Here is a 144,179-nt window from a genome sequence, read left to right on the forward strand (position 1 = left end):
GTCCTCTACACGGTGATCCACACCTGGACGTTGGGGCAAATCGTGTGCGACATCTGGCTCTCCTCGGACATAACGTGTTGCACGGCGTCTATCCTCCACCTGTGCGTAATAGCTTTGGATAGGTACTGGGCCATCACGGACGCGGTGGAGTACTCCAAAAAGCGCACTCCGGGGCGCGCGGCAGGGATGGTGGCCACAGCCTGGGTCATCGCCATCTCCATCTCCCTGCCTCCTCTCTTCTGGAGGCAGGTTAAGGCGGAGGAGCTGACCAGCTGCAGCGTCAACACGGATCATATTTTTTACACCATCTACTCCACCTTTGGGGCTTTCTACATCCCCACATTGCTGCTTATTGTCCTCTACGGACGGATATACGTCGAGGCTCGGAAACGGATCCTGAAGCAGTCCCCCAAGAAGGTGGGGAAGAGACTCACCTCAGCGCACCTGGTCACCAACTCCCCTGGATCCGTGGCGTCCACAACATCTCTGCAGTGCGGAAGACACGACACCCAGTCCAGCGACACCGGGTCTTCAACAAGCGAGAACCAGGTGAAAGTGACGTTGTCGGACGCGCTTTTGGAGAAAAAGCGCATTTCCGCAGCCAGAGAGAGAAAGGCGACCAAGACTTTGGGGATAATCCTCGGCGCTTATATCGTTTGCTGGCTGCCGTTTTTCATTTACACATTGGTGGTGGCCACGTGTGAGACATGTTTTAACCCCGAGTTATTTGACTTTTTCACCTGGTTGGGATATCTGAACTCCCTCATCAACCCGATCATATACACAATGTCCAATGAGGACTTCAAGAAAGCTTTCCATAAACTTGTGCGCTTCAAATGCTGCAGGTCGTGAACGAATGTTCCTTCAGTCTCCCATAAGATTTATTTATCTATTTATTTTTGGATATGAAGTTCTAAAAGTGTTTGACAATATAGAATAGTAAGAATGCCATGCAATATATTTTGTGGAACTCCTAGACATTATGAGATGTGCATGCAAAATAAAACAACATTCATCTTTAGTCATTTGGTCCAGTATGGTGATTTAAAATGCCAGTTTTTATAAAACAAATCTGGAGTATAAGTGTTTGACATAATGTAAAGCTCAAACCACTGCAAGGCAAAATTATTATTATACTTAATTAAAAAGCTTCATTTAACTAAAAAACAAGATTTACTGAGAGAGCCTTAAAATTAAGGACCTCACAAAATCCATTAAAGGTGTCGTATTAGCTACTCTTGATGAAAAAATGTGCCATATATGTTGTAGGTTAAATTAATATTCTGTATGGACTCCTGTTTGGATGGTACAGTGCTTATTAAAGCAATGCACAGCCCGTTATTCCCAAGGACTGACCCATTAATGTCAGTAGGTAGAAGAGATCAGAAAGATCATGAACAGCTGATTTGATCAAATGGATCCTTTTTGCATTGTGTATAAAAATTGGACTCCTACATGGACAATACGTCCATTTATTCTGAAAAAACAATACATTTTTATTATGGTCATGGACTGCTTTCTGCTACCCTGTATGGTTGTCCTTTGTTAATCACAATCATGCATTTGAAAAAATAGAAAAGATTCATATCAGTGTCAAACAAAGAAACTGTAGCTGATATTTAACCAGCGGCGAAAGCTAATCATAAGTTCAATTTTGCTGAACAAATACCACCTTGTTTTACTGTGTGTTTGTGTGTGTGTGTGTGTGTGTGTTACATTAAATCTGTACCTACAGTATTTTATGTTCATGCATGAAATGGTTAGCCATCTCATGGCTATAGCGAGCTACAAAACAATGTGAAAAAATTATGTGAAATAAAAGGGATGTTGTTCTAGGAATCTATCTGTTCACATTTAGAGATGATTTGCAATAAAGGCTTTAAGTTGTTGTTGGCATGTTGAAAGCAGCAAAGATGTTCTGACAGACCACTTGTAGTTTTGTTTTGAAGCATTACCTTGATATGAAATAAGAGAATGGAGTATTGGCCCTCAGCATATAACAATGATCTCAAAATGAAATCCAACAACCTCTTGAGGCGCTCACAGAATGTGGCGGGGCATTTACTAATACAGATTCATTTGGATGATTGGGCGTCCCTTCACATCAGTTCCTTTTGACGTTTCTCTCTAATGTCATATGAGAGTCTGTTGTGGCAGAGATTCTCACTAAAGTTTGAACTCTCTGCCATCTTCTTGCCCTTTCCATCTCTTTGCTGCCCTCCTGCAGGCGGAGGAGGAAACTGTGTACGTGGTGAACGGCTGTCACAGTTCAATAAGGGATGAGAGTGACTGTGGGCTGTGCTATTCTGGTGTACTTCACACTTACAGAAAGGGGCACTCATATTGTCAACTCACATGCAAACACAGTTTCCATATTCATTTCATATGGCCCGTCGTGCATGAAAGATGAGTGCACCTGAGCAGGCAGACAAAGCATTTCCTGCATTTTCTGGAGCAGCTAACAGTATTTTGAAAGACTGACCAAAGTAAATCTTTATGATACATAATATATACAGTACATATATCTTCCCTCAGAGGTAATGGACATTAAAACAAACATTGAGCTTTGAGTCACAGGTTAAATGTCTTTGCAGATCACCAGCGCATATAAGTATAAGTTAATAAACATAATGTACTTGTAAAGATTCATTAGAAACACATTTTGTCCTCAATCACACCACCTAATAAGAAAGTAGTTAGAAAACACGTAAGTTAATTAAAACACTTCAAACTACAGTCACCTAAGTCTCAAAAGAGTAAATTGAATATCTGTTCTACCCACATTTCAAGTCGATCGCGGACAGTTTGGTCTGAAATTCAGGGTGTGTTATGTCAGTAACGGATAATGTAGCCTCGAGCCACTAGCTTCAAGCACCCTTAGATTTTTGGGTAGAGTTTTATGTAAATATTCTGGGCACTTTAATGTTTTCTTCAATATTTTCTTTACACGTACAGGACAGCACTGGTGCTCATACTGCAGATGTCACACAGTCCCTCTGAATGCATGCACAGATCGATACAGAGCAGATTTGATCCGATACAGCCCGGATACACATTCAGGCTGAGAGATTGTTGTTTAACAAACAGGTTTATGATTTTGTGTATCCAAAGGAGTATTGCATGGCTCATGTAAGTAACACTGTTTTATCCCCAGCTGCAGAACAGTACACATTATCCTTTTGTTGACACAGAATGATTACATTGGCAAGCAAATGCATAAATTATACAACCCCTTTTTCTCATAGCTGAATGTGCTGCATTGCTGGTTTGCCACAGGTCTGCTGTGGAGTGAGGGATGATGCTGATGGAACAGCTAGTGAGGCTGAACACATGGATAATGAATCTATAAAATATTCTTTCGCAGAATGTAGTTTGGTTTAACAGCTTTATTGTTTCAACCTTTCTGGTCTAAGAAGGTTTGCAGCATCCATCACCTGAAAAATGGAGGAACAAGGGCCCATGTGCTATTAATAAATTACCAAGGGGATGACAATTGACCTTGACAGAAAGGAGAACGAGTCAGCAAGTCATCTAATAGGCATTACGGGACGGAAAGGAGATTGAGGGTGAATAACAATTAGATATCAGTTTCCAGCCATCCTCAAACTGACACTTTTAGTTAGCATTTTGTAATAAATCCTGTTGTACACAGCACCTGAGCTACTGCGACAAGATGCAACTTTTTATTATTTACATCTACTCTTAAAAAGTTTGTTGGTGAACAAATATTCCAGTAACCCAAAACAATTGGCTACTTTTTGCAACTTAATTGCTTACATGTAGTTTTGCACATTACGTTTGCCAAATATTGACAACTGAATCTCAGCTTTGGTGAAATCAAACCCATTCACTTGCATTGCAGGCATGTGAATGGACATGCACAGACATAAAAGCCTAAACAGTACGGAAACAATTGTCATTAAAACCTATTGGCAAAACCATTAATCTATGTTCTTCTTTCATCAATACCTGGTGATAACAAGATGAGCTAAAATTGGACAGTGGATATGTGGAGCAATTTTCCACCTTGTTCATGCCCACAGACACTAAACACATCTCAGCTTACGTGTGGATGAGTTTTCACGGAGAAGTGCACACCATGTTATTGTGCATGTTGAATCACAGCCTTCAGTCGTGTGTTCTCTTTCCGTGCTTCACAGCAGATCCATTGCTACAAGCAGTTTCAATAAAGTGGGTTAGTTCAAAGGCTTGCAGCACTTTGGATTAGCTTCTCCTCCAGCTCACCTATGTCTTGTTATGTGTTTCTCTGAACCATAAACTGGGATTCCCCTGTAGTCCAAAACAGAAGGCACGCTGTATTTGGCTGCCTTTAGCTAGAAAATCCTAATACATGAGACAATTTATTTCACCAAACTGGTGATCTGTTCGAGTGGCTGTGTTTACACCTGTGGAGCTATCGGAGCTTGGTAAATTTATCACACTTAACATCAACACTGGCCTGACAAGCTATATATCACCAAATTAAGCCGAGTGGTGGTGGAGATGGTACAGGAGGTGTGCCTGCTGCTGAGGAGTTGGTTGCTCTATGATCAGCCATCCATACTGCATGTGTGTCACTGGCAACGGGACCTCAGTGTATGAACAGTGAGAGAAAGAAGGGTGTCCTCTGTTCACCTCCATATTGGTTACGCAAAAACCTCATTTACTCAGATTGTGGTGTATTTTGTGTTAAATCATGAATAAACAGAGAAAGTTTGATCACATGGATTTTTAAACCCAATTAAATGCAATCTGGTCAACCGAGTTTCTTTCAGTATTTCCTAAAAAGCTGGAGACAAAATGTTTTCACCTGGCAGAGATGAATTGTGGTTTGATTTGAGCATGAAGTATCATACATTTTCACACATGAAAGAGTCAGAAATCCATTGTCCGCTACTTGCTACATTTAACAAATATCCTGCCACTACTTGTGCTTTCCATTACTGAGTTTTTCAAGACGCACAAAGTTGAAAGTAAGAAAACTAAATGGTTGTCTACTAAGAAGCTGGTGGAAGTTGGTTGTAGTTTTGTGATGAACTTGTGATATTCCTGCTGAGAGGCCAAACACACTAAACTTTACCGAGTCCTTGTGGCAGATACTGCTACAACACAGAAGATGGCATTTCAACACAAGAGGTAATTTTGTTTCTCTTTATATCTCACCTTCCCCTTCTCCAGCACTAAAATATACAAAAATACAGCATGTCTAGAATATTTGCACCTGGTGAGACATTAGTTTGATATTAAAATAGTTTTCTAAGTAATCATTGCAAATATTAAAAAACCTGGACACAACGCATTCCTGTTGCATAATAAAGCAACACGTCAACCCCACACATAGCTGGATTTGGGTTTCATCAAGAGCCTTGAAGAATGTAAATGAGGATTTTTTTCCCTCACCTTGGGGATAATTTACATATTGTGTATTAACCTTTTGATATTAAGCATGAGAAAGTGCGTTGAAATGGAAACATAACTAGCATGTTAGTAATTTCCCATTTTCATGAGCAATAACAACAGAAAATGTCACTGAAGCCATTAGCATGAAATTTGCCTGCCTGACAGGACCTAATTCAGCCTTTTCCCCCCCGTCCACAACCCCCAAGCTTCCTGCCACTCTAACAGGCACCATCGACCGCACTTGAAAACATGCTTCCTGCTCATGTCACACAGTTTGACACACAGGTATGTTGTTTAAGTTCTGGATCAATAGTCATTTACCTTCAATATGCAAGTAATTATCTTACCATATTCTCTTAACCACCACCAAACTTAGATTTTTTTGTCAGCTTTCCGACAGGGTGGGACCGAGAGGTCTTCTTCTCTGAAGCCGTCCCACACCGTCACACTTGGATGGAAGGGAAAATTAATTCTCCACCAGCTCAGGCAGAAATTAACTGTATTGCACTACAAAGCCAAACTTTGGCAAGCCTTTAGTCAAATGGCAGCTGATGAAGTTCTTGTATTTGAATATCCTTTGCAAGTCAACCACAGTATTTATTTAAAGTCCACTATTGAGTATCAACACTTATAAAACACAATACATTATGCACGTCTCTGTCAAGAAAAATAAATAATTGAAATAAATAACTGTATGACATTAAAGTTGAGCTGTTTTCCTGCAGAGATGCAATGAAACTGAACTGACTTTTGGGAAATCATTAAATGAAGTATGAATTATATCTGCCAGTGTGAGATCACATGATACTAACAGTATCATACTAACAGTCTCATCAAATCTGGATTTCAAATTGTGGTGACTGTGACCAACCCTACACACACAAACAACCATACCAACACCCTCAGGTTTTCTTCACTGTGAAGAACTAAAGGACGATTTCAGTGTCTTTGTGGGGTGTGGTCTGATTTGCCATTCATCTGCAGCTGTGTATCAAGGTCAACTTTCTCTTATTCCCGAGGTCCACATGTTTATTCCTATCAGATGCCACATCATCTCAAATTGCATATCTCCCTTTTGGAGGTGCAGGTCACCCCTATATTAGAGTGAGGTGAGCCCACTCTGCTGAGAAAACTCATTTCAGCCCAATTTAACTGCAGGAGTGGTGTCCTAGGGGGTCGGAGGTGTTATCCGCCGCACTGCAATCTTCACTGGCCGACCCTGGCGCTCCTCCATAACACATTTTCTGATTATAACTGGTAAGTATGTAATCAATTTGTCATTACTAAAAAAGAAGGACGAATGTGTTGGCCAATGAGATATAACCTAAAATGGAGTAGAAGCAGTTTTAGGTTAACCTGTGACTCCTTCTGTGATGCCTGATTGGTTCTGGTCACTAACCTCATGACTGCCTGATTAGGGTTGTTACATTTACATTTAAATCATTATGACACTGAATCTTTCATTTGTTAGGACAGAATTAGGCAAAACTGCATTTCAATATTATGCCCCATGTAAATGGAGCAGCCTGCCTTTTCTAATGAAATTCAACGGCCTAATTCCATTCAATCACTTTATGAAGCCATGTATAGTGAATGTAAATGTGCATTTTGAGTTTTTTTTAACTGTTTTATCTGTGTATTGTGTATTGGTATATATATATATATATATATATATATATATACCAATACACAATACACAGATAAAACAGATGAAATAACTGGCCTTTAAAACCCTTCACCATACCTAGAGATTGGCATGGGGTTATTTCAGTTAGCTTAATAGATAGTTTGATTTGCATTGAGAGATGATCTTATGGAATCTACCTATCTCTAGGTATGGTAAAGGGTATGTGATGATATAGGGTTAGTTTAATTCCAAAGGCCGAAGGAACTTTATCTGGATGAACAGTATCCTGGATCCATGAAATAACTGGCCTTTAAAAATAAAAATCTGCCTGCCTCCATGGATATTTAACATAGGGGTGTGTATATATATACATATATATATAGCATATCAAAAAGAAATACCAATGGCGTTGACTGCCAAAAATGCATGTGACCAAGATCAAAATTTAGTCCAAAGGTAATTTTTTACTTCAAGGCTCTCTGTGGATAATCAGTATGCTGCGACGTGGTGTACCTGTTTAGTAAGAGGTTGCAGCATAGGGCACCCTTATTTTGGTGTTCTGACAGGTACACATGTATTTTTACTTATCTAAACATTTCCAAAAATGAGGAATAGCGTGTTGGCCGTTCACCATTTAGAATTTAAATGCAGATAGAAAGCTGAACATCTTCAGACAAAGCGAGAGCTCTCTACTCTGAGTAAAGACACGTTGACATGATTAAAAATGTCTGATCCATTTAATCTCAAAGTCAACACACAAACAGGCAAAGGCCCACCTTAAAAAGACAAGAGCGGCGTTCTCAGATCCGGCACATGCTTCTACATTTTCTACTTTGACTGGTGTAAAAATATGAGGGCATCACATCAGTCAGGATCCACGGCAACATCACAGTAATAAATGTTTCAGCCTGTGGTGGATGTTGTTTTCACAGGTTTATATTTTACAGTGGATTTTGTCATGGTTCCCTTTATCAGGCAGTTCTTTGCTGTAAACAGGTGTGCATCCCTGATGATATGTCAATTGACCTGACCCCATTCTCCACTTCTTACCCTTTTTATTCCCCTGCCATGTAGCATTGTTTCTCCCGATTCATCCCACTATTTTTCTCCTCCCTTCATGTCTGCCTCACTCCGCCTCCGCTCCATCATCATTACTTTTCTCCTCTGCAGCCTCCCTCCCACTCCATCTCTGTCCCTGTCTCTTCGGCTGCTTTACTCCATTCCTACCATGCAAAAAAGCCTGCCCATGGGAACACGATAAACAGGTTCCATTTCAAGGGATAAAAGGAGTATATGTTTCCGGTTGAAAGTTTGATACAATTCTGAGGCCTAGAGTGAGTTTTAGACAGAATGTGTCACATGTTGTGTAAGACGCACAAGGATACATTTGGATGCAATTAGTGTTGAAGAGAAATCCACATTTGGAATTTGGCCAATAAAATGAATTACTTCTCATTAGTTAGTATTCAATGTGTTACAGATTTCTCTGTGGACAACTACTAAAGCTAAATTACTGATTGATATTTATTAAACCCTGCTGAGTGAATGTTACGTGCATGTTTTTCTATGAAATCCCAGCTATGCCTTGGTGTGATTTGTCCTTTGCCACAACTCAGTGACTTTATTGGAAAACACGGTTTACTACAACTGGGGTTTTGTTTTAATTGCTTGGTAGTTTCAGTTATTGTTACAGTAATTGCAAATGCAACAAAGGTCCACAGCTGGAATCCAGTGATTCTTAAAAAAGGGTCCCTGAAAGGTTTGCAGTTTCATTAATTTAAATCAGTTTCTTTTTATTTATTTTTACAAAAGGCTTCATAGTTCAATGATTATTTACATGTTTATATCTAAATGAGCTCATATATGATGTTCTAATCTGACAAATTGTATATTATATTAAACAGACAGAATCTGCAATTTTCACAGTTATGCACTAAGAGTTAAACACTTGTTTAAAAAGGTATGATGGATGACGATGATGGAGGAGGAAAGAACGCTGGACACAACAGACTTGTAAAACATCATTAACATTCAGATGATTCTTATCAGTCCATTCCACAAAGTTGTTGACCAGCACTCTGTGCTCTCCCTCCTGTCCATTCCTCACACCCAACAATTGCAGAGTCATCAGAAAACGTCTGTGAGTGACATGACTGAGTTGTACTGGAAGACTGTGGCGTATAAGATTAACAGGAAAGGAGACAGCACAGTCCCCTGTGGAGCCCCCGTACCACTCACCACCGCATCAGACAGAACATGGTCCAGACGGACAAACTGTGGTCTGTCTGTCAGTTAGTTAGTGATCCAGGAGACTGTGGACACACCGACACCCATCAGCTGCAGCATCTCACCTATAGCAGTGGCTGTAGGGTGTTGAAGGCACTGGAGAAATCAAAAAATGTGATTCTAACAGCCTGTGGCCTCAGGTACGCCTCTCCAACACCTTCATCATATGGGATGTGAAAGCTACTGGGTGGCAGTCCTTCAGGCCAAATGGTGTCAACTTCACAACCTTCTAAGGAAGGCAAGCAATGTTAAAAGAGAGGACTGAGGTATTTCACATTGCACTCACACTCATTTGTGCATCATTAACCACCAAATTTCCATAAACAATTTACGGTACAATAAGAACAAAACACTGAAATGCATTGCTTCAGGTTCCTGGCAACTTCATTCTTTTAGCATGTACTTTTCAGAGTTTTACTTCACATAATCCATCCACTGAAAATGATTTATTCAACAGAAATAATTGCTTTCCCCATTTTCCTAAAATATGTCCTTTATAGAGTGTTCAGTGGGTCATGAGTTTTAAGCAAAAGTAGCTTTAGAAATAAAGAGGTTTATTTCTGAATGAGTTATTTGTGTCTGCAGAGCCTGAACTCTAGCCTGGTCCTACCAGACTCTTGTACATTTCATTTGCACAGAGGGTCTGGCCTCTTTCCATTGACAAGTGTTAACTTCCTTGAAGGCGGGTACTCTGTTGAAGTTTTAAACTATTGGATCTGCCCAGAGCTACTCTGGATCTGCCATGACCAACCACTGACTTTTGTCCATAACGGCATTGCTCCGTTAGAAACCACAATCGGAGTGAGCTGGAAAATCAACTATTCCCGAACTCCATGGGGAGGGGGACCACAACATCATGGCCACCAAAAAACTTGCTTGGGCTTTAACTTCTGGATATTTGTCAGCGTTGCCACAACGAACTGAACGGCTTCACTCACCAACTCCTCACTAACTTTCAAACAGTCACTGTGTGGTTTTGATAGTTCAACATGCTGCCCTCTGTTGGTGTTTTTTTTTCCAAAGTCAGCACAAAATTGTGAATCAGTAGAAAATAAATCCTCTGGGACACTTTAATACTCAATGTCTGTAGAGTACTACTGATTAGGCAGGCTCATGGTTACAGCAACAATCTCTTACGGTGGTGGTCCATTTGTCAATGCGGCGCTTCTGTCGCTTATTCACTCTATTCCTATGGGTTACATCAAGTAACTTCAATGTGAACGCAAAGCATTCTGGGAAGGCAGTGCTACAATAAGTAGTGTATGTAGTGCAATATTTTTTTTTTATGTTCTGCCATATGAATAAAAGTGCCGTAACATTTGTTCTGCAAAAACTTACCAGCATTTTGTTTATAAAGTATCAATTAAATAAAATATTTAGTGTACATCTCAACTTAACCCTCTGAGCCCTAAGGCCATTTTTGCAGTTCATTGTCCATTTGGATTTATTTTATAAAAAAGCTTGTAAAACATATCTTGACTACAGTCAAGATATGAACATCATTTTTTTCAGGACAAACTTGGTTATTAGAATATTTGGGTTGCAATGAGGTCACTAGCATGTTAAAAATGGTGGTAGGACCTTAAAGACAAAAAAATAAATAAAACGGAACATGAATGTTCCAGATATGTATTGATATCACAGACAGAGAAGTAAAACCTCTAAAACCCTTCTCATATGTCTTGGGAGTCACACTATGAAGAAATAATCTTTATAACTTATACAGATGACAAAAGACAAACATTTTTTCAAAGAAAGTCCAGACGCTTTTGCCCTCATGACATTTACTTATGCCAATAATCAACATAATAATGTCATATTTATTCATACTACACCCACAGCAATGCTACCCAAGCATTTATGTGTCTAAAACAGTTCTCCTACATGCAAAATTAAACATAATAAACATTGTAACTCATATAAAGCACATACTATTTACATTTCTTCAAAAAACGCCCAAATATATAATATATAACCTAAATGTTTGCCAAATCTCAAACCAGTGAGGCCATTATCCTCTATAAAATGGTAGATATCTATATTGTGCACTATAGCATCTTTGATTGCATACTAGCCAGTTTGACTCGGAGAATTGTCCTCTTTCAGCCTCCATACTCTTTGTACAACGTTGTCTCCCATGTATGGGCATTCTAATGGCTTTACTTCCGTAAACAACAGAGAGCAGACACGGAGCCGCGAGCTAGCGGCATAAATGAGCCAAAACGCGATGAATTATGGACATAAAGTGGATAAATCTTGGATGTAATGGTTTGGATTTAATGCTCAACGACCCTGAAAAAGGCTGGAAGTTCCAGGTTGGATAGAAAATCACCTGTAGAGGCTAGAAGGACCCGGAAGAGACCTACGTAACCGCTAACTCGTTACCTTTTAGACGCAACTTTTGGTGAGTTTCTGTGTTGAATGGTTGATAAATGATTAAACTATGAATCAGAGGTGCTGTTTTTGCTCGTGGGCGAGTGTCTCGGTCTCAGGTCTTACAAAGCCTGTGAGAAACAAACTTTTACAATTATAAAGAAATAATAAAAACTGCGTTAACGCGCGATAAAAAAAATTGTCGGCGTTATTTAATTAATTAGTTACCGCGATAATAACGCGTTAACTTGCCCAGACCTACTGTAAATATAAAGTTCTAACTGATGTGCTTTATGGGACTGGTATTGCACCTCAGTACTGACTGAAATGCATCTGCATCCGGTCTCTAAGATTCTAAGCCTTTTCTACTTAATCTTTGATCAAATATTTCCTGATTAAATAAAAAAACAAACTAAAAACATAACTTAATTTTATTCAAGCAAAGCGTTTTTTGTTTGGATGCATTGAGACGTTTCTTGATTGGAAAATAAACTGTCAAAACATGCTTCTATTCCCCAAAGTATCACATAGGCACTAATAGAAGTGGTACTCTAATTATTTATTTTGTGGTTTTAACAGAAATCAAATCAAATTTAGGTATGTTAAGTCTGAACATAGAGTACATCAGACTGTTGCAAATGTGAAAGTATTTAATTGTGACATCCAGAATCCCCCCAGGTCACTAAACAATCTAATTTCCAGACAAAACAAAGAGGACATGACATCAGTGTCATGCAGCAAGAGTGTCTCAGCCCCCACAGTAAATACATGTTACTGCCACTTGCTGTGCATACTGATGTACACACAGCAGTCAGTAGCTTAAGTGTTAACAGGGTCAAAAGCATCACAAGTTCAGCGGCAACTATTTATTACTACTACACTTATTAACAGATCTTCATCACAGATTATGGACGATTAAGAACATCCTCACGTATGAACTCCAGTACCAGGTCACAGTGTTGAAGTTGGCACAGGACCTCAGACTTCACACTGGCACTTTCACTGCTGCAGGTCTAGTAGAGTGGATCACATCGATAAGCAGCCCAGAGGGGATTTTCCCAAAGAAGAGCACTACGACAAACACGACTCTAACATTAGATGTATGTACTGTAGCCTTGAAGCCCTACAAGGGAAGGCTGAAAGCTGGAACCTCACTGAAAATGAATATCAGAAGTTTTTAGTGTTGCTTTGATGAATAGGCTACATCTTGTAAAATCGTTACACCTACAAATGTTTAATTAAAAACAAGAAAAGAAAATGTTTTGGTATTTACAGTAAGAGGTATAGTTATTTAATCATCTCCATACTCTCTGTCTACTAATATTTAGAGGAAGTTGAACAAATTCAATACTTCTCAATATGTGATTTAAAGGCAGTTCGACCACACCAAACTGCATGAGTTCCACAAGTGTCAAATGTTGCAATGGCAGTTATTGCTGCTATTTGATGTTGGCTTTGTAGAGCAGCTTAGATTTTTTGTCATAGCCTAATGCTACTTGTAGAACACACCTACACACTGAAGACTGACCACCACAATCAATTTCAAGTATTCCTATTGGCCCAAGAAAAGGAAAAGCATGTTAAAAAAAGCAAAATACTTTTTTACGTGTGAAGGCTACAGTAGCTCTAATACGTAATCTGAACTGCGTGGTGCGAGAGAGAGGATTGCAACATGTGATCTCAACGATAGATGGGAGAAATTTCTACACATTGGACCTTTTGATGTAACACACAAATAAACAATTTTATGTAGATAAATGAGTCCTGTGTTACTATGTAAAACCCTGTAGAGTCTTCCATGATACTGATCAGCCTCTCAAAACAATGCATTGAACAATTCACACGTTGCTCTTTGTTTGACAAACCGGCAGGTGAATTTGTTAAACTATAAAATGACCTAAAACCATATATGTCCATGAAATTCAATCAAAGTTTAGTGTTTCCACAAGGCATATTTTATTTGACATCCCTTAAAAAAAATGTGCGAATGGAAACATAGCTTGTGTGGGAAATGTGAAATAGCGCATTATGTCAAAAAGTATGTTCTGATTTTGAATCTGTCCAAAGTAGTCCAAAAAAACACCTCTGTCCAATGCATACTGTAATAGCTGACGTTATGGATCATGGATGTAACAGCAGAGATGTCTTGTTGGGCCAGACTGCCAGCCAGAGAAACCTAGGCTCTGTTCCTAATGAAATAACCATTTCTGACAGATGGCAAGTACCACTTCCCCTCAGTTGCATAATTTAAACTGACCACTCTAATTGGACCATGATTCAAGTCATCAGCCAGGGAGAAGGTCAAGCTTGTCTGAGCAAAATCCTGGTTGAGACTGACAAGGATTTGTTTTTCTTGGGAGAAATATCAAAGTGACTCATGAATACACAATGAATCTCAGAATACATCATTACCTACAAGACTCAGCTACACGATTAGGTTGCTGTTATGCATAAATGATGCTAAAATTCAACAATGATGTTGCTTTAGTGTCAGTTTATTTTAGACTTAAACTTTACAATGATACTTGGGACGAATGTTAAATTTATTGTTCGTCCTCACACTGAACCAACAGTTAAGCTAGACTGAGACCTGATATTTGACCCTGACCCTAATCCTAAAGGATTTGGGTTGACCTAAGGGGAAGGGTTAAGTTTGACTACACAACATTTGCAATGTGTGCAAGGCATTGCACTTGGCATTCTAAACTTTGTTGATACATGTAAAGTTAAATTTACATTTTCAGTTTAATTTACCTAAGGAGTTGAAGTAGATTTTATGTCAAAAATGTAAACAAGAAGAAAGCAGTCCTTACTAATGGCAGTGTGGGTACTGGGGCCTCCTTCAGTATAGAAATATATATGGTGATAGTTTTGTTTTAGAATTTTCCATGTGACAACTATGTGACAGCCTGTACCTGTCTGATATTACCTGGTTAAAGTGTTGCAGTCCATGCTAGTAAAGAAGAGATAAAGGAAGTTCTTCTGACTACTTTTGTAAAATGTCAAGGTGTTGCATGCAACAAAATATTTAAATATCATAGTGGGATCACCCTTTTCCATTTGAACTCAAATGTATGCTCAAATGAAATGTTTTCTCTTTTGTTTTTGATGACTTGATGACTGCAAAGTTAGAGCTAACAAGTGGAGTTTTTGACCACGAGTGGTGCTGTAGAGCATTGATGTCACACTAACTGCAGAAGACACTAATTACCATGACCTCTGACCTTTGACCAGCCTTTGCAAAGAGGTAAGCAAAATTTATTCCTCAGTAATCAACACAGTCTCACAAATAAATATTACACATGACTATGTGAAATATAACCATATAATCTTGAATTCAGTGCACGTGTTAGCTGTCGGATTTCAAATAGCAGGGAATTTGTTAACATGTTCAACTTCTGCCTCTAAGTGGCCAAAAAACAGAATAATGCTGCTTCAAACTTCTCTTTTTCATGGAGCAACAATTGTTAGTTCAAAATCAGACTAATGAGTCAGAAAACAGCCTGGATGGATTATGTTGCTCTTGAAAAAGCTTATTTACTGTTGTGTCGTTAATCCTCTTCACAAGTAGAGGCGAGGGTGGAGACTTTAAACATGGAGCCTTTCCCACCCTGCTACACCACAACAGGAGAGGTTACACAGGCTTCTTTCATCACAGCCATTACCTCCAGCACCCAATTCTACAGAGAGAATAGAGGAACATAATCTTTGATGGAGACTTTCCTGATCCTGATTTCTTTCTTTTTTTTTGGGAGCAATGCCAAAGTATCATTGGATGGGACAAATATGGAATAAATGAGCATCAATAAGACACCTCAGGAAGTGAGTTGGGTTGAACTCCATCTCACAGGTAACAGTGCAGATAACAGAGGAGGAGGATGAAACAGCATCAGCAACAGCCAACAGGGTCAGGGTTGGATGTAGACACTGTTCTTTACAGGAAGAAGAGAGGCCTGAACTTGGCCGTGCAGCTAGAGTGGGAATGAGGCACATTGTTTGACCGGTAGCCGGGTGAACAGCACGGAACAAAACGGCAATCCTGACCTTACTTGGCACCCACAATTGTTGGCCCGAGAGGCAGGAATTTGCTCTGGGCACCCAGGATAAATCTAAACTGAGAGAGAAAAGAGGAAGTGCTTGGCACTTGGACAGGGACATGTAGAGGAAGATAAGAACACACAAAGAGTCTGGACGTCAGTGATCAACTTGGGGCAACTGCAGGGAGTAGTTATGTGGTCAAGGCTGCTTGGCAGATCCCCACGTTTGTTCAGCTGACAGATGAGGGTCCAGAAGGTGGCTAACAGGATGAGGCCAGGCGGCCACGTGGACGCGCAGGGATTACAAGCAGCAAGAAGAAGGTAAAGGGATTAGCCTCAAAACAGAGCCTGCTTTTTTAACCTCGTCACTGTTTGTCACACTGACAGCAAAGAAGAAAACTCCTGAGCCAAACCACCGTCTCTCCTTCCTGTACCTCACCTCCCTCCCTCTGCTCATCTACTCATGCAGCCACCTTGTTTGTCTACAGGGATCCAGCAGCATCCAAGAACAAAATTCTGTTGAAGAACTAAGCTGGAGAACAGACAGGAGAGATCTGGACACCCTCCTTTTGGTACATGCTAACAAACTGAAGACCTTGTCAGCACAGATGTGGACACTGTTGCACACTCTGCGACTGGACTCAAGATAAAAGAGATTGTCGCTTTTACTGTTGTTTGCAACAGTCTTTTTACAAATGACAACTTTGGACTTGAAAACCACATAAATTAACCCATCATGATTTTGAAGTCAGGACTATTCTTCACTTTGTGTCTGTTTACCCTCCAAGCAAGTCGAATCAAAGGTAAGAATCCTGTAGGAAGACTGGTACTCCTGTTGAGATTTTTCTTTCAGTTTGTGCATTTCTGTTATGATTGGAGAAACCAATGCTGTTTGCATTCACACAGACGCATTAGTGGCACTTATGCAAGTATTTTTCTTTCAACAATCTAACTCTTTTAGGCTGCACTCTCAGCAAGTACAGATGCAATTCTGTATTTATAGCAGTAAGCCGCTACTATATTTCTACACACACACACACACACACACACACACACACCAAGAAAGAAGGACCCAACCTTGTCAAACGAAAAATGTCAGTGTTCATTCAAAAAAATGTAGGTAGTGACAAATTATTATTTGGTGTGAAGACCTTCCTGCAGGTTTTCTATCAATGAGGTACTACTGTATGATGGATCACTTAAAGAGTTGGTGATCCATTTCAAGGGCAACAAGGTTATTCTATTTAAAGATCTCTCTTTTCAAACTACATAATGTTAGCTCATTCTCAAACAGATTTTTTTTGCGAGCCAGCAAGCCATTTTTAAGGTTATGAATATTCACCATGAATTATACGGGCGGAGACATATAATAGATGTTCACTGAGAACGATAGCACCAGTTCACAAATGATAACATTTGTGTCTGCACTGGTTGTCTTGTTTAGTGTGATGTGCTTGGTTGAGCTTATTATCCTGAAATAAACAAAAGCCATTCTGTTCCCAGTGTCGCAGGATGCTAATCTTTTCTGGCTTGTAATTCTGCTGTGAGGCCTTTTTGCAGCTACACTGGGCATGTAGACCTACTCAAACACTCCCTCCTCTCACTCAGGCCCTCGTGTCTCCGCACGTGCAAGTCAGGCTTCAAGCTTACCGGATTTCATAAAACAAATTTAAAATGCCTTGCTTGTGTGACTATTAATTGAAACACACATGATTTAGCAAAATTTTAGGCCACCCTGATCTGCTGAAATGTTTGCAAGTGGAAGGTTTTGTCAGATAAATGGGTTTGCCTGACAGACTCCAAACTGGGGGTCATTTGCCCATGAAGCTAAAGGCTGCAACATCAATGGCCACACATTCTTTGCATGTTCTTGGTGTCGGGCCAAATTTGGATTTAAGGAAAACAATGTTGTTCATTGTAGAGGTTATTATTTGGATGTACTACAGTGATTAACAGTGTACTGTATCTATACAACAACCACCACAAGTCTCTGTCATTCTCAACAACACAGAATATTTTAAGCTTCCCACAAGGCAATTTGTTTATATGTTAGCATTCCCAGCTATTCAATCTTTTTTCTCCCCCAACTAAATCTTAACACAATTTCAAGTTGAATGATAACACAATGTGTGATGGGTGCAGTGGTGTTTTAGCATTGAAATGGTTAATACAATAATAATAATAATAAAATAATATAACATGTAACGTTTCAAAACAAATACAATGGCACACACAAACTCAGAGAGAATACATCTCTGTAAAACTAGTTATTACAATTCCAACATATCAATTACATAATTGTGATTCTTAATATACTTAGTATTATTGCCATAACTAAAGGTTCCTTTCGTTACTGGTAAATCTTTCCTTAAAAAATAGTATAAGGAGTCAATCACAATTTTTCACTGAGGTGATCTTTCCATTTGACTGTTTTAAAATTCAGAATATCAGTACATCAAAAGGTTTTACCGGTAGTTAACAAAGATATAAAACATAGAGAAAGAAAAAATATTCCAAATCATTTTTACAAATGTTCTTATGATCAACTAATTGATTAATCAACCAAGCTTATCATTGCTATAATTTCAGTACTCTACAATCAATTTTATCAGAAGGATCTGAATCATTTAATATTTGTATTAATGTTTTATATCATCATTTATGATGTAGGGCTCATCTGCAGCATTACATTAGCTTGATATCGTATAACATGCAACTGCAAATTCACATACTTGCAGCATGTTCTTGCTTGACACTCTCTGCACTCTGTGTTCTCCTGCTTGTGGTGCAGTGTTCACCATGCTGGATATGACTTAATGGCTGTTGTGGCTATGCGGTATTAATGCACAAAGATTTCCCTCTTTTTGTTAATCTTCACAAAAGACAGCGTTTCCAGCTAAAAGTTCTGTGTCTGATGCCAATATAATAAAAATGGTATAATTATATTTTCTGTTATCATTATATTCCCTAATCCAAAGGAGGCACAGTCTATTATTTGGGTCCGACTACCTCCAGCCTGTGTTGTGGGGCTCAGAAATCCTGGCTTATTGTCTTAGAAAGAGGTTTGCCACCTGGCACGACAATGCGTCTTTTTCTTCTAAAATAGCTTTATTCAATGGGGTGACTGGCTTGGGCTTGTGTAATGGTGTGGAATTACCTTCTTGTATTTACTGCGGCTGCATGAGCTTGTTTTTTTTACTAAGGTGAAATTTTCCTCATAATGTGTGCAGCATTTCAGCGATATCATTTACGGAAATAGTCCTGTCTGTCATGACTTGAATATGTTTGTGCGGTTGGATTGTTTTTGTTAGCCACTAAAATCAGCTGGGTATCCACCTGTACCTTATTTTAATCTCTTTAAGGTTTGCTTTGCACGCACATCCTTTTCCAACTGTAATCCTCATGCGTGCACTTCTGCACATTCACACCTGGACGCTGCCCAGCACCACTTCATCCTTACACTTTTGGCCACTGAGCAGCTTCAGTGATGCAACTTGGGTCAAGTTGCCCGAGGGCTTTTTAGCAACTGTTCCTTAGGTAGAAGAGAGTGTTACTCATTTGCTTTCTCTACACATCAGTGCACTATCTAAGGATTCACAATGAAACCTTTCCAGTCACAAACCAGCTCCTCAAAAGCTCTAGGACCTGAAAGAGATACAAAGGATTTGTTTCTGCTAAATTGTCCCTAAATAGACTTTCAGGGACTCTCTATGTATAATATACTTTTCACTGCAAAGCCAGATGTTATTTATAGGCAGCAACAGATGAAGCAGCAGTTAACTTACAGTAAGAGGGCTGGACAGATGCCATGAGGTAACTTGTTGGATTAAGTGGCTGTCAAATTAAATACTCCTCCTCAGTGGTAGTTGGTGTTGATTCTTGTGTACACACTACAAGACTAAGAAAAGGAAGATATTCCAAGGGAACTTCAGTGATGTAGTATTGCACTTCCATGCAACCTGATAGCGTGTTTCATTGTAGCCCCAATGCCCATGTCTTCACAACCAAATTCACAAGAAAAGCTTTCTGTCAATATTTACAAAGTTTCAAGCCCAATAGAGCTCAGTGTGATTCCAGAAGTAAAAATCTCTGTCATCTATTCTAAATCAGGATTTTGATCATTAGCCATAATGTTGTAACCATCCGATGAGGACTTACTATGAGCTATGAAACTGTGAAATGGGTTTACGGTCCCCTGAATTTGTATGATATCAACCTTATTTTAATAAAAACATGTTTTATTTGTGATGCCATGGAGAAGTACAACACTTAGGGCAACAGTGCCGTCTCTGATTGGTGGAGCTCGCTGTTACAATGGAAATGTTTACCAAACCTAAAAACTGCTACTCCTGAACTCTACAATCCTTTTCTTTCACTTTCTAATTTGTTTCTTACACACAATCAAATGTCTTACAGTCATGATTAATCCCATTGGTTGACTAGGTTACAGGCTTAAAAGTCTTTATGTCAGCAGTTTTTGAATGTGAGTAAATGAAGAGACAATTTGAAAATGTGTCCGGCCATTGTTGAGCTCTACATGAGATACTGGTAACCCTGATGGCATCACTGTGACATCATCAGGGTTGTTGCTGTTTTCACAGGAGGACAATCAGACGGTTCAACTGATCTTAGTGTGTAAAATTGGTTCAGTGCCCCTTTTCAAAATAACCCTTTGCTTTGCTTGTTATAAAGCAAACTGAGTTTTGTTGTTACGGTTTGTGGTTTTGCACTCAGGGTGAAGGCTACATGTTTTAAATGAGTAGCTATGTCATTAAAATGATTATGATTTATAAGTAAGATTTTTTGTGTTTGCATTGTGAATAATTTTCCACTTACTCACACTTACGAGATTGTCAAAACAATTTCAGCTACTGGACCTATCATGAAGTGCTCACACGTTTTACGTTTACTTGAATACCGAATACTGTACAAATGATTATATTTCTTGCTGAAATTACAACTTCACTGACTGATCTTGCAGACCTTCATGACCACGGTTTTTCTGGACTCAGGGATGTGAAGTACCGACACTTTCTAGAAGCCTCCAGACCTATCAGACACACCACAACTGTCAGAGCAGAGCAGGACGGACATCGGACGAAGAGGTCGGCGCTGCTCACCACGGGGGTCAAGGTGTGTCCCCAGGAGACGGTGAAAACAGTCATCAGCAGCCATCGGGCCTATTACAAGCTCAGAGGTAAACTGTAGACATGGATGTGAGCTAATGTAATTGTGAATTAACTTTTTGAAGTTTAACTTCATGCATAATTATGACCTACAGTGAAATGATGAGCCTTTTCTTAAACATTGACTCTGTGTCAAAATAAGAATAAAGCACTTAATCAAACAGGTGTACAGTTCTCTTAATCTTATCAGTTGATGTACACACACATACATGAAGCTTAATATAGATATTTGTTATTTGTCTTGAGTGTTTAGAGCCTGGTGACATTGACAGGATGCCACTGAATAATGCACTAAAGCTCTTTTAGGGATACACATACTGAAGCACTTACTATAATAAACCTCATACGCAAATATTCTTTGTTCAAGAAAGATAAATTGTGGATAATTTAAGAGGCAAAGATTGCTACCTTGGCTTTCACAATGGCATTGTATTACAAATTGTTCCACAACAGCTGCTGTGGCGTATGATTTTAAAATGTGGCAGATTAATTTGGTGTATTGGATGTAATGGCACTGCTCCAGAAATGAGTTTGTCGGAGAATAGATTTCCCTCAGGCATCAAGATATTAAACAATGTGGAGCTTGTTTCCCCACAAACAGGCAGATAAAACCTACTGTGGCTTCAGGGGATATTTGTACTCATGATTTTAATATTTTCATGAATGTTATTGACATGCAAAGCCCTAAATTTACAGATTGACATTTACTGAGACAGGCATTCATACTTTTTGGTGGTGTCCCAATCATATCACATCAAATATATTTTGTTATTTATTGTAGCATTGTGCCATTCTAGATTGTTATGTGCCGCACATTCATATGTGAAACTGCCAGGAAATGTTTCTCTGAGGGGAAAACATTCTTATTGCTTAATCACTAAATCAAACTCCCCACATGCAGAGATGCCAAGATCAATACCAGCAATCCGTTTTATCTTCAGACATTTGAGTTCTCCATGCTTTTTTCCTCCTGTCTGCCCTTGTTGCAAATATATGTAATGCTAGGTCTAGTCATCCTTTATATGCTTTTTAACATATATACTGTACATATTTTATAACATCCACAAAATAACACGACAGCTTTTCAGTTTGTCAGGAAGCGATCTGGGAAGCGTTTCGGATCTTCTTGGACAGAGTCCCAAACTCAGAGGAGTACAGAGCCTGGCTTCACACCTGCCAGCATGAAAACCTCTGCATGGATGACCTGGCCCAGAACTTCAGCAGTTCTCAAGAGCATCTGGACCTGGTGGCCATAGTGAGTCCAGCACCCGAACACAACTGAAATACCTTCACTGGTCCACTTGGCAATGTGTTCATACTGCAAGGCAGTTTTCTCATCGGCCTACAGTGTAAATCTATGACAGTTAATCTTGTTTTTTTATTTCCAGAGAGTAGCTGAGCAAGCTGAAATTGAAGGGTATGTGCAAACCTTCTTACATTTTGTATTAGATATAAGTTACCTGTTTTTACCTATATTTGCCTTTAAACCAAAATGTGTGTATAGGATAAAAAAATTTGTTGGTTTTTAACAGTGCAAAGTGTTAAATAATTGGTAAATGATGTGTTTTCATTTTCAAAGAGGCAATGAAAGCATTAGAGGCACCTCTGCTCAAAATGTTAAAAGAATGTATAAACCAACCTTTGCCACCCCAAACAAAAAAAAATATATTAGATATTTGGCAAAAATCAATGTTGGATTCTTGACCATCTCAAGAATTAAGTAAAGTAAATGTTCATTGTTGTCTAACCAAATGTGTAACAAAAACATTGTTTTATTTTCAGCGTTATCACTGGAACCACTGAGTCAGGAAGGGATTGTGAGTCTAACACTAACGCACCATTGCTGTTCAATGAAAGCAATTTGAGTAGCCTACTTTATAAAACTATCAATACATTTTCATAACAACATCATAAATTAACAAGTGAGTTGCTGTTTTGTCTTAGGCACATGGACACCAGCACCTTTTCTGCTACCAACTGAGGCTGACGTGGTAAGTTAACCCACAACGTTTTAGAAGCGCATGTTAAGGTTTTGAATACATCACAATCCAAGCACACACAAAATCTGGCAGCACGAGTCTAACAAGAATGTCATTTGACTTTTCCTCGCCAGATCCCAGAAGACCCCAACATGATCAAAGAGAACTATGAGGAGTATATTGTTGAGTTTAGAGTCACCATCGTGGACCCGGTATTCAACAAACTGCTCAGTAACGCAGGGGCCGTGCAGTTCCAAGAGATCACACGAGAGCTCACAAACAAGGTGAGAGCCAAGTGTGACTGTACAGACCAACAGAAATGTTACCAGTCCGCTTCTTTACATTTCTTTACACTTGATAGCAGAGCTGGGTTTTAAAAGCTTTTTGAGATCCTTCCGAGAGTGATCAAACCTTGAAATGTTACAGAAAAAGAAGCGAGTGAGATCTGCTATGGTAAAATGTGGGTGTATTATTACACTTTTTTTGTACAACAGCTGTTTTGTCACCTGTTATCTCTTTGCGGACAAAATTTCCTCCTCTGTGTCGGCCAGAAATTACTCTCCCCTTATTCTTCCCTCCTTTTGCAGCACTGTTGTATCATTATGCAAGCTGTCTTACAATGAGATCAATCTGATTGCCAGCCATTGTAAATCTCACCCTGATTGATTTAACAGCTTTTAGGTCGCAACCAAGAGACTATGGATAAGACTTCCAAATGCCTGAAATAGTAAAATCTAATCATATAGATTACCTCTGACTAAGAAGGCATTGACTGAGGCTCTAAACACAGCTCTTAAGAAGGACTTCTACTAGTATTAAACCATTAGTATATTACTTCCTTTTCCAAAGAACTGAATGTTGGCTGAAAGAGAGGCAAAATACATATTTTTTATATTTTTCAATGAGGTCATAGACAAATGCAAATAGTGGGCACTTACTCTAATCAGGTTAATTCCTAAAACTTTGATGTCAAGCCTTCAAACATAATGGAAATGTTTGCCATATTTAAAAATGACTTGCCCATCTTGCTGGATTAAAAAACAAGAGCAACTGCATCTGCTTGTAGCTGTCATGGCAACTACCAATTCTTAATATTACATAACTCTTTTTACCTGTTGTCAGTTTGCCTAATTCTTACCAATGTTTCACATGCCCTGAAGAAGTCCTCAATGTTACGACCTTTAGCTATCAGCTGTCCTCCATACTCAAATGCACACCTGTTCCAAATCCCCTAATCAGCTTCTTGTCATATTTCCAGGCCACTTCACTTTCTGCTTGTTTTGTCTGCATTTTTTTTATTTTTGCTTACCTGCATGCATTTCCCCCCTTTTGCTTATATTACCCGTTTTAAATAACCACCCATTGACAAAGCGTGTTTTGAATTTCAGGCACAGTAAACCTTTTAAACCGGCCTGACTCCAATTCATGCTTTTACTAATTAATATGAAGCCTTTACAGTAGCACATGTGCAGCAACTAACGGTTATTTTAATTATCAATCAATAGGCTATGGACTAATTTCTCGATTAACCATTTAATTGTTTTGTCTATGCAATATAAAAAAATCACATCATACACCTGTTACAATTGTTCCACAGTCCAAAGTGATGTCTTAAAATGTCCTGTTTTGTCCAACCAAACTGTCCAAAACTCAAAGAAATTCACTTTACCATTGTGTATGACAAAAAAAGACACACACATTCTCACATTTCAGACAATGGAACCAGGGATTGTTTGCCATTTTTGCATAGAATAGTTGCCATTCATTTTCTGTCGATAAACTAACTGACAAGTCGAACCGTTGCAGCTGTAGTGTACAGTGCAGCAACTGGAATGTGTTGTTTTTATTGGCTGATGTGCTAATGTCCAATGAAAACGTTTCTTCAAAATGTCTTTTTAAACCTTCAGTAATAAAATCACTACACATAGAGATCATGGTTTTTACACAACGGCAAAGCCCAATAATGCACAGCAAAATGATTGGAGAGAAAATGTTCATGGTTCATTAAACCTCTTGTTTTTCTTTTATTTAGATAATTCGTGTTTTTGAAAAAGTTCCAGGATTCAAAGAGATTCGTGTTCTAGGATTTCGGTGGGTTTATTTTTTTTTATAGGTTTTCTTAATCGATTAGCTGTGATTGAATGATTGACTTTGACAAAACAACAAAGTAAATAGCTCAAACATTAATTTATTATACTTTTCCCCTGGTATTATTTTCCCCTAATATGGCTCAAGTCTCAAGAGAAACTACAACATCCACAAAATACCCTCTTTTGTCTTAGCAGACGTCCATCACCAGTAAGGTCTGTCCGTTCTGAATGTTTCTGACATGATTTGTTCTGTTAATCAGCTCAGAGGATGTGTCTGTGCGTTATGCCGTGGTCTTTAATGGAGAAACAGAGCTCAACGATGACCCTGAGGGTCTTGAAGAGCCTGAAACAGACGAGGATGTCAATGCTCCTAAACTGAAACACATCATTGTAAAGGCCTTCAAACAGGAACCGTCACTGGACATACAGACACTCAGCTTTGAGGCTGGTGAGCATGTATAGCACATACTGTATATAGAGTGTATATTACATTTAACTGAATAGAATAATATTTTTGTGCTTAGAATAGGATTTAAATGCTTTATAAATGTTTAACTCTTCCTTTTCAGTAACCACAATTTATTCAGTTTCGGAGCTCGGCCTGAACCCTGTTAAGGGCGTTGTATCTAAGGACGACACCACACAGGCGCCGACAGCGGACAACATTTTCCTCCCTACTGTGGCAGTGATAGAAAACTCTTTGGAAGCTTCTTCAATCAAACCAGAAACACACACCTTTATGCCTTTCATTCCAAACATCTTCCCAGAAAGCACTCCAGCCATCATCGATGAGACTCCATTAATGTCATCAGCAGAGGAGGAATCCACAGAAGATTCTGCTGAGGAGCCCGGTGACATAACATCAGGTACAAATCTGGAAACTATCACAGAGCAGGGAGAGGAAGCAGAGCCAGAGGTGGAGGAGATACCACCAACTGAGCCTCATGACGAAGTTGGTGAGGCTGAACCTGAGGAACAGGTGACAGACGGTAAGGCTGCTTCAGGTGTTGATTCTGCTGATGGTGGGAAAGCAGTGGGAGGATGATGTTATTGTCTTAAAACACAAGATACAGGAACAGCTGATCGGGGGGAAATAAAAAGAACACATCCGCAGATAGAAAAGAAAGAGGGAGAAGTAGATTTTGGTTGTATTTGAATTGATGTTACCAAAGAAATTACTATCTAAAAGTAGACAGAACATTTCTAAGAACAGGAGTAGATGAAAAACAATTAAGAATTTAACCCATTGTACTGTGCTTCATTTAGTATTAATATTGTTTGGCAACACTTTAGTTGATTAGTGGGGTGATGATCCACTCTTTTCTTGGTGGTGAAGAAGTATGTTCTTTTCAGTATGCACCATCAACCTCAACCCTGAGAGTAACTTTAACTGGGATATGAATGTTCAAATCATTGCTATTGCATTGCTAAGTGTCACATGAAACTCCAAAGACTTTCTAGTGACACATTTAAGCTACTCGATGGTGAGTATCAGCACTGGACTGCACAAATAAAGACTGACCTATTTTTCTTCTTTCACTAACACATGTCTGCACAGAACACTTGCATCTTAGGAAATGGCAGTACAATAAGAGCCTGTGGTTTGTTTTTTTCACACAAAGATGCTCCCTGCTGAGGCAATACATCATATTAAACCCACTAACAAGCAGTGGCCTGCTGGTATTCCAAATTCATGCTGTAAAGCCAAACTTTGTTCAAACCTGCAGAACTTCATCTATAACTCTAGTGGAGTTTCCAACAAATGTATCACACTTTTCTAGATGAATTTGGGGTAAATGTATATGAAGTGATGCACTAGACATTAACAGCATTTTAATTTGACAGACCTCATCTAACATGAAAGTTGGATGATAGATTGATACCACTCTCGTGCCAGTGCATTGAGTTTGGAGCTGGAGCTAGATGGTTAGCTTTGCTTAGCATAAAGACTGGAAGCAGGGGGAAACAACTAACCTGGCAATTTTCAACATTCAAAAATCAGCCAACTAGCACCTCTAAAGTTCAGCTATTGAATCTCATCAGTTTAATTTATAGACATAGTCATCTAGAATTACAATTTCTCTCTCTGCTTTCAGTCTTTATGCTTGTTAGGCCAATCACTTCCTAGCTCTTAACTTAACTCACTTAACATGAGAGTGGTATCAACCTATTTTTCTGGAAATGTATTGTCAAATTGACAAAGCAGTGAGATATAATGATTATGTTAGGCTACCTATCAGATGAAACAGAGTAACATGATCCAGCCTAAGAGTGTCCTGCCTAAATTGCAATTATACATGTATAACAATTTGTGTACCTGAATACTTCTTTCATGCACAAAATAACTCTTTCCGGTCATAACACATCTTCTCTGAAATGTTTTATTTTTCAAGAACCCAAACCTGCTGGTGGGGTCACCGAGGAACAACCAGAGCAACAGAATGAGGACCTTCCCTTAGCAACTCCAGACTTTCAACCAGAAGAAGTAAATACTGATACACATGTGGAGGTTAACCTGGACCTGCCAGAGTCTACAGATCCCACAGAGACATCTATCATAGACGCAGCAGTCACAATCGCTACATCGTCACCTCATGAGGATTTTGTCCAAGGCATTGAACCAGAAAAAGACGTAGAGTCTTTGGCACCCCCTGCAGAGAGCGGCGAAGCCCCCGAGGACAGAGATGATTCCAGTGGAGGTCACAGTGGAGCGACCTCGGTCTCAACAGACCTGCCTCCTGAGAACTCAAACATTCAAGAGGATGGAGTGTCAAGTCAGAACAGGACAGAGGAGGATGTGACTGAACCTCTGGAAGAAGAGAGCGGTAGTGGATTCCCCTCAGAGTCTGACGAAGGCCCGTACGAATCCACGGCGGCCCCGGCCATGAGACAAGCCAGCACCCCTCTGATGACCGCAGTGGATAAGGGCAAAGAGTTAGTGGTTTTCTTTAGCTTGAGGGTCACTAACATGATGTTTTCTGATGACCTGTTCAACAAGAGCTCCCCAGAGTATAAATCGTTGGAGAATACCTTCCTTGAGCTGGTAGGTACACAAGCTTTTGTGCTGGATATCATGCTTTTGCATGCTTCATTCTCATATTTGCTGTTGTAGCCCAAGCTGAAAAGGGTGATAAAAGTACATTTGTGCAATGTATAGGCCTACTGTTGATGATGATGATGATATTTTAGTAAGAGAAACATATTATTTTACAGTAGTCCCGCATTGGTGCTTAATCTAAATCTTGTTGTGAGGATGCACTTTGCAGCAAGCCTTATCCTCACATTTTTTTTAATCCTAAAATAAACAGTAAATTATAATACATTTATATGTTTCTTCAACAAATTGTATTTTTTTAATAAAAGTGTTAAAGTGTCATAAGGCTTTAACCAATCGCCAAATTTCTGATCAAATCCGAGGAATGCTAATGCTGTTATTTTAGAGGAGGCATTGTGTTGACAGTATAAAGAAATTATTCTGTTCCACTTAGACACAGCACTCTGGGTCCAGAAACTCGCCAAAACCTGGAGCTTCCAGTAAATCTGGGCCTGGGAGAAAGACGACCTTAGCCTCCATACCGGTATTTTTTTTTCCATATTGGAACTACATCTCCAACGCCTCAGAGAGTGCATGACCTTTCTATTTCTACTAACTAATCTTTTTGAAATGCAGTATCTAACAATCTGAAAGAACCTATAATTTCTAACATTTCACTCAGCTTTAGTTTTCAACTTTTCTTTTGTCCTCACATTAGACACTACATCTTCCTGCTGCAGCCGCTTTATGTCTATTGGTTATGTCTGCGAGTCTGGTTCTAATGTGGCAAGATTGTTTTTATGTGTTTTGCCTTAATTATTTTGATTTGTTCTAGAGTTTTGGCATTTTGTAAGGACTGTTTGGATTCTGTTTGACTCATATTACAGCACTTCCCTGTTGTACAGTTTGTGGCTGCAGGGGATTTGTACATGTAAGTTCCGAACTATAAAATCAAAAGAGGCTTCCGCTAATAATTGGAGATTTAAAGAGGTAGACATGCTAAATGGTACAACACATTAGAATAATGATACCACTTTCAAATCTGTCCATTTAATATGTAGCTGGAGCCAGCCTAATCACCTTAGCAATCATGAAGACTTGAAACAAGAGGAAACAGCTACCATGGCTCTGTGCAAAGGTAACAAAATACCTCTACCAGCATCTCTAAAGCGCTTTGTTGTCTCTAATAGTGTCACCTCTGGTTGCCAGGCAACCTAACAGGGAAGAAAACACCTCAGGAAGTGCTTGGCCAAGAAATTCCTGTATATTACCCCCTGTAAAATTCAAACTCTTAATTTTTAAACTTTTAGGTGGATTTTGCTACTTTGGACAAAGCCAAGCTAACTGTTTCACCCCGTTCACAGTCGTTATGCTAAGAGAAGTTATATGTCTGCTGGCTGTAGCCTTATATTAAGTGGACACAGAGTAATAGTGAGAGTGGTGTCAATCTTCTCATCTAACTCTTGGCAAGAAAGCAAATAAACACATTTCCCAAAATGTCAAACTGTTCCTTTTACAGGACAACACTGTAAGCAAAAGATATGTTGTCATTTGTTCCTACAGCTTGTTTAAGCTTATATCTGGTGTGGTCATAATGTAGCGTAGACACTCCTCAGTTTTGGGACTATATGTTTGTGTTTATGTGTACAATGTAAGTGTGGTTAGGCTAGATAGTTTTTCACCAACAAAATCCTGATTTTTACTTTTGTACATTTGTTCCTCATGTGTATGTTGTGACATTGACCGGTGTGTTGGTGCATACTTTAAAGCCTTAAACAGAAATTTGCAGAAAGAAAAAATGTGGAGCAGAATCATTTGATAATAGGCTTAGTCAACCTAATAGAAAAGTCCTGCAAATTCATACATTTTTAATTGATAAAACTGTATTGCTTTGTACATGGTAGTCTGAATCATGAGACCTGGGTCTGCCTTAGTCATTGTAGGACTCAGAGGTTTGTCACTTGTGGTAAGAAGCTTTCAGTAATTCTGGTCAGTTCCAGAAACATACACATTGTGCTATTAATGGTTCCAATCTGCTTAGTGTGACATCAGCCAGGTTACATCTGTACGCACGTTGCAGTAGTCTTAGTGTGTTGGTTATCTGGTACATACATACTAGTTTTACTACTCTAGGCAATAAGACAATAAAATAAAAAAGATAATTTTGTTTTGGAGCATTTGTGTGTAAATGCACATGTATTTTTAATCAGTGGTGATGTGTGTCCTTTATGTTCCTTTTTCTATGGCAAATAGGCTACATTGCACATTTTCTTCCTAAATACTAGTTTTAAATTTGTAGTAGCCGGGTACAAGCAGGTGTCTCTTAAAACCTGTACCTTATTAGCAAACATCAAAGCACGAAGCATCACTTGACATCCTTTATTTAGTTTCAAGGCTTACCCCGAGGTTAAGTTAGGGGACATATTTTTAAGCTTGTGCCTTGCGCTCTGTGTTATGTAAAGGCCTCAGCCTTAAACTAAGGAGGAGCATCGATACAAATTGGATTGTGTGTTTGCTGCAGTGCGAAAGGAGCAGAGTTATTGTGAGCTCCTACAGCTTGGCTTTGTTTTCAGAGTTAACAATGTGTTATATTTTCATAATTTGTTACAGTGATACACAAGACTTTGAAAAGTTGAGGATTTGGTGATTCATGTTATGAATTTGATCTGTTTTAATTTTGTATTCTGGAATGGAATGCATAATTTTCCTAATTAAGTTTTAAGTTTTCAATTAGTTTGTAAAAATATACAGTGACTGCACTGGATCAGATAATACAGTATGAAGTTGTAGGGATACGTATACAGAAATTACATACACAGATGCATTTTACAGACAAAAATCTAAGACAATAATGAAAATAACATTCCATCTCCAATCTTTAATGGTTGCCCAAACCGTGTTATTGCAGCTTTCCTCATTAATCAAAGTATTTAGTTTCATGGCAAAACTAATGTGGCCAGATGTTTGAGCTGGTAAGTATTTACCATATCCTGTTTATTCTCACTATCCCATTAGGAATAGTCAACATATCGTCCTTTAAATGGGCTACTTAGGCAGAGAAGGGACACTTTGAGATAAATATTTCAAACTGGTCAGTGTTTTTTTTAAATCACTACAAAATAGCAGGAACTATAATGAAGAAATGTCAAGTAATATGTTCTGCAGCCCATTTAAATGTACATAATGTAATGTTTTGCTAGATATTGGACCCCATTTGTGACACTGTACATTCCCCGTCCCTCATGTGAATGTATACCTACACATGAACCATTAGCCCACAGTGGCCCAAAGTTCACCCTGCTATATTTTCCTTTGCCTCCATTACTCCTGTACCTACTGGTTTGTGAAGCAACCAATAAAATTGGACATGGAGGTTGGAATGACTTCATTTGCCATGGCAAATCATTAAAAAAAACATTTCATGGCGGCATAATATTCCTTGTGTTTTTTTCTTTTCTTTCGACATCAGAGAAGGGATGTTTCATCAGGTTTTCTAAAACAAGAACCAGTAGATACATGTGTAACCTCAGCAACGCATATGTGAATTTACGGTTGTATTTGTGTCATGCTGTCTACATTTCTATGGCTAAAAGGAAGCTAAAGTATGTCTGTTGTGCCATGGTCCACAATACAGCCGGCACTGAGGTTTGTTATGAAAAAACTTGGCTCTGACCTTGTGTGGAAGGCAACAGAGCTACAGATTGGTTTCTAATCTATGGTGTACATGTAATACTTGACACATTGCATTGAGACAAATGGATGACCAAACAGCAAGCTGTGTCCAGTCGTACTGCATGCTGCTGCCCATTTGTTCGGAATGTTGGACCCTCTCGTACTTTACCAGAGACTATTAGCTGTAGGGAACTATCCCCCAGTAAACTGTCTGCCAGTGATAAGTGAAGTAACCCGATCAGAGCAGAGCTCCTTAAGGCCTCTTATCTCCTGCTCGACAGCCAGGCCAGCTAAAGCATCGTAATCGCTCCCTCTCACACTGCGGCTGTTCAGAGTGGTTAAGATCGATGAACATTGATGCAGGTCCATTACTTGAGCTGGTTGACTTCCTCCCCCGCCTAAATATCCCCACCGTCATCAGTCCGAGTCCTTAGTTTTAAAAGATTGGTTTCTCAGTTATCTGAGCTGCAAGTCTGTGGGAATAGTTTTTAATGCAACAATGTGGAAAATTGTTAGATATGACTAAAAATGTGGCTGCATAGATTTTAGTTTACTGCACAGATGTTTTTTTTTAAACCCGGAGATGTGAATGCTGTGTAATGTAAGGCAGAGGGCATCTACAGAAACATAGCTAAACTTTATGAGAGATATAGAAATTGTAAAACCTTAAGTGTGTGCCTTGTTTGTCAATCACTTATAAATAAATACATTTTTAATTTTCAATTAAGGTAATTAATTAATGATTAGTGTTTGCTTAACCACATCAAATTATGTTATTCCACCAGAGTTAAAGGCAGCAGACATGGCAATTATTGCTACTCTGCTAAGCTAGGCTAACTAACTTCAAGCAAGACTAGTTTATCTGCTACTTTTATCCTTTTTATTACTCCATAGATAAAAATCTTAAATTACTAAGATGTTGGTTTAATAACAGAGAACAGGCAGGAGATTAGCTTCAGCTAAGAGTATCTCACCAGCTAGCTGCTGGAGTGTCACTGCCATTTGGCTTTTACCTGCTTTTCCCCAAAACATCCACATTTTTAAAGCTTATAATTGATGTATGATGAAACAGATATCATACGGTAAAAGATTCTGGTCAACTGTCAGCTGTGTAGTCTATGCGCTGTGTTTTGTTTGGCAGTGTAGGTGGGACAACGCAGAGACACTGGACCTGAGAATGTAGCATGATCATGTTACTGATTGGCACTGTTATAGATCTTTATAGACTTGTTTTGGACTGTCGATAGCTTTGATCCATTTCAGTCGTTTTTGGTGTCTGATCTTTTCATCATGTGTGGGGCTCTTTATTGACTAAAAGTAGCAGGGGTGTTCTGCTGCTTATAAACCTAACCCTAATTTTGATTGAGATCTATATGCACAGCCATTGCAGTGTTGATGGGATTTCATGCTTGCATCAAAATTTGCTGATTATGAACTATTCATAGCAGTCACACTGTATAATGTGACCTGAAAAATTCAAAATCAGCCTTGCTGTGACAACCTCAGTTCTGTTGTTGTGGAAGTTAAACCACAGGTGATTGTGGTCTCTGCTGCCCTGCTTTTCATCTCAGGGGGACACAGATCTTTACTGACACTTGGCACAGACATTAACCTGACATTATTTGTCTATCTAAATATCCAAGTGGGAATTTGTGTCCTCCTATGCTTGTGAATGATTCCTTTTTTAACCTGTAAAATGAAATCTGTCTTGCTTGAGTTTTGCTTTCCGGGAACACTCACTAATCACTAACTGCACAGAAAACTAATATTTCAAAATTAATTAATTCAGTATATTAGAATAGTGGAATAAGCAGATTAAATAAACAAAGTAACAAATTGCTTTCCTCTTCCTTCCCAACAGCTTCTGCCATATCTGCAATCCAACTTGACTGGATTCAAGCAGCTGGAAATTCTCAACTTCAGGAATGGCAGCGTTGTAGTGAACAGCAAGATGAAACTGGACAAACCGGTACCTTACAATCTCACGGAAGCGGTTCACTGTGTGCTCGAAGACTTCTGCAGCGCGGCATCTAAACGGCTCGACATCGAGATTGACAGTCGCTCCCTGGAAGTTGAACCAGGTGAAATGTCCTTGCTTAGACACTATAATCCCTGTATCCCTGGTGCATCCTATGTGATTACAGGATGCTGACATCTCAATACTGTTCTTGCGCTGACTTGTTCATTCATGCTATAAGATCATAGTGCCCTGTGTACAACTTTGCTATCTTTTGCAGTCTGTAGGTAATGCACAGTATTTGCGTCTTTTTGCTTGGACAATTTAATGACTGCATTAGACATCATTACAAACACACCTTGTTGAAAGCAGCCACCCTCAATCCCATCCATCAAAACGCCCTTTCATTTCTCCTCTAAATCAGTGACAGGCAGGTGGACACTTCCGTAATGTTAATGAGCTATCCCCTCTCTCTGGTCTTTGTTTCTTCAACAAGTCTCTTCTCTGTTGGTTTCAGCTGACCATGCAGACCCCTGTAAGTTCCTGGCCTGCAACGAGTTTTCACGCTGCGTGGTAAACAGTTGGACCGAAGAGGCGGAGTGTCTCTGTGATCCGGGCTACAGGATCGTGGATGGCCTGCCGTGTCAGAGCACCTGCACTTTGCAGCCAGACTACTGTCTGAATGAAGGCCTGTGTGAAATAATCCCAGGGCATGGAGCCACCTGCAGGTACACAAACGCTGACGAGTGAAAGAAAACACAGACAGCATGACCTCGGCTTGTTTAAAGGTTTTACAGTTTAACCAGAGAATGTACTAGACTGTACCTTACTCCTTTTTCAAAAGCATATCTTAAGTCTTTACAAATCCCTTTCTATCTAGCAGACATTGCTTTGCACTCTATTGTAACTATCATCATTGTGTTGCAAGCACAAGCACGGACTGTATTGAAATCATTTGCTTAATAGTGCATTCAAGGACATTAAAGTGTGAAGAGTTGACTACCATAAAACAACGCATTCTTTTTTTGAATACTGTACACAAATGAGAATTAAACAGTTTATTTAAAGTCACAATGAAAAACCATTTAGAGATCATCTTGCTTCCCTAGTGTGATACATCCATTCAGTAATTTAATTTAAAAAAATGGTTTCATGTGAATTGAAAAGCTTGGAATTACGGACAAAAAGTCTGACATGATTTAATTGGTTGGCAATTTTATGTATGTTCGGGAACACATCATGATGTATTTATTTGTCACATTGTTTTCCACAAGGTAGAAGTAATAATTATTTACATTTCTTTTGTGCCTTGCTATCACAGTGAAAGAGTTGTTTCCAGTTTGCTTCTCTTTAATCTATATATTTTTTCTGATCTCTTTCAGATGCCCTGCAGGTAAATACTGGCACTACCACGGCGAGCGCTGCAATGAGCTGGTGTTGATGCCATTAGACCCTACGATAATTATGACCTGCCTCGTGGGAAGTCTCTGCTTTGTTTGTGCCATCATTGGCATTTTGTTTTTTATCAACAAGAAATGTATAAGGATCCATAAGGCTGTAGCTTTGGTGTAAGTACGAGCCCTTTTAATCTTCCTGTTTTGAACAGTTTTTTTGTGTTTCAGGTTGTTGCTTTTGCAGTGTTTTGTATTGTAAACTTTTTTTTAATCCATCACCTCATTTCCTTTACATTGTAGGCACACCCTTGCTCCCTATGCCTTTGAGAATACTTTGAGGGTGAACCCCGTATTTGAGAATGATGATGGTGTCTTAAGTCAAGTGTCCACATTGCCATGTCCTTCAAGTTCTGCTTCTTCCCAATCCCAACAGTCTGAGCAAGAACATTTTGCCTCAGTTGAAAACATACATCTGAGTATTGAGGTACACAATTCTGTGTGCACAAACAACTAAAACTACTTACCTTAAACCTAACTACAGTAATTTAAACTAATACGCTCTAGCACACTCTATGCAAATGATTGGCTTGTTTTCCTTCCTCAGCCTTCAAATGTTTCATCTTTGTTTTGTATCTAGAACTATAAACTCACCATCAAAGTTGCTTAAACTCTGTTCAGTGTGGCTTTAATGGTTCTATGCTACCTTCAGGAGTAGTAGATCTTTCTCTCTGGCAGATTCTTATACTGGTTATGTTGCCTGCTTTCATTCACATTGCCCCTGGCTCTATGCTGTATTAATGAAGCACACTGTAAACCTGGTCTACTCTCTGTCTCCACAGATCCCCAGACAACTCTACACAACCAGATCAGAAACGTTAGTCTCAGAAATCGTGGACTTCCATCACTGTATACCACACAATGAGGTAAGGACCAAAGAATAACGTAATGATTGTTGATTTGGTAGGTTAAAGGATACAAAGACACACTCCATTACCAAAACATCCTAACAGAAAAGTTAAAGAGAGAAAATGTGGGATCTTTTTGGATTCTCTCATGAAACATGCAAACCAGGAAATAAACATAAAGAGGACAATAGAGTATCTTGAGAGACCTAGTACTTTAGCCATTCAGTATGTATTTTTAGAGTTGCTGATATTCAATAACAATAACCTTTACATTAAATATTTTACAGCTCTATGACGTGTGCAAAGGTAAAACACCTGTGCATAATGCCACCATTGCTTATTTTTCACTTACAAACCAAATCATTGTTGAAATTATGAGCGTTTAAACATAGCTTTATGGAAAAATGATCAAAACTTAACCATGTAATGATTTCCATGTAGTAAACTCTCAGTGCTTCTGCAATGAAAAATAGTCCCTTTATTGAGTTAAAGTACATATTTGATTGATGTATACAAAAGGAAATGACTCAGTAGATATAGTTAAAAGTTCTGTCACTAATTGTATAATTCCACTTTAAATAAGCAATTTTTCCTTCTACCTCTTGTCTTTTCTAGACGTGGCGACCGCCAAATGAATACAGAAAGTGCTGTCTGGTAAGGGCATCAGATAACGAATGTTTCGAAGTAACAGTTGTTTGATGAAACCTTGTTCATCTGAGGAACAGCCGACGCGGCGCAAAACATGAGATAGCTAAGACAGAAGTTGCTGTTTAACTATATATGGGATGCTATGGTAAAGATGCAGGTACGGTAGACCAGACACATGGTGTTAAAAGTGTTAAGATTAATTGTTCATAGTGATCAAAGTGTCTTGTTAGACAGAGAGCTATGGATATTAAGGTGGACTTAGGTTGTCTTAAAGTGGAACCTAATATTTATTCTACATATTGAATGGTAGGAACATTTCCTGTATACCCTTGGCAAAGGTTGTTCTTTCCTCACAATGAGGTATTTATAATTTACACACAGATACACATGGTGGTATCTTCGGTTTAGACTGTGACATGTTGTTTATTTTAATGCTATACTTTACCATTGTTGTGTCCCAAAAAGAGAATGAATGTAAAAACTGTTGACTTGGGTCATAACATATTGTTTATAGACATATTGGCTGCTGAGCTGTATTTATCAATCTATCCTATTCAAAACAACTCTTCCAACTAATCATGTCTGTTTTGAGATTTGGATTTTTTACACATTTTGCAATTAAAAGCAAAGAATAAACATTTCTTTTGCATTAAGAAATGTGATGTTTTGTTGGTTTTTGATTGCTCAAGGATGTCTAACTGAGCCAGTTGTGACAAATAATTAAAAAAGTTGTTTTAAAGAGTTAAAGCTTGAAGTCAACCATCTTTGTGGGATGAATCAAGGACACATCTACTTACCGATTGTTACTGTAATTTCGCTGGACTAGCTCGAATACCTATTATATGAAGAAAACGCACTGAAAAGGCGTTTAAGTACAACACGTTTGCAGTGAAATCAAGGTCTACTTATGGTTCATCCGTGTTTTTATAATCCTCTATTGCTGTTTGTTGTCAATTTAGCACAAAAGCAGAGAAACCTAAAGACAGTATCTACAAAAAGAGAATGTAGAGTCTGTTTTAATCCACTCAATCACTTAATGGGAGTGAGCCTCAGCTCAGTGATGACATCAGCAGCACATTAGTCTTTGTTGTTTAATTAATTTACACAATAATCTTGTTAGCTGCTGGAACAATCAGAGCGCTGACCACAACTCGTTCTCACTTGTCGATTATTTATAGCAACTTTAAGAAAAAGCAACCAGGAACATGGGGGCATACATTTATTGTCTACAGTATTCCAGTGCAACGGGAGGCCAAATACAACCATATCTACTATTAAAAGTGATCAATAGATCCAGTCGTCTACTGAATCTTTCAGTAAGTGTGAAACTAAATAAAAATATTGCGTGAATGTCCAATGAGATGACTGAAATGTTCCTGATCTAATCAACACAGGAGTCTAGTAATCAGCCTAATAAAATAGTATATGAACAAACGTGTAACACACACTCACACACACACACACAAATTACATTAGTGACCATTAAACAACCCCAAACCAATGTAACTGCAAACATGAAAACTAACTTCGTTTCCTTCTTGTGTAACAAATGAACAACAATACAAAAAGATTCCCTTTTCATGGGTTTTAACAGTTAAAGATGGATTTAAAAGACAAAACTAAAATTGTAATAAACCCAGCACTTTAAATAAACTAATTTTGCTTAAAAAATACATTCTATGACTAAATTGAAATCTTATTTTGTGTGCAGCCATTAAAAAGGTGATTGTCCCAAGTGTCAAACGGAGGACCAAAATATCATTACTATTTGTTTTCTACTGAAATACAGTATATATATGTATATTTATATATATATACTGTATATATAATGAAAGACAAAATTGTTAGTCACTATTACAACTACATATTTTCTCTAAATATCTCATTTATTGTCCATATTGCAGACCGTTAAGGTTTCAGGTTAACAGTTAGATAAGTTACGCATCAATTAAGACTTCCTGGGTGTAGTGCAGTTTTATTGCAATTTAAGGCCTCACAGTGCAATAATCCATTCAAGCATAGTTTGACAAAAAGACTGAGATGCTAAACGCTATACCAATAAGGTGTTACACAGCAAAATAAAATATATAAAAAGTGAAGATAAAGAACATTCCCGTATTTAAAAGGAGATGAAACACTGAGTGTCTACGCTGAGATTGTATAAGGACTATCTCTCTCTGTGGTTACTACTTTTTATCCCACAAACCACAGGTACACCGCGCTGGCCTTAAATGTGCATGTTTATGTTTGTGAGTCTGTGTATCAGGGTCATGTTTCATGTTGACGATTATCTTGCTGCTGTGGTTCACTTGAGGAGACTCTGAAGCATGGCCGTAGCATATGTGGGGCGGGCCTGCTTGTTCTCAATGGCTTTCTTAAGGTACTGAATTCCATCGCAGCGTTCCCAGATTTCTTCAAACTGCCTGGGCAGGATCTCTGCCCCCCGCTTCCTGGTCAGACCCGTCTCCTCCAGACTCAGCTCACACATCTCCATGTCATCTTTCCCTGAGTGGTGGACGAATAAGGACAGAGGGTTAATGAAAGGACGTGAACTTTATGCACAATTATCCATTAAATGTAAATGTACGGACTAAACTCCTGTTTAAAGCTCCTAAATAAATCATATCAAGTTGTGCTGAAACAATCATTTGATTAACGTAATTTCCAATTTTGTAGTTTTCTGTTTTTCTTTGATTTATGTATTTATAAATTAATTGATCTTTTTGGAGTTTGTAAGACAAAAAAACTAATTGGAAGGCAATTTGAGGATTGGAAACCCACAAAAAACAGATAAAACAAAAAATATTTGTTTTATACAAAAGAATGCTTAATGTAAAATCACTTTTTTTATTGTCACAAACATGTATGTAAAGTGCAACGTAGAGAATGTGAGAAGACATATCCGCATTTCATCCTATCCTATCAGGAGTGACGGTCAGGCATTTTTACAGCGCCTGGAAATATATCTAACCTAACATTATGATTTTGGTGGTGGGGGGGGGAAATCATGATTTTTGAAATACTTTAATTGATGCATTAATTCAAATATTGTTCCTGCATTAAGTCATGCATGAGCTACTATTAATCCTTGTATATTACATTAAATACTCTATGAATCAATTCAGGGTTAATCATGCATATAGTAATGCATAAATTCATGATAATTCATGTACCCTTATTATAAAGTGTTACACAATAATGGTAAGTTGCAATGCAAAAATCAGGATTTCATGACATGAAAATACAAGCAAAAGCTGCCGACTCACCTGCAACCAACACAATAGGTTGTTTGTCTGGGTGAAGCTCCATCTGTCTGGCTATCCAAGGCCCATCAAAGTGGGCGTACCACCAGCCCTTCTTTTTATTCTGCGGGTCTTTGTACTGGTCTGCTGGCCGGATGAAAGGAATGCGAAAATATCGCTGCTGGCGGTTCATGGCCACTTCCTGATGCTGGGTCGTCATTGGAGGAGCTGGGTTCTGTTCAGCTGCAGTGGGAGTGTGATCATTATAAGATGACATTATATTGTTGTTTATCTCCAGAGTAGCATTCAAAACAAAGCATCTGACATTTGGTCCCAAATAACCATATAATACTCGCATTTTTCCATGTTTTGCTAACAGCACAGAACAAGCTGAGTGGGGCAGAAAACAAAGTATAAAGCTTTCAAAATGTATGAGATGAAAAAGGAGCCCGGAAATGCCAAAGTCAATTTCACATGGAAAAAACGGGGTAAAGCAGCTTTTATCCTCTTATGAAATGGCTGGATATGACCCCTGCTGCATCAGCAGAGACCAAGAACAGGATCTAAGTATAAGACAAACAAAGCTTTGCCAGTACGGCTTTCAGGAGCTATCACATCAGAAGAAAAAGTGAGTAAATGTAGTGAAAGTAAAAGCAACAGAGAATCTACTGTGCCCATTCCCCCATCAAACTTAATATTTGTTTTCAAGATGAAAAAAGGAGGGAAATGCAGAGCACCGGTAAGCTTTAAAGCAGCAAAATAACATTTGCGTGTGTGTTTGTGGCACAGACCAAATGCTTTGTTGACAAAGCAGTGAGCTGTCATATCAGCAGCTACTGCACCTATAGAGGCAGGGATGGCAGTTACTTGCTAATTAGAACAAATATTTTGGACAGAGCCAGGCGGAAGGCAGCTGCATTTTTCAGGCCTTAGCGTCTCGTCGGCTAATTGAATGCAGGGAAACACAAGGAGATTGCGCAGATTGTGCAGGTCATTATTTCGTGCTAATGACAGCTATTGGCAAAAGTGAGAGAAAATAAATATGTGTCACCTGTGATGTGATGTGCCAGGGGTGAGGTGTGCATGTATGAAATGTACTTTTGCGTGCTGTGTTTGTGAATATGCAGATTTGTGTTCATATCCACAGATGATGCATGCAATTTCATTTAGAGCAAGAGGGTGACACAGGGAAAAATCTCTACCAACCGTAGTCAGTGACAGATTTAGGAGCTCTCTGATCACTTCCGTCATCGGTACGTTTCTTGTTCTTGGACTTCCATGCATGATAGACCTTCAGACGGCGGTGGAACTCCTCTCTGCAGGCCGCCAGCAGCTCAATGTCTGTCCACACAACGGGAAAACAGTGAGCACTCAAACAACTCCACAACATGCAAATATGTATGGATTAGACATGGGACATACAGGTATTCCCACAGATATAGAACAAGGGTATTCCCTTCCATCCTATCTGGTCTCAGGGAATTTTCCCTGCGTGTCACTTGTTTTTCAAGTCCAATTCTGTACATAATCATAATTTATTTTGATGCTTCTGGAATTGTTCCTTTTAAGCTTGTAATATCACATTTTACAATATGAAGCTGGACTCTGGTTGAAATAGTCTGGCACTATGATAAAGGCAAAATAGCCAAAATCGTTCAGGGAATCATGTGGGAAGCATTATATTGGAGATGAGTTGAACAACATGTTTAATTTTGATACACTAAAACTTTATCAAAATTATCTTTATTATATCTCTAACACAGTATAATGAGGAGTTTAGGGGCTCACACTGTGTTTTCTTTCCTTTAATGAAATAAAAGAAAACATTCACAGCATACAGTTCTTTTAATGAACATATGGCTATAATTAGTAATACTTCAAACACAGCTTTTTGGTTTCCCCACCAAAGCAAAATTAGCCAGATGTCCTTGGAATCACACTGTTCCCAGCATTGATCAGAGTACTGTATACAGTCTGGCAACGATAAAAGGCATTGACAAGTGTGAAAGCAGAAAGGCATCTGCTTCGCATGCTGACTGAGTCGAGGGTTGGCTGGGAATGACTTGGAAGGGCTGTAGTAATAATAATTTTCTCTCTCCACCAATAAAACGCATGCTGATGAGTCGTAGCAGCTGTGGGAAGGGAACATCCTCAGATTGATTTTTTTTAGGCGAGCAATCTTGTGTTCACACTCTGTACAGCTGCCTCAGCTTTTCAACACTCACTTTTGCTATAAAAAAAAAATCACAAAGAGAAAAAAATGAAACAGAGTGCAGATGAAAAACGTTTTTGGTGCCAAAACATGTGCTGCTGAAGTACATAATCTAGGGGCTAAAAAATTGTACAATACGTTTGGAATGAAAGAAAATAGTTTAATTTCACTAAGAGCTCTGCCCCCTGGATCTGTTTGTAACAGCCCCACGCACACTTTAGTTTATAAAGATGGCATTATCCTGATCTTGTTCGGGATTTCTCACCACAGGAAGTGTTGATGACATCTCGCAGCTCAGCATACTTCCACTTGCTGAGGTCATACTTTTTTACACCAGCAGCAGCTTTGTTTGCCTGCACCTGAGGACCCCTGTAGCAAGGAACAGATGAACGCCGGTGTGTTAAAGGGAGAAAAAAAAAGAAACAATAGGTGAGGGTGAAGACAGGTAAGAGTGTAACAAGGTGGGAGTGACCAGAGATTAAGCATTTTAGGTTACTTATTTTTCAAGGCTGAATATCATTTCACAATCACGGAAGTGACAGCTTCTAAATAACAGAAGCAATCTCTCCTGAGGAACAACAGTACTAACAGCAACATTTTATATGTATTTTTACCAGTCTTGAAAGCAATACCTCAGTAAAAGTACAAGTATCTTACCAGAAAATAACTTTGGTGGAAGTTAAAGTCACATTTTAGAATATTATTAGAGTAAAAGTCTTAAAGTGCTCATTTTATACTCATTCACAGGTTCATAATTGTATTTAGAGGTTATATCAGAATAGGTTTAATTTTCAGAAAACACCATATTTTTGTTGTACTGCACATTGCTGCAGCTCCTCTTTTCACCCTGTGTGTTGAGCACTCTGTTTTAGTACCGAGTGAGGCATTACACTTTTCTATTCAATCTTTTTTGGGAGTCACACATGCACAGTAGTTAGGAAGCATTGATAGCTAATCAGAGTATTTGGGCGTGCCACACTAGCAGCTAGGCGAGCATTATAACGTGTGTTACAAAGTCACGCACGTTTGTCAAGGAAGTAAAGGCTGGACTACGATAGAGCTGTTTGGAGCAGGTTATGAACAGTGTTTTCTGTTGGAGATTGTAAGTCCCTCTGGGCTGGACTTTGGGCTTTTTCACTTTATAAACCTATTACATGCACAAAAAAGATACATAACACATTAAAGGCAAGGGAAAAAGCCAAAAAGCATAATATGAGGACTTTAAATGATCTGATGTTTACTGTTGGAGCTACTGCCCCCGCAACCCGATACAAGATGAGCGGATGAAAAGGGATGGATGGATGGATGTTTACTGTACTTATGTATCAATTTTTTTATATTAAATGCACTTAAAGGGCACTATGAGTTCCTGCATGGCTCAATTTCATTTTTGTCTCAGATCATAGGTATCTTGCCTTGATCCACTAGGTGCCTGCCCCCTTAATACAAGGTGAAGAAGCCTGGTCTCGGGAGACAACACAGGGGTCTTAAATGTCAAACAAAGGCTAGCACAGGATAGGCACCAATACACAACAAACCACTATCTCAATAACCCACCCAGTAACAGACAAGATGGTTGGGGGACGGGTGGGGGTTAGTGACAGTTAGTTAGTTAGTAGTGACAGATACTAAAACATGGGGGCAGTAGTAGTAGTAGTGCACATTTAAGTATTACAAGTCAAAGTAAAACTTGTTTTTGTTTATGGCCAAAGGTGTGAAACATTATCTTCATCACCACTGTCTTCGGGGTGGTCATCGGCTGTTACCTTGGCCACGGTGCCTGCAGCAGGTGCTTCCATGACGCAATCAGTTATTATGCTTACTTCTTTTCTTCTTTAGTTTTGGCCTATGTTATTTTTTTGCTTGGCAACAAACAGGCATTGCATCACCAACTGCAATGGAGCGTGCATCAACTTGCAATCTAGGAGCAATGATTCGCCAAACCTTTTTTCCATTGTAAATAAATAAATAAAAACAGATGCCTCACTTCTTTCCAAGCCCTCTTCACTGTCTCAGCTGATTAAATTAGAGACGGGGAACTGGAGAGCAGACTCTGTCTGTATCATTGCAACCTAATGTTTAACTCCACTTAAAATGATGGAAAGCTCTTCTAATGTTACAACTTAAATCTGAAGGCATTTTGAGTGTTTTTTGCCCAGGCTTATTTTAACCAGAATGAAAGATGACCAAAAAATAAAAGGCAAATGCTGCAGTACTGTAATATATAATTGAAACTGGGGCTGCAGAGTTTCAGCATGTCTGAGCTCGGGTCAGCTGTGTCTCCAGCTTCCCTGCTGAGTTGAGGCTGCTAATTCAATAATGGATTTACCTACTCTATATACAGTCGGCATGGCGGCTAATGTCTCAGAGAAGAGGATTACCGATCTACGAATCATCAGGCAGATTACCATTTATAAATCATATTGACTGCAAAGATGATTCATGGCCAAACTTGCCAGTGTGTGATGGTGATGATACTTTCTTTTTGTTGTAGCAAGTAAAGAAGACGTGAGAGTGAAGCGATAGCCAGGGCTTAGCTTTTGGCAATAGGTGAACCGAAAATGGATGTAGAAGGAAGGAGGTGGTCATCTAGCTAAAACGCCAGCAAGTGGTATACTTCTAACCGCACCCATGCTTTAATGTGTTTAAGCTCAGTGGTGTGCACATGCAACACACGTGACCTTTGGTGCTTCTTTTTGCAGCAGATCCCCTTTGGGTTTCCAGGGGGCAGTTGACTTACAGCGATAGCAGGAAACATCCAACATGATCCCTGGATGCCCGAGCCAACACTGACGAGATTACAGACTATTGGATCAAATGTAATTCTGTGCACACCGGACCTGTAGATAAGACTCATACAGGCTTTAAACACAGAGTTGGGTTAAGGGAATTCACTTCCACTTCCACTGTGAAGTTCAAATTATGATGGAGATTTAGGGATATGAAGTCTGCATGACATACTGTATTTAAATGAGAATAATGACAGTGTTCGAAATGACTCCGAGCTGCAATCCAGTCAACTACTGAGTGTCTACTATATATGGATTAACGAAAGAGGGAACAAGGGAGTGTTTTTTAACACAGCTGACTTTCAAGATTCTTTAAGCTGCAGGTAACCATGGGAACAGTACTATGCATTGTGTTCATGTACATAAGCTGTTAATTTTGGTTCTCTTTGGTTCTGATTTATTGATTTGTGTACAGGTCACGCGATCCCCGGGCACAGGGACACGATCCGCGGTCTCTGTGGCACCCAACTACAGGAAAATGAAACGCCACATGTACAACAACGGGACAGTTGTGGTTAGGAAGAGAATAACGAGGAAAGGAACTGCAACACGCGGGACGTGATCCCCAGTGTCTGGGGTGAAAGTCCTGTGTTGTTTGACCCATCCACCACCCCAACCAACATCCCATCCATGCGCGGATTTTTGGCTTTTCAATACTACTTGCTTGTTCTCTCATCGAGAATAAAGGCTTCCCATTGAAATACAGTACATTACTTTAAAATTCATAAAACAACACACGAAAATAACGACATTAACGTGACCTGTACATGAATCAATAGATTATATAATGTGACCATTTCACAAACTGCCAAGACATTGGGCTGTACGTTAACACAAGTAAATAATTAAGTACCATTTTTTACTATTATAAATACTATACTATACTTTCCATATTTCCTAGCAGAGGTCAGAAAAAAGTTGTCATAATTAAAAGCCACTGATATCATTATTGTTATTTAAGCTAGAGGTCCACACAAGTGAGTTGATGAAGACCTACAACAAAGGTTCTCACGTTATTATCATACAGTTTAAAGTTGGTATAAACTATACATGTATGTAAAGGACATAACAGATTTACAACAACTCAGTGTATGAGTCAGGGGAAGCACATAGACAGTCAAGCTCATGAGCTTGTGCAAAGGACACAGACAAGCTTCATCAAATGAAGAGTCATGCAGAGCCAATTAGGATCAGAGAGAAATCAGAGATCACATGTTGCACATTCTGATGCACCTGTCAATTATGATTTAGTAGGCCACCTTCATTTGTGTGTGATAATCATCACACATAATTATTCAGTAAATGGCATTTCTTACGATTCATAAGATTCACATAAAATAACACATACCAAACATCTAAATTTGACTGAAGATTTGATAAAATTAAAGGTTTTTTTTTCATTGGCTTTGCATTGCTGGTTTATTTTTGCAGTTATTTTAGGGAGCTTAGACATTTACTGTATGACTACGAGTAGTCCTACTAGAGGATAAGACAGACGGCGAGGGAGTGAGGGATTATTGTTTGTGGGAAGTAGACTTGGACATGGGCAGTTATAGTGCCGATATCTTACATGGCCCTGGCTGAGGATGAAGAGATAGGAAGTTCTGAAAATGACTCGTCGCTGGGAGAAAACACAGCAACAGAAAAAATGCAGTTACACATGCATGCTGAGGTTAAGACACACAGTTTAAGTTATTGTTCACGCTGCTTGTTTACTCTGCACTTTATACTGCAGGGCAGTTTAAATCAAAAGGTGTGCATTGTGTCCACATATAGAATACCTGCGAAGACTTGCGTCCAGCTGCCCCTCCTCAGTGATGAGCTCTGCCTCACTCTGAGCGATTCTCATGGCTAACTCTCTGTCTCTTTTCTCCTGCTCCACTATGGTGGTGCGCTGGACCTGCTCCTCGCGCTCCACAGCCAGCTGAATCTCCAACTCCGCCTGTAAACACAAATATACACAAACCACTTTTAATGTGACTTCATGAAATCTACAGTACATAAACCTAGATCCTGTTAAAATACTATATGCTTCACTGTGTGCCAGACCCTTCATAACAATCCGTGTTCCTGAGCCTAATTAGACATATTTATCCGGAGGGTAGTGTTGCTAAGGAAGCTTTAATGGTAATATGTCTAGACAAAACAGGGCATACAACAGACAAACATTCAACAACAATCAGTCCGGACATTGTTATAGAAATTTGACCCAGATTAAAACCTTTTTTACTTTACGGAGAATAAATATCTTTAATAGCCTAAATATTCCTATAATGGCACCTAGAATTCATATACATATACACACTGTTTATACTGTATATAAATCAATAAATATATGTATGTGACTGTATCCATATGTGTATCTGAAATATATTCATCTCCTATTTACTGGCCACTAATGACATCCATAATGGATACTTTTCTCTGAGGAGCTTTAAATATGAATGCCTCTCCAGTTAACAATATATTATTTATACTGTAGGGTGGTCAACCCAACAGCAGCTGTGAAACATGGCCAGTGTGAAACAAGAGAACTTAAACTTGAAATTGTGATGGCCTCACTTTGAAAGTTGAGCTGCTTTATAGCAAGCGCAAGCTCAAAAAAGCTTTATTACACAGATTATATGTTAAACCCCCAAATCATAATAGGCACTCTCTCTCTTTCCAAAAAAGTCAAATCTAATACATTGTTTGCAGAATAAGACCCATGAGATGCATCGACTCCTTAACTCAAATTTTAAACGAGAATCTTGGAGAGAAAAGAATTAACTGCACAGTGTAAAACTGGGTGTTGTGCAACAAATAGTTTAGGTTAAAATACATCATCATACAGAGTTTGAAGTGAGCAAGACAGTGCCAGACTAACCTTTGACACAGCAGAAAATAGCAAAGAACACAGAATAATATGCCATGAAAGTCATAGCAGACACCCTTAGAAGGTTTACTGCTGCAGCTTTGAGCCTGGGAGCAGTGGATAAACAAACTTTGCAGAGAGTCTCCTGAGACATGTGGCTTATGACAGCCTGGTCTCAGCTGTCTCACCACGAGAAAGAAAAAATAACAACAGCATGGTAATGTCCAACTGGCCTTGGGTGAATAAAAAGGACAGAAGGTGTGATGTACGCGTAACAGAATTGTGTGTGTGTAGTGATAAGACCAGAGGAGAAAAATTATAGAATATAAGGAAATAACACTTACATAAATGATTGTGACAAATGAAAGGTTTGTGAGTGAAACAGGCAGAGATGGACAATAGTGTAGATGATTGTAAAAGGCATGATCATGAAACATGGGAAGGGAATAAAGGGAGTTGAGTTAGGAACTGGAACCATCAATCAAGACTCTGCAGGCAATCCACTGGGGATATGACCAATGCCATGAACCGGCTGTTTCCGTGGGAGACCGAATGAATGTTCACATCGGAGGGGAGAGCAGGCAGAGTGAGGGGAAACATTAGAATCTTAACGATGGAGTTGTGGTTTTTTTCTTGCTGCCCATTAAATCCAAAACACACACATGCTGTATACAACTGTGTATTCTTAACAGCCATGGGATTTAGTTGAGGGCTCAGTATGGTATTTGAAAACTAACATCTTGAGATATATAATTTACTTTGGAGTTGAATAATTGGTATGTATGTTAATAGCAGGGACCATTTAGAAAACATCCCAGACCCTGACCTAGAAATATAGGAAGAAACCATAATAATTCCATGACAGGAGTGATTTGTCCACAAACAATACTGCACATTTTACTGCAGGAACGGACCCAATAAAGGTCCAGCTCAGTCTGGGATTAGGATTAAGTCTAGGAAACCATCTTATAATGGCAATTATTATGATTATAATGGCATGGCAGGGTATGAACACCCAGTCGCTGCAGGGGTCAGTGCCCTCATTGGGTGTAAACATTCAGTTTAGAACAAACTGCAGGGAGCCATGAGTTCACATGTACTTAAAAATAAATAAAACATATCAACAGTAAAAAGTTAAAAAAGACATCTACATTATACACACACAACATGATATTCAACCTAATTTGGGAGCATACAGGTCCAAACCTGTATTACTTTCTCTTCCTCCTCTCTCTTTTTTCTATCCTCCTCCTCCTGCTTCCTCTTCAGCTCCATCTCTGATTTCCTTAAATGTTTAGAGAAAAAAAATCTTCATTAGAACTGAATGTAAACTTTATCAAACTTTATCATTTGACAATCCCCCTCCGCCATCACTTACAGTTTTCTGTCGTCTTCCTCCTGTTTGCGTCGTTGCTCTTCCTTCTCCCTCGTCTTCCTCTCTTTTTCCATCTCCTCCTCAATGTGTTTCAGCCTCTCGCTCTCTTCTTCCTCCTGCTTCTTCTTTTGCATGGAGGAGAGCAGCTGCTCTGAGCGTTTCACCAGCCCCTGGTACTCTGTGTCTATCTCTTTCCAGGTCATCACTGTGGCCTAGGGGTCAAGAGAAAGTTGAGAATGGCAAGTGATGGTCACAAAGTGAATAAATACTTTTTTATGTTTTATCCAAATCTTCTTCCATACGCCTCAGTGGAATTCAAAACCATGGGTTGCCTAGATAACTATTACTACTAATAATAATACCAATATGGTTTCATCAACAATAAAAACTGATGATATTCCATCAGGATGAATATTCTTAATTTGATTCAGATTGTTTACTTTTAATCATGGGGAGGGAACATTTTCAAGAAGTGACACAGAGTGCACTTATAGCCTGACTTGGCATATACTCCACTGTTACTATTGCACAACCTTCCCATGTGGCAACAAGGGAAGACACTGACTGACACTGTGACTGTCACTTGCACACTGCAGCCAAAATGCTCGATCCCCCACTATACTTGTCAGACAATCAGCAGGGGGAGAAGAGGTCACCGTATTGTGAAGATTCATTAGAGTGAGTCTCTAACAGTGGCAGAGGGAGGGAAGATGACAATGTCTTGTCCCCAACGTATAGTCTGAATGACAGCCATTGGCATCTCATGCATTACTCATTCTGAAACGCCGTGCCAGGAGTAATTTCTGAGCAATCAGTACACCATGAGTGTCAACAGTGGGATAGCTAATATGCTAACAGAGGAAGAGAGCGGGAGAGGCTGATTATGGTGTGCGAGCAAGGTGCTTCAGTATAAGTCAGGATAACTTTAAGAAACCAATGAGCACTCTAATCATACCTGTTGATTGCATACAGAAAACCAAGACTATTGGGAAGTCAGTGCCAAGATGTCTGGATAGCATGTGCATGTGTTTGTGATGATTTGCCATACCTACAGGGTCCAATAAGACGGATGCTTATTGCTCAGGGAGAGCTGGGATTTCACTAACCAAGTTTGATAATTTAGCAAAACAGATCCTCTAAATTGTATTATTGGAGAAGAGAGGATTTTTTTCTTCACCTAGCTCTTCTTTTTATCCTGAGGTGATTGAAAATATTGATTCTAAAATAGACAGAGTGAGAAAAGGGCACAGCACACTTAGGAAAGGGCATAGTATAGAACAGGAGAAGACTGCTTGTGCCAGGGAGCTACTGGTGTGAAAGAACATCTGAGGCAGTCATGCCTAAAGCAAGGAATGTGCTCTGAAAAATCTTCCCCAAGATAAACACATATGAAGGCGAACAGCTAAATGTTGTATCCCTCACATTGTATCATGCTCAAAGTATCTGAAAAACCGTTGACATGAGCTACTTTAAAAAACACCTTGGGTTATATGAAAGAAGTGAACACAGACTCACCTTTATCTTTGCTAACAGAGTGTCTATGGATCCAGCCAGCTCTTGAACCTGTTTGGCCATCTCCTGTTTTCCCTCCTTTAGCCCGTTCACCACCTTGTTGACCCGCTCCATGTGTTTCTTGAGGTTTCGAACCTTTACCATGCCATCAATGCTATGAGAGAAGGAAAAAATGCAAATTTACACATGAAAATGTCATTACAAAAAAGGGCAAAAGGCTGCTTAAAAGAGGTGATGAACATATTAAAAAAGTGATTAGGTGCAACTGAGGCATTAGTGATATCCTGTGTCCTTGTGTTAATTGTTAAGGTATATCATACAAACAATATATACCTTTAAGTCCCTCTCTGTTCCCCTCCGCTAAAACATTTTTGGGGACTTTTGGACACGAGGGCATAAACATAAATTATTCCGCTCAAATGTAATTTGAGAAAACAAGAAAACCCAGACTATCTGATCATAGTAAGAAATCACATTTGACTAGCAGACCAATATCAGAGGTATGGATTTGCCTCACAGTTGGGAGAAATGTTGTTCATATTTCCGAGACAGCGTGACCGTGTTCCAAGTTACCCCCCATCTCTACTTCCTGGCTATAATGAGGATAAAGGGGGTGTGGGTGGAGGCCTGGTATAAAACATTTCCTCTTGCATCCGTACACATACTGGACTGCCAATCACAATCAAAATCTGATTCTCAAAAACGGAATCTGAAAACCCATCATCTGGATGGCTGGGTTCACAAGAGCAATTTTTCCAAATGCAACCCAATACAGCAAGACATACAGTATTTCCCAAAGCAGTGCAGTAAAATGTCATTTCTCCATAGATGATTTTCTAGATTGATTTGAAATCCTAAATGCACAATATGGGAAAGCCATCAAAACCCACCAAGCGTGAATCAGTCTAAATAAAAAGCACAAAAGAGTACAGGGTAAAAGATAAAAGCACAGTACATGGACAAAGACAGTGAAAATGCAATGTATGTGTGCTGGGCACAAGAACCAACAGGAGACTCACCGTGGCCTGTGCTTTCTCTTACACAACCACATGCGGACAGTTTTCTGTATCTTAATGCAGGCCAGAGCTCTGTAACTCATCTTGTTCCGAACTGTTGACGATGGGGGGAAAAAAAGGAAGAAGATTCAAACAAAGATGTATCAAAATACTTATAGTGGTGATCTGCCATTTCTTTACTATGTATCTCTAATAAAGGCCCTAAAAAATACTAAATATAGGAAAATACTTAATGGAGACAAATATTCATCTTCACAACGTCTAGATTTGAAATCATTGCCGTTCCCAACTCCTACATAATTGACATACTTCTTCAGTGCATGAATATGGTCATCTACACTATACCATGGAAATAGTTCAAAAATGCCCTTCTTAGACATTATGAAAACAAACTATGCATTAAAATATAAATATTAGACAGGTATGAGAAAAATGCAACTGAAAAGTTAAAGCTTAAATTATGCTCTAGCTAATTATGTTACAGCTATGTATAAACTGCTATAATGAGTAATATCGATCATCAGGCACAAAAAAAGTAGTGCAGAATTATGTCCGACCGCTGTGCATGCTTCTTTCTTCACACACACACACACACACACACACACACACACACACACACACACACACACACACACACACACACACACACACACACACACACACACACACACACACACACACACACACACACACACACACACACACACACACACACAGCGATAATAAGGTAAGGTGTTGAAGGAAATAAATGACCAGCACCAGGCACATAATTGTCCTTCGGTCATTTACGCCACAAATGTGTGGTCAAGCAGAGGCAGTGTTATGCTATAACTAACGCAATTTCATTTGATGCTTTCACACAAATAAGGAGAAGCCAGCCGACACTTTATTAAAGGCTGAATATCAATAACTTGAAACACAGAGTAATGCTTCAAGGAACTGCTTTCAGCGTACTATTCCATATTGCTCAAGGCTGCAACAAATAATGTATTAGATGCACAAAGCATCTAATACATTATTATCAACTAGTTTAAGAAATAGCTTAACTAATAAAATAACTTGCTCTTTTTTAATTTGCAGTTTTGTTTAGAAGACTCATATGATGTGGCTATGGAGGCATATTGGAGAGTCCAATATGTTTTTACCAGTGTCACCTTTCTAGAAAGGACTGACTCGAGCCAAGCAGCATATTGATGATATATTTTCTAATTGCTAATGAATGGAAGTTAATTCATGACTTTATAGGAAGAGTCTCTGAAAAGACTTTAAACCAGTCGAGTACATATTTTTTTCAACGTCTAGACCAAGTGTGATCTGGACACCGAAGTTAGACCACAGACCAACCATAAGAGAAACGGCAAAATAGAAATTCATGACAATCAAAATCATTCTTAAGCTACACTGCAGATACTTATATGGAGGCTGCTTAAGTCACACGTCACAAGCTCTGTTGTTCTGTGGATTCAACCCACGTTTGATGACGGACAGGCTGCACCATTGGACCTTCTTCCAGCAGCTGCACAACAACCACTGGTTGACTTTCTTCAGCAGCTTTGCAAGGTGTTCTGGATCGGACTTCATGATCTGGTCAAACTCAGCAAACTGATGCAGGTACACAAACACAAAAATCAAGCTATGATCCTTGAAGATTGAGACATAGGCTTATTTGTAGAATTCTGCACAATGACTTGCACTAACATTAACGCACAATCACTTCTGTACCTTTCCAGGTCGGAAGAACACTCTGGTCAATCCAAACTTGAAGTCATTGTCATTTAGTCCCAGAGCTTTGAACAAAGCCTACAAAGACAAATTCCCAGTCAGTGGCACAGAAATAATATATTTTGTAGGAATGTAGGGAACCAATCATTCCTAAATGCATCAGGGTTGAGATTTTTTTTTTTTTTTTTTTTTTTACATAACTTTATTTTAAATCAATTAAAAATAATTATCTTAAACCAACGGTACACTTTGCTTTTCGACCAAGAAGGAGAAAACTATTCAATCCATGTAATCCCACCTTACAGAAGAGTCGTGGATTCAGGCGTGTGAGCTTGTCAGGCATATACTGTTTATACATGTTGTAGAGCTCGTGGAAGGGGGCTCTGGAGGGGAAACCCCCCTGCATCAGGTCCAACACCGACACCATTCCTAATCAAGAAAAAAACCAGTGTCTTTTGAAGTACACCATAAAATGTACATGACTGACAATTTAACAAAAAGGCTCAAATCTGTTAGTTTACATGCAGCATACACTACTCTGTTTTATCCCCGAGAAGTACTTTATCAATGTCTGTGTGTGTGTGTGAGTTTTATTTTTATTTGTTCGTCAATATATGTGTGTGTGCACGTGAGACTAATTGCATTTCTACATGAGAGGTAACTGCATGAAAGAATATTGTTACTTTATTATAATCACAATCCCAAAGTGTGTTTGGCATCAATTACAGTAGCAGTATGCACTGATGTCAAAATACATAAATTGGCAACCTGAAGCAAATTACAGACTTCCACTTCCATCATTGTCCATGGACCCAAGTGCAGGTACAACATTTACAAAAAGGTCAAAATTACATCATGTGACAAGGAAACGGTCCAAGACAAGATGACAGTGTGCAGTGCAGTATGTCAAACCAGGACAAACTGAACTGAAATATAATATAAATCAAATGTTACCAAAGTTTTTTTCAGTCACAACAGTTTAATATAATTCAACGTTTGTGGAAAGCTGTAGGAAGTAATGTAAATTGACATATCTTGCATTCCCTAAACTTGGAACCTTTCCTTTTTGGAGAAAGGTCCATTATTTAGGTAAATTCTGAGGTTCTTGGGTATGTTATATTCATATTATGATTTTATTATTATTATTCTGACTATGGTTGTCCATCTCCTGTATTACATACACTGTAAGTGGGGTCATCCTGCTCCATTAGCAGTAGAGCTATCTTGGGTAAAGATATCCTTAGTAATCTTTTAGAATAATAAAATCAATAATTTACTCATCCTCAAAATGATAAGTTGTATATTTGACAAATTTTTCAAAACCCAATAACACATTTTGTACATTTTTGCTCCCACCTGAGCACTGCAACTGTGAGAGAATCAGAGCTCCTTCAAACTTGTGGCTGACCATCTTCAGGTTGGGTTTTACACAGCGGATGAAACTTGAGCCCTATGCACACAAAGATTAATAATTACTTATTGATTTTGAGCAGAAAAGCAAAAAGCTTTACAGTAAAATATACAATGAAGATGACATATTACTCACAGTACTGCGAAGTTTTTCCAGCAGCAGGTTCAGCTGGGTCTGTGTGTGCAAGCAGACCAAAAGGAAATGTTTTGTGATTTATTTTAATGTTTGTGAAAAAGGTAGTCCAGATAGACATTTTAAATTAGGTTGTAGTGACACATATCCTCACCACAGGTAAGGAAGCGAGCAACTAGAGTTAAAGGCAAAGCAAATGTATCTGTAAAGCATGTTTCAACAACAAGGAAATTGCTCTCCCTAAAACATAAAAGGCATTAAGACAAGATATACAAGAGACACAAGGTACAAAATATAAAAAAGATACACACATAGGATTTAAAAGGATTAAAACAAAGTAAAATAGAAGATTAAAATCTGTAATAATTTGGCACATCCAATCATTGATTTGTTCAATGCACAAACTCAATCACCTGGGGATATTGAGACATAAATTCGGGGTCGTCTGCATATTTATGAAAAGATATCTTGTTGTTTTCTATGACCTTTACTCGAGGGAGCATGCAGATAACAGAAGAGGCCTGAGAATGGAGCCTTGGGGGACACGGCATTTTTGTATGCTCAGATAATTACCAATCAACACAACATAGTCCCTCTCTACCCTTCCAATAGGATCCAAAGCAGTTTAGCACTGTGCCAAATCACTTTTTTTTTGTTACATCACATTTTACAGACTGCTCATTTTAACAGATTATATTTATCTTAACATGTTTCCAACTGTGGAAAATGACAACAAGTCCTACATTTCCTCTCCATTTAACACATTCTGCCTATTTGAGTTTTTTTGAAACACATGCATCATATTTGTGCTGGGTCCATGTCTTGTGCATTAGTGATGGAAGAAAAAAAGCTACATTATTCATAAAGAAGTTTAAAATCTGAGGCTGGAGTTAGATTTTTTGGTTGCCCCTGAAATATAAAACCAACAGCTGGAAGTTTTGGATTTTTTGCCTTGCTCAACACACTTGTGTGTGAATCCCAGAATTTTTCATTCTTTCTTTCTCTTATTTTCTTTTCACTCGCCATGTTTTCCAACTCTTTTCTTTCATACCTCAAGCTGACTTCATCCAGCTTTATTCACCAAAGAATGTTTTCTCTGAGAAAAGAGGTAGGAGACTAGTGGAAATCTAAGAGAGGGGAACCCTGAAGGGAAGAGAAAGAGGAATGAAAAGAAAAGGTGAAGGTCTGGAGAATAGAGTTAGAAAAGTCTGAAAAGAAGCTAAAAGATAAAAGAGTATTGTGAACTGAATCTCACAAACTTTTACACAGAAGATTTCTGTATGTCAGACAGTACATCTACATAATTTTGCAAAATTCCTTGACAACCAAATATTTAATAAGTTTTATGTTTTTCATCTTTAATTTGGACTATGTACTAACCAAAATCTATACAAAACTTTATTCAATAAAATTGACTATATATGTAGCTTTCACATGTTTCTGAAACTGTGTGATTTTTCATCTGATGATCAAAAATGACTTGTAACAGCAAACAAGACTAACAGTGAAAAGAACGCTATTTTATATGTTTTTTATTAATGCCTTTGTCCGATTTGTCCCGCAAAGTCAGAAAATTATTAGGTAGTCGAGAGCACACATTCTGACAGGTTTGGTAAAACAAAGGAAAAGCCTGTTTTACTAAGTCAGCAGTATCATTTCCATGTCTTTCACAGTGAAAGACTTTCAAATTTAAAAAGATACTAAGTTGTCGCATCTTAGAGTTAAAATTCAGTGAATTAATGAGAAGTATGAAACAAAAAATTGTATTGGCTTTTTATTATTTGCGGGTAGTGAAATTGAAAGGTGTTGTCATAAACTAACAACAAGCATTATTCAATTAGGGTTATGTTAAAGGACTTTGTCTAACAATCCAAAATGACAAACCTTTAACATTAACTCTGACCTTGAACTTGTTGCCAACGCTGATGAATCCCAGTTTGCCCGCCTTTTGCTTGGAGTCCTTGTTGGTGATTGAGTTCTCAAAGAGCTCTCGAACAAATTTGTCTTTCGATTCGGACACCAAGCCCTCGAGGGACATGTGGAGGGCATCGTTATTCTTTTCCACAAACCGACTCTGTGGACACAAACGCAAATGCTTACCTTTATGTAATGGCAGACTTTTTTCAAATAGATGAACAAAATGCAAAAAAAAACTGAAGAGTGCTTCAATTCCTGCAGCATACAACACACACACCAATCAAAATGTTTAAGTGTAAAAGATGCATGGTGACATTTGTACTAGGGCAACAAAAATGTTGGAACAATTAGTGTATTACTTAATCTAATCTAATTTGCTTTGTTTGTTGACTGTTTTAGTTAGCTTTATAGTAACTTCACTGTCTTGTGTAAGGGGTAACTATGTAGGACATATTATTAATAGAGTTGTTTTGTAAAAAAAATGTTCTACTGCATTACTGGATTTGGTGTATATCAACTAGCCCAAACATCCCTATATAATAAAATCTGAGTTAATTACAGTTTCATAGCAAACTGCTCCAGCAAAGTGCCTGACGATAAAGCCCTCGTCATCTCGGAGATTCCTGTGAATGGTCAACTTTGACTTCCTGGGAACCTAAGCAGGAGAGGAAGAAAGCTAATCGTATTAAATGACAGATCTAAAACACATATAAATTGACTTAACTCCAATCCTATCCATCCTCTACAGCAGTGACACAAGCAAAGTGAGAGAGAGTGAGGAAGGCTGGTTTAAAGAATGAAACTTTTCCAGTGAAGTGAAATCAGGCTAAAAAGTATGAAATTATGGAATACATATTCTCACAAACTTTATTATCATTTCTTGTATTGTTAAGGAACCCAGAAATCCAGCATGTTTAAGCTTCATTGGCTTCAGAAGAAGCATAATAAATTATTGTTAAAGTGTAAAACTGTTTAGCAGAATTTTTAGCTCACATAATACTCAAGCACTTTAGATTACAATTAATGTCTTTCACTCTATTAAATGTGTAGAATAATCTTTACTTGAGCAATACCTTTCCCTGCAGTAGAGTGTGGCTGCAGCAAGCCAACTCTAACTCTAAACTCTTAAACTTGAATTAGTGTCAAGGCTACATTTCTAAAAGGATTTCATGCTTGCAGAGATATAGGGCGAGAGTGACGGACAAAAGACAAAAGAGACAAAGGGAGGGATCACGACTGTGCATCATTCACAACACTGCGGTTTAAAATACAGGCAGAGTAAAAATGATCACAATGACAAAACCAATGTGCAGTTACACCGCTGCCTGGTCTCAGAAAAGAACTTTGTGGAATAAGAAAGAGAATAAAAGCAGCATGCTGGAGAGAAAGCAAAGACAGAAGGAGAGAGAGAATAGGAAACATGGTGAAAGGCGAGAGAGGGAGGGAGAGGAATGGAGAGCACAGCCAAGAGGTCTGACCGTCAGCCGGAAGTGGTCTTTGTGCTTGCTGTGAACAGCCAGAGCAAAGTGTTGGTCGCTGGGTTGAGGGAGACGGTTCTCTTCATCCAAAATGTCCAGAATTCCCACCAGCTTTGCTTCCACTAGGTCTGGAAACAACAATTGTATGTGTATCCGCAACATAATTATGATTCATTAAGAAAGGAAGGACTGATTGGAGAGCTTCTTGGAACTTATATTAGTAATAAAAAGGCGGTGCTCTTTAGTAGAGGGCATGAACATATCCAATAGACAACAAGAAAGAAGCTTAGGTACTCATCTTTTATTTTTTTCTATTTAGAATGTGCCAGATGCATTAAAGGCATTTCATATATATTTTTCGTAAAAGACGAGCGCCTTGGCTTCTTCCTTAATAGCTGTGGATTATTATGATTCATGTTTGAGTCCATCTATAAAATGTGTAATGAAGTACCAATATGAAAAATAAAGCCTAAGACGCTACATGATAGTTGACAAAACCCTGACATGTCCAAACTGGCAACATTTCCAAGACACTTGAACTGGTTTAGGTGGAACAGAACACACAAATTCTTAGTAAGATATTTAGCAAGGTGAGTTGGGAAGCCGTGGCCATTATTATACAGAAGTTATAAAAGCACTGAATATTTAGTTTTTTCTTGATGCGTTTATGATTTATGCCATTTATTGGAAATTTCAACTGTTTACTGTTCCTGGATGTGAATATTCAAGGCATAAAACATGCTCATCAGGATGCTCATTTAGCCATATATCTGAATTATTCATGCAGCATGCTGTTTGGAATATAATCTAATAGCCAAGGACCCCAGAAAAAAATTTGCATGAACAAGCACCTGTGCATAAATCGTGAAGATTGATGAATGAATTAATGGCCAAACCCAAACGGTCATTTGCAAGTCATAAATGTTATTCACGGCTGTCAGTTAACCTCCACCTGCATAATCACAGCCTTTGAAATACTAATCAAACTGCTTTACCTTGATACATTGACTACTTTGTTCCATTTTTTCGAGGATACATTCGAGAACAGACACAACAAAAACAAGGGGGTGTAATTTTGTCGGCTTCCTGTTGCACAAAAGAGGCCATAAAACCTACAAATACTCATCACGCTTGCTCCCTTCAGACACATGGATATGCAATCTCTGTATTTTTGTCAACAACAGGTGTATTTTTGCTGCTCTGATGTAGAGCCCAGAGCACAAGAAATAGCCCAACTAAATGCTATATTGGTGAGCTGTGCCACTTTAACCAACCTCCGTACACCTGAGTTTCATTTGATGGTCCTGTTTTTCACTTCTAAAGATCACCCGAGATGCATATGCAAATAGATAATATTACACACATTCCTACACCAGCTCCGGTCCCAAACCAGCCCGAGTCAGACATCTTATCAGCTTATTAGTCCTGCTTTGTGTTTTTTACTTTTATTTTGTAGTATCCAAGGCTGAGTATATTTTTATTTTTAACAGCAACATTTTTCCGGTATATAGTAAACTTTTGAGAAGTAGTGAAATGTTACAGCTGCGGAGTTTGAGGATCGACAGGTTGCCTTGAGTGAAGATAACATCCATCTTACCTATGCAGTCCTGGTTGTCAACATAATGCACCTCATTCACTCCCAGGCCTTCCCTTTGATACAGCTCTTGCTCCTGCACAGAAAAGGCCACATGTCAAAAATCTAGCTAAAAACTATTTAAAAAAAAGTGTTGATATAAAATGATGTTATTTCTAAGTGGCTTCAGAACATCATCCACCTCAAAAAGCAATAACCAATAAACAGCAAACCAACAACAATACGTGATTTAAATAATGAGAAAGAGGCTTAAACCAGAATTGTGGCACCTTAATCAGAGACCTTGGAAGGGAACAACGTTAAGAGATCACAAGAGAGAAACACATCTCATCACGTCCCCTGAGAAATTAGCATTCTAAGGAGAGAGCGCAGGAGACATAGTGAGAAAATATAAGTTTGAAAACGGAGATGAGAAAGACAGAAGAAGCTTAGTGTGCCAACCACTTCCTCCTTTGGTTTATGAGTGACATCACATGCCAGGTTTCTCAGGATAAAGAAGTAAACCACACCAAATCACGTTGGTCTACACGTTGCTCACCCACCTCTTTCAAAATACGCTCGTTGAAGAACTGCTGCAGTTTCTCATTGCAGTAATTGATACAGAACTGCTCAAAGCTGTTGTGTTCAAAATACTCTAAGAGAAGGGAAAAAAACAGAAGACACAGATTTAAAAAAATATATATTTCAATTAATTTTCAGAAAATGACCATCTTTGCAAGGCCGATGTTAATTATGTAGTCGGGGAAAATTAATTCTCAAGCAAGAGCCCTGGTAATGAAGTGGGTGTGTATGCATTAGGGTACTCATATTAAGAAACATGCTGCCCAAACTAGGGTTTCTCAAGTGGACTGAATTCTAAACAAACCACTGACAAAATTAGCTCAATGCAGTCTGTGAAATTTCAGAAATCCATAATTCCATATATGTCCATGCTTTTATGTATATTTATTTTGCTATGTTATCAGTCATGTTAGGCTAAATTTACACATTGTATGTATGTATGTAAGTTTCATTGAAACTTCCACACTTCATTGAACACTAACTGCCTTCTATTACCAAACCCAGCGATGTCCAACACCCCGATGAAGTTGGAGGAAGTCTCGAAGGGGAAACACTGGTTTACTCGTTTAACAACATGATCGAAGAGGCGGCTGTACACTGCCTTGGCCAGGGCATCGCGTGCATTGTTTGCTTGTTCCACCTTAAGAGGCACCCTGCAGGGACACACAAAGTGGGGCAGTGAGAGACATGCTGAAACTGGGACATGCTACTCTCTTATTAAACCTCTCATTTTTATTTTTTGCCCTAATCAACCCAATTTTCATGTGGCAGCAAAACTTTAACTGTGATGAAGTGACACTTTTTTTGCTGCATAGATCCCCTTTTGATCTCTATAGTCAAGTTAGGCAATCATTTTAAAAAGAGGGTTTCTGAGCCAACGATGAGGTATTAAAACTAAAATATGAACCTTGAACTCTACTTGACTCTCTAATGGCGCTTTAACACAATTTATTTTTAAATTATTAACAGAGGGGTTGACTGTATGGACAGAGTGCAGCTCCACAGTGACCCAAAGTTCAACTCACCTGTCCCAGCTGGTAAGAAGGGGAATTTTAAACGAAAAGGTCTATCCCTTGTTAAGATAGACCCGTACTTACTTTTTCTTTGGCTATCCAACCTACCCAGTCCTAATAAGACAAAACACAAACTCATCCATTACAAAGGGTAATAGTCTATCTATACCAAAGCTATAAGGTACCCTATTCAGCCAGAGAATAGGCAATCTTTTCTCCATTTCACCATGACATCAGTTACATTTGGTAAATCTTAAAAAGCACATGAGATCCTTACAATTCATCTCAGTGACTGGCATCCATTTCAATGTTTAATATGCACACTATTAAGAGGCTGCCGGAAACTGTCACATCCACCACCCCTCCCTGTAACCCTCAACCTGCCGGGGGTAGGGTTGATCTGTCTGGGGCTCAAAGACAAAGCCAGGCCCCTTTGGCTCCACCTCTTCCCAAAACACTAAGCCTTTACTGTACTGTGTCCATGCACCCCTGCCTCCTCAGATACAAGCTGCATTATTTATGTGGAGAAAACACTTCCAGGCCAGGCCAGCATCTGGCCCTCCTGAAATATTCATTTATCAAACCTGGTCCCATCACTCAAACACCACATCATCACCAAAGTACAGAGGAGCAGTGCCAGTAATGCTGCACCTCATTCTCTTCTTAACCTGAAAGAAGTCACCACAACCTCATTCTACATTTGTGTTATGTGTCTGGGGTTTGCTGTGAGTAATTTAGACAGAAACACAGATCACTTAAAATAAAAAGGCTTGATTCAGTATCAGGATTTAATCACATCGACTTGCACAATATTGAACATCTTAATACTTCACTTAATAATGCAGGACAGTAGAAATCAGTACAGCAGCAACTGCCCTGTCACTGCCCATGTTGATTCAATTCTAGTTAGTTAATCTGTCTAGGATTGTGAGATATTTCCAGAACTATCATGGATTCACTGACTTCACACAGAGTTCAGTTGTCATTTACTGTGACAGTGACATCTGAAGGAACTTCCTCAACAACAACAAAATTGTAAAAAAAGTCACAGGTCTTTGAAGCGCTTTCAAGAGTACTGTTGTCCTTACTTGATAACTGTTCCTTTGACGCCCCCTGCTGTAGTGAGCATGACTCTGGTTGTGAGGCTGACACGCAAATCATCCTGGTCCAGACCAAGCAGATTAGCACAGTACTCCAGAGTCTGGCCTGACTGATTCTTCAGGACACAACCACCTGAAACCCACACAAGCCAATTACAATCTGTGGTTCTGAAATGGTTTCTCTCCCTTTGCATCAGCCATACTTCCTAAATAAACTCTCAATGGGGACACAGCTACAAAGCTACAAATATAAGCAGAAATACGTCTTATAGTCATCTACTGTATGTAGGTGGGAGAATGAAGGTCAAAAACTTGTAGCTGTGAATGTGTGATATCAACAGTTCAGTGGGTGTATATGAGAATGAGAAGTGAGGGAGAAACTGTAGAAATGGCTTCAAGAAAAGCTTCAAAGTATAATTATTTAATCCACATAGACTTTGATTGTATAGTTATAACGACAGGATCATGGTTACCAGGGCAACACTGTTTCTCTTTATCAACGTTTAGGATAAACCTTTGTTAATCCCTGGAGGGAACTAGTGGTAACATCAAAGGACAGCAGAGCTATTTTTCAAAAGTTTACATTGATCTAATACTGTAACGCACATACTGTACACTGTCAGAAATAAGGGTACAGTAGGGGTCCATTTCTGTCACCCAAGGTACAATCTGTACTAACGTACCCCATAGGGCTCATTGTTGGACCTCAAGGAACAATATATACCTTTTTGAGGGTCAAAAGGTACATATATGTTCCCAAGCAACCCTCAAGGGTACAGTTTTTGTACCCTTGAGGGTACAGCCCCAGTGACAAGCCATTGTACCCCTAAAGGTACAATTATGTACTTCATTTTCTGAGAGTGTATGTGGAATTCACATTTATTGAAAAAACTAATAAATATATACTTTTCAAAAAAGAATTAAATGAGCTGTTTTCAAAGGAATTGAAAATTAATATTTTGACCTATGTTGCCAAGTAGGCCTTTTAAGGGAAGAACCCTCTAGAATAAAGGAATATCTTTTCTTATTTCTGGCAGCAGACAAGCTAAATAAATAGGACAGCTTTAGGGGTTTGCATGAACAGATATAAGCATGTGTCTGTAAAAACAAACAAAAGAGTGCTAAACGCACAAAAACTACAAAGTCTTTTGAAATACTGAGACTCGTAAATATTTATAACTACAGCATCTGTCTCACCTGAGGAGCTTCCTGTTTCTTCAAAGTCAATGTTGCCCAGATGCAGAACGCCAGCAACCACTCTGAACAGGTCCAGCTTCTCAGTGTCGTCCAGCCCAATCTTCTTCATGGCCACACACATCCTGCTGAAGTCACCCTGGTCGTCAAGAAGAGGGTCCTTTAGAGCGCCGATCTGTAGATGCTGCAAAATACATGAGTGAGTCCGAAAAATCAGAGATCAGAAGTGAATAGGACAATGTGTGAGCATTCAATTTAAATCATGATTTACTTTAACATTAAGACACAATTCACAATTGCTAATCTGTGTGTGCATGTTCTACGTTTTAGCAACTTCATTAAATTGTTCATAAATACTGAGCAAATCTGATTTTAAGTTGAATTGGAGGAGACCAAACAGCCTAAACTATAACAAATGTTTTGTCATTTCAAAAAACCAAAACATTTTACATGTGTTAAAATAGCCTCCACAAGCAGCACACAGCAAGCACTATGACCTTAGGCTGCCCTGCTACAGTAGCTTTGTCTCCAAATGACACAAGTACTGTAGAATATTAATATAATATTATATTAAATATTTATTTAATACAATTGAAGAAAAGAGCCAATATTATATCTAGTAATATCTCAGGGTATGATGACAGCAGAAAACAATCAGGCATGCAGTGTGAACTGTCACAGCGTGTCAAGATACAGTGATAATTAACATGAGCTGCACAATTATAATGGGATGTATACTCTTGGTGATGCTGTAAGATAAGACCTTTCACAGTTTTTGTATTGAAAGAACAAACGTCTTTAATTGCACCTTTTTTTAATGTTTTATTTATGTGTCGACTATTTTCAAAAAACAAATCGTCAATCTTTAACTATCTGTAAACTATAGGAAATTTCAAATAATTGTGCAGCCTGTGAAGTATGACTGAAAAAAGCTAAGTAGGCAAACATCCATTATAGTGTATTGTATCTATCCAGCCCCAACCCCACCCAAACCTGACAGCCACATGCAGATGCAAGAGGAAGCATGCACCCTTATTTCCTGTTGGACTACAAACAGCAGCATGTAAAACCTGAGAGTCTCAGTGTTTACTTTAGAAAAACACAGGATAAAAGCAAGCAGCACAACGCACTGATAGGAAAAGAAAAATCACCTTATTGTCCTATTTAACATGGACAAGGGGAAGGATACACAGATGAATTAATTCACATATTATTTATTAGCAACACATTAATAATTGCACAACCACAGAACTTACATTGTTTTGATTATTAGGTAATTAGTCATGGTTATATTTCTATTTTGTAAACACATACAAAAAGAGAAATAAAGGTCCTTTCACATTAAATATTTTGTTGAACTTTCTTTCATTAAAATTGTTTTGGTTCTAAATTCGTTCTAATTTCTCTAAAATAATGCTTCTTATAAATATAAAAAGTATAAATGAAACATGTGAACCCCCGGCTGCATTACTAGAGAACTGAAAGCACCGCCTTTGTTTACCACTATTTCTCTTGATTTTCCTCAAACTTTGATTAGCATAAAAGAAGATAGTATTCTATCTTAGAAAACAATGAGTAAAATGCACGTGTATAATTAGTCCCTGAGAGACTAACATGTCACCCTCTTCTTATTGTTTCATGATAATTATTACACATCTCCTGCAGACAGTTAGACACTGGTACTTTTTCATGTCATGCATAATTCATCACATACACAGACCTAAACACATATCTCGGCATGAACTATTCTTATTGACCAGTTCCTGTATGTCCTTTCACATGAGCAGCCAATTTCCCTTGAATTTGTGTCTGGGATTTGCTATAAGTCATGGCTTGCCCATCATTATTAGAAAAAGAATAACGTATATGGAGATTAATTTATGTATCCAGGTAATTGTAGTTACAACAAAGCTTTAATTTAAAAACACTGGATAAAAAATATAAATTACAAGACGTTTCAGTGTTCATCCAAACACCTTCATCAGTTGTTTAGTGTGCACAGGAAGTATTTCTGGTGTTGTGTATTAAGACCAGACTTACTTCCTGTGAACACTTTACAACTGATGAAGGTGTTTGGATGAACACTGAAACGTCTTGAATTTTATATTTTTAATCCAGTGTATTTTAAATTAAAGCTTTGTTGAAAAAGAATAATGTACATCTATCTAAAGGATTGATTGCACAGGAAAGAATCAAAAAGCATTGCATTACAATTAATACTTTGTTGTCCTTGAAGTTAAGTAGGCAAATTTAACACCAAATTGTCTAAAAATAATCATGCATTAGGTTATACTGAGTAAACCAGAACAGAACGTGATATTACCTCGGGACTCTTGCGGTTCTGCATGATTTGTTTATCAGCGTCTTTACTGGCAAAGTATCTGGTACATCCTCGGTTCAGGTACTGTAATGGAAAAACATCCACTTAAATACATTCAAACGTAATCAGTGTTTTGAAAAATTAAATTCAGACACAGTATAAATGTTTGGTGGCAAGCAAACCTAGTGGGGATATCTGTATTGATTTTCATCGTCTAAAAGATTGACTTTGTTGTGTTCAGATGTTGCTCCACAGCTGACTAGTAGTGGATCACATGAAGTAATTGCCTTTGTTGATGTGGGTGTCACCTCAGGGACCTGATATAATGACACTATGATAACCACCTAAAGGAACAGCTTGAGCTGCTTGTTGTTCCGTTAAGTGTTGTTTTGTAGAGCATGTAAAAGACAATAAAGGTTGGGGTAACACCTTAATGCCCCCCCTCCAAATTTGCCACTGCTGAGTTGATCATTGCATTTAAAAAGGAAATAATTCAATTGAGAAATATTTTGTGACTGAGTTCACTTGGGAGAACCCCTTGACATCACTACAAATAAGCTTCTGTGACATCTAGTGGTCCTCCATAGAACTACCAACTAATGCATACAACTAAGAAAAAAAATTCAAAAGTCCATTTAATCACATAAATAATAATTTAGAAAATGATTTCTGTCGCTTTGAAAAAATACCACCACCCCTCAATTTAATTCCACTTCAGAATGGCACAGTTGAAATGATCTTGGCTCCCAATTCAGTATAGTGTGTGTACATGGCACTGTCTAAGCCCACTGACCCTGAAGCTGTCCGGAGAGTCCAGGTGCAGTTTCTTCTTTATGTCCTCGGATGCTCCGGCACACAGCCTGTAGAAGATGTGGTAGTTCCTCTCGTCGTTACTTTGCATGCAAATCCTCGACTTCTCTAGCAAGTAATGAGAGACAAATCCACCCACAACTGCATTCTGGGAAGACAAGAAAAGAATTGGGTTTTAAAATCAGATTTTAAAATTCATGGTCCACACAAAGAAAATTATAGAACAACCTAGAACATAATCAGTGACAATCTATTACCTTTTCATTGAAGTGGATTTCCACAAACTTCCCAAAGCGACTGCTGTTATTATTCCGGACTGTCTTTGCATTTCCAAAGGCCTCAAGAAGAGGATTTGCTGAGATTTGAAATTTGAAAAACAGAATCAGGATCACAATGTCGCAATATGGCACATACTACAATACAGATTGTTACTAGTAGTTGGTAGTTTTTGGTTCATATTACCTTCCACAATTCTCTCGTCAATATCTTGACCACTTCCATATGTTGTAGTGAGATATCTACAGGATGACATCAACAATGATTATTATGTTTATATGTTAAGGAGGTAAAAAAGTTTAAAAGGCAAAAAGACACTCACGCTAAAACCTAATCCACACTTTACAAACATTAAAGATTACTACAACAGCCTTCCTTTGCAAAGCAGCTACACCTTTGCTAGTTTAATTGGCAATTAGCTAGTTTAACGTTGTATTTCCACCTTTACAGTTCGTAATTTTTCGTGAGCTATTTCCAACCTATAAAAATGTCTTGGTTTGGAAAGAAAGGGGAAAATTTGATTTTTAACACCTGTTTATTATATATCTCCTGTGTGGACACACAATCAGAAGGGAGAGGACCAAAGGAGAGTGTAAAGGGCAATAAAGTTGTGGGATGATTCCCACTCATACCTGAGGACAAACTTAGTGTTTTCTGTCTTTCCAGCACCAGATTCACCAGACACTATGATGGACTGGCTCATCTTGAGAACCTTCATGTCCCTGTAGGCTTTGTCAGCTAAGACATAAAAAAAAAACATCACTAAAAACTACTAAAACAATGTGTTTCAAAAATACGACTCTGTCCTTTTTTTGTTTATATGATCACCTAACGGTGATTACTAGTTAGATCTCACCTATAGCATAGACGTGAGGTGGCAGAGTTCCCAGTGACTTCCCCTGGTACGACTTAATGGCGTCAGATCCATAAAGTTTGGGGATGTCGTAGTAAGGATTCACAGCTATCAAGATATTGGCCACATACGTCTGTGAGAAATATAAATACAGGCATCACTGGTCTCACTGCATTTAGGGAAAGATAATAAATAGCAAAAATACAAGTGTTTTTTTAAAAATAAGAGACAACAGAGACAAAAACGATCCCAGTGAATGCTGCTGAGACACACCTTAACTTGTTTCCATGTCTTGCTTTTCCCATCTACCAGCTGCCCCTCATTTCCTAAGTGAGCAACTGCGATCAGGATTGGGTTTGCCTGTCTGACTTTGTGACCCTTCTCTAGCTTCCCCTTCCCTCTTTACCACCTGGTACTTCTCCCCCTGGGAAACAAGGATATAGATCCGTTCCCCTGCTGTCCTCCAACCTGTTACTGTATCTCCTTATGATGCAACTGGATAGTGGGGACTTTAAGCCATTGCAGGGACACATCAAGGATTTAAACTTGTGCAAATGCAGACTAGTAGAGAAGGAGAAGAAAACATACATAGATGTGGTCTTTATTGTACCGCACTCTGACGTTGTTGAGAAGAGTGGCTTCATTTAAGTACATAAGGGAACCTGGAAACAGAGGAAAAAACAAATCAGACAAATTAAATAGACATTGTTCCGAATAACGTGTGTGAAAATGAACAGCAAACTGTGTGTTGACTTACAGTTGTCATCTACATGTTTGTTGACATCGTCCTCTGCTGGGAAGACTTGGCTCATCGGAGCAAGAAAGGTCTGGAACCCAAACAGTTTTCATTATCATAACATTTACATGATGTAATTTCCAGGATAGATCGACATGCTACAAGTGGCACTGTCTCTATTTATTCCTGCCAACGTTATGTACAAGATTATTCAGTGTTCTTTGAAAAGCTTATGACACAAAACAAATGTTTATTAGCACCACCAAAAAAGGGGGAGACATTTTAGGGCATAACAAAAAGCTAAGCAAGAATGCATAAACATTAATCATTTATCATGGTTAAAGATCACAGTAATGATGTGTGGAGCGACATGTTCCCTGGCTAAATTAGTTACTGATATTCTTACTCTATTGTTTAAGAGTCTGAGTTAATGGAAATAAACTCAATGGAACAAGCCGGCTGTGAGAGAAACAAGGGAAGACATGGCAGGATAATAAATAATTTGGTGGGAGGGCAACCAGATCTGCACACCTGAGTGAGTATGTGAGTGTATGCGGTGTGTGTGTCTATGTTTGTGTGTGTGGTTGAGAAGAGACGATGGTGGTGCTCTGTGCTGATCTTCCAGGAACCCAGCAAGTCACTTTATTATTAAAAACAACCCAAATCCCCTCTCAACAATGACTGTGTCTGGTTATTCCCTAGAGTATAAATCAATAATATTTTTCTCCCTTTACATGTTCATTACACTGCTTTTATCAATACTACTGCTTGTGTGTGAGTGTGCCCCGGTCTGTGCTGTGATGCATGGTTTATTACTCGCACAGGCTGCAAGCATAAACAGAATCTGCTTTGTCTGCCTGCTCATTCTGGACATGCCCATTAACAATAGCAACCATGTGAGAAATGTCTAACCAATAAAATTGACAAAGAAGAAGATGCAGTCCGGCTGAGGGTTGTGTACCGAGTTGAGGCCCTAATGAGCTCCACACTACAGTAAATGATCACTCAATGAGACTTTCAGAGCTTTAATGAATGGGATAGAGTGTATGCCCTTGCAATAAACTGATCATGACCATTCAAAGTTCACATGTATTCCAAACGAGACTCGCTGCAATCTTATTTACATGTTAAGCTCAGTGTATTTTGAGTCTTAATATTATGCCGTCATCTGTCAGTTGGGTAAAAATAATTGCTCATTTCAAATGGAAATTTGACTCAGCAGGTCTCTTGTAAGTGGTGATATCTTGAGGTTAAAATAAAGTAAAAACTTCAAAATATTACACCTTAAGAAAAGTTACAAAATAATGATAAAAAGGGTGAAACTCTATTGCAATGCAAACAGAAGTTTTTTTTTGTCTACATTAGTAGATACTAAGAATTGACAGATACAAAGAATTCATACCTATGAGCACGACTTTTTACCAAAGAAGCAATACGCTTCTGTAAACATAAGAGCAAGACAAACGTAAAGCTATCAAACTTAGTAACAGACCGTTCTTCTAGTGGCCATTTTGATTCTTAATGTTATTGCATTCCATGTATAGCTGTTCCAGTACCAGGGCTCTGCTATTAAGTATAGTGGCTAAACCTTAACAAGCCAAAATGTTTGAGGTGAGAAAAGCCTGCACTGTAGAGCTGAAGCAATTCAAATTTTGCTGTATTTAATTAACTCGGAAATAATTGCAATAAACAATATGATTTTCTCTTTAAATCCAATTAAAAAACATTCACTTACGTATTACTTTTGCAAACAAATTGAAGTTTTGTTAGATCATTGTTATGACCAAGATAATCTAATACCACAAGTACACAGCCTATGTTGTAAACCACGCCTCTTTATTATAAAACACTGTATTTTTTTCTTAAATGACTATGACCATTAACAGGTATACGCCCTGTGATCTTAGCTAATGTTAGCAATTAATTACGGTTTAAACAAAGAAATGAGGATAATGTAAAAACAGTTGCAATTAGACAATTTTTAAATAATTGTTAAGGGCCTAAGCTGTAGTGAGAATACTTCAAACTTAACAAATGCAGAGGCAACTGCTAAGCTACAGTACATGTCTGTTGTAAACATCAGACACATCAGTAGCTGCGGGACACGTGACGGCTCAGGTGTAACAGGTGGCCTTTACCTCCTAATGAGCAGCTCTCCCTCTAGGCAACACTATCAGCACACATGCTGCTGCTCTCTTTATTTATTCATGCCTCTGTACATGTGGTCTCTCACGTTTCTCATATTTTACACACTGTTGCACCATTCTACCTTAAATTGATTACGTTTAAAACCGTTTCTTACACAGGGCATTGTAATTCTCCATGAAAGCCTTTTTTACAGTGGGGCTCAAAAGTTTGGGCACCCCAGTTAAAAAATGTGTATTAATGTGCATTAAGAAGCCAAGAAAAGACTGAAATCTCCAAAAGGCATCAAATGACAGTTTAGATATTCAAATGATATGTCACAAAAAGTTTTTTTCCGATTTTATTTCCATGGTTCACACTTTCAAAATAACAGAAAACTAAAATATTGGCATCTTCACAAGTTTGGCCACCATTCAGGCCATGATACAGATACCTTGTACTGTCCCCTTTGGCAAGTATCACATCTTGTAAACACTTCTTGTAGCCAGCCAAGAGTCTTTTAATTCTTGTTTGCAGTATCTTTTCCCATTCTTCCTAACAAAAGTCTTCCAGGTCTTTGAGATTTCTCGATTGTCTGTCACGCACTGCTCTTTTAAGGTCTATCCATAGATTTTCAATTACGTTGAGGTCAGGAGATTGTGAAGGCCATGGCAAAACCTTCAGTTTATGCCTCTTGATGTAATCCATCGTGGATTTTGAGGTGTGATTAGGATTATTATCCATTTGTAGAAGCCATCCTCTCTTTAACTTCAGCTTTTTCACAGATGGCATCAAGTTAGCGTCCAAAATTTGCAAAAATCTTATTTAATCCGTTTTTCCTTCTACTCGTGAAATGTTCCCTGTGCCACTGGCTGCAATATAACCCCGAAGCATGATTAATTCACCTCCATGCTTAACAGTTGGACAGAGGTTCTTTTCATTAAATTCTGTGCCCTTTCTTCTCCAAACTTGCCTATGATAATTCCGGACAAAAATTTCTATTTTAAACTCATCAGTCCACAGAACTTGTTTCCACAATGCATCAAGCTTGTTTATATGTTCATTTGCAAACTTCAAATGCAGATTTTTGAGGTGAGGACGTAGAAGAGGTTTTCTTTTGATGACTCTTTCTTGAGACCATATTTGTTCAAGTATCTCTTTATAGTGGAATGGTGTACCACAACTCCAGTGTCTGTCAGGTCTTTCTGGATGGATTGTACAGTCAAACGTGGATTCGGACTTGCTTTTCTCACAATCCTGTGAGCTGTTCTGTCTGATATTTTCTTGGTCTTCCAGATCTTGCTTTAACTTCCACTGTTCCTGATGACTGCCATTTCTTAATAACATTCCCAACAGAGAATATTGGCATCTGAAAACGCTTTGCTATCTTCTAATAGCCTTCTCCTGCTTTTTGAGTGTCAACTACTTTCAGTTTCAGTTTTCTAGACAACTGCTTAAAAGAACCCATGGTGCTGATTGTTGGGGCAAGGTTAGATGATATTAAAAAATTAAAATTGACATCACCTGGTCTTTCCAGACGATGATTGAGAACAATCCATGACACTGTCAGGTCTCAGCTTTCCAAAAGGGGTGCAGTACATGCTTAAAACTCTGCAGGGTGCCAAACTTTTGCAGACGCCAATTTTTTTGTTTTCTGTTATTTTAAAAGTGTAAATGATGGAAATAAAATTTTACTTTTTGTGACATATTATACGAAATTCTAATGTGTCATTTGATGCCTTTGTTTTTTTTTCCTTTTTTTCTTGGCTTCTTTATGCACATTAATATAAAATTTTTACCCGGTGTGCCCAAACTTTTGAGCCCCACTGTATATAGTAGATGAGCTTACGAACGTATGCATTTGTGTACGTTGTAAGCGCTCTCCTGATATTAGGCAATCAACACCCAACTTATGAGAACTACTCAATGAATAAACAATTATCATACCAACAGAGCCACATGAAAGGAGAACAAGCACCAGCCCCTCACCCATATTCCCAGTTGGACTTAACTTTGCCTGTACATGGAAAGCTGGCATGAGTGCTTGTGCCTGCTTGTTAGCATGTGTGATGACCCACCTTGCCCTTTTGGTCTAGTGATTCGACGGTGAGCGTGTCAGCTCCTATGTCGACTATCATCCCCAGCTGGAACCCATCGGTGGGGTGGGGCGCCCACACTGGCTTCCCATCCTCCATGGTTTACTTCCAGTCCAGCACGACCACACAACTGGGAGAGACCAAAAGGGGAAGAGAAGCAACATGTATAATGCAAATTACATATGTGTTTTAAAATAGATTATGCAAAGAACCAAACACAGTTTTGCATTTTTTCTGAAATACTTCAAACAAACTGAATTTACTTCTAAGCTGGTGCCTGCTCCCCAGGGCTTTTATTAGCTACACAATATGTATTTTACATTTTCTTCACAGCTGACAAACAAACATTGATGTCAGCACTGCTAATTTAACATCTACTTTAAGAAAACATTCATCCCCTGTCCCTTGTAAGGGTAATTTCTCAGTGTCACTGTTCTGTTTTATTGTTATGCACCTGATCCGGATTTGCATGGCAGCATTTTTAGTCCTTTATTATCCCTTCACACCCCACAGCACAGACTCTTCACCAAAGTAAGTCATGATAACCTTTTAATGCAATAAATGTTTTTCTCAGTGAACATAAGCATTTAATTGACATGGAGGCTATTATCAAAGTAGTTAAATATGACTTAAACCTACTAATGTGCCCCACTGATGCTGTCTGCTTCACTTTAACTTGTTATTCCTCCTTATGATAGATTAGAGGTTTTATGAATGGGAAAGGACTGGAGGAAGTCCTGCAATCTCTAGTGTGGATAACACAACCCTTAATTACCTGACATAAAGTACACAGCCATACAATCCAATATGAAGCATCTAAGGTCTGTCAGTGTATGCTTGGACCGTGCAGTGGCCAAGCTACGGCAGGTAATCCTGAAACAACGCTATCAAACTATTGACATCTTGATGTGAACTGTACCTTGTATAGTACTTTCTGCATACTGACTATTATGCAACAAATTCCCAATTAGAAAGTTCAGAGTTCCATCAACCATCTGTGTATAATTTGGAAGTCAAACAAAGACAACAACATGTCGGCAGATGGCTCTTTTAACCACGATATTTTTGCATAACTGTATGTTAAAATTGTACAACTTCTTTCTGTAATTAACATCAGCAGTTGGACCCTGGCAGATTTAGAGCAAAACCAAGAGGATAATTCTGTCCGAATCTTTTGACAATAAAAATGTCAAAGAGTTTTAATTATACATTATATACTGTATTTTCATTACCAGTTCTTGCCTGTTAATCCTACAACCACATAATTATTCAAAGCAGAAGTGCTGTTGTTATGCCCGAGTATCCCATTTGCTTCAGGGATTGAGGTCAAATGTAAGAGAGGACTTTAACATGGACTCAAAGTTCAACACTACATCAACTCAGCAAAATGGTTGATCCAACCAAGGGATCAAATAGAGTAGGGCGGTTTATTGTTAAAAATTGTCCAATACTGGTATCAATACAAATGATGTGACTTTGATACCGGTTCCTTAACATTTTTTTTTATACCAACTTTATAATATTATTATTTTTATTATTATTATATATATTATATCTTTAACAAAAAGAAATTACAATATTGCATATTACGGCACATATCTTTTGTATTAATTTTGCAGCAGGAGTTGTTCCTGCATGTCGCTACAACGTTAGACAGCCAATCACCATCATTATTAGATCTTGGTAGAAGCTTGCTGTATGCTCATTGGCTCACTGATGCTGATGGGATTTCCTCATTGTGTTTTGAAACTGGGTATTGAATAAGTGGATTTTTTGATCCTCAATTTTTTAGAGGCAATTCAGTCATTGCCTCCAAAGTGTTGAGGTATTGGGTACCCTAGACTGGAGATGATAACCTGTCTTGACTATCTCCACTGCTTTTCTGTCTTTCTTTTGGTCCTAGATGAGGCAGAACCACAATGTTCTGTTAGAAAATATGTGTGATGTTGGTTGTGAATTTACTTTTCCAGCTAAGTTGACAAAAAACTGAAAGACTTTGTGAATAAACACAAGGAATAAGTGGTAATCCTATTAAAATGGAGATATAAGCTCCAGCTGGTGGAGAACTGTTATTACTTGTCCCAGCAAAACCACAGGTCCGTATGTTCTAAATAACGTTTAATTAAATGTGTTATTTCTGGAGAGAGAATACAGCTAGGCCTATGTTAAATTTTTACAAAAGAAGGATGATTTTGGAGAACCTCTATGCACCTTTGCAAATGCAAAAAAAACAAAAAGGCAATAATAATGTAAAAGATTTGTAACTACTTGTAACAACAAAACCTGGTTTGCAGTCAATACTATTTAATTGTATTATAAATACTATTACATAAATAAAGCAAAACTCTTTGTTTACAATAGATGTCTTTGTCCAGGGTGGGGCAACAGCTGAGGATGATTTTACACATTAAAAAAGGCCAACCCACCGGCAAGGTCAAAATTAGAAAAAAGAAAAAGAAAAAAAAAAACACTAGAGAGAAGCAAACTCATAAATTTAGTCTGTTGGATTCATAGTAAAAATGTATTGAATAAGATAAAAGCTTCTAAAAACGTGGTTGCAGAAAGAAGAGCAAGCCAATTGATTTAACGCTAGGATGCAAGCTACAGTCACTACATGTCAATACACATATCTAACTCAACATTTACTTTAGCTGGCTGCAACAGATGAAAAGGCCCCATCTGTAACTTTTAGAAACTTTGGTTGTGTGTGTAGACTATATGGATGGCATATACTATTTTGGCAGTGGTGATTATTTGGTTATCAAACAACATTTAAACATGAGCAGGAGTTGAAAAAATGCCCCAGAAGGAGGGATGATAAAGATTACTTCCCCAATGTGAGATCAAGGCTTCGGAGATCTTCAAGAGCGTCTTTGTGATATGAGTGATAACGACAAAGCTTTCCCACAGTTACATACTTCAGGCCAAGTTTAATCCAGAATGTACATACTATACACTCTTTTAAAAACTACATGACCACCAAAAGCTTAAATTACTACACCCATTGCGCTACGATTTAAATATCCCATTATACTGTAAAAATAACAAAAAAAGGATGCTTAAAATATTTGCCTATTACAAAGAACAGAGTCTGTGTTGTCTGCTGCAAACTCAGTACTATACACAACACACACAAAATAACACCGCTCTATGTACAACGAGTTCTGGGATTCTCATGCTACTTCAAAAACAAACTTTCAATCAATCTGGTATATTACTTAGGGAGACACCCTTCAGCCTTGAAGTCTACATCACTGACTTCTTTCAACAGAGACATCTAGAGTAACTTTGACTCTTTAGCCTTAAATCCTCTTAGTATTTGACCCTAATCCAGACAGGGAGGTGAGACGCTTCAAGTGTGATCTAACCCAACATACAAAAAACAGTGATCAGTTGCGGTGAGACAATGCAAATCAGCGGGGTGTCGCATATCCCATGAAACACAGAGACCCATACAGTACAGAGAAAAGGAAACATATACGTATGTACACGCAAATGAATGGACACTGGCTGAAAGCAGGACACACAAGCACGCCCCTTGTTTCCTGCCTCTTGTTTCCTGTTCTCTACCAGGCAATAGGGATATGGAAAATTCATTGGATGTAGACAACAGACCAACAGGATGAAGAAAAATGTGACAGTTCCAACTTTTAAAAGGGGCATAGTTATAAAACATTGGGATGATAGATTTGTTGGTTTGAGAGGGGTTAAAATTGGCTGAGGGGAGGCCAACATGTCAGAAATGCTATAATTAAGCACACAGGACATTGTCAAATTAAATATATTCAAGACAACCTCACAGTTAAATGGATTTGAACATTCTGTGCAAGAGTATAACGGTGCTGATCCACTCGTAAATCAACCATTTTGACTACTGTAGGAGTGATTGGCAAACTAAAATTATAATTCAGGCAATGCTGTTTAATAATTAAATGACATTATAAGTAGTTTGTATACAGTAGGTAAAAATACACGTTAATCCAAAGTATACTATCTCAGGCTGTTCTACTCACTGAAAATTGTAAAAGTTAGAGAAAAGCAGGGACACTTACGTTCAGGGGGTCAAATTAACGATCAGGGCGAGAGGAACGACATTTAAGTCCCTCATGCGGATGTGTACTTGCAGCAGCAGTCCAGCTTGCTCAGTCTGTGGGACAGAGCTGCGTTTTGTCTGGATGACACCCTGTGCTCGGTGCTCCGGTGAGCACATGTGACGTCACGCCGACAGCACACTGCTGAAGGTGCGTTAAAGTGCTGCTCGTAGGATCCAGTGTCAGGTTTTTTCATTTATTATATTATTTTTTTTTTTACTGGCTGTGTTTTACCAATGATAATAACAAAACAGCAATACTCCTCCCCTCCGTTTAGCAGAGGTAAAATAAGCATTGGGAAAATAGACTAACTTGGCCATCTTGTGTGTTAATATTACCGACATATTTCTAAAATTGTTTGTTTTTCCTCGCAGCAAAAGAGAAAATGTGCTGTTACATTTTACTGTTACCCCTTTAACAGTGTGCAACTTTGTTGTAACATCCACTTTTTAAAATCTAGTGAGATAGAGTAAAAACAATGTAACCAACAGTGTATTTGTGTGTCTGATAATGTAAGGAATATTTTATTTTATTGCTTATTGTCATAGAATACACAGTATTTCTTGTTTGATCATAAAACTGGAATTAGAGGACACACAGTTACTTCAGTGGCTGGCATGAAAAGACAGCAAGTGTTGCCTTGAGAGTCATGAATATTTGAGAGGCAGGTAAGCTAAAACGTTTGGGGGGGATTTTTGAAGGAGACACCCAATCCACCATTGAAAGCCGCCACTGGGTTTGTAAATCTAATTAGGATATCTGATCCTCGTGCATATGACCATATCTGATTACTGACACTAGATGACAGCATGTAAACACTAACAAGATTATTTTGTTCGCAAGTTAAAAGTCCAAGTTAGTATTTGTATGACATCCTAAATAATGCACGACAAAGGCAATCACCACCAGACCATATCAAACACATTTTATTTTGGGACACAACAATGTATACTGTTCGACAAACAACAACTATTCACCATCCACTAGTGATATTATGTATTCATTCTTTTCCACTCTGGTCAGGACTAATGCACATAGGCAAATATTGTATTGGGATTTAAAGTCTGAATATACATGTACATATGTACTGTATATAGTTACTGTAATTCTAACTTACTGCAAAGAAATAAAGAATGACTAATGGCTAATGGCACATTTATATCCAAGCCTGTGGAGGGCCACTGCTGCACTTGGATGGACAATGACTCCATCCAGTGGCCACAAAGGGGACAAGCAGATCTAAATCCAAATCCCAAATCATCAACTTTCTTACAGGAAGGCAGGGAAGAGTAAGAGAGGGGAAGCACGGAGAATTGATCATCACAAGGAACCAGCATACTCTGGGGAAAAAATAGTGGCAGAAATGCTATACAAGAAAATTATTCTATTTGTGTAACAGCCTAAATGCTCAACTTGGATTGATTCCTGGACACAGTGTTGCACAAAGCTTGCAGGAAAGGGTTAGAAACTGACTGTGAACAACAGAGATTCAATTTATGTGGCATGTTATAAAAAGACATTGTTACTTTGTAATTAAAAAAAGAAATACATCCAAGGCAATTGAAAAAATGTGCTTTTCTAAATATCTGATAGTTTGAAGTGTGTATTTATTGGACCCCTCCACTGTCAATCACTTGACTACTTTCCCAGCCAATTAATTGTGGGGCCCCAGCTGCTTTGGACTTTATCTGTGAACTGTTTACGAATATCCTATCACACACATTCTGTGGTGCCTGTGGAGGAACTGCAAATGTTCCTGTAAGACCACCAGTGCTCAAAGCTACAGCAAGTCTTTGCAAACTGGCTGCACTTCTCTACTTCAGTCTGGAAACAAGTCTGCAGGTAGGCCATCCAGATTTTTTTCTCAGGGTTATGTTGATTTCTGACATAGACATTGCCAAGTTTATAACAAAAAAGCTGAGTGTGTCTTTGGTTTAGGCAACTGTGGTTCTGGATGTACACGTCTATCAAGCAATAATTCAGCAAGAAGATGTGCATGGATTGGACAATTGTTTTCTCTCTCTCATCTATGGCTTCAAATGTGTGGTGTTTTTGTTTAAACAAATATTTCTCAGGATAAAGAAATCATGCTTTTTGCAGAGGTCATTCTAGGTGTAGTAATGTATTAAAATTGGGTAGGGTGTGTTCTCTTAGGAAGTCAGCAGCTTGCAAAACTGATGTTTTTTTAAACGATTCTTTTTTCTTAATGTCTCTTGTTTCTTCAGTATAGCCCACCAACCAGCCCATGTAAAGGATGATAGGAGAGAAGCAGTTACTGTCCATGATACTAATGTCTGTGCTGAGTTTACTGACACTACAGACATCATATGGACAGCACTTGACAGAGGAGTCCTGCACTGTTCAGATCCTTGTCCCTGGACTCAAAGGCACGCCATTCTACACACTTTAGATACATACAAAACCAAAACATAGAATCTGCCTTCATATTTTCTTATTATTTTTTCTTCTGTAAAAGGAGAACCAGGAGAGAAAGGACAAAAAGGAGCACCGGGGAGACCCGGAAGAGTTGGCCCTCTTGGAGAGATTGGTAAAGAATACATTTGCTTTTCAATGCAGGGGAAAATATTGACCATGCACCCAAATGTGCGCATCCTCCTTTTTTTCAACACTGCCGCTGAAACTGGGGTAAAGATCACATTGCTTGGGCTGATAGTGTGCTGTTACATCACTACCAGGCCATCCAGAGATGGCCAAGTGTTTACATTTGTAGGAGATGTTGGAGGAGAAATGATTTGTGTAATCCACTGCTAGACAAGTGTTTACGGAAGACTTTAATGAGGAGTGGATGGTGTCCACTTTTTTTTTTTAAAGGGATTACATAAACTGCATTTTAATTAATGTACCCATAGCAAAAGGGATTATTGGTTGAAGAATTTCAGTTATTTTGATTCCCATTTTGGTAGGTGCAGAAATGAGAGACATGTGGCTTTTTTAAAGATTATTTTTGAGGCTTTTTAGGCCTTTATTTTCACTGGACAGATGAAGACATGAAAGGGGAGAGAAATGGGGAATGACATGCAGCAAAGGGCCGCAGGTCAGAGTCAGACCCGCAGCATCGAGGAGTAAACCTCTACATATGTGCGTCTGCTCTGCCAACTGATCTAACCCGGCCACAACATATGGCTTTTTAAATATATTGCACAGTAGTAAAATAGTCCTGTCATACACAATCTTTTCAGGTCAAACTGGGCTTAAAGGACAGAAAGGCATTATGGGACATTATGGAAAAGTGGGCCCGAGTGGAATGAAAGGTAATCAGAAAATGCCAAAATGTACATTTCGGAATGCATCAATATGTCCCATGCAGTTGTTTAAGAATGAATTAGGTTTTTATGAATAAGTACATTTCATATCTTAGGGTTAAAAGGAGACATGGGGGATCCAGGTCCAGCAGGCCCTAATGGAGAGCCAGGTGAGTTATTCAATTTGTCAAATATATTATTGCTTGATTAGACGGTCACATTTGGGGAAATGGGAGAACTAATTAAGACGACTGTGTTGTAATCCCACACATTTTTGCCTTGTCAGGTGTTCCATGTGAGTGCACACCAATGAGAAAGATGATTGGAGAAATGGACATTCTTGTGACACAGCTCTCCTCTGAACTGAAATTTATTAAAAATGGTATGATCTTAGCATTCTTTAAATGTTATTTCCTATGTCTTAAAAACTGAAAATTCCATGTCTTTTTTTTGTTATAAAGCAGGTCGAGGTGCTATATTCAAAAATTTGGGGTCACTTAGAAATTTCCATTGCACTCCATTATAGAAAGAATACCAGCTGAGATCAGTTGCATTGTTTTGAAACCAGGGCAGCGGTTTTCAGATTACATTACATGCTCACTTTATTGCAAAAGGGTTCTCCAATGTTTTTCTAGTTATTCTTTTAAAGGGGGGGGAGGTTTAAAATGGAGCATTCAGACAGAGGGTGAATAGAGGTATATTTAGAAAGACTGTATAAGAAAAATAATGTTTTCTTTTTTTACATTAAAGCATATAAACATGTTTTAGTAGAAACCCAAAATACAAATATGCACATGTAAATGAGCATAATATGGGACTTTAAAAAAAACATTGAAAGGTTCATCACTATCAGCTCTCGTGTCCATGCTTTTGCTTCACTTGTTATCCTCATAGAACTGCAAATGCTGGGCATGTCAATGTGAAATTTATAGAAATATTAGTGCTCATTTTTCAGCACTGCCCTCCCCTGCAGCTGTTGCTGGCATAAAAGAGACAGACAGTAAGGTCTATCTGTTGGTGAAGGAGGAGAAGCGCTACTCCGACGCTGAGCTCTACTGTCAGACAAGGGGAGGGCACCTGGCCATGCCCAAGGATGAGGGAGCCAACTCGGCCATCGCAGGGTACATAACCGAAGCAGGCCTGAACAGAGTCTACATCGGCATTCATGACCTGGACCATGAGGGTGTTTTCACCTACGTGGATCTCTCTGCCATGACCACTTTCAGCAAGTGGAGAAAGGGAGAGCCCAACAACGCCTATGACGATGAGGACTGTGCTGAGATGGTGGCCTCTGGGGAGTGGACTGATGTGGCGTGCCACCCTACCATGTATTTTGTTTGTGAATTTGAGAAGGACAGTGTCTGAGATCAGTCTGTGTTGAAAGGACTGCTTACATAATGGATAAATATAACAAAAGTTACATGTATTCACTGTGTGTACTACTTCTATCTGTAAATAGGGTGACAAAATGACATGCAAGTTGTGCAAAATACTCGTTTTTTCTAGTACTTTATACTTTTCCTTATAATCCTAAAAGCTATTTATTTTCTTAATTCACAAAACATCCAGTGTTTTTGTTCTTTTGTATGAATGTTACTCATTTTAAGTACACCCTTAATCTCCTATACTCTGTGATTCATCAGTGTTTCATACAGCATTCCAGGCAATGTATATAGTTTGTATGTTATGCAAACTATCCAACAAGCAATATTTGCAATGTGGAATATCAACCAAAAAAGCAAATGTAGAGTTGTTTGTGCATAACATAAAAAAATATTCAAAGATTTTGATTTCAGTTGCATGCTTTTAATCATAAAAATTGGATCAAATATGCATTCTGTATTCATTATCGTATTCTAAGTTATGTGGTGGTTGTGAAATAAAAGTTCCCAGATAATATAAAAACAATGTGTCCTTTTTGTATTTGGTACCCCTAATCTGACTACATTAATATCTATAGCAGCTGAAACAAATCTAGCAGTGTACCAGCCTCCACCCAGTGGATAAAAACTACTTTGTAACAATTTCTCACATAGGAATGTAAAGTTAGTAACCTTAACCATGGTTTAGTTCTATTTAAGTGTCCCAGTAAGCCATGGCAGCTTGACAGTGAGCTAGTATGAACAAAAACAGTACCCTGAAACAGGAAGCAGCAAAAATTCCACCATCATTAATTGTATTATTTACACGTTAATTTCTTGCTATAATTAGTGACAGCCTATGCTCCTGTTTAAAACATGTCAGCACGTACTGTAGTTACCGACGCTAAAAATAAAACTTATGTTTGTTAAGAGGTATTAATTAGAACTAATTATTGGATATTTTTCTATAAGAATATTCATTTGGTAAAAATGCTGAAATCCATCATACACAATAAATAACATCTGATGATGTAGTCCAAACATATTATACTGAGTTAAATTACCACTGACAGTTTTGCCGTGACATGTATATTATTTAAAAGTAAAGTATTCTCTAAACCCAAGAGAGTTTTAAATAATGCATAAATAATTACACTTAGTAACAATATGACAGCACAATGTTTGTTGAATGACAAAACAAGACATTAGATACCTTAGGTTATTATGGTATTTTCATCTTTGAAAACCCTCTACAGTTTAGTTGTGTGATTAATAGAAGTTGTCTTTCAGCCCTGGCTGCTTTTGTTTTTTAGGACGGGCATCCCAGCTGAGATGATATCCTATTGAGTCCCTCTATGAAGAGGAATTTGAATATGCATGATTCAGTTCTTCTAATAAGGCAAAGCACCAGTCCCCTAAGAAAGGAATAATTAAGGCTTAGATGAATTATGCATTTAATTGACCAGAACTTGTCTGGCAAAAACCAATTAGGTGCCATTGTTGGCGCAATCACTGGTTACATTGTGGTAAACAATTTGGACATCTTGGTCCATACAGTGGTCTGGCAGACAATCTGTGCTGAAAAAACGGCCTGTGAATGGGAGATATGGCAGTGAACGAATAAGAACTACAACCTGCATCTGATGTTGTATCCACTGCTATATCCACCATGGTAGTAGTAATCTTTAAAGATGAACTGAACTGGAATTTAAATAATGGTGATATAACAGATGTATTTTATTTCTTGTCACTGGTACCATTATTAAAATGGGTGAATTTGTTAAAAGGGATAAAATGGCAAGTTGAAAGTGTTGTTTTTGTTACATGGGCGCCGCCATGTTGGAATTCCACAATCTACTACGTCACTGGCATGGTAAGCTACTCCGTGGCTAACTAGCACTAGCAGCGCAGCCATAGGAACACCATACAAAGAGTTGGAGGCTAGCGGACATATGGCTGGGGAAACGAGAAGAAATAAGTCTGGTGGGTCATACTGTATTGCCCCTGGCTGCAGTAAGGAACTGTACAGGGCTAAGGCAGCTGGGGTTAAGACACATTTCCACAGGCTACCTTTGACAAGGAAAAAACTGTCCTCAACTCAATGCTAGCAGCTAGCTGCCTTAAAACGGGCTAGCCCTCCGACAGCGCCTGGATTTTGAGTCCGTAGCATTGTTTAGCGACAGACGATTTGGAAAGCTGTGCTTTTGATACAACAGCGTCACTGTTGAGGTTAAGTCCAACAGACTGAAACCTGAGGCCTGCAGTCCCCAGTGCAGGGCTGACCGATAGACCACCGGTAAGTAACACCCCCGATGCTTGCAGCAGAGACAGGGCGCTGAAACGCTTGTGTCCTTAATCCATGGAATAAAGTTTAACTGTCTTTCAGTAAGGACAGGGGGAAGACAAAAGAGAAGAAGAGGAGGAATAAGCTACAGGAGCACTGTCAACAAGTCACCCGTTAGTCTTTTGGTAAATGTGCAAAGAAAAGTGAAGCGGTGGGTGAAAAGGTATGCCAACTGCATAGGCTTAGTTTGTCAATATGGGTGTATTAATGGCTCTCATCCACGTGGGGAAGGGCCTCCTGAACATACACAGCACAAAGTACTTTGGAGAAATAAAAGAAATGGTAAAGTCTGAGTACTTATAAGAAAAAACGGAGTTGGTGGACCAAACCAAGGTGTAACAGTGAGCCAATTTTGGACTCAAACAGGATGTCCCTCATTTAATTCAGATGTACAGGTAGTTGTTGTCTTCATGAGGTGAAATATCAAGGCTTTTTAAAGCAAATTCATGTCTTTTTTATTCAAAAGTTGTAAAAAATATTTTTGCAACTTTAATACAATGACAAGGTTCTTGCACTGCGAGACAACCCATGTTCCAGCACATAGACTAGAACAAAAGTCAGTCTTAAAAATGCAGAACATGAAGGACTGATGATAGTCCAGCGAACCAGAAGGACCCAGGGCCAAATGTTTTATCAAAAATAATAATAATAATAATAATAAAAATGTTAGCATGTTGGACATTTGATATACTGAAAAGTGTTATTTTAAAGTAGGATAACCTATTGCAATTATACAACGTGATTCAAATTAGACGTGGTTGCCTTGGCAACACTAGAGTTTTGGAATCAAACACCAAGCTAGCTAGCTATACAATAGGAAGAATCCAGAAAACAACACAGGCGGTGGATAGGTTTCTTGATGCTCATGTGGAAGAATTGGTTTCCATATCAGATGCTGTCTCCAATTACGTCTCCGGAGGCTCAACACGCCTGGCTGTGACACATTTAGCTTCGTTTGACACCAAGCGTCCTTATTGTTTGTTGGTTTTAAACTTCCTCTGTTTACTAGCTAAAGTATGCCGGGCACAGCAGGGGGAGGTGAACTGCCGCCGACCAGAACAATGATTGTCTACAAGAACGGAGACGCTTTCTTTTCCGGAAGAAAAATAGTTGTAAATCCGCGGCATTTGTCAACCTTTGACAATTTTTTGACCTTTTTGACCAGAGGGATTGAGGCTCCGTTTGGCGCCGTGAGAAGGCTGTACACTCCCAGAGAGGGCCACAAAGTTTACGATTTGGACGACTTGAAGCATGGAAGTGAATATGTTGCAGCCGGAAATGAGCAGTTCAAAAAGCTGGAGTAGGTACCAAGCTGTAAGGTGTGTATCGATGTGTGTATCTAGATGGCTCCTATGTGTAGGTTATTCTGTAGCAGGATGGTCACAGAACAGTATGTCACTGTAATCAAGGACGGGCTCCATCCTCGGCCTTGAGAGCGTGTATTACTTTAGGCTATGTTCTGTAAAGTTTGCTTCTTGTGTCGGTGAGACATTTGGCTGGGTTGTTAGGCAATTTCATAGCCTGTAAAATATGTATCCATATCATTAATCTAAGTGCTTTAGGGTTAGACTAGCTAACGCTAGCCTACATTTACACAGACAAATCTTATAGTAAATTTTGGTTTACCGTTTATTGTTGCGGTTTTATTTGCTGTCTTGACCAGTCGGCATAAAGTTCAAAGCAGCTGTAACATTTTTGATTGGCTTTGTCAGGACTAGAGATGTCCTTAATTAATATTTAGATGTGTCACGGAACGTTATCACCTAAAGCCCGGGTAGTCATTTTACATTATTTATTATTTAATGCTTTCCAGCTATTGTGAGATAACAACAACAAAGAAGCCACAGAAAAAGAAAAATGAACAGGTAAGTCCACTTTTGGTGTCTGTTTTTGATCAGTTATACTGCAAATTATTAAGCTAAGTCTTACCTTTATCTTCAGGGGATATATGTTGTGTGACCATACTATGATATGGAGCTTTCTTTAGGAGGTTGCAGGTGGTTTGAGGCAAACTCTGACACCTTACATTGTTCTGAATTATAATTGGATCTAACTTATAGAGTCCTGTTCACACAATCATCAAGTTTGAGTCCAACAACGCATCATTCCTAATTCACCATGGGCCATATTTATTTTCTGAACCCTAGTTTTGACATTTTCAGATCCAACCTGTTGTTCACAGCAGAATAGTAGTTTCTGCTCGCTGGAAGAGAATTACAGACGAGTCTTGCACAATAAAGTAAGTGTTGATTTAAAGTTGGATACAAAGTTATCCTGAATGTAAAAAGGAGAATGTTCTTTGCTGTGTTATGCAGTAAAGAAATATTTTTGTGTGTGTCCCCCCCAATTGGTTTCGTTTCTGCAATGTTTATTTCTTTATGTCCTATTTTTTGTTGTGTTTCATAGTGTCTTTACCAATGGAGAAGTCTTGGCTGCTCCAGTTCGTATACGGATCCCAAAGTATACTCTTAGAAGCTGGGAAAATGTTTTAGCCATGGTGACAGAGAGAGTGCGTCTTCGCACTGGTGCTGTGTTCAGGTGATGTCCAACATCAGTGCGTTATGAGCCCTTAGCAACAGTTTTTATTCAGTCATGTACTTTTCAGGGCAAGCAAAGGTACAACCTGTTTGGTATTCTGTATTTAGAAAATAGGACCCGACACCTCTAAAGAATACACATTTTTATGTTTGTGAACTTGGAGCTGTTAACAGTTCAGTCACAACACTGAATCCTGACTGTAGAGTATCAGCTTCTCTAATAAACAGTAGATGGTGGAAATCTGATTACTAAAGGCTTTCCAATCGGTTTTAAATCATCAATATTTAGTAAAGCGGGAATGATTTTTCTTATTAATTAGTGATTAGGACCATGTCTGGTTGTTATGTTTGTCCAAAACAGCTTGTGAGGCAAACGATGATTTGATGGCTTTTTAAACATTAAGTTTAACCACTTAAACAATATTTGAGACCTCTCTCTTTTAGTATCCTAAACACAGACTTTTAAAACCATAATTAAAATCAATCACAAAACATTGCTCCAATTTGTGGTATTTCTTTATTTGAGTTCCTAGGCTTTGCACATTAGATGGACGTCCTGTCTGCGGTCCCACTGAACTGAAGAACAATCAGTACTATGTTGCAGTTGGTGCTGAAAAGTTTAAAGCTCTCCCATATGATCACTACGACACCTGCAGGGATTTAATCAACGAAACCAAAGTGATCAAACAGTATGACAACTATGATTTTTGATCAATGAAATAAGGTTTTATCGACATATTTTAAAGAAACATTGTATCCCTATGTAAAATGGAAGGAGACAATCTTTGTCAATTTTGGTTTCCCTTTCCCCCCCCACAGACAAGACATCCTGCCTGCTATTAGAAAGACAAGATATCCAAAGGATGTGGTGAGTACTATTGCTTCAGAGTAAGGTGTAGTTTGCCATCTGGTTGTTCATTTTCTTGCCAACATGCTCAATTGTTATATTTCCCCCCTACATTCCCTCTGGTTTATAGCTGTAACACCTTTGTAGTATCACAGTTGAAAAGCGTATCTTTGCACACACAGCATTTCAATTAACATTTCCCACGTGTGAGACTTGTCGTGGGGGTGCAATTCGTTATGAAACAGCGCTATCATCAATCACTGTCTGCAAGAGGCGTTGAGTTACCTTTGCTTTCCACTTTGATGGGTAATCCCCACAGAGAAAGGCTGGCCCACTTGATCAAGTGCAGTGAGCCTCATAGACAGATCATATGCACCAGGGGGACTTTACTGAAAAAATCTCTTATTCAAACCAGAACCGGGACAATTTGTATTGTGATTAAGTAGACAGTGAAGTGCTTTGAATCCATATGAGGATTGCGCTGCTGTGGGCCCGAGATGAACACCAAATCACATGGTGAAGATGAGAACATGCCCACTCAGCAACTTCAGGTGGATATGGGGGGGCCCCCCTGTGAGATTTGTATCTGACATCTGATTTTTCTAACCATGAAAGATGACAATGCTCTGGCAGATGCCAATTTTTTTTCAGATGGAGAAAAATTCCCCGTGCCTTATTTCTAGATGTATGTGTGGTTGTCTACCATTAAATTCAGAAATAAGATGAATATTTATCAGTAATATATTAGAATATGTGAAGAATATTGTAAGATTTCTTCATCCTATTCAAATCTATCCAATCATAAAAGAGTAAATGGAACCACACTGTTATCAAACTTTGCAGAACTGAGGTTCAGTCCTTAGGTAGGAAAATCTGAATCAACATTGCTAAGACCATAGTCTTTGCCATTTTACACAGCACCATTAGGTGGAGACAGAGACAAAACTATGACTGTGTTTTGCATCCACCAGCTCATTGTAGTGTTAGTTATTCAATGGACATGATGCTGACGCATTTTATTCCCTTTGCCTTCACGTCTGAACCTCATGAATTTGTAAACATCATTTGACCAGTTAATAAGGACCTTTTGTAGGGGAAAGATACATGTGACAAAAATTGCCCACTATGTCCTGATCTGTTGGCTGTTTAGCCTACTGATTACACATACATTTATAGGGTCATGTCCGTCATTAATTTCAGTCTGACCTCACAAAACAACAACAGTCTGGTTTGAAATGCCTGTTAAAAGATCCTTTAAACCTGCCCACTGAGGCTGTGTAAAATGTAACCTTGTTCTTGCAACCTCGCTGTATGGGAACGGTGTCTGTTCTGTCCTGTCTGCATTGTAGTAGTGTTTCTGCACCGCTGAATGGGACATCTGGTCTGGAGCAACCGCTGAAGTCTAAGCTGACGGCTCTGCAGAGTGTAATATTGAAACTCTCCAGCACACCACGTTCCCATCGGGAGCAAGCACATATGCTGAGTTAGGTGTTCACAGACATGATGAGGTAGAAACTTTTGAGGTAGATGTCGCATAAAGAGAAGATTAATTTGGGTAAGAGGAATGCAAATAGAAAAAGAGAATAATGACGTGCATCAAAGCAAAGTACTTTCATAAGACTGAACAGTGCAATTGTGCTTCACATGTACTTTACACAAAGCATCCTGTGAAAACGGCCCAGAAAGGCTGACTTAACCTTTTAATAGCTGCAGTCTTTGACAGCAGCAATGACTTGCTGCTGCTCTCCATCTCTCCGCTGTTTCTGGTTGATGTCATTGGTGAGGGGAAGTAGCAATGCCCCGTGGAAAAACTATACTCCCTCACTGCTGCCAGCGTGTCTGCTCGCTAAGGACCCGGCCCTGGGAGTGGCTCCTTCTGATACCACAGCCAGTATGGCTGGAAGCTGGTCGGTCCAATTGGTTGGGACCATAGTTTTCCCCTGGCTATCATATCACAGTGTCCTCCTGTTGATTCCTGTTCTCTGCCGCTTAAGAGGACCACAGATTATTTTCTGCTTGGCCCCCATGAGGCCTTTCACGCTAACTCTTGCACTCTCTCTCTATTGGTCTCTCTCTCTGGGGCCTCCTGATACACACAGTTGTCTGCTCCCACAGGACATGGTACTGTAGATATGTAATCCAGAACGAGAGGCGAGATGACCTCAGCTTTTCCACTGCCGTGTTTCCAGTCGTGCTGCTACTTGTACTGTACTCTCCTGGCTCTGCGATGCCTCTCGTCCTCAGCTTTCCCCTCCCCGAGTGAGACAGTCTTGATTTAACTTTGTTGATTTAAATAAGATCTATTTGCATCCCACCACCAGGCTGTAAACATGGAAAACAAGCTGTTCAATTTTTGATTGCCCAGATGTATTTTGAATTTGAACTTTATGGTGAAATTGTTTCAGATCACTTACAGACGAATTGAGGTTGCAAAACTGAATTAACAGCTTACCGCTGCGACAGTGCCACTGCTCTACTGTCTTTGATCATGTGCGGTTATGTGGACACTGCAGAGATAGAGGGTGAACTCTCTTTCAACTCTCCGCTGAATATGCAGTACCAGGCTAACTTCACTGTTCTTTTGTTGTTTTATTTTTGTCCCTCAGCTCACCAACGGCTGTAGAAATTCAAAAGAATATCAACAGACTTTGCCTCTGCATTAAAGAAATCAAACAAGTGAAGAAACAACATTGCTATACCCTAGAGGCCATGTTAGTGAGCTTGTAAACACCATTGCCAGAAGTGTATTCTGGTGGAAGCCCGAGATCACTACACTATCCCCCAAGCCAGCCCAGGGATGCAGCCAGGCTGCTGTAGTAAAGAGCACTGTAGCTGAAAAGAAACATTAAGTCTGCTCCATCCTGCACTCTGTGTCTCTGTAAGGGAGACATACCTTACCTTGCTACCTACAGAGGGGATGAGGAGCCTGTGAGGAGAAAATTGCCTTTTGTGGAAGCATTAATTCAGATGTGTACCCTGCTGTCTGAACATCACTCTGAACTATCCCCAACGCTCTCTCTTTTTCTCTCTTACTCTCTCGCTCCTTCACTCTCCCACCATGCAACTAAGTCCCAAGCCTCTTTTTTCCCCTCCCCTCTCCATCAATAACCTTCTGCTGTCTACTGCTGAAGACTAAGTTATTCCCTACAACTCCCTCCCTTTCCCTTTAAGCTTGTTTGGATTTTCATTGTTTGATCTGGCTTGATAAATAAGACAAATGCAGTTAGAAATTCATGGCTGGCCCATTTCATCAATAAATGATTAGTTTGCCACGCTCCCTAGTGATTGATAGGTTGTGTACGGCATGTATTGGAACCAGATGAATTCAATACAGTTGGAGTCACAGGGGAGCTACATAGCATATCAGCTCATGAAAAATTGAGGTCAATGGTAAACGTAAAAAACGTTAAAGAGAGGAGAAAAAAGTTTTGCCACAGTGTGTTTTATCCCTTTTTTTTTTCTTCCTCTTTACAAAACAACAGCACAAAGTCGATGATGAATCACAAAGAAATGTGAGGAGATCCGCCTTAATCTGTGCCCCTTTTTTCTCCTCTCTTTTGTCTCTTTATGTAGTTTGCTCGCACAGGCTTTATAGAAGACCTTGAGCACACAGCCAGGGGGCAGATGAAGAAACAAGCCAAACCGGAGAGAACCAAACAACAGAGGCAGGTGTCCAGAAACCCAGTTCTCTTCTCGACAGGGGGTAAGCAGAGCAACTCTATCGAAATATCTCTCTCTCTCTCTCCAGCCCCCCTGTTCTCATAGTGTTTTTTTTCCCTCCAACATCTCCCTGTATGTGCATATGCATGTGTTTGGCTATAGCATGCATGTGCATGTGCAAAGGTACATGTGTATGGCTACATTTGAGATATTTGTTTTTTGTGTGTTGGGAATATAAAAAAAAACACTACTAACATTTGGCAAGTGAACAAGCTTTCTTTGGATTCTCAACCTGTTCTTTTAAGCCCAAACAGAACCCAGCCCCCCCTGCTCTTTAAAAGAAACACTAGTCTTTGCTGTGAATATTAAACAGAACAAGACTTCAAGCTCCATGAAGGGGGCTTTAATCATAGATGAATTCAATCAGGCTATTTTGTTGAATATGAATCCAGAAAGCCTTGTTAACTATGTGGGGGGAAATAAAATGCTCTAATTTTCTCCTGATGAATCAATTGATTATTCACAGATGACGCTGATGAAAGATCATAAAAGAGATGAAATGTTCCTTTTGGATTGATGGGTTTGAACAATGCGCTGTTTAAAAATGATACTGTTTGGTTCCTCTCTGCAAATATTAAGTAGTTGTTTTCATGGGTGTTTGTTTTACCATCTGTGCACAGTAATACAGTGACTCAACTTGAAAGATTAAGCCTGTACCGTACCACAGATAACATGACATGATATGGTAGAATGGATGGGCTAATTGTCATGATTTGAAACCTGCCGTCCTTTTATGTGTTGTAACTATGATTGCTGACATTAAATTGAAGTGACTATTTGACTTTCTCCTGTTTTGCTCATGTTTATGCTGTTGTTTGTAACGAGGCACAGGTAATGCAGTTCCCTTTCCACATTTTGAACACTGTAGCACAGCCATAGTAATGGTTTCCTTCCATTACACATTGCTAAGTTAACCAGACGTATTTCGTGAGTCTCTTTAAATCACCTCTTAGAACCCTTTCATACAGGCAGTAGCTCTGAGTAGTGTTTCCAAGCATCATGTGGCACAGGATCAGAGCTTTTGGAACCAGATTTCTGCCATAATTTTGCCTTTTCCTAACTGTGTTTCTAGAAAGAAATAAAAAAGTGAAATGCCTGACTGAAAAACCCAAAGTATAAAATACAAAATTGCCTCCTTGAGCTATTAACCTCCTATATTTTTCTATACAATGTTCCTGTCTTTGTCACTAATAAATCCACCATGCTTTGTTATTTATTATTTAAATAAAATCATTTAAGGCTATTGAACTAGATTTTAGCTTAATTGTGTGTTTTAATTATTTACATCCCACCCTGTCCAGCAACCCCAGACAAAAAGGAGTTTGTTTACAAGGAAAAACAGTGTGAAGTTGCCAATCTGTAAGCTATTCCCCACATGCATCAGGAGCAGCCTGTCACTGTCAGGACATAACCCTGGACTGAAAGTTCACACTGGCTGACCATATTTGTGGCAGGGCAGCTGAGGCTTTCTGTGGCCCTTTTCGTCTGCGGGACCACTCTAAATAAATAATTAGCCTGACGGCAACATTGGTCTCTTGTGAAGTTGAGCATGAGAGGCAAAGGGAGAGGGCAGTGAGGGATGGAGGGGTATAGAGAGGGAGAGAATGAGTGTGCAGAAGAATGAGACGGTGACTGCCAGCCGATGAGGTAATTGTGATTAATCACTTTTCTCAGAGGGCAGTGTGTTCAATGCACAAAACAAAAGAAGTGAGATGGCAGGAGCAGCAGAGGTGCAGGAAGACCGCCAAGTGAAGGTGGACCTGCCTATTGATCAGGTAAAGCACTGCAACCTGAAGAGATCTTGGCATACAATCTTGGAACATCTTATTTATCTGACAGGAAGTAAGAAATAATTCCAGTTCTAAATTCTATTTTTCAAAATATAGATTTGTTTTTTTTGTCAAGGAAGACAAGCTGAATTACAGACTTGGTACATCTCAACAGGCTTAGTTAGGTTAGATGGAAAAGTCTCTGCTGCTATAGCATGCTCTCCCAATTTTCTTTCCATTACTGTACCTTTGTGTATTTTTCAGTTTAAAAAGGAATTGATAATACACTTCTAGTATAGCATAACATTTTCTGCTCGGAATAAGACTCTTGGGCACTCAGTAGAACAAGTTGCGTAAATATATAAATATTTAGCAAAATCAATACAGCAGTGCAGTGTAAGCCAAGGGGATCTTGTTTTCTCCCTTCCTGCAGGTTGAGGCCAAGATTGTTGACGAGGAGTATGAGAATGGGAGTTGTTCTGCGAGCCCCTGCAAGGCCTCCATCCCTGATTCAAATAACTTGCGTTTGCAGAGGTCTTTGTCTGCAGGTTCCAGGAAAGATGTAAGTACTATTATGGGTTTTATGTAGTTAAAATTTCACGTTTAGTTTTTAATTAATTATTGTGTCCAAGTTTTTTTTAAATTTGCTCTTGGATTTGCTCCAGCAATTATGCCGATCACCATGTCCATACCTGCGAGAGCGTCATGTAGACCTAATCTCGCTTTCCTCCCAGTGCTGCGGAGGAGGGTCTGCCTAGTCCACACAACATTCCAGTATGGGAGATAACGTGCTCTGGTTTATTGCCGTTTCTTTAAACCAATCACAACAATCATGGGGACACAATGACGGTGCTTCTGCAAAATAGCCTCGGGAAGAAACTTGTTTGGGGGGAACGTGTACATTTTTTTACTAGTGGTGCACCAGAAAACTCAGATTGGACAGATAGTCTAGCTAGCTGTTTGAATTTACCTTGTAAAGATCTGAGGAGTAGATAACCATAGTCCTCATAAATCAACCGGAGTTTAGCATACCAACCCAAAGAAATTGGAAGGTGACAGACATCATACCGTAAATAATAATGTGTATGTCTCTGTTTTAGCTTCAGAGTGAGACATCTCACTTCTATACTATCTTTGTTGGGAGCGGCACATGCACAGTAGCTAGGTAAGATAACATCAGTTAGATAACTGTCCAACTTTGGTCAGTACAAGGCAGGATTAACTGTGAGACTTCTTCTAAACAAGGGTGTACGTATGGAATACCTGCTTAACAGGGACATGGAAGTAGTTCTTTTGTAGATTATTGTGAACTAGTGTGTTGTAGCAGTGTTTTGCCATTGAGAAAGAGCTAGCGCTAGCATGCGCTATGGTTAGCCACCTCGTCTCGGTCATCTTGGCTAGTGACGTAGAAAGCCGTGCAGATTTTGAACTGCTCACCTGGCGACTGTAGCCTGAGGACATTTAGAAACCTTTATCCCACCTAAAATGGCATGGATAGTTTTTTGTCAAGTTTGTATGCTTGTGGAAGCACCAGAGACACAAAATAACATATCAAATCCCAGAAAAAGTGATTTAAAGTTTCCTAATATGGGCACTTTAAACACTTTATGTAGTATTATAGAGCTTAGCTTAGCTAGAGCCACAGACCCTGTATGTGGCTGTTTTTGATGTCTAACCTCTACTCTGTGATTGTGTGTGTTCACAGTGATGAAGTAGGGCTGAGCTGTGTATACAGATGTTTTTGCATGGATCTGTGGTTCCTAGAAATTACACTAATCTAAATAGACTTATTTTGCTCTAATAATCCTCAAGGGACAGCAGTATGAAGCAATGTAACTGTGATGAATGCACACAATAGTTGGGTGATATTACTATTCCAAGCAATTTCATTTGGCTTTGAAATGAGAAGATATTGAGTCTTATTTAATCAATCAATAACCTTGAACATTTTGTTTTAATGAAAACTATAATTTCAAACAGTGGCAATTACACCATAGGGGAATGTTTTGGTGTGGTGATGTTTTTGCTGCTGTATGCACTTTTGCAATGAAGATATTCTTATCGGGGTAATTATTGACTGGGGGCCAGTTATGACCCTGGCTAAAGATCTCATCAATAGTTTAATTCATTACTTATCACTTTAAGTCATACAGCTATGTTGCTGATTCAGATTGGCTATGGGTTGCAGTGAAAGACAATTAAATAAATAAGAAACTAATAATGATAATTCACTGATACAGACTCTACTTTTTGTAATATTCTTTTTTCCAAGCAGTTTTTGATTTGTCAACCACCAAAGACTGACATAAGTATATGGTAGGATTTTTTGTTGCAAGCTCTCCAATTGAAAGCATTTGCCATAACACATATTAAGCATTAAATCCAATTTACACTAGAATTGTCCACAGCACCTCATAGTCATGTGTGGCCACAGAGATGATCTTACTAGCTTGAGCTCTCATTCTCCAACTTTTTCTTGATGTACTGTATATTCTAATTTTTGATTTGAAAACGTGCCCAGACAACTGTCTAGCTGGCTAGCAGAGTCGGCCGGAGACTGGCAAATCCTCATAGCCCCATGCCGTCACTGTCCAATGTCAACCACATAAAGCCCAACTAATATTTGGGAAATAGACAAATAAGCTAATTGGAGAAGTAGGCTCCTGCTAGAACAACACTAGCCATCATAAAGGAAAGGTACTTTTTAGAACACCTTCAACTTTTTTTTGTTTTATGTTCAGTCATGTGTTTCAGTATTTCAAGATTCTAGTATGTTCATAAAAGTTCTCCTCAGACCAGAAATAATGATGCTGCAAGTCAAACTCACTGAACTTAGTCTAACCATCACTGATTAATGCTCTACTCTTTTCTCTTTGAGGCCAAAAAGACTTCGCTGTCTCATTGTCAGCAACCTCATCATTTAGAATTTTGTGAATAATAATGAGGGATACCTGCACTGCTATGACTCATACTTGGAGCTGAGTTCGGACAGATTTCCTTCCACTCCAGTGCTCATATGTGCTCGTGAAATGCCCCGTGTACTCTGTATATGAGCGTGTATATAGTAGATATTGATGACCAAATTCAATTACATGATTATATTTTCAGCCCAAGCTTTAAATGATTTATTGCATTGAATTTAAATAGTGAATACATTTGCAGACAGTACACCGGGGAGGCAGTTGTGTGCGTGGGATATTGACCTGTGTGGTCCAGGCCAAATAAAGAATAACGAGATTCAGCATCTCTGCCAAGTGGAGATGTCCGCTGGGAGTGAAGGCAGCGTATCTCAGTGGAAGAGAGCGAAGGATGGCGGGCTGGAGTCCGATGCACATTTATCAAAGCTTTTCTTATAATCACTTGACAGACTTTTGTTGGGCTTTCTGAAGGTTGTGTTTTCCTTTAGAGTGCACTCTGTTAAGGAGTTGATTGATTTCATGAGGGGGGACTCTGTCTATGTTGTAGATGTCATACACTTTGAGGAAATGTGGACAAGGGTAGATTTGTACTCACTGGAGCGGTATTGTGTTTACAACTACCATTTGTTTTGATATAACAATATTGGCCGATTTATCAACCAGTGAGCTAAGCATTTTTTCTTAATTAATATTGTTAGAAATGCCAATACAACTAGAAATGCTTGATCAATTATCTTCCTCTTCTTAAGAATTTTGTGATAAAGAATCAAATCATTATTGAGCGCTGCATTGATCCATTCCTTTCCTTTTCCAATGTAAGTCCGTTTAATTTGTCTTTCAGCTGTTTTTCCGTGCTCCTATTCCCCAAAGCTTAGGTTAGCCATTTCAAAAGCCTTATTCTCTTCATACAAGGTCAACTATAATCAACTCTAGACAATGTCACCGCTTTGCTTTTCCAGAGAGCTAGGCAGAGGAAGACGACTCCTCTGGGCTTTTAAGGACCTACTGCCTTATACCATTCAATTACTGTTCATTAGACAGTGTACAGCCATTAATCAGACTGAGATGTTCTGGTAGTCCTCAGCGGGGACAATGAACTGGGGAAATTTATTCTGGTTTCCTGTCTGGGCCACTGTTTAGTAGTAAGGAGAGAGATGACACTGGAATGCACTGAAGCCTTCAGTAGAGAGACATCCTAAGCTAAGCTGCTACCCCACTTTCTGTATCTGTTTTCAAGTTAAGTTCTCTGATCCATGCAGCCTTGTCTTTGAATTTTAAGAAACATAGGCTCTGTCAGAGATTTACTGCATATGTGGGAGAGTAATATGAATCTGATATATCACTGAAAGGCGAGAAAGCTGACAGATTTACCGATTAGAGCTGCATATGCATTGAATATGACTAGATGATGATATGAGAAACTGATTTATGTTTTCCAGGAGACTAAAGAGCGGGAGGCGTCTTCCAGGCATCACGGAATACGGTCACGGGTCTCCCGGTTTTTCAAGGGTAGGTTCATCAAAGCATAAAGCCTGGTAGTAGCTCACTGGCTGCAGCGGCCGCGCTCCCAGCGTTTCCCTCCGCAGCACCTAATGCACCCATAAAGAGACCACTAATACACTCTGCATTACCAGTTTCTCTTTCACATTGCATGTCACTGGATCCACAACCACCTCTCAACATCTGGGAGAGGTTTATGCCATGCTTTATGGAGACCATCTGGTTGAGTGGGTTTTTTTGCCTCCCCAATCTCAGATGACTTATTCTAGTTGTAAAGGCACCTGCACATCAATGCGTGCCATGCTGAGAGCCTGGGATTATTCACTACTCTTATATTTCCCTTGTTGTTTGTAATTTGGAACCACTCAGATAGGATGAGAGAGATATGTACCTTGTTACTAAGAAAATCCATTTTTTCCCCCCGCTATGACTTATTATTCTAAGTAGAATTGCATGGTCTGATATTTATTTGAATGATCTAGAGAAGATCACATCTGACAAAACTCAAAATAAGTGCTTTACACGTTTGATTATGGGGGGGAGAAAACAGTGTTTAAAGAAATAATGAGAACTTGAGATTCTCCTTTGTTGGGCGACTATGCCTTTCACCTGGTTCAGGCAATTTCACTGTAAGTGCTTACAAAACATAGGCTTTGGTAGTGAGGCATTCTCAATTGTTCCATGTGAAAATTCCAAAGGTGACTAAATGGGAACGGGATGTCTCCCTGGACGTGGTTATCACTGTCTGCCCTTCAATACACCAGGAAAATGACAGCATCCGCCACAAAAAGCAGGCTCCCTACCTCGCTCATGTGTTATCCATGCTATCATAAAAGTACAAAATACATGTACAGGCACACACGTGTAGCGTTACCTAACAGACAGCGTTTTACAGTGCTGTACAAGTATTTTTCCTTATACACGTGTGCATGATTATTACGTATGCACGTGTATTCTCTTTCATTTGTCCTCATATTACTAGAACTAGAGGTTGTGATGCGTCCTTATACAATCTAGTACTGGATTGGATTTCCCTGCAGAATATCAATGGACACTGCAGGAGGCATTTGAAATAAATCACAGCCCGTTATTGCTTGCGGACTCCAGACCCACATACTTGTTTTTCTGTCCCTATGACATTATATTGTTGTTGCTGTTTATGAATGGTTCTGCATCAGTCATGCTGCGCATTCCCTAGCTGTCACAGAGGATCTGCAGATGACACAGATGCGGGGCTTAACAGGAGACCCACAAGCCATAGTTGAGACTAGTGGGATGTGAAAGGAAATGCAAGTGATCTCTAACAGAAGCAAGCCTGTCCACCACCTGCTTTGTGTCAAAATGTCAATATCTGGGCGAGTTTTTATCCTTGAGAGGAATTTGTCAGCCGAGTGAAAAATGAGGCATTTTTCTAAAAGCAAATCCACCATCAAAGTACTTTTCCTGCCTCCTTCATATGTACGCTACCAGGGGCACTCCATCTTGCCTTCCACATATAAAAGTGAGAGATACTACTCGGTTCAGTTTGGCTGAGATTCTCCTTCAAAAGTTATTGGCACCATGTATATTGGCCTTGTAATTTACGAGAACTGTTAGGGCCCCTGACAGAAGTTGTAAAGCATCTTGACTGATTGGGTAGATATGAGCTGTGTGTAGTCATGGCATATTGTCGCCTATATGTGCGCAAGACATGCAGAGAGTTGCACGGCTTGCTCTGTCACAGATAAATTACTCCACACAGTCAAATTAAGTTGTTGTAAATCACCTTGCGGACCCGGGACTAGTCCTGAGTGACGACCTTTACGCCTATTTGACTTTAAGTCTTATTTATGTTAATCACATCTGTATTATACCGACAGTAAAATTGTGTCATATCCTGAAAGGTCACCACAGCACATGACCGGGACAGAAAAACACTGGTTTTGTTTGGTACTAAGCGTAAAACGTCCTGAGAGGCTGGTTTGACTCCTGAATTTTTATACACACAATTTTCTTTTTATATTGTCTTATTTTGCAGAAAAAATGAAACCTGAACATGCATTGCTCTGATCCACATGACGATCATTAAAAAAGGTATGTACTGTACAAATAATGCAATGCGGAGTGTATTAGAGCTCCACATAGAGCACAGCAGTGTTCATATTAACCATATGGGGATAAAGCATATTCCTTATTTGTATAACAACTTGTGGGCATTACAGATTCTTGATATGGATATTAAAGTGCTTGTGAAATCCCTCCACAAAGAGCTTCATGATATTTGCAACTCTCAAGTAATCCATATGGATGTCAGTCCACTACAATACATCTTATGATACAGAATACATATTTATCCTCTGCTTCATTCACCCATCTTTGTGGAGCAAATGCTATCCTTGTGGATGTCTTCCCTGAGGGAGAATGAGAGCCTTTGTTAAGTGCAGTTAATGTATGCTTTTCTTCTCATTCATCATATACTGTACGCACCATGAAAGGCCTTCAAAAGACAGGAGCTCCCACACGCAATTTTTTTTTTTTTTACATTTACAATGTAAAAAAAATAATAACTTCTCAAAGACCGTGTGTTGAATATCAGCCGTTGTGAAGTGAGAGAGGCGTCTGTGTGTGATCTCCGCAGCACTCGACACGACAGGCTCTGTGAAGTGCACCACTGCCCTTAGCTTTGATTGCCAGTTTGTTCTGTGCGTAGCCCGTAGCTTTTAACTGCATCTCAAGATGAAAGCCAACCTTGTACAGTGTGTCCACTGTAGACTGCTGCTGCTTATTTGCTACAGGCACCATCAAGGGCTTCAGGACTATTTGCTTTCTATAGTTCTTCACCATGCTGGGATGAGCATTATGTATAATTTATCATACAATACGTCCGGAGACAGCGCCCTAGCTCAAATCCATTTTGAATTAATGCCTTTTCTTTCTTTTCTGTATCTTGTGTTGACTGTGGTCAATGTATGAAACTACTAAGGTATGTCTTTGTTGTGTCCAGCGGATAGACTTTGATATTGGTGGTTCCCATGGAGCGTGCATTATCAATACATGCTTATATCTCTCTCTCTCACTCTCCCCCTTTCTCCCTCTCTCTCCTTCTCTTTCTTCTATGTGCCAGAGCCACAGAATACAGAGTCAGACTGCTAAGGACCAGACGTCCTCGTTCTCTTCTGTCTCCAGAAGCCAGCTGCTCATGTATAAGATGAAACCAAATAAAAATGTCTTGCCTCTTGACAGCTCCACTGTGAATATATGGCCTCTTATTTCAGTGAATATATTGCATAATTATGTATGGTTATGAATATTGCATGGAGCCTCACACTAAGTGCATGGTAAGATGCCTAATTGTGGAGTTTAATTATTAAGAAGCAAAGGTCCTGAGCGGGTTTAGGGAGAAGCACTTTTGATAAATTATTTTTTGCCGTTTCTGATTAATTATTTTAGGGGCTTGTGTCTAATCAACGGGCATAGTGAACGGTGTAACTGCTCTTGAGAGAGACTTATCTTCCCATGGAGAGGAATTACTATGCTGATTAAATCCACTGAAATCAACTAATAACTTAATGATGTTGGAGTGGATCAAAAGAATGAATCCTCGCCTCTCATAGTGGTGGCGATGAAAAACACAAGGGCACAGTGATGGGTACAATGAGGGCTATTGCTGTTGACCTCGGGGCACAGCTTTAATAAATCTGCCTAACATGAGGGAGAGGAAGAGAGCATGTGATGGTATGTACTAAAGCAAACCAAAGCACCTCATATTAAACACAGTGCAGTGTAGTTGTGCTGTACTTTATACTTTATATGAAGCACTTCAAGGATATAGTCCAGAGAGGCTGACTAAACAAGGAATAATAAACCATCTCCCTCAAGTACTGCCAACGCCACTAGAAACAGCTGCTTGTGTAACTACAGTGATATTGCTACTGCTGCTTCTTCCTCTCCATCACGTAACATAACTGAGGCGCCCACACAAAAAATCCCTCCCTAATTATGTATTCAGTTCAAGTGCCTTTAGTATGCAGAAAAGTTTAAGGCTTGACCTCGGTTTTGTGTCGGAAGAAATTTAAAAATGAATAAAACAGGCCTCTCTGCATGTTACTTCAAATATAGATCTGGTGCACATGATGTATTCTTCCATAAAAGCTAATGGCTGTAATGCAGACAATAAGAACCATTGACCCATTTCATCGCAGTTCTGTGTTTACGCTGTGACAGTGCGAGAGATAGTTCACCACAACTGTAGGATCAAACGCAGGGTAATAGCTGAGCTCCCTCCTACAAAATGCATGTCGGTCTGGCACTTATAAAATGCAGTTGAGATGCGTTTCGCGAGCCGGACCAAATATGTGAATAATTGATTGATATCGATGTGAGGATCACCTCGCTGTATCCAGTAGTTGTGTGGTTTTGAAGACTCCTGTGAGGGCATGATGCGGGCCATCTGTCAGTAACACATTGGTCATCTCACATGGTGGGCACTTCGGCCAGCTCAAACGCCTCAGCAAGGAGCCAAACAATTGTTCCCAATGTGATGTCAAATCAGCTGTTCTGCTCCGAGGGAAGGCTTGAAGTGTTTCAGGTGTGCTCCAGTCGGCTCCACAAAGTTGTTTGGAATTAATGGGCACAAACTAATTCTAAGTCATTGTGAATGATGGATTAAAGTGTGCATTTTAGTGTTTACTTTAAAACTTATTATAGCTTATACTGGTTTTGCATATATGATTTAAACAAAACACATTTCCCTTTTAACCTTTATCCAGGTAAATAAACCACAAACACCTCTTTACAGCAAATGTCTTTACAAGCTATGGGGTTGCTTTTTTGTGCAGTTGAGCAATTTCAGGCTGTTATGAAACTTTTTATAGTGCACTCACAGTTACAGCCCGATTAGGACAAAAGTGCCAATGAACTTTTGTATGTTGCGTAAGTGAAATGAAAATTGTTGAAGGTCAGTTTATGCAGTGGTCTCCACATGCCTTGAGACTTGCTTTGAGCCTCCTTGCAGGCGAGATGGACAGGTGGTGTTATAACAAAAGCTTTCTCGCCAGTGACATCATCCGGAGCCACCAGGAGGCCACTTTTCCCTCTCTCTCTCTCTCTCTCTCTCTCTCGCTCACTCTCTCTGTCTCTCTGTTCCAGCCTGGTAGCTGCCCACTGTCTGGAGCTAATGGCTGGAAGCTCAGCTAAAAGCTCTCAGTGTGATAAGGTAATGTGGAGGGGAGAGAGAGTGAGTCGGGGGAAAGAGTGCCATATATCAGTGAGACCATATATAATGATTATACAGTGATGAGAAAATGGTCTAAAAATAAAAACAAATGGAGAATGTGCGATGATATCATTGCAGCCAGATTGCTGACCGCCGTGTTTACAGTCATATCCAGATGGTTATGAAGCAGGGATGACGGTGGGAGCCGAGACTTACTGCTGTCCTCTCAACTGACCTTCCTGATGGCATGTTTGAGACAATAAAAGAGAGTAGCAATCTGTTTTTGCAAGTACTTAAAGGATAATAAACAAAAATGTGGATAACGAATTGAAAACGTTCCCATAAGGTTTCTACTGTGCTATTATACGTAGCAAAAATTAAGCTTTAAAAGTAAATTTTGCTCATTCATTCAGTGACTTTTCTGTTTTTTTTTTTAACTAACTATTGCATTGTTGGTGTTTTCCATTCCAGTTTGTTTTTTTTAATTACTACTGATCACAGCATCATGAGAGAAAACTAATATGTCTGTCTGCAGATAGTGCCACCATTCTAGATTGCTGTTATACCAATCACTCCCTTATGTTTACTCTCACCCTTCTTTTGCTCCTTTGCAGCTCCCGTCCACCACCAACATTTTGCACGCATACATTACTTCCCTACTGCTTCTTTTCCTGTCCCACTATTACTTATTTTTTTCCCTCTTGTTCTCTCTTCACCCACTTGTTTTCCTTCATCTGCTCCCAGACTGGCTTGTCCTTAGTAAGATGGATGTGTGCATTCCCAGGGCAGATGGCCCTGTTGTTACTCTGTGTACCCTGCTCACACTTTAACACCCGGCCTGCTTGTCTGGCCTGACGGGCCATTGCCTAGGGAAAGGAATCTACTTCTACACCATGCAGCAAACGTGTGTTGTGCAGCTAACCGCATGGGTGCTCACACCTTTTGTGTAAGGGAGTAGGACTCCAGCAGACCGTGTGCCAAGTACACAGATGGGTTCTTTCTTTTAAGATCACACATTTTGTTGTTGAAACGCTTGAGTATACATCATTTAATTTACATAGTGAGTCATTAGACTTATGGATACATTGTGATATTTTCAGTGTATTTATTTCCAAAATAGCAGCTTGTTTTCATGCTAGAAAAGATCAACTTCAGCCCAGACAACCGTATTTGGTTTCAAGAATATACTGTATAGTGCATGGTCTTGATCCTAATGACCAAATGAATTATATTAAAACCCACACAGATTGGCCAATTTCAAAGATTCCTCCAATTGCAGGAAATGCAACTTTGATGATTCAACAGTGTCTGTCAATTGTTTAATTTTATCAATGCAGGGCCATCCTCATAAAGTCCTAAAGTCAGGACAGGCCAATCTGACCAGTTATTCACTTTCCAGTGGTCTTCAATCACTGGACAAATATATCAGTTTTTGTTTGCAGAGAAATAAAAGATACATATGTATTTACTAAAAACCTACCAGACATAATTTTGACTTGGGTGAGTTCTGAGTGAGCAGTGAGAATAAGATTATCAAAGTTAAGTTCTTACAAGAAGCTTTTACATTTGTCTTTCTTTACCAAACAATGATCAGTTCAAGATTTAGGCTTCCTTTGAATAGCCGATGCTCATGTAACGTGTTTTTAATTCCAACTTCCTTTTGCTGCTTAATTAACCTTCCATATTAAAAATAATAGTGCACTTAAAGTAGGAGGTAGTGTCCTACAACATTAACCTGTTATTGTACATATGTACAGTTTGACACGTAGATTCAGTACTTAAACATTAACTGATCTCTACTGTTTACTTCGCTGTTTAACTGCTGTTTGTGCACATTTTAATGCCTTTACATGCACACTTTAATTAATTATGAGCACATTTGGGATGCTTATGTTAACAGTCAGATTGAATGAAACTTCCTTTTTAATAATACTTCCATTCCACTTGCCTTTTTCAATCATAGTATGTAAGCATTGTGGTGTTTTTTTAACAAAGACCGGTGTTGTTGCATGTATATGTGCTGCATGTGCGCTATCCTTTTATTCTAGCTCCTACCGAATAACTATCTCTGATTGGGCGCTGTTTTGCATGACGGCAACCTGTGCCTTTTTGATGGATTTGTTTCATTTCATTGCCATGATAAACTTTTACAACAGCTATTATTTACTGGCAGCATGCATGAACCTCTATAAGGAGGTCTGTTCTCGATTTCTACACAGTGATCTAAGGATGATAAATCACCGGTCACGCATAAATTATATCAGTGAAATCAAATCCGGCAGAAGTCTTTTGTGTGGACATGTAAATTCAGCCAGGGATGTTCGTCTGTGCGAAATTGCAAATAGTCTTTGTCTACCCTCTAACCATACAATTTCTTTCATTTCAATCTCAGCACGCAGTAGGAATATTTTCCCTTAGCTGCTCCTATCATATGTAATGAATGTGCTGCCCCAAAGGTGAGAGCCATAATTGATTAAAAACCATAATGTTTTTCTATGCCTCAATGTAGTCAGTGATAAAGATATCTCTGATGTGTGAGTAGGTGTCCTGTGTGTGTGTGTGTTTGTGGGACTGTGTGGACAGGACGGGACATCAAAGTGTGTCTCTGTTTCATCCTGGCTAATGAAGACGCTGGGAGTGTGCTTCTGGGTCACAGCGGGAACATGCACAGCGAGGTCACTTCAAAGGCGGGATAATGACGGATTAAGTCTAAATCATGGCGGCGCTTTAGTCGCTTTGCATTTTATTAACAAATCATCGCAATATGATTTGGTAAAGATGTGCCTGCCTTAATTTCCCTTGTCCATCTTAGTCTGGGCAAATCCCCTACATCCAGATTAGTGGATCGTGGTGGGCAGAGTGGTGGGCCTTTTTTTATAAACCCTTGATAGCGATGAAATATTCTTTCATTAGTGTCCACGTATCTCCCCATGTATTCATGTGTTAATGCGCTGCTCTCTCTACAGTTCCTCATTGCTTTGTGAGTGTGCGTGACAGTGAAACAGCTTTTCATTTATGGTAGCCCTACAGCTTGAAAGCAAGATATTCTATCCTTGGCTAGTTCTGTTCTGCATTTAAAATTAACCCACACACCCACAGGGCTTAGCTCTCAGTCAAGGTCACAGGTAATAGGTAAAACAAAAATTTCTGTGTCATAAAGAAATGAGTCATAATTCTTCAACCCTTCAAACTGTACGTGAAGTAGAAATGGTTTAAAAGGGGGGTGGGGGGGGGGTGACACTTCATGATTATAGAGCTCTTAGCACTCTTATGTGTGAAAGGATGGCGCATGGATATACTGTTTCACTACCATTCATCTTGTTCAGCGTATAACCCTCACGATCTTTGACCTCAGACCTGCTGTGCCTGTGAAGTTACAGGTATGTAGGAAGCACTCAGGGAAGTCTAATTGCCGCCGGAGTGATTTATCCTCCCGTTGAGCCTCCAAGAGCACTCGAACGCTCAGAAACGCTCATCAACAACATTTCCCATCAGTTACAATCAAGGGGATCGAGTGCAGGCTAGACACCAAAATGCTCGTTTGTGATTAAAAGCGGTGCAATTTCATGAAAGATTTGATACGTTTCAGCACAAGGTGCAATTTCATGAAAGATTTGATACGTTTCCGCACAAGTTCAGGTGAAATGGTTTTGGTGGTGTTCAAGGTTAGAGTGACAGACTGCACGAAACTATTCCTGAACATTGTGTACTGAAACGATGAATACAAATTATGTAACTTTTTTTTTTAATTATCAATGTTTGTTCTCAAAAACGTCAACTTTTTGTGATTAAATAGGCAACAACCAAAATCAAAGTTTTTGGTATTATTCACTTAGAGTTTACCACTCAAAAACTCACAGTGTGCACGTGGTTTGATCAGACTGATGTGTGTTTGTGATATTACCTTATCCCAACTAAGCTACTTCAAACTTGTTAGAAGTGCCCCAAAACACAAAACACAAATACAGACATTTCTTTGAAATAACCCCAACTATGCAGGCATTAGCCGATTATTTTCTCTTAATGTAGAACCTCATAACTCGTAATAAGAAGCTGATTGAGCTAAAATAGTTTCTCTGTTCTTAAATGTGAGGTTCTAATACTTGTATGTATCTTAGATGAATAGAAATTTTAAATATTTGTGTTTGGAGCTGTTGGTCGGATGTATGCTCAATTAAATTAAATCGCAGCTCTAATCCTGACTACCCTGGATTTTAATGTACACATTCCTGCAAAATTCACCCAATACAGACACATAATCCAGTATAATGTATATACATTAATGAGATACACCGTATAAGTGTTGACGTGAATACTTGAGTAGAGGATTATCGAAGCTGTCCAGCTTCTGTCCAGTGGAGGGATCAGCAGGGCCTCGTTTGTTGGAAGCTCTGTGGCAGCTCCCATTTCACCTGCGTTCTTCCGTGTTTAATTGGCCTCATTATGTGATTAACTTAGCAAATTTACCCGTTACCCTCAAGGCACGGCTTTCAACACTGGCAGACCACAAACCTTCCCAAAGTCACTCCATCACCAAAAACGCAATGTCAGCCTTTAGGCCGGTCATCCCATACCTTTGGGAAGTTTTCATTTTCCAGCAGAGACGCCTGTTTGCCTATATTAACCTCAGCACCTTTGACTCAACACACCGCTTTTAAAAATGCAGTAATTCATTCTAGGGTGATTAGCAATATATCATTGTTTCCATAGAATAGCTCAGTATGCATACTATGTTGCTTACCGCACTTTATATGCTTAGCATGATTTGTGCAAGCTCTGTAAATTGTTGTATTATGCATGGCCATGTTGATGTTTGCATTCAGATCTTAGCCTCACGCTTTGAGAAAGCGAGAGGTTTTATACATGAAACGTGGATCTATTTTTATTTCAGTTTACAAAAAACGTGCATGTTGTGATGGAGCAGTTCTTTTACCTGAATTAGATGGATTTAGGTGTTTCCCCTGCTTCCCAACTCAGGCACAACCATGAAATTAGTGAAAAGAAACAGTAGATTGTCCACTCCGAAACAAAATCTAATATTTTGAAAGTGCCAGTTATTTGTTTGTGGGTTCATAGATATTGGTTTTATTTTGTTGATGTCCTCGAAGAATAGTATGGAAAATGAAAGGGAGATGTCATGATGTTAATGTTTTCTGTCGTCACTGAAATCTCAAAGGTCCTTTGTGGGCTCCCTGACAGGCGAGTGAAATGGCCAGTAAAGTGCCAATTTTACAAGGCTACTTGTTATTTGTCAGAAAAGTCATAGGTTCGCTTCCTTGTTTAATAACCAGTGTAGGTACCCCTCCTCTCCTCCTCTGCGGGGGTAGAGAAGGAGAGGAGGGGTAGTAGGGTTGAGGAGAAGTTTACAAATGGGATCCATCATTTTTCATGCAGAGGGGTGACATCCCTCCGTCAGCCAATTTCACTTCGATAGCCCAGTCCCTTGGTTCATTGATGTCTGCATTAGGGACCTTTGTTAAAGGTCTCATCTAAATGCATTGAAAAACACCTTGCTCACTCTGTGTACGTCCTTCCTTTGAAACTGTTTGCGTGCATGCATGTTGCTTGTGCAAAGATTTGCCGACTTGGCTTTGCCTACATTAGGGTTAGTCTTTGTGGCGAAGCAATGTGGTGTTGCTGAACCTGAAGGGAAGAAAAAAATACAGCCAGTGAGAAAACTAACAACAAAGCCACAACAAAAGCCAGCTGCTTGGAGTGCTGTCAGGGCCGGAGCTACGAGTGTTTTCTTACTCTGCTGTCACTGAATGAAAAAGTCTGTAATGTAACAAATGTAATGAATCTGTCCAAATTAAAAGCAACAAATGTAACATGACCTATGAACCTGTTTCAAGAATAAGCCAGAAGGCATTGTGAAGGAGCTTGTTTTCAAATTGATATAAATATGACAGTACCCTCGACATGAAGTTGGTTGAGTAGACCCATTAACCAAAACACTTCAGAGCCACTTCATTTGATTCCACTAAAAACACCACCCTTTATGTCCTGCACCTTTACAGCCCAGCAGGTTCAAACCAACCTGACTGTACATCCCTTGCTACTATTTAGATTTAATTTGCTATTCCTTTCCATCTATTTTACAGAGCTATAGTGTGACACAGCAGAAGTGCTGAGGGGCTAATATCGCTGTCGATCCACCATCCCCTCAGCGGCAATCTCATGCCTAAATTTACACACCAATCTGAGGACCCTTGAGCTTCAAGAGGTCTCATTCCCCTACTTGAATCAAAATTTTCCCTAAACTCTCATGTCCAGTAATTTCACAACACTTTGGTTATAAGCAATGTTGCACTTTGATTGTTAGCAGCTGTGCTTTCATTTTGGTCCATGAACTTTCAAATAAAAGGCGAGCTACACACACGCTTAGCTCTTCTAGTATTTCATTAATATCTTGTAAATGTATGTCGAGCATTTCATTTTCAGCTTTTAAGTAGTTAGGCTATATCTCCTGGCACTCTCATTAGATATAGTAAGTCTAGTAATTAATAAACTTGATCATCTGAAATTGACTAATAATTTGGTGCTTGAGGACATCCCCGCAGTATGGTCCCATAGGGATCCCATTAAAAGTCCTACTGACTACAATCTATAGTTGTGCTATAGGATTCCGCCGTGCTGCCCTTGCAACAATATTGAAATCCACTTTCAAATGACTTTGGAATTAATAATTTACGTTAAATTTATAGACGTTGTGGCACATTACAGTAACTGCTCAGATGTGTCCCAGAATGTTTACAAAGAGAATTGCACTGGGAGCATCTGTCACAGCCTGTCACTAGTTTGAAGAGAAAATGTGAAAATGTTTGACACATGCTATTATTGTTGTTGTCCCATTTCCAGAAATGGTCCAGGAGAGGACAGGTTTTAGGACCTTATCTTGCACCCGGCCCAGCGTAGAGCAAAGTGTCTTTGCTAGATTAAGAGCGACGCAGTTGTCAATTTTCCGTCCAGCGCCCATGTCGTTTAAATTGCAAATGCAACTGCGTCCATTTTTGCGCCCATGGGTGTGCTGGTCTTACAGGAAGCTGTGTTCATGTGAATTCTTGGCGTATTGCTATCTTGAAGCAGCGGGAAGTGATTGCGCCATTGACCAACAAAAACCTGGTCTAAATGCACAGCATGCACACACTATGCTTGTTACACACACACACAGGAAAGCGCAGCAGCAAACGAACATGCAAAAGATTACAAATAAAAATGTTATGGTGCAAATCAACCATCATAATAGCAATGCGCCAAGGTACAAAAAGGCCTGGCTTTTAAACACAAGAGTACACTCGGATTGGTTTATTCCAGGAAACGACCAAAACACACCTATAAATTAATGAAGACACTGAGTACAACCCTTCACGCCGTGTGCTTAGATCACTAACATAGGGCCCTTAATGTTAATGTTATGTCAGAGCTGTTTGGTTTTCTTAAGATAAATTACAGTTAGATTTACAGCGTGGAGGCCTTGACCATAACGCCTGGGAATCAAAAGGAGTGGCACCCATTGTTATGCTCACTGGGATGCACTCTCTTTTAAATAAACTTTATGCCACCATGTGAGACGGAAATGTCAGCTCAGCTCAAACAGGCCCAGCCAAACCTCCCAAACACGGTGAGATTGGATGTGATATCAGTACAAGGGTCACTGACAAAAGAAATTGGGTTTTATGCAGAGCGTGCCTCAAGACACAACACTCCCAAACCAAAGGAAAAGCAAAGCTCCTACCTGCTATTTTCGACCCATCATTATTTCTCATAAATCCCCAAACTAGCCACGACCAGTGCCTTTGACAGCATGACTGATGAGGTTGGCGTTGTGAATGTCAAGAGAAATGGTCTCCTGCACCTTATCTCCCCTGTTTCTCACTGTGAGTGAAACTTGGTGTTTTTATGGAGAAAAGCCATGGCCGTTGTGATGAGCATTACCCGGTGATAATGAAGGGCACGCTGCTGTACTGACAGCTTCTACAGACACACACACAGGCAGGCAGGCAGGCAGGCAGGCAGGCAGGCTGGCTGGCGTCCATTCATGCATTCATGTGCCCTTATGTCCTTATCTGAAGACCAGGATAAATGACCATATTTATTTATTTACACTATGTCAGCTCAGTGATTGCCTTATCTTCTGCTGCTTTCATTCATAGAGAGGGAAATGTCAAGAGATAATTAAGTCAAATGTGTTTTTTTGTCAATGCTATTCCTGGATCTCAAATTGTAAAATGAAAATATTTGGGTGATGGGTCTCTCTGACATATTTCATTTAACTGGAGATGTTTCAATACTATTTGATTATTCATATGATCCACCTTTAAACCACATATAGTTCCATATAGTAATGGAAAAAATAGAAACCATACATACTTAATGCTTGGGTTTTCACTCTGAAAGTGACTTACTTACTTACTGCTCATTGAACAATTATGGTTTGTTAGAGTGCATTCAAAATGAAACCAAGTCAAGTATGGCTTTTTATTTTTCCAACACTGCTTGTGTTTTTTAAAAAGAAAAAAAAGGTTTTGATGAGCCTGCTTTTTACTCCCATAAGCGAGCCACATATCCCACTGAGGCTAACGTTAAGGGGCTTTTAGTTATCAAGCCTGTAACTTGGCATGCACACCTGACAGTACAGAGGAAGGATACTGAGCTCGGACCTGGGTCTGAGCAGTGCCTGCTTGGCAGGAAGCTGCATATTTATGATGGCTTTAAGAAGCATTTATTGCCTAGTTTCCATCAGAACATTGTCTGCAGAGACCTGACAGCTTTCCTTAGAGATTAGTCTCAGATACCCCATGTTACGTGACAGTTTGACCGGATTACTCTCCCTGCTGGACTGCTCTCTCCCGCTCTTTCTCTGTTTTTCTTTTCCCCCTATCTTTACCTCTTTTCTTATTCTCACTTCTTTCCTCCCATTCACACACTTTCCCCCCCTCTATCGTTGTGCTTCTCTTCCCTCTCTCAGATGTTTTCCACACTTTGTGTCACTACATGTCCTCTGGTTACACTGATACAAATCAGGGTTAAAACATTTGTTTACTGTGAGGAAGGGAGAGAGAGAGATACAGCGCTGTGCTAAATGTCAAGGATGATGAGGTGGGTCAGGCCGGCAGTGCTGTCGCGATTACGGCTGTCTTTGCACGGCATCATCACAAACTCTGACAACCGCGCATCGACTGCACAATTTATGCTCGGGAGGGCTAAGTCTCCCAGTTCCACTGTTTCACCAAGAAATTAAATTCACATGTTATCTTTGAGAACATCCTTCCTCTTTTTCTCTCCAACACCAGTGTCAGGAGTAAAGGAATGTGTGGTGTCAAACTGTGCCGTTCAAACCAAAGAATAATGGATTCTGGCATAAATAATAATATCTGTCTTTCTGGGCAAAAGCCACATCCACGAAAGCACACTCATTGCTTGCTGTTGACGTCTGCTTCCTTCAATATTTAACCAGATATATAAGTACTCATAGGCTTTTCAAAATACATAAGAAAAGTTTGATATCATTTTTTAATGACTTTGGACCACAGAAAACCAAGCAGGTTGTCAACTATTTGGTGCACGAAATGACAAGCTTGAATGTGCTTACGCCTACACGCCTTGTGTATGAGCTATATGATTCTTTCATGAGCTGTGTGGTGGCTGGCCTTTCATAGGCGTGCTCTCATTGAGCACTTAATCAATACCTGTCATCTTGAACTCATCCTCTAACGTACGCTCCTGTTCTGTCTCTGCCCCGTAAGCCATCTCCATACAGCTATTTGAATTTGTATTACACACTAAGAGGCCCTTCTTTACTATCATAAGACTTAACAGATTGTTTAAGGGCCCTCAGTACATATTTTCATTAGCACAAGAACTGGTTTGTAAAAATCTATACAAGGGCCTGAGGACCTGGGGCACAGTGGCAAGCAGGGTAAGCCAGGAACGTGTGCAGAATTTCAGATCAGGAGGAAGGCAATTTTAGTGTCTTGGTCTTTCTGATTGTTTTGTTAAAGCTGGTTTTATTGCTGTTGCTCAGCTCTTCTGTCTGTCTATTTGCTTTGGGTTTAAGGAGTCGCCGAAGGTAATTTATAGTATTCCCCCCCCCCAGGAGAGTATTTGATAAGGCATTTCTTTCGAAAAAGGGGAGACACGCTTTGGATTCCGCATGAGCGCGGTTTCTAAATCACTGGCAGCTTCTTTTGATTCTACTTTTGTGAGTCTATCTGTAGTGAAGACTGATAGTACTCTGGGCGCAACGCTAGAGTGATTGTAGTTTGTGAGTTTATCTGAGGTAAACATTGATAGTATTGGAAGACACTATGCATTTAAGTGTTTGATTTCTTCCGTTACTCAATTTCTATGTTCCAGTCCTGTAGCTCAGGCTTTTTGGAAACAAATGTGCAGTGATCCATGTTCTTAACACAGTTAAGAAAATAGTTTTTTTTAAATTGGACCTTGAAGAATTTAGAGTGGGTGAGTAATTGGAGGTCAATAGAAAGCAATGCTCCACGACAGAGCTGAGCCTGCTGAGAGAGAGAGTGAGAGAGAGAGAGAGAGAGGAGCCAGCAGAGTGTCAATCAGTCTGCATTTTGACCGCATTGCCCCTTAATTTAATCACTGTTTAATTACTGCTGTCCCCTGGGGCGCTCTGTTAAGGTTCTGTTACCGAGCTTTTTCCCTTCCTCTGCCGCCGTCTCTAGGTGCCTATTTAGCCCTTGGACACTCTCTCTAAAGCAGGCCACTCTCTCAGAAGCCTCAGCAGTATTTCAACCTTACCTTGGGGCCCCTAGCACAAATCTGCTGATGATAATGTCAAGGGCAAGCACATATGCATGTGTGATGAAAGCTGTCTGCAGGAAGAGAGACAGCACACAAATTCAACTTTATCCAGGAGAGCAAGAGGAGGAGAAGCTGGGAACATCTTGATGAACCAACAACCCACCCACTACACACCCCCTTCAAGACAGCCCCTTCCCCATGTGAGTCTCTTTGGCTGTAGTCTTTCCTTTGCCAGACCTTCCTCTACAGCGCTGCAGAGGAGGGTCTGGCTAGTCTGATAGCCATACTCAGATTGCCAAAGCCTAGCATTCTGGGATGGGAGAAATACATGCTTGGGTTTGTTGGCATTTTTTTTAAACCAATCACAATCGTCTTGGACGATGCACTGGACGGAGCCACGGAGTCTCAGCAAAATAGCCTCAGGATTGAACTTGTTTTGATGGAACATGTGTACGTTCAAAACAACAGAAAACTCAGATCGGACAGATAGTCTAGCTAGCTGTCTCGATTTACCCTGCAGAAATCTGAGCAAAGGTTTGCCATAGTCCTCATAAAAAAAAAAAAAGTAGAATGCGTGCTACCATATCTATGGTCAAACACAGTGCCCGTGTTGTGGTTTCTCTGGATTACCAGCAGCCCACCACCACAGATCCTATACATGGGCCTCAGGGGAATAACTCACATTTAGCTCTTAAGCTACAGCAATCAATATAAATTTAGCATGGTAATGATCAGTTGCAGGGGGTGTAAGTCTTCTGTGCCTTCCTGTCTCTCTTTTCCTTGCACATGCCGTGGTGCTCCAGCTCCCAGAGGCCTGTGGGTAACGCAGCTAAGGCTCCACGCTACATGTCAAACCACAACTGAGGATTACAGAGGGGGAAACAAACAAGCAAGGCTGTCTTGGAGTCTTAGCGACAGGCACAGGCGATAGACGGTGCTAGTAATAAAGCCACTGATGGCACACACTTATGCACAGACACACACACACCTCAACGGCCCTCAACCCTCCACAGTTCCCTTCCTGGAGCAGCAGAGGTATTTTACACTGTGTTAAGGATATAATGGGACAAATAGAGATGATGTGATGAGGGGTGTGTGTGTGTGCGGGTAGGTAGGCGTGACTGACTGATAGATGAGATGCTGTCTCTTAGGAGAGTGTCCGCGATGATGACCATCGCCAGGGGAAGAGAGTTGAGACAGTTGTGGCTCCTGGGTATTCAGATTGGAGTGTTGACAGGTTTATTATTGAACTTAGTTTTTTTCCCATTTTCCTTCTATCAGTGGATGGGTGGTGTCAGGGTGTGATAGTCACTGTCCTCTTCTGTAGTTTCATTCTTGACAGACAACAACTTATGTGCTGTTTCTACACAAGCTGGTCTCTTGCCGCTCTGGCAGCCATCTCAAGATGTCGCGAGGAGACGACAACAACGAGGAGACAGTGTAGATTAATTAAACAGCATACCGTTTGATGCTTTTCATTCTATTTTTATACTCAAAGTTTTTAGAATAAGAATTTTACACTGTGAGATGCAGTGTTAATGCAACAAGCAAATGGAAATTGGCTGTAGGATTGAGCCAAATGTAATCCCTCTAAGCTTGCTCGCTGGCCTCGTTTATGTCAAGCAGGATGCCTAACCAGAGGATCAAGGCCCGTAATGCAATTGACGGCCTGCTGCTTCTGACATTAATAAAGATGGAACATGTACAGGAAATTAAACTCTCACTTTTCTATTGTAATGAGATCTTATCCATCATGATTCTGTTTACCTCACAATCAGATAAAATGATCAAATTGAAGCTCATTCAGTGCCTCATGCAACGCCATCCCTGTAACCTGCTAGCATTACTCTTCTAAATGGATGGAAAAGTGAATGAGATTTAAATAAAGACTCTATATGTTAATGGGAAGGGTTTAGCTCCCCTGGTGATCCACTTTGTACAGAGATGGAGCGGGAGAGGTGGCAGGGCAGGGGGGAAAAAGGAGCACGTAGCTGGCACTGAAGACCAATGTCAGTTGTTGTTGTGTTTTACATATTTCTAATCTCCTTCTTCTTGCTTTAAAAAATGCAACAGGGAGGAAAGCAAGCATGTTGACCTCACTAAGTGTCTCAGGCATCTCTGTTTTGGCCACAAGAGGGAAGTAGCTAGCTACAGAGACAGAAACAACAGGCCACAGGTTCATAATCACACTGGAAAGATGTAGGACATATTAACTAAATGGTATTATCATCTGCTTTACTTTTACAGATCACTGGATTTTTATTTTCATTACATGAGCCTATGATCTTTGATACAGAAGAGGGGGGAAGTACTAAGGGCAAGGAGATGAGGCAATGTAGAATTTAATGGTATTGGCTTTTATATGTAATAAGGGGACACTGATCAAAGGTTGACAATACTCAAAAGCAGCTAGGTTGCACTCAGAAGGGGGACAAAGTGCTCTTCAGCCAGGCTGAGTAAATTACCAGATCAGCTAATCAGAATTCAACTGGAAGATGTAAGTTAGTCGAGACTAATTGAAGACAGATTTAAGAGGCATCCATCTGGATATGGCAACCTTCTCCTACTCTCTTTAGTAATTTATAATGAATACTAATAATGTTTTTTATATAATAGTGTATGTGTGGAGTGGGGAGGGGGAAGGGCCCTCCAAATGAAGCAACTAAGAAGCCTCAAATATACAGAGAGAAATTACTCAGAGGGTACCTCAAGCAGACTATCCATTTGCTTGCCCTCACGGGAAGAGCAGTAAGGAGCCTCGCACTTAGGAAAAAAAAGCACATGTGAGATGTTAGCAGCACCTGCTCAACATGGCTATATGAGCCAATTAGACAAGTATGGGTGTATGTTATCCTCCTCTACATGATTAGAATCAGAATCCATGGCTGTGTGTGGTCCTTCTTGACCTGACTCAGGTTCAGATGGAAATTTCCCTGGAAAAAGGTTCAGTTAATGAAGAGAACTGAGCCACAGCTTGATCAAGAAGTAGGCCAGGATGGATGCAAGCCCAGATTAATGAAGTTGCAGGGATAAGTGCGGATTGAATTAGCATAAAACACTCAACAACAATTAACAGCATTATGTATGTAATACAGGCAGTGTACATGCTGCAAAATAGATGGAGTTCTAATCTGTAGATTGTGTACAGTGAGATGCACTATTGCAAGCAGTGGTAGAAGAAGTATTTAGATTCTTTACAGTAAGTGTAAAAGTAGAAATACCATAGTCTATAAATTCTCCGGGTAAAAGTCCAGAATTCAAAATGTTATCAGCAAAATTAAAGTAAAGTATACACTTAGAAAAAGTGTATAAATTGTGCAGAATGTTTCCTTTCAAAGTGTTATATTATTATAGAACATTATATTGTTATATTTTTTATCATCTACATGTATTTTGTTGTTATAGTTTGACAATGTGGACCCAATATTAGATACTTAGATACTTATGTATATTAATGGGTAGATTAGTAGCATAGTATGGCATCGTATGCTTTAATGTGAAAGGTAACTAGTAACTAAGTGTCAAATGTAGTGGAGTAAAAATTACAATGTTTCCCTCTAAAATGTAGTTAAGTAATTAAATTTTCTTTTATTTATACTTTTCATCAATCCCCAGTGGGGAAATTAAAATTTAAACTCTGTTTGTTAGTAATCACTACACACAGGCCTGAAAATACACACACATGCTCAGGACCTTAATATGCACAAATAGAAGAGATGTCAGAGTGAGTGAGTAGATCTTTAATGTGGTATTAAATAGAAATAGTCAAGTAAAGTTCAAAAATGACAATATTGTACTTAAGTACAGTACCTGAATAAATGTATCAATATACACTAAATAAACTAGTTTATTTATAGTTGTTACAATAAAGTCACAGCAAAGCAACATTTATATCTTCATGGACCGCATATGTGGACATGCTTTAGTCACAAGAGGGAATAAATGATAGCTTTGAAATTTGAATGGATTGTGAGAAAAAGTGGGCAAATATGGCACAATACAGAGCTGTACAGAGACTGTTTACCTCCCCCCATACCTCCCTCATCTGTGTTGTTTGATCAGGAGGAGGAGGATCCGCTTTAAAGGAATAAACGAGACCTCAACCACATTCTTTGGAAACATACATACATACAAACTACAAATTGGCAATCAAGTGCTATTGAAGATAAGTCATCCAGAATACTTTTACATTTTACTGGAAAAGGAAAGGGATTTTGATATAAAAATGTGATTCTTTTTTTATTTAACTTGTAAAAAGAGAGACATTCATAATTGAACACAGGACACAGGATTAGAACTTAAACTATATTTTTGATTTGTGTCTTTGTGTTTTGGAGCATCCATGTTGTTTAAGCCACATAGCTGTTTTTCTTCACATGATCTTCACATGATCCATCTTTTCAGTTTCCATAGATTCAATTCTGTGACCCTATGACATCATTTTTTCCTTGTGCTTGATACTGGATCCAGATCTCACGGTGAAAACACTGGGGCAAAGAACATTGTCAATATGGCATTCACAACTGCTGTTATTTCCCCCAGGACATGGAATCACACATTTAAAATGATTCTCCAGGGAGATATTTAGACAACAGAGCGAACCAAACTGCTGGTAACTCAAACCTCGCTGTCACACCGCTGCCTTTAACAGACTTTAAAAACGGAGAGAGAGAGAGAAATAGGGCAAAAGATGTATAGACCCTGTCAGCAGCCACAATCTGTAATTTTTTATTAGTTTTTGTTTTTTCTGCACACAAAAAAACATGTAAAATAAAAAGGAGGCACAATAATCATGCTATTTAGATATGTTAAATTGATGTGTGTGTCCAAGACCTTAGGGTCATCAGAAATCTCCTAATACTGTTTTCATTGTTTTTGAGAGGTGCATATTCCTTTTTCACTTGCTTACCTGAAAGAAAACTGACAACGTCATATACTGTCGAGGTATTTAGAGAAAATGATCAATCGTTAAAAGCTGTCATTGTGGTGATTCCATTTAGGGTATGATTACTGTCCCAGATGTCAGTAATGATGGAAGCAACAAGGAGGAGTGTTATATTAGTCCCCAGTGCCTGACAACCATAATACCTTTCCTATCTTTCAACCTAACTTTCTCTTACTCCACAAGGAGACATTTTCACTATGCTGCTTTGATATGCCTGACTGCTTGGTAGCTGGTGGCGGGGGGGAAAGAAAACTCCCACCACACCGACAGGTGTCTGATTTCTATTCCCACAGCAAACACCCGCCACAGCTAGATGCAGATTGCCTGTGGAGATCACCGTTTGTGCAAAATAATAGTGTAACTGGAAATACTGGCTCAGGGACCGTCTACAGGCTTTTAGATGAGATGTGTGTTTGAGAAGAAATGATACAACAGCGAGGGAGTGATTGCTGTAATGATAGATCCCTAACCAGACATTTTTCATAAATGGAACTTTTGGTTTGGGCCTGAAAAGAACCAAGACTTGGTATGTCAAAGTGTGAGACAATTTAGAGAAAATGTTTTTGTACTAAATTGCTGCATCATGGATGCTCGAGATGCTTTAAGGTAATGGAGTTCACGCCTAGGCAGAATCAGTCAGTCCATGAAAGTTTGAAACCACTCTTGTTTGCAGACTAGAAGAAGTTTGAACAAATCTTTCATCTGGCTTGTCTGAAATGTTTTTTTTTAATGATTGATGGATTTACATTTGACATAATGCATTGCTGAAGCATGAATAAATGAAATACCTTCTACATATATTGAACACTTAGGGTATATCAAGGCTCTCTTTCTATGCCATTTTCTTCTGGTATGTAAAATGGAAGGTCTAACCTGAGGGTATGACAATATGATTAAAATGGAAGTCATTCCCCCTCCATCCTCACGGCCACTGTGATAAAAATATAAGAAAGTGATTAGGGGCTTAGAAAAAGCTTTGGTTCATTTATATTTCATACCGTTTGAAAAAAGAATCTGACCTATAGACACTGTGGCTCATATTGGATATGGAAGTAAGGTAGCCAACTTCTGTATAAGACTGCTTCAATGGAATTACTGCATTATTTACATCATTAAAAACCAAGACTATTGTAAATCCATATTCAGGGGACAAATGCACTGATACAAGGTTGGAGATAAAAACAAGGTGACAGCATGGGCACTTTGCAAAGAGATAACTTAAATCAGCTTGATCAGTCGAGCGTAATGTGATGGTTATTACATTGAGGCTGTATATATGGATATCTGTCAGGGGATATGGCATGCTGTTAGTGTGAGATCACATCACATATAGCTTGAGAGTTTGACATCAGAGAGACAGTGGGTGAACTCCATACATTATTAGTGTTGGGATGTGTCAGATTCAATTTTCACTACATTGCCCTTGTGGTTAATAATTAGATGTTTTGCAACACTTTTCTTTAATCAATCATGATGTTGATTGTTGGGTGAGTATCTTCACCCAACAATTATTCTGTCATAAAAAATTCAGCAATTACATTTTACTTATTTTATTTGACTTATTTTACTTATTTACATATTTAACTCTTCATTAACTGACTTTTGGCCACTTGGAGGCAGCAAAAACAAGCTGTAAACACTAAAACTAACACAATAATCTTTTTTTTTGCTTAGTTTTGTTCTCCACCACTTTAACATGAGTGAAATAATAATAACTTCATTCACATGGCACCTTTAAAAAAAGAGTGAGTTGACAGACAAAACAGGACAAAGGCCAAACAGTCAAGTTAAACAAGAGGAAAAGAAAATTAAAAACGTAGTAGGAAAAAGGCAAATGAAAATTAATGAAAATGTGAATATGTCAAATAATACAAAAAAATAATAAAACGCATTGAAAAGAAAACAGAGGGCATTACATGAAAGCAAGTCTTCAATAAAAATGTGTCTCAAGAAGTGATTTAAAAAGTCATCCAAAGCAGAGAGGTCCTGATAGGCGCGGCCATCTTGAGATTTAAACCTTGACTTTGGAGTGGCTAGGAGTGCCCAAGCTGAAGATCTGAGGCTGCAAACTGGCTCATATGCAAATACAGTATAATATCTGGCTCTTTAGCTAGCTAAATGCTTCCCTATGTTCACCAGCTGGTCTCAAGCTTTGGCTGTTTGCTGTTTGGTCCTGGGTTTTTGCCTACATGTGTTTTTTTTTTATAGCTTTTTTTACTAAAAAACAAAAAAATTGCTGATGAGAGCCATGAGAGTGAATCAAAACAGTTCAGTTGTGGGCTGGAAAACCAAAACAATGAGCTGAAAGAACACATTACGGTACAGATATTAATGCACCTTGCTATTACAGTGTTCAATATTTAGTTTTAGCGTTGTTATCTCATTTATATTCTGCTCTGTAGAATAACCAAACCAAGGTGAAGCAGGGTACTGACATGTATCAACCTTGACCCTGCTCAAACATTTACATAGTCAAAACATAAACCACGTCTGTTGATGCCCCCATAAACACGACACATAAGTGATGTGCCTGTCACACACGGGCCATGTCACTGTGACCGTGCGACATTGTGACAGAGCTTGTATGCTTTTGTGCCTATTTTGTGTACATGTGTGAGGTTGAGCATTAAGGGGGGGTGGCGGGTTAGTGTTTTTGATGAGTGTGATTGTGTGGGCGCATTTATGCTGCAGGTCAGCCTGGGTTTAATTGTCAACCTTAAATATTCATGGGCACATTGAGTAGATAAATGAAGGTATAAGCACACTGTAAAACTTTCAATAGGTCAGGTGTCACTGACTTCACCGGATACAATTTACTGTATGATCCGACATTTGCTGCAATGCCAATTAATATGTTAAGAGCATTAAAAGAAACCCTAATGCCATTTTCCATTTATGCATTATAAAGTAATCCACAATGAGATGGATACCGTTGAGACTAAAGGTGCACCGCAATAAAAAGGAGTGCTTTATTAGGGTGTTTTATATAGGTATGAATCTATATAATTCCAACATAGACTCAAACCTTTGATTCTTTCAGTCATTACTTTTTTACCTCAGCATGTGTTTCCTCCTGATAACCAGAGCACAGTGGTCAAATTATTTTACCGTTTAACATCGGACTCTTGTACAATAGTGATTAAAGCATCTGTACTGCAGGCTCACCAGGAGTCAGTTGCTCCAGCTCTTTGTAAGTTCAAACTCAGCTTAGTTAGTCTAATTACTAAATGAAAATTATTTGCACCACACAAACTAGGATGAATTGTAACTTAATATGTACACCTAGCAACTGCCATGTGTAACTGTTATGTAGCGAACTTACAAAACATTAACTTATAATAGTTGTAATAATAATAATGATAATAATATTTGAACATTGAGACTGAATCGTGACATGTTGTATAGAATATGGTTGACATATTGGACTGGCACTAGACCTGAACATGCTATTTAATAACAACATAAACTGGGAATTTTTAAATTGCGTTGCACAAAAATTATAAAATACAGATTAAATCACAAAATATTATGCTCTTGATGACTTGCCATTAGGTTAGCATAATGAGACATTCCCTACTTAACACTCAGCCGGGTGAAAAATGTGGTACAATAATATAATGTAAACGTGAATTATAAATGTTATTCTTCTGTGGGCAAAAAGGTGTATGATATGTTTTGCCAATTATTTTTTGTTAGAGTTTTACACATGACCAGGTTAAAGTCAATACCTTAGCAACACAATCAAAGCTAATTTAACCTAATTCAGCTACCCAGCTGTCCCCTCATGCCAAGGTTAGCATCCCCTCATCCTCTGTACTTCCATCTTTCTCCTTAATGGCTTATTTGACGATAATTAACCCAGAATCCTACAGAGACAGGCCGGTGAGAGATTGATGGCCTCGTCGGCCTGCTACACCTGTTCTGCCACAAGGCTCACAGTTACCAAGCCATGGCCAAATATGACTGCCCTGGAGCCACGCATGTGGATGTCAAAGACAAACACAGGTCCTCCCCAGTGGCCTGGGTGTTCTGTATAGGGCAACATTGTGACCACAACCTTTGATTACACTCATTATTCCACTCAAGGCGGGCTGCTCTAAGGGGACATCCTGCTGTCCCTTTTGTCCCAATTATCTACATTGTCCCTTAAAATGTCTATTCATCTGCAGCTACACATCTTCTTGCATACAGATGCTCTGACTTGCTACAAAAAGAATATTTCATCAGGCAAGTCCTTTCGTCAGTTAATCCATTTAGGGAAGGAAACAAGTGCACATTTGGGAAATTGGCAGGAAATGGTGACTGTATAATTGACAGTTGAAGCGATGTAGTTCAAAGCACTTCTTTCATTTTAACAGTGGTTACTGTTTTGCAGATCCCCCCCATTCATTCTATATATTGAGTTAATATGAACATTTGTTTGCGTTTTTGCCATTTTGCTTTCAAACTTGCATGTGAAACCACAGCTCAAATGACACAAACATGCAGCACACATGATTTAGTTTTCAGTGTTACAACAGTATTTAGCTGTGGTACATTACTGCTGTGAAAGCAGATTATAATGCCAATGCTGAATGGCATTTCCAGGCTTCACACATGTTCTTACTATTACCATGAACAGATGTTAATTACTTATTTTTTCCCTCTACACTTTACTTGAGATGGTCCTCACTCCCGTCGGTGGAGGTTCTGGTCTTCTTCTCAGCATGTTGGGGTGCAGCATGGACCTCTGTCATGTTTGCTGCAGAAGGGCCTTTGGGAGTGGGGGAATAATCAAATACAGAAAAGTGTTTAATTTTTCATAAACAGAGGAACCACCGAATGCACACAACTAACAATGTACCCCAAAGCAGATGTAGAGCGTTTTTAATTTATGGAGAACTGAGCGAAATGGGCAGATGGAGCAAGAGGAGGTGGAGGCATGCTGAGGGACTTTACTTTTCTCTCTTCTCACCTCACAAACAAGAGAAGCCTGTGAGCGTGTGCCACAACACACATAAACACACTCCCACACACTGCTCAAAGACACGGGCGCATGCACAAACGCAGACGTGTAACACCCCCACCAGTATGCATGTAGCACACTTCCCACCGCCTCCATCTCTTCCACCACACAGAGAACACATAACTACACACTTGTCCCTCCTTTTTTACCATAATCCCAGTCTCTTCTATAACTGACAACAAAACACACATGGTTACATGCCCCGCTCTCTCTCTCACACACACACACACACACACACACACACACACACACACACACACACACACACATACACACACACACACACATACAATCTCTCTCCACATATGGCTTGGTAATTATCAACATCAGCCCCTCACAGACACACTGGCTCAAATCCTCAGGATTCGACTAGACCAGATTGAGAACTCAGTATTGAACTCATGCGCTCTACAGAGTCTGCAGGAAGTAGACAGGCTTCATTCTGGCGGGCCATATGTAGGTATGAATATGCATGGGAATCTGTCATACAGGCAACAAGCAGTACATATATATGATGCCAAAGGTCACCAGTGTGAGGAGTAAAATTAGCTCTCTGTTGGTCATTTGGAGACATGCAAGACTGGAAGCCGTGGGCGGCCTGTGAATCATGCTAATGTATGAATGTAGTCCTTGGCGGACTATTAGAGGACAACATTGATTGAGAAGTTTAGCAACTTAGTATTATGTGTTTATTAGTAGAGGTAGAGGAAAAACCAATTGGTGCATGGTGCAAATACAACAAGGCCACACTAGTGATATGGTGGTTCACAGGTTTTTTGTGTTCCTGGTACAAGGTAAGGTTGTTGCAGCCCTATTTGCATTTTTAAACGCAAGGTGATGCTGTTTGCAGACTATTTATTTTTATTGTAAACAGGAGCTTAAACTGGAAAAGTATCTCTTGCATAATAACCTCAATTGCAGACAGACTGTTTTGTAGCTGTTAGGCAGAGACCTTGTATCTCCATATTTCTTCATTTTAATTTCTTTTCATAATCAATACAATTGGTCAACCTTTATGTCTGTGTAAGGGTTTTACAAGTATTTAAACAATAATGAGTTTGTTTCATCTGACTTTGTTAGGTAAGTTAAATAGCTTAACATAATGTTTTTAAATGAGCCATTATTTTAATTTCCTGAGAAGCTAATATTTTGGACATTAATGGACAAGTTGTAGTTTGGGGTGACCAACACTGGAATTCCCAAGTTAACAGTTATATTTGTAATGGCGACCGTCTTTGTCAATGTAACCCAGTAGCTTAGTAAGATGTCTGAACACAGTGCTGTAGCCTGCCAAGTTGTCCAAATTTGAGGGATCCTTGTCAGAAATGTGTATGTTACATTGGTTATGCTGGTAACAGACTCACAACTCCAGTATTGGTCAGTCTCCACTGTAACATTATTTATGAAAAAGATTATTCACTCCTCGAACATACTTTATAAATGTATAATTGCAAAACTTTCACAGCTTTCCTTTTCAAACAAACGTGCATGGAGTACAATATCTGAACCATATCGACATGATGTCAGTCATACTGAAGGAGCCTGAGAAGTTTTTCTTTATCTCAGCATCTTTTGGGGTTTTCTTTTATTGCCATTTGATTGAACAATTTCCCTCAAATCCTCTACTACTTGAAATGGTTTTGTTAGAGTAAGATTTGGCCCTATCATAGATGTGTTTCAACTCTTCCAACCGACTTGTCATTTCATTTCTAAAGCCAGATTCTTCTAGTAAAAAAGAATAAAGACAGAATAATTTTTTGTGAGGCAGGCTGCAGTTCTAACAAGCACAAATATCTCCAGCTTGTTAACTATTTATTTGAGGTGACATTAGACCAGCATTATGCTTCACCAAAACACATGTGTCCCCAGGCATGGCCCAGACGACCTCACTGTCCCGCAGTCTTTCTGCTGTAAATTCCCCACTTAAAATTTCATGATCTCCGCTCGGCAGGATACCACTTCCATCATGAAAGAGTTCTCAAACCTAATAACCGTTACTACTCTGGCGGAGCCATCAAAAACCTATTTGTTTCAACAAAAGCCCTCTCCCCCATGCAATGCTGCTGGGTAATAATGCCAGATAGATTTTAAGGGCAATGAATTGTGGAATTACCATTTTCTCCTCTCTCTGTCTCTGTCTCTCTTACTTTCCTTCCTCTCTCTCTTTCTCTCTCTAGATCATTATATTAAACACTTAATTATTCATTGGTAATGCCTGTCATGGTGAAATATTGTCCTCTGCCAATCTGAATGCATCACACTGCTGAGGCCTGCCTCTCTTCCCGAGGTTAATGGCACAGCCCTCACTTGCATTAGCTTGGTTAAATGCAGTGCACCTCATAAGTCAAAGTTCCCTAAGTGAGTGGAGAAGTCACCACCTCAAGCTCTCTCTCTTTCTTCCTCCTTCAGCACATGGGCCAGTGAGATCATCCTTGCACAGGAACTAGCTCTAAACACACACACACACACACACACACACACACACACACACACACACACACACACACACACACACACACACCACATTGGATCTTTATTGTTGTATCTGAAGGATGGTTTGGGCTTGACAGAGTGGTTGCAGCTGAATGGGGCTTGCCATCAGGGCTTTTAAAGGTGAGGGGTGAATGGATCATTATTCATGCAGTGTACTCATGGACTGAGCATCCATAGATGGCCCCTATAGGGTACGGGGTATTATGACTAAATTATGAGACTGACATTAGTCATTCCATAACACATGTTCATTTTTAGCGGACATAAACAGTATTACAGGAGATAGTGGTGACAAGATTGCTCAGGTCTGATGCGAAGATGCATGGCATCCTCTTTGTGTTAATACACTCTGGCATGCAATATTTCTTCAGCAAATATGCAGCGCTAACAAAAATGATAGTTTTGTGCACTTAAGCAAATTGCATGTTGATTACATCTTCCTGATATTGCTAAAATGAAATGTATTTTATCATCGGTTAACAGGGTATTACATGTAATAAGAAATCCTTCCGGGATGATAAAAAAAATGCAAACATTTAGAGGTATGCCAATAACAGGAAATGCTGACATATGGGTTTACATTTCACCAACATTGCAGCTTTTCTCTTTGGCAAATAAAATGAATACCAAAAACAATTAATTTTATTTGAAGGGAGGTCAATCTGCTTTAACCCCCGCTGAATGAAGTGGCACAGAAAAGGGGCAAAAGGAGGCCAGAGATTAATACCTTGTCTTGAAAGTCAGTATGGATCATTATTTTACAGCCTTCTATTACCTGGTTAAACATGTATGACTTTATGTCAGCACATTATTAAAGGTGCAAGTGATGCTTACCTCACCAATGGGCCATCCAGGAAAGATCACAGTTTAAAAAAAAACAAGTTATTGGAAAAGCTTGCAGTCTTTCTCAGCAGATTGTATACCCTCTCAAAGGACCATAATGACTACAAACTTGCTAACCGTTGTGCTTGGATCTGCAAAAAATAAATAAATGATTTGTGCATTGTTAATTTTCAGATATCGTATAATACCTTTGCAGTCCTGATATCTATTGAATGCGCTATGTGCCAATGTTTGGCTTCCTAAAGGATTGAAAGGTCAGGCCAGACAAAATCAATTCCTTTCGTTCCATTCAACTCAACTCAGTTTTTTGCTTTTACTTTCATACTTTAGATGCTCATTAAAACAGAGAGAGGAGAGAGAAAATATCAAGGGGCCTTTAAATCATTTGTTTGTTATTAGTTAATGACTCTTGAAGTCCAACAGCACATTTGGATGATGACATTTCTGACCTTCACTTCACAGTTGACTCTTCTCACTGCAGAGCTCATTAGTTAACCATCTAATCTCATTAGACGTTGCTGGGATAAGGTGGCACTGCAACAAAGTAACCAGCTTCTCTCTCTCTCTCTTTCTCTCTCTCTCTCTCTCTATCTCTTGCTCTCTCTCACTTTCTTTCTCTCTTTGTCTCTTTCTCTCTCAGTCTTTCTTGTTCTCTCTCTCTTTCTCTCTCTCTCTCTCTCTCTCTCTCTCTCTCTCTCCCTTTCTCCTTCTCCCTCTCTCTCTTTGGTTTGGACCAGGAGCAGAAACAGGTGTGGGAGCAGTGCGTGCGAGTCTGGGACAGGCGGAGTCCTCGCTAACCCTTCTCCTCTAATTGCTGTGGATGCCAGGGTGCTCTCGCTATCCGCCGCCTTTCATAACAGTTGGTGTTTGGCAAAGCAGCTTTATGTTTGTTTTAGCTGATGCTTTGCTACTTGCTGTGTCTCTGTCAAAGGAATACTTTAGCATCCGTAGTGAAATTGAAACGTGTGTGTCCCTCATGGACGTGCATGCCAACTGCTCCAAGACACATAACAGTAATAAAGCCACTTTTGACACTGAAGGCCTTAAGCATTTAAGGGCTAGTTATATCCATGTTGACGACAAAGACAATCACTTTTGCTTGCTGTAACACGTTTTGCAAGTCTAACAATTAAGGCTCTGACACACCAACCCGATTATCGGCCGTTGGACAGTGTGGCGAGGTCAGTGACTTGAGTCTGTTCAGTCAGTGATATGTTGTTCTGGAGTCTAATCTCAGTATGACAATGAGCTGCTTTTTTACTGCACCTCATTGATAGTTTCCACTCACCACCTCTGATATCATCTGCTCTAAATTTAGGATTTATTCCTCTGTCTGCACATTTTCTGCTCTAAGCTCATATTCTAGATCATGTGGAGCAGTATTTATTGTCGCAGCTTATTTAAATAATCACCGGCGTGTCAGCGCACATTATGGCCCTCTGTCAAGGTAATAACACATTGTCATTCCTGTTGGGAAGAAAATATTAAACCATAGATCAACGTTTAACAATGCATAATGGATTTGATCTGCATGTTTCCGTTTCCATTTCAGTTGGCCTTCGGGCTATATTAGAATAATTTAATGCTCCAAATAATATCAAAAAATCTGTTCTTATTGCTTTTTTGATAAATAGGGAATCAGTGTTACATCGTTGTTTGACTGTGATGTTAGTGAGCCTGCGCCTTTGTAGAAACAGCAGAGTAACAAAAACTGTGTAAAGCAGAAGCACCTACCCTATATAGGAATTATTCTTTTTTGATTTACATATGCCTGTGTAAGGTGTTGCATGTTTAACCCTTGTGTGTTGTTTGGGTCTGTGGGAACCATTTTCAACGTTTGCTAAAAGCAAAATCATGCTTTTTATCATTTATTCTAACCCAAACTCATTGGCCTCGGCTAATTTTCTTTGAAAAACACAACAAATAACTTATTCTCAATGATTGAACTACGTTGTCTTTCTGCACCTGCTGTTCCCACACAAAGTTACAAAATTGTTACAGTTCTAGCACTTTCACCTGATCTGGTTATGTTTTAATAAATAAGCATCAATAATTACCAAAAGTCTTGTTTATATACGTATATAAACATCTTTTTACCTTTTTATGATTGAATTTCCTTTTTTTTCTTTTTTTTAATGAAAATAATCATGATCATAAAAGGGATCTCACTGGGGTAAATGGCAAATATTAACCATAAGTGATGTAAATATCATTGGCAATTGAGCTAAAGTAAACATCTGTTAAGTATTTTTACAAAGATTGTTATGGCTGTATTGATTTAAAAGCCTAATAATGAGGTGGGTCCACCAGACCCGGGAACATTGGCTGTGTAACAAAAATACAAAGGGTTGCAAATGAAACAATAAGGTGGGAGAGGTTGTTTCTCTTATTGAAACCATACTGCATCTTTAATGTTTTCATTGACACATTTACCCAAATTTAATATGAAAGATAAAAAACTGCAATAACGGATTCTTGGGAAAGTGGAAACAAGTTCTAAACACAACAATCATATCAACTTCATATCAAGCAGCTGCTTTTTTTTAATCTTTTCAATCAGATGAGGAGTAACATCAGCATTATATAGAGGGTTTCTGACCAGCTTAGAAGATGAGGAAAAAACCTTTATTGGGACACAAATTATCAAAAGCAGGTTCACACGCATACACATACACACACACACACACACACACACATACACACACACACACACACACACACACACACACACACACACACACACACTCTGTCTCTCTCTCTCTCTCTCTCTCTCTCTCTCTCTCTCTCTCTGTCTCTCTCTCTCTCTCTCTCTCTCTCTCTCTCCACATATGGCTTGGTAATGATTCTGCTCGAGTTTCAATGAACCATCAGTAGGAAAACTCCCCCGGCTGATCCTGAGTCAGTGTGTGTTGGGTGCCGGGCCTGCAGCGTTTGCCCCGGGGATTCCTCCTTGGATCAGCTGTTGCTAGCTGAGCCAGCGGCTAACAGAGCCCCGGAGAGCTCCAGGTGGGTCTGATTAGCTCTCCATGGAAGAGAAGGGTCAAGGGAAGGCAGCTCGGGTTACCTTCGCAGAGGTGGAAAGGAAGAGAGAAAGGGGAGGGGAAGGGAGAAAAGCAGTTTGAGGGGGACAGGCAAATGAGTGGTTGCGAGGCAGTGAGTGCAGAATTAGACACATGGCGGGCCGAGGTCTCAATTTTCCCGCAATCAGCACGACACCTGGCCTCGTCTTAATTGGTCAGGATACCTCACCTAATCCATTGCACGTCCTCCTCGGTGTCTGGCGCCCTCTAAGCTCCATTCAGCGCTAAGGCGAATTGACAAAGACAGTGATGAAAAAGGGGCCTCTCTTTGAGACCTAATCCAATTAGATAACTGTTAGAAAACCATGAGTAGAGTTTCACATCTCTTAAAAGTAGACACGAACTCCGACAACCTCTGTGACCTCGGAGAGTCCCATCATGTTAGAAGACGCAGCAGGGACCCTTACCCCCCTCTCTTGATCTCTCAGACCTTAGGGGGTGTGTGTGTGTGTGTGTGTGTGTGTGTGTGTATGTGTGTGTGTGTGTGTGTGTGTGTGTGTGTTTGAGGAAGAGACAGAGAGGGATAAATGGTGTTGACTCATGTAGCAGCTAGTAAACATCTCATCCAAGTCCAAAATAAATCAGTATCTGAAGGGGCTCTCCTGATAGTTGTGTAATGGCACTTTTGTTTGTTTTTAGTTTAAACTTAATTAACTCTTTAATACTCTTATGTAAACAAAACAAAATAAAACAAAACAACACAAGAGCTACTCTAGCATATAAAACTAAACTGTACCACAGGGACCTATCTGATTTATTCATATTTACACAATCAGGATTGCCGTAGGTGATAGCTTTGCCAGTAAATATATGAATATGTATAGCGTTTTTTGAGACATGCTTTGACTTACACATTTCTCACAAACCGCCCATTTTTATTCATGCAAAACGTCTCAGGCGCCCTATTAAAAAGTCAGTTTTCCATTATTGAAACACATCTAAGTAACGGAAACTTGTGATGTACCCTGCCAAAGTGGCATGGCCCCGGAGACTGCCCCTGAATGTTTGCTAAAGGGGGGCACCCGCTGGCCTTCATAACATCCCATAATGTCCCTGCATAGTGATCAAACAATGGAATTTAATCAGTGGCCTCCAGTCTACTTCCCATAAAAATGTGTTCTCTAATATAAAGTTCATTTCTATGAATATTAAAGCAGCATATCATCTGTTGAATATTTCATTTGATCTCCACCTTTAATAATGCAAAATGAGGAATAGAACATTTGCCCCTTTTTCCCTTTAGATGATGACTTTGTCCACTATTGTATTTATCACTTATTACATTACAATCTGCGGTATTTTATAATATAGGTATAGTTAAAAACGCAACCTTCTGCAATGGACATTACACCACAGCTTAGGGCATTTTGGCTGCCATTGAAACATAGTGAATCAGATTGATGAAGGTTTAAGTAAATGTATTAAGTGATGCATTGGCCGACACCTGCTCACTTTGAATGAACTTATTAGCTGGGGGGCTGGAGACAGGACGAGAAAGACGCATGTCAAGCAGCAGATTCTATGCAGATACTTTAAGACAAATATACTAAAATAGTTATGTAAGGACTGCACAACTTTGGGTGCTCATTTAGCATAATTGTGTGACATTATCAGGATGCAAATGAAGTGTGTAGACTTGGCAACCCTGTTGGAAAAAGCCTTGAGGCTGTCTCCCCTTTGTTTCCTTCCCCTCTCAGCCATGTTCTAATTGTATTATCCCCGTCATTTTATGTTATTTGCTTCTTTCTCGTTTTCTGTCTCCCTTCCCTGAATGTCTTTGAATAGCCCAATCATCAAGGTGATAATTGCATTGCCAGGCCCCAGTAAGAGACATTCTTAATTATTTCAGCATTAGGCGGTAGTTATACAGGCAATTAATGCTTGACTTCACAATTATATACTTTGTTTGATTGCCTTTTATCAGCAGGATACAATGAGCTTATTTGCAGCTGACAAGAGGAGCACCACAGTTTTATGCAAAAGATAAGTGATGTGACATTCCTTGTATGGCTTCTATTCACATGCAAACATCGCATGTAGCGTTGAAGTGCTTTTAATCTCACAAACACCCCACGCATGAAAACAGTTTTACGGAATTGTGTGGATGCTGAATGAGCTGTCAAGCCATGAAAAGCAGTTTGGGTCAGTCTGTGCTTTTGAATACTTCTCCGTCAGTCTCACTTGAGTTCGGACTGAATTGTTGACACCTTCTCTGGAACACGATTCCCTCGCTCGTATAGATGTGCCATGCTTTTAATGTGCAGACTAGTTGTTTGAACCTTTATGCTTTATTGTTAGCCGATTTGGTCTCTCTGTATCCTTCCTCAAGTATCTATAATCTTAGTAACAGTAACACACTTGAAATATGTTGCTAATAAGTGACATTAGATTTTATATGCTGCTTTACAATTCGATTCAGGCCTAATTACATTGTTGTATACACCTGGCACTAGCCCTCAATACCACATTCCTCTGTCTTTAAAGTCTTGGCCCGGGCATCAGAGCCGCCTGGTTTTGATGATATTTTGGCACTGCTCAGTGTTGGCTGCAATTTAAATGGGATTAGTGTTTCATGTTAAAAAAGGCCACTGCTCTTCATCTCAGCAGAACAGGATATTATGAGTACTTTTCAATGTCAAAACTTAGGAAAAACATTAACATATTAAATGAAACTGCAAAACAGTAAAGGTCCACAGAGTCTCTACAAGTACAGTGTTTCATCATCAATTCCTTCCTCAGCTATTCCACTGCATCAATAATATAGACGTTTGTTCCGGACTGGTTTTAGCCCACACCCTTTAACAGACCAGTCAACTAAGTGTCCAGTGAAGTGCACACTCTTTGGACAGAAACTAAACGGAACATGCCAACATCATCACAAGCTGAATTGGGTTCAGATATTGCTAGTTAGCCAACCAGATGTTGAATTAAATAAAGAACACTTCTCATAGCAGAACTTGACAAGTGAAGGGTAGAAGCCAGTATTTCAAATAAAAGTGAATTCCGTCCACACTGTGCACAGATGTGCATTTACATTGTTAACTAACTGCCAAATCATGGCTTATACTGTTCCAATTATTGTCTGTAACTGCCAAGTTGGGATACTTTTTGGCTGTAATATTGATCCATAATGAGGTTGGGACAGAGGCAGCAAGGACTACAATGGCTACCTTAATGACTGACATTTTTTTTTTTTAAAGCTGTATATGGACATTGCTGACCACTTAGTAGAAGGCCCAAAAACAGACTTGAAAACACAGCTCGACGAACATTGGCTCATCAACTTGTTATGGCGACATATTGATCCTCGATAAGAATGGATCAGCACCACTGATGCAACATGACTGCACGTCCATGAAACAGAGAGCAACATTGGCATCCCATTGGAGAAGCATTTCCTGTCTGGTACAAATATCAGTCTAAAATTCCCTTTCTTTTAAGGACTTATGGTCCACCAAGTGCTGAGAGAAAGATCTACATCTATATCTGCCATAGGCTCCATGATAATACACTGTTATTAGTAATTATATTGTTACATTATTGTTGCTGCTGTGTTGTTTTTATGCTTGACACATTGATAAACTTATTGCTTTAATAATTAAATAAAAGAAATACAGAACCGTCAACCGTGACAATGCTTCTGCTGTACAAGCTAGAGACGCAATGACAGATCCTGTAAATGCACAAATAAAAAGGCTTCAAGAAAAGAATGTCTCTTTTTCATTTTTAGTGTGCGTTTCATTTTTTTAATATAATATTTATATGTCATAGGTTCTTGTTTCTGTTTTTTTACAAGCACCATTGAGCCCTTCTTTGAGCTGCAATAAGTGTGCAAATACTGCAGACTAATCAGTGTTCAAATGATTTCATCGCAATTAACATGCAACCTATAGTTTATGAATGTAACAATGAATGGGCTTCATTTTTAGACATTAAGATCAACTCATGCTACAAAACCTTCAACCTCTTTATCGCCATAAATCACATTCTAAATGTTAACGTTCACTGGCCAAGTGTCAGCGGGTGCCAGATGTGTGCGTTAAGGTTAGCATTATTGTGGTCTGAAGGCCCACCAGATCTCCTGATGCAGAATAGCATTGTTTGTTACGGATATTGTTGCAACACTGAAAACTAAAAGAGATATACAGTGTCAGTGAAGGAACGGAGGTACGAAAAAATCAAAATATCCTCAAATAAAAGATAATATTATGATGAGTTGATGGATAGGCCAGTTTAGGCCAACATGAAAGTATAGGGACCTTTTGCCACAGTAACCTGATGTGCTTAAGAGTTCTGCCCTTTCCAATTAATACCAAATACCAAAAGATAATGTGATGTACATCTTGCATCATTTGTTGTATTATTTAATTTAGAAGTGTGCTGTATTAGGTATATATATATATCATGTAGAAGATATACTACATATATTGTTCTACCTCTGTTATTTGCCGTTATCCTTGTTTCCTGTTCCTATCCTGTCCTACAGTATGTGTATGTGTACTGTAGTTTTTTGTGATATTTTGATGGATGATACATTTTACAGGCTATACTGTAATGTGTATATGTAGCCTGCGTATGTGAGGTTAGCAATGTTGTAATTCGCCAAATGTAAAAAATAAAATGAAAATAATAAAGGAAAAAATGTGGCAGCTACCTTTAATCACAGCTTTAATGCACCACCCGGTCAGCACGTTAAGTGACGCAAATCAAACGCACTCAGGATATTGCGTGATCAACAGGTGCAGCTGGGCCTCACCAACATAATCAATGCTAAAATGCTTATGGTGACTTCTCCCTTCAGTGACATCAGTGACATGAACTATGTCATATTGACTGCAGAGCGCCTTACAGCTCTAAAATGAATAAAGACTTTAAAGAACGCAGTGGGACAGAGAGGCCGAGTTGTATTAGACATGGAGGATGGACGAGCTTGAACCTGGAGCAGATTGAGGAAGACGTCGTTGTGTACAAGACTCACAGAATGACGTTTAGAAAGGTAAATAAACAACAAACTGATGGTTGGTTGGATGGATGATAGTTGCTTTCTTCATAGATTTTCAACGTTGTGGGATTGTGCACCTGTACTACACTTTGTGCGCATGTGCTAAACTTGGAGCAAATACTGCTGCGCCTTTTTTTTCTTCAATGCGTGTGTTTGAGGCTGAACCCCTGCAGAGTTTGATGTTTATACATATCGATGTTGTCTGCTTTGGTGATGTTTTATCCTGCTGTTTGATTCGCTGTACCCAACTGCTTGTTACACCTGCCGAGGTGACGTTTGAGTTTTTTTGTTTTCTTCCTGTTTTCTGGTTCATTCTAGTATGGCCATACTGAGGAAGATGGTTGTCTAATTGATGGTCAGTTGTGTGCAGTGTGCAAATAGGCTATGGAAAAGAAATATATCTTGCTTTGGACATAGGGACTCTGTGGTGTGATAAGTAGGCCTTGAGTCTTTAATGTATTTCAATTTGTGCCCTAACCCCCAAATACCTGGATGTCGATTTTGCGACGATATTGTTTGGTTGACAATTGGTGCTTTAACAACATTTTATTTACACAATAAGATTTTTGATAAATGTTCTCCAGAAATGATTTAATGAAAGGGTGGGTAAAGGTAAATAATGGAACAGCTATAACAGTCTGGTTAGTACAGAAAATTACATAATTTTACTGTAATGCAGCCTGTAAAACCAGGTAAAGACAACACTTACATATTACTATATATCCAAACTCTAAGATGATATCTAGTCTAATATCGCGATATCACTACATTAATATATTGCCCAGCCCTACTTCTATCATAAAACAATCATCATATAGCCTACATTGTTTTCCTTTACCCTCCCTCTACCCAGCTCTCTCCCTTTTTAAAAAAGACATTTTACACAGAGTACATTTTAACTGACCTGCTTTTTACTTATATCAAAGTACACAAGTACAATTCCTTTAAAGGAACCATACTTGTTCACTCGAGTAACATCTCTTACATTCCTGGTAAAAAGTCAGCCAGGTTTTGTTCAAAACGGTTCATGATACTTTACTACGGGAATAATAATTATGGCAACTTTACAATGGGAGTATGGTTAACCCTCTACATGATGTGGATTTTAAAGTTTCAGGTAGTTAATGCAGTATACAGGAACTCATTTGAGTTCTTTCTTAGCTCAGCCAGTGAAATAATTTTTTAAATCACAAAAAAAAAATCAATGCTGCAGAAAACATCATTGCTTTGTTGCTTTCTCACCGTTTTGTTTTGATTGCTGAGCATTCCTTCAATACTATTAATAATGCTAATTAGAAACATTATTACTATTTACTTATTCTGGACTAGAGTCACTTCAGTCAAAGAGTGCATCCTGAGACACAATATCAGTTATTATCTGCACCTTCCATGCCTAACATCTACCTATTCACAAATCCCATACACGGGGAGAGACACACACACACACACACACATTCAAACACTGCTTTAACAAACACATGCACAGCAGTCGTTGCCCATGCAGCAGGACATACATCAAGACCACCGTGTGGGCATCAAAGATCAAATTACAGCTCCCAGTATGAGACACATTGATAACCCCGATGTCAGTAGGAATCCAATCAAAATCTAAATTGTCCCCCACTAAAACGGCCCCCTTGATTAGTTCTCCAATAAAATCCATTTCCTGCCCTCATGCCTATTTTAGGCAGTTTATTTCCCCTGTGGTATCAAGCAATAGTCCCTCTCCCATTTAAACAGGCCTGGTGCGATGTGTGTCTGTCTGGAGTGCTTTACAGGAGCTTGATGCTTCTCTCCGCCCCCCAACCATTCCCAATGATTACACAAGCCTTACCGGTACCTTTTCCAATATTCACCACTGGCTCAACCTTTGTGTCCACCCTGGGCAGAACTAAATGGGCAGTGCTTCCAGAAAATTGCGGCACTTTTCTGTACCCTTTATTTTTTATCTTACAGTCATGAATTGTAGAGCTATCTTGCAGAAAGAAATGGCACATATATCCATCTAGTCTCCATCACAGGAATAGTGCCATGATTCCTTCACCTATCAGAAAAATATTATACCCTGATGCTTAGTCTCATATTTCAAAAACATGAACAGAAGTTACGTCTGGATTTGTATTACCTTTATTTTATGCTGCACGTTTTATGTAAATTCACCTATAGCACTTCTGGTAATAGATCTCTTTTTGGTGCACTTTTATATTCATTACACTTACCTCTTTGTTATTCCTCTGGTGCCCACATTATGTGTTTCTTGGAGTGTGTATTTGCCATTTATGATTCTCTTTATTCCTGACTCTATAAAATTTGCTGTTAAAATCAAATTATGTCTTGAAAATTACCCCAGAGCATGGGATTGATGGTTCAATCAACCTTCTTTCTCTAAAAGTAAAGATACGTTTTGAATGAGTGCTTGAAAAGAATTGCTGATGCAGTGATTGATTGACTGTATATGGTACTGTAGTAAAAGTACAGCATGGAAAATACAGCATCCTGTAAGTTGTCACCATTGGCTACATAGTGGATGGAGGATAATCAGTTGAGTTATGTTGTCAGTTCATTTTAGCTTGTTGTTGTGGCCTATAGTTCTTGCAAATATAAAGTATGTTAGCTAGTGATTTTTTTGTTTGTGTTCTTCACCTGTTAGCTAGGTAGCACGTTGCTTGATTGTAATAAAACACCAACAGAGAGAAGCTGTCTCTGTCTGTGTTTTAACAGACACACCTGGGGCAAGGTTGGAAACCAGAATCAGCTTCAAATACAGTCCTAATCGAGTCCTCACTGATTTTTTTTCACGTCATCAATACCATATTTATTCTAATTGGATGGCAATATATTGTATGTTGTGCCACTAATCTGACTCAACTGATTTGTCGCCATTCATTCGCGGCAAATCATTGCAGCTTTATGGTGGAAACATTAGCACAAAGTATTATGGACGGTGTTGGAATTTAAAATGTTATATAGCTCCTAGCACAGTGGCGACATTATTGAAAATGAAGAAAACGGAGAACCTAGCGATTGGGCAGTTAAGCAGCAAGACATTCCCAATCATCCTCTGCCTTATCAGAGAGAGATGTTTGAGATTGTAGGCATCAAGTATAAATCCTGGCAAATGTCCTGCGTAACTGTTTAGTAATTCATATTTTATCCTTTTTTTTTATTTCCAAAAGCCATATTTGAGCACACACATACATATAGATTCCTGTTAAAATGTTAAGGGGAAGATTAAAAAGAGAAACTGGATTTGTGAATTCTCACAGAATCACAACTGAATTCATATCTGGCTACTCAGTCAAAATCCCTATTAACCTGGAGATCCAATCTCTGTCAAAATAATCTTATATGTGATGTTTTAGACCTGTTGGCAGATATTCATTTAAAATGTAGGCTACGGCATATAAAAAGCCTCTTTTCCATGTCCACTGAAGTTTCTCAGCTCGCACTCTAGGAACATGTGTGTGGTCCAGGTAGCTTTGCATATTAAATTGTTGTCATTCGCAAGGTTACTTTTATCTGTATACTTAAATTTCCAAGCCTGTACTTTGTTACTTTGACTTGAGTAAAGAAGTTAAATCCGTACTTCTACTTTTATCTGAGTATTTTTTTAACAAAAGTATCTGTACTTCTACTTGAGTACGGGAAGTGAGCCACTGATATTAATTTTCAAATTTGAGTCAATAAATTATTCTTTTTTGTCTTAAATTCACCAGTCATTTTCATATTATACCATGACCCGCAGCATCCTGAGCCTTTTTGAGTAAGGTTAGTAGGAAAACTCAACCCCAAGTAGTTTTATTCTGCCCGAAACTAGTTTTTTTTATTTTAAAATAATTTTCACTGTCTCTTGCAACTTCCAAGACATTACGACTTTTATCTAAATTTTTTACAAAAGCTCCAGCAGAATCCGGCATTGTGGGCTGCATCAATTCAAAAAAGGCCACGAAATCCTGGAGGGACTGAACAATGACGAAGTAAAGAGAAATATGTGTCCTATTAACCCATACTGTCTTTTGAGGCCAGGCTGTAAAGGGTTAAACGCCACTAATCCTCCATCTTTTACAGAGGAGTGATTCATCATTGGACTTGACAAAAGGTGATTTGTTTACTCATAGTTCCGTCCCTTTATATATAGGCTGCATCCTGCCACCTGGTCCGGATTTAATCTCACCGTGGCCGGTGAAAGTATGTGACAACTTGACATGTTGACCATCCAGGGATGTTTTACACCAAATTACCTAATTTTCCATATTGACATTATTGACCCCTTTACAGGCTGGAGAAGGGATTCTTGTGACCTCAGCCAGTAAACACATTGGAGGAGATCAATATGACAAAGTCAGAGTTCACTTGGCTCCACCAGCCAGGTTGATTGCAAAATGAACTCCATTAAAAGTTTTCAAGGCCCTGAAGTCAATCATCATTTGACTCAGACGTCAGAAAGCATCTGCAGGAAAACCAAAAGACACGCTGGTGGTAATGAAGTTTGTTTTGGGGCCCTTAATTGCAGGTGCACCCGTGCCAATAACTTAAAGAGTTCTGCACAGGGAGAATTTGTTAAAGGGAGCAACTGTGTCTGAGAATAATGTCAAAGGACTGAACTTCACTAAGCCTTGTCCAAACCAAAGATTCCTGGCCCGGTGACATATGCGTCACCATTGACAGCTGTCCTCATAGATCTGTGGTTGTGGCGTTGCAGCAGAGCACAGAGTTCCGAGCCGCTCAGCTCTCTCCAACTCAGTGTTTTACTTGTCATAGCCGTCGCACTTACAAAGTTTTTTTGGTGACACCTCTTTATGTGAGGACACCTGCCATAGTCATTACTCTAATTGTCCATTTTGTATCCTGAATGAAGGGCATACAGAATGAAATGAGGCACTTGAGTTGCCACCACAGTGTTGATTTGATTCAGTAGTCAGACTTGGGAGGTCTACAGTAATTGCATTCCCAAATTGACCCCCCCCCCCCACACACACACACACACACACACACCCTTCCATTGCCTCCTGATGAAGGCGGCATTTCTGAAGCATTCCCCTTCTGCTGCCACTCTGTCTATTCTTTTCCTTTTTCTCCACCAGCCACAGTTCCACACACTCCTCATCAGTCACCCCTTCTCCCCCGACTCCTCCGTCACCCCTTCATCCCTCCGTCTGCAGCCAAGACTCACTTACCCCCCTATTTACAAAGATAAAGCCATAATGGCTCTCTTTGTGCTACTGACGGCCACTCAGCCGTGGCAGCCCCAGTCGACAGATAAATATTTCTTTTCTCTGTTTTCCTTTATCGCAAGCGAGCTTCAATTAGCACAAGTTACAGTCGTTTAATGAATTTCTCTGTGACCTTTGCTCTGCTCATCTCCTTTCAGGGATTTGACTAATTTAACTTTGTCTGAAAGGTTTGCTCTGCAGTGTGTGTGCGTGTCTGTGTGTGTGTCTGTGGCGTGAGCTGGTGTGATTTAGGATGGGGGTATGTGACATGTTGTGTTTGCTGACTGATAAATGGATGTATAATGCAAGTAGATAAATGTTTGCAAAGGGGCTTAGGATGGGCAGAGGCAAGTAGTACATTGCCCCCCCCCCCCCCCCCCCCCCCCCCCCCCCCCCCCCCCCCCCCCTTTCCCCCTAGCTGTCCAAAGCCGTGACATGTAGGCCGACACTGCCCCTCTTTTCATTCCCCTCTCTCTGTCTCCTCTCTCCCTCCCCCTTTTTCTGTAGATAGATATTTTTATTCCTTGGCACCTCAGCGTAGATGGGCCATTGGGCTCCTGTCTGCTGGGGTAGCTGGCTGGGGGTTGGAAAGGGATGAAGGATAAGTAGATTCAATCGGGCGTTGCAAATCAACTTTTCCGCCAGCATCCTGGGAAGACCTGATAATACAGGTTTCTAATATCTGACCTGTCTGGCGGAAAGAGAGAGAGGGACTGAGGGAGGAGAGAGATAAATAGAGGAGAGCAATGAACACATTGATTTGATGCGGCTAATAGTTCTGCAGTTGATAAGCAAACTGGCGCCAGTCACCAAAATGAAAGGCTCACAAAAGAGAGAAATAAATTGGGTCTAGCTTTTTTGTCTCATTCCTGTCAGAGTTTGGACATGTTTCAGAGGGGTTTGGCAGACAGGGCATCAGCAAGGTTTCCTGTTTGTGTCTCTCCACCTGTCAGCCTTCATCCACTCCCCAATCTGAATCCTGTTATCAACGCAGTTTCAAAAAAACTCAAAACATTCGGGGCTGCTTATGCGAGTCAAACTCAAATCTGTGAAGGAGAGAAACAAGACGGAGCACAGCAGTGTGAAACATGCCGTTTGAGCTGCTGTTGACAATATGGCAACACTATACTGTATGTGAGGGATACACATTCAAGCTGTGGCTTAATTCACATGCATGACACCTTTTTAAAAGTACTACAAGTGCAAATTGTACGGGCAAGTAAGAAACTGCACTTAATTTTAAGGTAGTATATTGCACTGTGATTTAAAAAAAAAAAATCAGCATGAGAAATTTAAAGTTTGAAAGTGTAGAAAAGAGTTGAATATTTATGCAAAAATTATGCCAATGGTCAAAAGTTTGTCATTATTTGTAGAAACTTATAATATGTATTATGTCACTTTATCATATTTACCGGTGTAACCGACCAAAACCGACCCAGTCCTCTCTAAGGTGTTTTTGTGTATAAACTTCCATGGATCAGACCGGCTGAGACAGACAGGGCAGAGCCTGCTGTGTCTGTCCACCCTGTGCTCAGTGTGACAGTGCAGACACTGCCACTCTGACCTTTCCTGATGCTACAGGGTACCACGGAGCATATACCAGCGCTAACAGGATAGTGACATAGATGGCAGCCGGTGGTGGCACGCAATTATTCTACCGCAGAAAGGGGGGGTAAGACTCGGGGTGCATGCTCATGTCCATCTCATGCATGTCCCTGTATAGTCAACAAAACTGCATTGTTCTTATAATTGATTGATGTGTCCAAATCTCGGTAGAACTGCTCTGTCAGGTCCCAACGCCGGAGAGTTTCATCAACCTGAACTCCGTTACCTACTGTAGAGTGTGTTGCAGTCTTACGTACAGGATCTGATCTCAGAATAGCCTGGTCTTGTCTGCTTCTGGGATCAACCTGATGTGACCCATCTATTGACTTCGTTGTCAGTTGTTCTGTTTGATGGCAGGGTTTTGTGCATAAGCAGTTTACTCAATTTCTCCACACTATTGAAAAAGCCTGAAACTTTAGGAGAGTGATATGTGGCGCTTACTGTAACCACAACGATGCTAAGATTTAGTAGGATGGGAATATGTGTAATGTGTGTAATAAGAACAGAGTGTAAAGTGTAGTTTCCCCTTTTGGGATTAATAAAGTATAAAAAAAAAAAATAATAGTAATAATAAAAAATGGTTACACCAGGATGTCACATGCCTGTATCACTTCATACACGGACACACACATCTATACAAGTTGTGAGAATTCATGATATGTTTTTTTTTTTTTTTAAATCAGCCATTTGCATTTCTTTGGTCAGATGATTATGTCATAAATAGATGATTAGATTAATCTTCATCTGATTAACAACAGTTAATTAGATGGATAAGCTACTCGTCCGCTGCACCTGTGTTATTTTTCTGGAACAATGCCGATGAGGTGACTTTGGAAATAGTGTCAGTAAATCCATTAAGTCTTCAATCAATGAATTAAACTGGCAGAAGATAATCAGAGCTACTGTATACACAGTAGTGGCAACACCTACTCTCGAATTTGACTTTGACAAATTGAATGATTAAATCCATACCTTTTTTTTTTAAACAGATGACAGTATACAAGGCTATGATGTTTAGTCGTATTGCTTGTTTCGAAGTTGCTCCTCACTCCTCAGTATCCTCAGTCAATATAGTCAAGGTTATTACCAGCAGCTATGGATTATTTGTAGTATTTACAACTGGATGTGCTTAATGTGAAAGTACAGCTACTTGGCATTTTGTATTTAGCAGTGACTTTGTTCTACAAATTTAACAATAAAATATTTTTGTTATCCATACATTTGATTAAAAAAAAAAGGGAAACCAAAACGTACTTCTACAAATCCCTAAATGGAAGTGATGCACGTATGATAAATCTAAAATACGGACACATTTGACACAAGCTGTTTCTAGCACTTTCTCATGTGTCAGGTCATTGCTCCATTAAATTCCACTCCAGCTACAAGTTGCACATAGTTATTTCATCAAAGCAGCTGCATAGAGTATTACAAAAATCCCAGAGAGGGGGAGGTGGGCATCTAACATGGAGGAAACTACAACAAGGGATCATGACCTTACGCTGCTGCCTGGATAATAAAATAAGGATTTGTGCTCAAACAAAGAAGAAGACGTGGAGGATTTGGAAGTAACAACGTCTGAACAAGATCCAGCAGCCAATCAGCCTGAGATAACTACAAATTATGTATTATCTTGAAAAGACAATAGTTTACCTGTTTAACTGTTCAATTTCTTACTTTTGATACTATATCTGGCAGCACAATTTAGGGCCTGACTGCCTGCTAAGCATTGACAATTATTTTTTAATGAGTTTGAAGGAATTAAATGCAAAATGATCTATCCACTAAAGCCAGTCACTCATATACTTTGATCTGTTTCTCTTTGTGAATTAAGGATAACAATTTTGCTTAACATCAAGCACTTCAATCAGATAGTTAGACGCTCATTGGTGAGAATATGTGCCAACTTCCAAGGGCATAAATCAAAGGAATAAGAAGGAGTTACTATTTCTTTGTTGCAAAGGCCACTTGGCTCAGATACATCAGTGGCTGAGCTTACTGCAGTGCCTTGGACGACTCGGTACTCAGCGTCTGTATTGATCTGTCTGTGTAAAGTTTCTGCAGAGTGATTCCATATACAAAGCAGCTATGCCTTTTTAAAGGCATGCTGAAGTCCAGACTGGACACAAATCATGTATCTATACCCTAAACCCTAGTTATTGCAATTTCACACTTGCCAAATTGTTGTGCTCTGAGTTCACATATCTTAATGGTGTTCTCAGATGTCCATTTCTTGGTGGTCTTAATTTGTAGTCATGTGTTTGTGATTGATGCAAATTTCAGCTCGTGGAATGGTAAAATGTTACAGGACTGATTGAAAGCAGAGGTCACTCTGTGAATTGTTATTTCAAATATAGCACGGCATGCTCTTAACGTTCCTACCTCTCCTCTCTCTGTAAGTGCCATACATTCTTAACAGTGATCCGTTGTGGTGCCTATGACAAGAAAATAATGTATTTCTACCAGAGTCTATCACAGAAATGACTTTAGAGGTAGAGGGAAGAGGAGCTAGATCAATATGTTTCAGGCAGCTGTGAGTGTTTTTGAAACTGAATTTCCACCTTCCTTTTGAGTTGTTTTGACCTTGATCTCCAAGAAGATATGTCTCTGCTGCTCCCCAGCTTTCACCACTCCGTGATTATCCTGTACACCATGAAAGATAACCTGCGCGGTGAGCTCCACTTTTCCCCTCTCAGCAGCCCTCGCCATTATCTTGCCAATCCGAAAACGGAACAAAAGATGTCACAGCGCGGCCATTGC

At 39.3% G+C, this 144,179-nt stretch overlaps 5 protein-coding genes and 2 long non-coding RNA genes across 19 annotated transcripts in view; 5 read left to right on the top strand and 2 right to left on the bottom strand.

Annotated features, from left to right (window-relative positions):
• The window catches only part of htr1b (5-hydroxytryptamine (serotonin) receptor 1B), a 1,975-nt gene extending 704 nt beyond the window's left edge, over nt 1-1,271 (top strand). The window contains exon 1 of the mRNA XM_034859267.1: nt 1-1,271. This exon is cut by the window's left edge and continues 704 nt beyond it. Coding sequence (XP_034715158.1) covers nt 1-852 — 852 coding nt within the window. The 3' untranslated portion in view covers nt 853-1,271.
• A 14,053-nt stretch (nt 1,272-15,324) lies between these two features.
• On the top strand, nt 15,325-36,692 carry impg1b (interphotoreceptor matrix proteoglycan 1b). Of its 6 annotated transcripts, XM_034859227.1 has the most exons (19): nt 15,325-16,526; nt 20,705-20,920; nt 21,998-22,164; nt 22,298-22,326; nt 22,692-22,726; nt 22,854-22,900; nt 23,023-23,172; nt 24,921-24,979; nt 25,239-25,426; nt 25,548-25,967; nt 27,372-28,021; nt 28,467-28,556; nt 33,546-33,765; nt 34,159-34,369; nt 35,024-35,209; nt 35,336-35,519; nt 35,875-35,958; nt 36,228-36,246; nt 36,556-36,692. In XM_034859227.1, the coding sequence occupies exons 1-19, from the start codon at nt 16,460-16,462 to the stop codon at nt 36,573-36,575; spliced, it is 3,042 nt and encodes a 1,013-aa protein (XP_034715118.1). In that variant the 5' UTR covers nt 15,325-16,459; the 3' UTR covers nt 36,576-36,692. The 6 variants fall into 6 exon arrangements, 5 of the variants coding, with proteins under 5 accessions (XP_034715118.1, XP_034715116.1, XP_034715117.1 ...); XR_004654920.1 differs by lacking the exon at nt 35,336-35,519; XM_034859225.1 differs by lacking the exon at nt 36,228-36,246.
• Nucleotides 36,693-37,792: 1,100 nt separating this feature from the next.
• myo6b (myosin VIb) lies at nt 37,793-77,141 on the bottom strand. Of its 4 annotated transcripts, XM_034859220.1 has the most exons (34): nt 76,978-77,141; nt 72,908-73,055; nt 68,727-68,796; nt 68,558-68,631; nt 67,973-68,102; nt 67,749-67,854; nt 67,303-67,358; nt 67,098-67,195; nt 66,824-66,988; nt 66,034-66,114; nt 64,862-64,870; nt 63,714-63,894; nt 62,505-62,649; nt 60,899-61,056; nt 60,385-60,476; nt 59,846-59,918; nt 58,249-58,376; nt 57,330-57,425; nt 56,757-56,927; nt 54,857-54,895; nt 54,667-54,760; nt 53,609-53,739; nt 53,311-53,388; nt 53,061-53,190; nt 51,592-51,682; nt 50,576-50,726; nt 49,064-49,272; nt 48,892-48,970; nt 46,613-46,773; nt 46,402-46,452; nt 42,308-42,411; nt 41,037-41,171; nt 39,855-40,073; nt 37,793-39,093 (listed from the first exon to the last, which is right to left on the bottom strand). In XM_034859220.1, the coding sequence occupies exons 2-34, from the start codon at nt 73,022-73,024 to the stop codon at nt 38,894-38,896; spliced, it is 3,822 nt and encodes a 1,273-aa protein (XP_034715111.1). In that variant the 5' UTR covers nt 73,025-73,055; nt 76,978-77,141; the 3' UTR covers nt 37,793-38,893. The 4 variants fall into 4 exon arrangements, with proteins under 4 accessions (XP_034715111.1, XP_034715112.1, XP_034715114.1 ...); XM_034859221.1 differs by lacking the exon at nt 64,862-64,870; XM_034859223.1 differs by lacking the exon at nt 46,402-46,452.
• A 1,592-nt stretch (nt 77,142-78,733) lies between these two features.
• Nucleotides 78,734-82,023, top strand: colec11 (collectin sub-family member 11). Of its 2 annotated transcripts, none has more exons than XM_034859280.1 (7): nt 78,734-78,858; nt 79,242-79,403; nt 79,493-79,564; nt 80,217-80,288; nt 80,396-80,449; nt 80,566-80,661; nt 81,235-82,023. In XM_034859280.1, exons 2-7 carry the CDS (start codon nt 79,271-79,273, stop codon nt 81,642-81,644), a joined length of 837 nt encoding a protein of 278 aa, XP_034715171.1. In that variant the 5' UTR covers nt 78,734-78,858; nt 79,242-79,270; the 3' UTR covers nt 81,645-82,023. The 2 variants fall into 2 exon arrangements, with proteins under 2 accessions (XP_034715171.1, XP_034715172.1); XM_034859281.1 differs by having other exon boundaries at nt 81,253-81,644.
• Nucleotides 82,024-84,757: 2,734 nt separating this feature from the next.
• On the top strand, nt 84,758-100,509 carry LOC117936348 (doublecortin domain-containing protein 2). Of its 4 annotated transcripts, none has more exons than XM_034859263.1 (12): nt 84,758-85,284; nt 85,798-85,849; nt 86,147-86,223; nt 86,391-86,522; nt 87,055-87,210; nt 87,341-87,389; nt 90,942-91,071; nt 92,763-92,863; nt 93,291-93,419; nt 97,215-97,284; nt 99,293-99,344; nt 100,376-100,509. In XM_034859263.1, the coding sequence occupies exons 1-11, from the start codon at nt 85,001-85,003 to the stop codon at nt 99,322-99,324; spliced, it is 1,212 nt and encodes a 403-aa protein (XP_034715154.1). In that variant the 5' UTR covers nt 84,758-85,000; the 3' UTR covers nt 99,325-99,344; nt 100,376-100,509. The 4 variants fall into 4 exon arrangements, with proteins under 4 accessions (XP_034715154.1, XP_034715155.1, XP_034715156.1 ...); XM_034859266.1 differs by having other exon boundaries at nt 84,995-85,303; XM_034859264.1 differs by lacking the exon at nt 97,215-97,284.
• A 4,507-nt stretch (nt 100,510-105,016) lies between these two features.
• LOC117936369 lies at nt 105,017-128,562 on the bottom strand. Its single transcript, XR_004654931.1, has 3 exons — nt 128,473-128,562; nt 126,114-126,115; nt 105,017-105,040 (listed from the first exon to the last, which is right to left on the bottom strand). It is a non-coding gene; the product is annotated as an uncharacterized LOC117936369 (long non-coding RNA).
• LOC117936365 lies at nt 123,153-127,749 on the top strand. The gene is made up of 3 exons (XR_004654926.1): nt 123,153-123,163; nt 125,962-125,967; nt 127,657-127,749. It is a non-coding gene; the product is annotated as an uncharacterized LOC117936365 (long non-coding RNA).
• Nucleotides 128,563-144,179: the final 15,617 nt, after the last annotated feature.

Source organism: Etheostoma cragini, chromosome 20 (genome assembly GCF_013103735.1).
Source record: "Etheostoma cragini isolate CJK2018 chromosome 20, CSU_Ecrag_1.0, whole genome shotgun sequence".
NCBI lineage: Eukaryota > Metazoa > Chordata > Actinopteri > Perciformes > Percidae > Etheostoma > Etheostoma cragini.

Bases quoted from the DNA above. Each gene is read 5' to 3' on its own strand.
- myo6b (XM_034859220.1), bottom strand. From the start codon at position 73,024: ATGGAGGATGGGAAGCCAGTGTGGGCGCCCCACCCCACCGATGGGTTC. The intron at 68,797-72,907 runs GTGGGTCATCAC...TTTGGGTTCCAG, and splicing joins CACTAGACCAAAAGGGCAAG to ACCTTTCTTGCTCCGATGAG. The intron at 49,273-50,575 runs GTGAGTCTGTGT...CTTGACCCCTAG, and splicing joins CTCTGTTAGCAAAGATAAAG to GCCACAGTGATGACCTGGAA.
- colec11 (XM_034859280.1), top strand. From the start codon at position 79,271: ATGATAGGAGAGAAGCAGTTACTGTCCATGATACTAATGTCTGTGCTG. The intron at 80,289-80,395 runs GTAATCAGAAAA...TTCATATCTTAG, and splicing joins GGGCCCGAGTGGAATGAAAG to GGTTAAAAGGAGACATGGGG. The intron at 80,450-80,565 runs GTGAGTTATTCA...TTGCCTTGTCAG, and splicing joins AGGCCCTAATGGAGAGCCAG to GTGTTCCATGTGAGTGCACA.
- LOC117936348 (XM_034859263.1), top strand. From the start codon at position 85,001: ATGCCGGGCACAGCAGGGGGAGGTGAACTGCCGCCGACCAGAACAATG. The intron at 91,072-92,762 runs GTAAGCAGAGCA...CACTTTTCTCAG, and splicing joins AGTTCTCTTCTCGACAGGGG to AGGGCAGTGTGTTCAATGCA. The intron at 92,864-93,290 runs GTAAAGCACTGC...CCCTTCCTGCAG, and splicing joins TGGACCTGCCTATTGATCAG to GTTGAGGCCAAGATTGTTGA.
- impg1b (XM_034859225.1), top strand. From the start codon at position 16,460: ATGATTTTGAAGTCAGGACTATTCTTCACTTTGTGTCTGTTTACCCTC. The intron at 23,173-24,920 runs GTGAGAGCCAAG...TCTTTTATTTAG, and splicing joins CACGAGAGCTCACAAACAAG to ATAATTCGTGTTTTTGAAAA. The intron at 25,427-25,547 runs GTGAGCATGTAT...CTTCCTTTTCAG, and splicing joins GACACTCAGCTTTGAGGCTG to TAACCACAATTTATTCAGTT.